Source organism: Microtus oregoni, unplaced genomic scaffold (assembly GCF_018167655.1).
Source record: "Microtus oregoni isolate MIOR12 unplaced genomic scaffold, Mior012 000095F_ref0000231, whole genome shotgun sequence".
NCBI classification, from domain to species: domain Eukaryota; kingdom Metazoa; phylum Chordata; class Mammalia; order Rodentia; family Cricetidae; genus Microtus; species Microtus oregoni.
Genome location: NW_024544708.1, coordinates 3,944,248 through 4,088,426, shown reverse-complemented (window position 1 = coordinate 4,088,426; position 144,179 = coordinate 3,944,248). Strand labels below are relative to the sequence as shown.

Genomic DNA, 144,179 nt, shown 5'->3' with positions numbered 1-144,179 from the left:
GTAAAGAATAATTCATAAGCTTTATCTCCCCCCTACTTTGATTGTGTCAAAAGAAGTGTTTAGAAACTGGGGAGATGACTCAGCAGTTCACTAGTACGTACTGCTCTGGCAGGGGGCCCAAATTCTGTTGCCAGCAACCATGTCTGCTCCCAACAACCTCCAAGTCCCAACCCTGGTCTCTATAGGCACCACACTTGTGTGCATATACCCGTACAGACACATGTACATACAATTGAAATAATAAAAATAAGCCATTTTAATTACGTTTTAATACTAAAGATGTTGGGTTGTTGGTGTAGGAGGTCCTTCGTTCTATGTGTTGATTTCACTGGTTAATCAATAAAGAAACTGCCTTGGCCTGATAGGGCAAAACTTAGGTAGGCGGAGAAGACAGAACTGAATTCTGGGAGAAAGAAAGCACAGTCAGAGAGATACGCCATGGAACTGCCAGAGACAGACACTGGGAATTTTACCCGGTAAGCCACTGCCACATGGCGATACACAGATTACTAGAAATGCATTAAATTAAGATGTAAGAATTAGCCAATAAGAAACTAGAGCTAACAGCCCAAGCAGTGATTTAATTAATACAATTTCTGTGTGGTTAGTTTGGGGCTAAGCTAGCCGAGTGGCTGGAACGAACAAGCAGACCCTTCCCTTCCAACAGGTTGTTTTATTTGTTTTTTGTGGATGTGATACTTTGAGACCTCTACTCCAAGAATAAAAAAAAAAAGGTACATTTCCTCTTTCCTGAAGTGCAGAGAAGGAGTTCAAAGCTTTTCTAAGTCAGTAGATATGATCATCTACCAGGAAAATTAAAAATATAAGAGACAGGTTTTGATCACACGCACAAGCGGTCACACACCACACACACACACACACACACACACACACACACACACACTATCCCTGCCCCATACCATAATGTATGCATTTTTCAGGACAACGAATATGTGTTTGGGGAAGAGTGGAGTGAACCCTCCTAGAAGAACCATAGTTCACTCTTGTGCAGGACTGTCTGTCTTGGCCTTGAGCTTCTACCAAGTGCATATGTGCTGATGTTAGATCCTAAAACAGTCACCAAATACCTTCATGTCTTGTTTGGCTTTATCATTGCATGAATTCCTCATACATCCTTGAAATGAGGCTGCAAGAGATTAGAGTGCCTAGTAAATAGGCCTGAGTCTGCACTGTGGGCAAAAGGAATGGGAACAGGAGAACCAAGACTAAAATTGTGTATTGCTGGAAATATTTGTTTGCCAGGTGCTGTGAAATCCAAAGGAAAGACAATTTATTCTTGAAAAGGAATAGAGATTAAATTAAGATATAAACCTGGTTCTACAATGCTCTGGAAGCATATAAACAAATGTGAAGATAAGCAAGTGTTTGCTAGAGGAGAGAAACACTAACAGTGGGAAAATAGATTGGTCAGTTTGCACAAGCTCATATCTGTGAGACGTCATAAGCAAAACAGGGTATGAACAAAGCAGCAAGGAAATGAACTAGTATTGTGGTTGTTACCTAAGAAAGCCTGGTAAAGTGAGACACTATGCCAAATTTCACATTGATAGACACTGTGGTGGAGGAAAATAGCACTGTGCATCTCATGTCCTTGGGCAGATATTTTAGCAAAAAACCCCAAATGAGACAAACGATGATGGAGGAGGGTCATCTGTCTATGTGTTACTTTCATTAGTTAATAAAGAAACTGTCTTGTCCCTTTGATAGGACAGAAAATTAGGTAGGCAGAGTAGACAGAACAGAATGCTGGGAGAAAGAAGCAGATTCAGGCAGATGCCATGACTCTCCTCTCCAAGACAGGTGGAGGCTAGAATCTTCCTGGTAAGCCACCACCTCATGGTGCTACACTCATTAGTAGAAATGGGTTAATCAAGATGTGAGAGTTAGCCAGTAAGAGGTAGAGCTAATGGGCCAAGCAGTGTTTAAAAGAATACAATTTGTGTGTTGTTATTTTGGGGCATAAGCTAGCCAGGTGGCCGGGTGGCAGAAACGCAGCCTGCCGCTCTTATCACTACAAAATGAGAACAGTAAAAGAAAGGTACATGAGAGGCGATGGGCTTGTGTTTGATTGGATCTGTGTAAGATACAGCAGGGCTAGTTTCCTGCTTGGTCATATCTTCAGTAGTGTGTCGAGAAAGATTGTAAGAGCCAGAGAGACAGGGAGTTTTGCTGTGAGATTGTGTTTTCTAGGAACATCAGAAGCTACGCCCATGACTTCTCACCAGCATGATGAACATGAGATGAACAAGGATGACAGCAACAGATATCGTTACATGCATGGGTAAAAGCTCAAGAGACCTCAATCCTAGACAAAGAAATATGATAACTAAGACATGCTGAGCATGGAAACAAGTCATCTTTGTCAGAGAAGAGAGCATCAAATGGTTGTCCAAAGCCAAACACTCAGACCTGAAAACACACATGCACAGAAAGCAATGATGTATTCAGGAATATATGTATATGCATATGTGCATATGAATATTAAAGAAAAAAGGCACTGAATTTGAAATAGAACAAGGGAGCACATGTGGTGTTGAAGGGAGGAAGGGAAAGGGGAAATTATATAATGGCATTATAATCTCAAAAAATTTATAAAACACCTCCCAGATGGTAGCTCCCAAGCCTAAATGCCATGATTAGGGTAGTATCTTAGCACACAATCACCTATGGGCAAATGAATGTTAAAACCAAATAAATGCCAGGGGTGTGTCACCCACCCATCGAGGGCTAGCCCTGCAAAGATACCCAGATCCAGTCATCAAGTACCCACTGGGCTGCTCCCTTTCCAGTGACACTCAATACTTAGGTAGAAGTTCCTTTCTTTGATGGTGTTTAGGAAGGTCAACCTATACTTAAAAACCTGACTGAGATTTACATGAGGACAGACAGGTACCCAGGTAATCCTTTTCAGGAAAGCTCTGTGCGCTTAATCTGTACAACATCTGTTAACTTCTGATCTTTGATGATTAATTTAGGATTACATTAAGTAGCATCAAATCTTTGCTTGAGTTCCGATGACTAACAACAGACCCTTGGTTGAACTGTTCTGAATTGTATGTGTTGTGTCTGTGTGTACTTGTCAACATGCTATCAGTCACACAAGCATGTGCTTGTTTCCAGTATGTGGATATTCAGTAGGAATCAATGCTCAAAAGGAGGAGTCCCTTCAGTCAAGACATTCTTACAATGCTGCCAACACTACAGTGCAGTGACAGGCACCGTGACATAGTCAATAAGCACATACAACCTGGTGGTCTGCTGCTGTGGAATATTTGTGTACACTGTGAAGATGTGTGTTTGCCAAGGTGCCTTATGATTAGTTTAGTAAAGAGCTGAATGGCCAATAGTTAGGTGGTAAAGGTTAAGTGGGATTTCCAGGGACAGAGAGGAAGAGGAATCTAGACTTGCAAGAGTCATGGGCCAGACATGGAAGAAGCAGGATGAGCAGTACAGAGTTGAGGTAAGAAGACTTGTGGAAGAATATACGTTTAGAAATATGGGTTAATTTAAGTTATAAGAACTAGTTAGGAAAAAGCCGAAGCTAATGTCAAGCTTTTATAATTCATTATTCCTTCATGTCATTATTTGTGGGCTGGTGGTCCTGATGAAAAAGTACAACTACAAATGGCATCCAATATGTAGCGTGTACAGAGAGTCCACTGCTGGTGGCATACAGAGACGCAACTTTTCTAAGAGGCCCTGCTATGCAACGGAGCATGTGTGGGAGACTAGACAGAGATGCTTACCACAGTACAGACATAGCAGCTCCCTAGAGCTGGGATGGTTAGGTGCAACTGGCCTAGTTAGGTAGATCTGAAAGGGGCAGAGCCAACCATAGAGAGCCTAGAAGGTTAAGGCTTGCCGCACATGGTCAGAAAAGACTTCAGACTCATAAAAAGTCAGGTCTAGAACAAGATTAACCTCTGAACAGATATAGTATAGTTAAAAATATGCTTAGATGCTAAGAAAGAAAAGAAAATGGAAGTCATAAAAATAGTTTAAAAATAATAAACTCTTTAAAAAGAGAGTAAAGTAATTTAAAAAGCCATGTAGGGTAAGAAATATTATAACATAGGAATTTGGACCTTATATGGTGCTTTGTTAAATCTGAATTTTTTGAATGCTAATGAACAGAGAATAGCAGCTGCCGAGAGAAACTGGACTGTGGAAGGGACTGCTGAATTAAACCAGCCTAAATAGTTTAGGACATCTTAACTTCAGAATGGAAGTCAGGAAGTGTGTTGTATTTGGGGAAGAGGTTGCACTTTTGCAACATGATTAATAAAAATCCAGAGACAGATATTGGATTTCAACCTAACGGTCAGAAAAGTAAAGTAGCCAGCCACTGGCTCTTACCTATACCTTGATCTGAAATGGTGATTCTGACTCCAGGAGTCTCAGAATGAGACTGTGTGAGAGAGCTGTCTCCTCCCATCTTATATTCCTCTCTAGAGCCGGGATTAAATGCCTGTACCATTATTGCCCAGTTTCTATGGCAAACTAGTGTGACTACTGGGATTAAAGGTGTGTGCCACCACTGCCTGGTCTGTAAGGCTGAACAGCAGGGCTGTTTTACTCTCTGATCTTCGGGTGAACTTTATTGATTAAAATACAAATAATATATCACTACATGCTTTTGTTCCTACAGAATTGAAAAGCTATGGATTCCTTCAAAACTAATAATGATCAGATTAAACTGAGAGAGACCTTCTGACTTGAAAGATAAAACTACAAGACAGGTTATATATAAACTAATCCTTCAACATAGGAACAGTTCTGAGACTCGCAGAGACATGATAAATCTTGTTGGCTAATGAGTTCTCATGGTTTATTACTACATGCCATCCTTTCATATGGCATGGGCAGAGGTTTGGTTATACTGTCTAAACTTATAAAGTTAATAGATGTCTTTTACCTGCTCAACCACAAAACAAAAAATTCATCTTTAACTGACTTGTATACATCACACATTCCATACTTGTGTTAATGCAGATATGTATGTGAACTTTAAAAGTTTGTGTATTTTCAAAACAAAAAGAACAGATACCAATACAGACAAGTAGCTCAGTGATCCAGTCTCTCACAATGCTTCTGGTGCTGTGTCCTCAGAATCCTGCATCCAGAACAACTTCAAAGCTGCTTGTAGAGATGGTCCAGCCTCACAGCCTACTCCATCCGAGACTTCAGATAAGCTCTACACTTTCGCATTACATAGACACTAAACAAAAAATAACATTGCTTGTTTTTCCAGGACTTGACCATCATCCCAGTTTTCTCAGGATCTCCTGAAGATGTTATCATCCCCAGACAATAGAAAACAGTCTAAAGAACATAACAGCCACAATCCCAGAAGGTGTGGGGGTGGCTTATAATCATTTAGTGAATGTTTGTCAACATTGGGGGTGGTGGTTGCAAATTGTTATTGGTTATGGTCAGGGAGAAAACTAAGCAAACAAAATTAGATACAGGCATCTTATTATGAAAAGAGAAAGGCAAGTTATAGAAATGATAGGATAAAAGGGTAAATTATTGAATCTACTTTTAAACTAAAAAAAAGCAACTACTAGTCTCAAATATTTCATATTGGTATGGATTTTGTATATTGTTTCAAATTTAATGTTATTTTTGTTATACTGCATATGTTTCTACTTTTTAAGATATTTTAAGATATATTTATAGAAATTTAAGGTTATTTTGTTATATTATATGCTTCTATTTTTTTACTTAAGGTAATGTACCAATGCAACTCATCAAAAAATATAATGTAAAGTTCTAGTCCTTGAATGCTATTCGAGATAATAAAGAAGGGGAGGTTAATAGCCATTTGTAACAAATTTTATGGTCATGTTAGGTATGTTTTCAAGATCAGGGATATATTTTAAATACACAGATGGTCTTCAAACACTACAGAGACCTATAGAATATGGCATTTAGTATGTGTTAGTAACCTAAGGCTTTCCATGGCAGTAAGATATGTCTGCTCCTGGCAGCAACAATTTATTTCAAAAGATGATGGTCTCCAAAAAAATCTCCATATGGAGTTTGTTTTCAATAAATCTTACATAGAGACTTGTTATTATTTATGAATGTCTGGTCTTAGCTTGGCTAACCATTTGAGCAAGAAACTACTCTTGCCTTGACTGCTGATGGGATGCTATTCAAATTGGATAAGTAGGACATAAAAGAAGGTGATGACTGCTGAACTTTGCCAAAATGTGGTAAGACAGCCCTGCAAAATTCTTGCTTTACAGAAGAGTCTGTTATATTCTAGGCCTGTGGGCTAAAGATAGATGCTCCAATATTGCAGAAGAATAAGACATTCAGATGTCTCTGTCATTTCTACAGTTTCAGAAGTTATTTGCTCTGTACTTCCTGTTTATGTTTACTCAGATAATATTATATCCTTCTCACATCTCTGATGGGGTTGAAGATTAGATAATTATAGTTATAATTTTTCTTCTTACCAAATTCAGAAAAGAAACTCACAAAAGAGATGCAAAGTGTATAAGGTCAAGAGACATGAAAACTTACGTTGTTTATCTAAGAAAATGTTTTAAGGTCTAAAAAGATATTTTTAGAATGGTAATATAAATTATGATAAAAACTACTTTAGGTATAAAACTTTGGACTTATCAGGATATGATAGGTAATTGAGTACTTTCTCTGAAACTGCCCAATACAAATGGACTGGACATTGTGAATATAATTCTTACCTGATAACTGTTCTTATTTCATATACTTTTACTAAGCTAGACTTGAACCGTTTTCTTTTTATTTAGACAAAAGGGGGATATGTTGTGGAATATTTGTGGATACTGTGAAGATATATCTTTGCCAAGGTGCCTTCTGATTGGTTTAATAAAGAGCTGAATGTCCAGTAACTAGGCAAGACAGGCCAGGAGGTATTTCCAGGGAGAGAAAGGAAAAGGAATCTTGAGTCACAAGCCAGATGTGGAGGAAGCAGGATGTGCAGTATAGAGATGAGGTAACAAGCCTTGTGGAAGAACATAGATTAAAAAAAAATGGGTTAATTGTTATGTGATGTTTTACTCTTTTGGGTTTCTTTTGGAGGTGGGAGGGCATCACCCAGGTCCCAAATAAATCTTACATGGAGACTTATTATTATTTATGAATGCCTGGCCTTAGCTTGGCTTGTTTCTTGCCAGCTTTTCTTAACTTAGATTATCCTGACTAAGAGGCATACACACACACACACACACACACACACACACACACACATTCTTTCTATATAACTTTCTATACTTCTCTACTCAACCCTCCTTAGTCTCTTGCTTCTCCCTTTTTTATTTTTAGATACCTATCTAAAAACAAAATCCTGCCACAACCTTATTTTGATGAGTTTTTTTAAAGTTAGGCATTCTTAAAGTATCTAGTCTGGTTTATTCTACAGTCCCTCTTTCAACTCCAGGTCTCTGAGCAGCTGTCCTTTGCTTTTCAGCAATCAAAAAATTAAAAATCAACACAATAGCATACAGGATCTCCAGACTCCTTGTGTGTTTCCAATCTTTACATGGATTTTTTTCTTTTACAGTCTCTTTAAACACTTGATTATTTTTAATTTATTTATTTCTTTTTTATAATTGCCTATACCCATTTTCCTTCTTTCTTAAACCTGCATACACTGTGAAACACACTGGAACCTGCTTAGAGGTTTTTCTGAATGGATGTCTTTCACTGTGCATCTCAGCTTCTTTTGACCCAAGAGCAAACTTTAGACTGTCCAGCCTCACCGGGATCCCCCTCCTCGAGCTCTATAGGCTGGCTCGGTCCACTCTTGGGTTAGGTGGTGAAAACCAAGCCTAGCATTTGTAGCCAGGTCAGAGGTACCTGAGTGAGAACGGCATTAAACCTTTCTAGAGCTCTAAAACACCAATGCTTGTGCTGTGGCGGGCATTTTTATTTCACTTTTTGTTACTACTTAACGTACTGGCTGCTCAAGGGCTCACCAGCAGGCACAAACTCTTAAAGGAGCCACCCCCCCCCTCCAGTTTTCTCTGGCTCTAGACGGTTATTTGAGCACCACGATGGAACGCCAAAATGTGTGATGTTTTGCTCTTTTGGCTTTGTGGGGGCCTGACACCCAGCTCTCAAAAAATCACACACAGATGCTTATTCTTAGTTATGAATGCCTGGTCTTACCTTGGCTTGTTTCTTGCCAGCTTTTCTCAAATTATCCTGGGTACCTTTTACCTCTGGACTTTTATCTTTCTCTATTTCTGTATACTTTTACTTCTTTCTCCATGGTTTGCCTAGTAGCTGGGTGATTGGTCCTCCTCTCCTCCTCTCCTTGTTTTCTTGCTCCTTGTTCTCTCAGATTTCTGCTGTCTATATATACTCTGCCTGCTGGCCCCGCCTATCCTTGCTCCTGCCTATCCTTGCTCCTGCCTATCCTTGCTCCTGCCTCACTATTGGCTGTTCATCTCTTTATTAGACCATCAGGTATTTTAGACAGGCACAGTAACACAGCTTCACAGGGTTAAACAAATGCAGCATAAACAAAAGCCACACATCTGAAAATAATATTCCCCAATGGTTAATTTAAGTTCTACGAACTAGTTAGGAACAAGCCTAAGCCAATGCCAAGCTTTTATAACTAGTAGTAAGTCTCTGTGTCATTATTTGCAGACTAGCGGTACTGATGAACAGTCCAACTACGGTCTCTTGCTCTCAGTAACCACTGTGGCTGCTGAAAATGAGAGGAATTGACAGTTTGGCACTGGTCAATATAGTCCCAGCTCCTGGCTTCAAGTGATGTTGCTGTTATTCTTTCTTTGCGGGGTTGGAAAGGAGACACGAGACTCACGGCGGTCCCACCTGGGTAAACTTTAATGGGGGCGGGGGGGTGACGACAGGTGAGGGACGGGGGTGAAGAGATGAAAAGGGGGCGAGTTATGGCATTCCCCGTTTTTTAAGGGGGATCCAGGTGCGTCTGGGAAAAATGTCCTGCGCATGCCTGGCTTTCTGTCGAACTGGGAATTGAAGTCCAGTGGGTTGCTGTATCCTCTGCCACTTCTGGGAATTGCAGTCCAGTGATCCTTCTGCGCATGTGCGATCTTTCCGTCTCCAAAAGGAACAACAGTTGCTACTTCAGCTTTGTGAGTAACTGGGGCTACACGTGTGAACCACCATGCTGAGCTAGTCCTTCAGTCCTGAGTGAGAAGAGAGAGCAGCTTCCAGGGAGCAAATCTATGCTCTCCCTGCATATTCTGTCTTAGAATGTTAATTCATTTTAACTGTACAAATGAGTTCATTTCACTGTGACATTTCCATACTTGGTTATACCTTAACTCCATGCCACTTTGAAAGAAAAAAGAACCCCAGTAAAATAGAATTTGGAGGATGTAATGGTTTAGCCAATTGAATTATTTAATCTCTCACCTGTGACATAATTCTCTTCTTTTTCCCTCTCCTCTTGCCTCATGTGTCAAAGAAGCATGAATTCCTCAAGTAAATAGAGCTGTCTAAAATACAACTCTCTCCCATAAAAAACCATTGATCTGTTTTGAGATTCTTCTGTAATTTCTAAGGGCAGAGGTATACTAAATGTTAATAGAATTTGGCTTTCCTTGACATAAATTTGGACAACCCACACCACACTGACTGACAGAATGAAGTATATATGCAGACAGGCAACTTCCATCCGTCTTCTGTTTGAGGAAACTCTTGATAGTATATTGTCTGGTACATTCATCCGCTTTCCAGTGTGATCCCTTCCAGAATGTAGGAGACTAACTGCTCCTGGAAATTACTCACCGAAGTCAGAGCAGCTAACAGCGTCAGTGACTGGTGTGTGGAGGTTAGCCAAGACCGTAAGAACTGCCAGTCCATCGAGTCCAAGCTCCTTAAGGCTGTGCGGCTTCTGGGTAAACTGTGTGGGCGACCTATGCACTCTAAAACCTCCCAAGAGGCTCCTGAGGGCATGCGCAACTCAGCAGCTCTTCCCGCCCTGTTCCTCAAAGAAAGACTGTCAGGAGTCAGCTAATCCTGTGAGGATGTGCAGTTTTCCGAAGGGTGACATCTACACTCGAAGAGAATAATACAGCCCCCGCTGTTCATGCAATCCCCCAATGCTAACTCCTAGAGGAGAAAAGCGTCCCTGGGAGGGAGCAGTCGCGGGAAGAATAACCTGCTCTCCTGGACCGGACTTTCTGTATATGGCCATGAGACTAGAGCTGCCTCGAAATGTGGCTGAGCGTGGTGAAAGGCAGGAAATGGAGGAGACAACACTCCATTGTGTTCAGAGGCCAGAGAGTCAAGTTACAGCACTTTAGAGAGAGAAGCAGGACACCCTCCCGCTGCGTGGGGGCAGCCCTGAAGGTAGAAGACAACGGCTCTAACTACAAATGCTGTCCTTGCAGTGCAGCAGACCACGGGCACACTGTGCTGGTGGGACCCTACCCAGAATGCCTCGACCAGAATCTTCACTTTGGTCAGCCTGCCTGTGCACTGTATTCAGGTTACAAGCTTGCGAAAAAGCCTACTAAAGAGCATCCTATTTGGGGACATAATATTCATCCATGAGCATCCACTCATGTGCTTGTTCTCTCTCTCTCTCTCTCTCTCTCCCTCTCTCTCTCTCTCTCTCTCTCTCTCTCTCTCTCTCTCCCCTCTCTCCCTCCCTCCCTAAAGTAGATAAAGCAGAAGCTAGAGAGAAGGGCAAACAGACAATGACTGAAGAAAATATAATTAACTCCAATAAGTACACATGTCCTGAGGTCATGTACAGATATGACCTGTGGCTGTCGTACCTCTGGCTAACATGTACAAAAACAGAGGGGACACTAGGAGACTGTGGGTAGGCTGTCGCTGGTCATCACATGTCGGCTGATGGGCCAACATCAAACCATACCTGAAAGAAGAAAGCCAAGACCGTGTTCTCACCGCTGCTCCTCCCCAACCCTAGAGTGTCCAGCAGAGTGGACATGATAACAGACCCCACTTCCTGGGCTCCCAAAATCTCTAGACCTGGGATAAGGACCTATCCTAAATTCATAGACAAACACGAATTCTAAATTTGGGGAGAGTCAGGGTTGTGTATAGCCAAGTATGAACTGCTAGGTAGAACTCCTGTTTTTAACTTTTAAAAGAAGCATTGCTGGCTAAGTTACATTTCGACCTTTTGCTTTCTTATTGAATAACTTTTGGTGAGTTTGTATCAATCATTCAAAGAGTGAATTCAATTATTTCTGAATGAAATCTATTTTGTTTTCCAAACGTATTTCCCTTCTTAATCTTTTTCTGAAACTGGAGTCTGGCTGGCTCCCACTTTGATGGCAAACTGCCCAGTTCGACCAATTTCAGAAAAAAAAAAAAAAAGCAAGAACTAATAATTTTGGCCCTGACTGAATGGCTCGGCACATCGTATTCCATCCAAGAGAAAAGCAAACTTGGACATCTCTTCTGGGACCGTTCAGACTCATGCCAGATTCTTTGCAATTGAAAGGAGGAGCTGGGGCGGAAGAGAGACAGACAACATGATAGCAGTGTTCACCTGACCATCCAGAGGCTTTATCTGAATGCCAAGAACACAGACGGTCATTTCACTTAGAAGGTTACCAGCTCAGCGTGACTTAAAGTGTGTTGTGATATTTTGTTTGCTTTGTTTCACCTTTAACTCAAGTCCCAGGAAATCCAACACTTTCTTCTGACCATGGCAGGCACTGCACTTTCATAGTACACGTACATACATGTAAGCAAACACACATACACATAAAATAAAAAAATAAGTAAAATTTTCAAAAATATATAAATCCTAGCATACACACATACATATGCATACATAGGCACACATATACACACATGTGCGCACACACGCACACTGATTTTATTTCTCTGAAGAACTCTAATTTCTAATCTTTACCTTCAATAGTTGATCTGCCTCTGGAGACTCCACGTGATTCAGGTTGCATAAATCGTTCAACCCTTGAACAATCAAGAAAGGAAGAACTAGGAGGCATGGACCTTTCTTGATCCACCTGCTAAAACAGCCTATAAACCATGGAAGTATTTATTCTCTGAGTAAATTCGTGGCTTCCGTAAATGTAGCCAAAAGCATTTCTCAGGGAAGGATGCAGAGCCCACACTCAGTCACAAATGTCGCTTCTCAACAGGGTACAATATCCATTTCACTTTTAAAACCATGTTGGTCACGTTGCATCAGAGTACAAAACAAATTTGAGTGGAGTTTAAAATGGTTCATCTGAGAAAATAATAACGGTTGGTAGGTAACAGTAATTAAAGCTTTCAAAACCAGATGGCTAATGCCTACTTCAGTCAAAATTTTGGCTATCAAATGTTTACAGACATTATAATAAAAAATAAATAAAACAAAAGCCACCAGGGTAAGAGTAACCCAGATGATGGGAGTGGTCAACCAGTGTCTGGTCTAGCCTGAGACCCATCCACGAGAGGGAGCCCACCCCGACCCGGAGGCTGGACAGCTTAGAGACCTAGGTTAGAACTGAACACAATTAGAGAGAAAAGAGTCACTGTAATGAAGCCTAATGATATTCTGCTGTACCCATAGACTGGGGACTACCCCACTTGTCGTCAGAGAGCCTTCACCCAGTAACTAATGAAAACAGATGCAGAGACTCACAGCCAAACGGTAGACGGAGTTCAGGGAATCCTGCTGAAGGAGGGAGGAAGGATTCTAGGAGCCAGAGGGGTCAAGGACATCACAAGAAAACTGACAGAAACAACTAAGCTGGGCTCATAAGGGCTCACAGAGTCGGAACCAACAACCAGGGAGCCTGCAGGGGACCGACCTGAGCCCTCCATATATGTGACAAGCATGGCTACCTGTGTGACTCCAAACAGTGGGAGCAGGGCTGGCCCTAACGCTTTGGCTGGCTCTTGGGAACCGATTGCTCATACTGGATTGTCTTGCTCAGCCTTAATACAAGTGGAGGGGCTTAGTTCTTACCACAGTTTGCAATGTCAAGTTTGTTGATGCTCATGGAGGCCTGCCCCTTTCTGAACAGAAACAGAGGGGGAGTGGAATGGGAAGGGGCAGTGGGTGGGTTGGGGAGGAGAATGGGAGGAGAAGAGGGAGGGGAAACTGTGGTTGGGATGTGGAATAAATAAATTAATTGATTAATTAATTAATCAATTAATTTAATTTACTAAAAGAAGGCCTGGGGCTGGAGAGGTGGCTCAGTGGTTAAGAGCACTCACTGCCTGCTCTTCCAAAGGTCCCTAGTTCAATTCCCAGTAACCATGTGGTGGCTCACAACCATCTGTAATGAGATCTGGTGCCCTCTTCTGGCCTGCAGGCATACATGGAGGCAGAAGATTGTATACATATTGAATAAATAAATCTTTGTGCAGGCTTGGGGTCCAAGCATGAAAGGGAGTAAAGTTAAGCATGAAGACTTTTCCATGGCACTGCACACAACGTCTGTCTGTCTATCTGTCTGTAGATTAAAATAAAAACAGGAAACCTCCCCAAGGCTCACTTATCCATAATGTTTTCAGGAACTGTTTTAGAGATGCAAAAAGGTAATTTTTCTCATGATTTCAATGTTTTATTATTCTTAAAAAAAAAAACTAGTCTGAAACCACAGAAGCTGCAGAGATACATTCCACGGAGTCATCCAGCTCAGCAACTGGAAGCCAAGGCCAACGTCTTCACAATCATCCAGGGTTTACAGTGGTAAAACATCCTCATGCATGCTCTCTTTACACTCGCCAGACTCCTAAGGTGCCAAAGGTTCAGTAGCTCCATTTTTGCCATAGACCAAACTGAGACTAATCAAGGTGACTTCTCATTTGCCAACAAAACCAGAAGAGGTGCAGTATCAGCCCCACTGATAAAGATGACTTTACCTGTTGACATATCCCTCAGGACCGCTTTCCCAAACTCTGCAAACTACAGATGTCCCTTAACAGGCCAAGCACTAATTTAATCAATTCATTGTGGACACTCGACTATTTCTTAAATAAAATAATAAGAAATTAAACATCCCCAAAGAATAGAAAGATAACAGAACAGCTGGAGCCAAACTAGCAAAAAGCCTGCTGCTGGCTGAGACAGGAAATCCCCCCAACATGAGACAAGTAACTCCTTATATTTAATATTTTTCAATTATGTGTGTGAATGGCGCTGGTTGTCAGCAACCTTGGGCCTTTATCAGCTGTGAATGCCTTTTTCTTTTGTGGGTTAGTAATGAAAAGTAATTCAGGCGACCCCCACGGGAATCGTCTCATGGTTAGAGAGTGGAGGGAGATTGAGCCTGCAGTTTCGTTGTCTTACAGTAGATTCCTCCTCAGCCTCCTACAGCTGAGTTATTAGTGTTCTTTCCCCGAGAATGGGACTTTATTTTTAAATCTAAGATGCCATAAAAATAAAATACCTGTGGAAACTAATTTTGATCCTAAGAATAAAGGGTCAGTGCCTGTACCTAAGGCTGCTCTCTGTACTCTTCCTTTGGGATATCAGGAAAATAAGCATCTTGCCCTTATATTTACATAATCTTAAGAAGGAGGGTTTTACATCTGGGAAGTTGAAGCAGAAAACAGGGAAGATGTAAATGTTACGGTTTTGGCCCCTGGTCCCTTTAAGAGACAAGCCACGCCCACTCCCTCCCCCATCCACTGAGGCAGGCTGATCTTCAGCTTCCGGTCTGAGCTCCTTCTCTTTTCCATCTTCCTCTCGGAGAGGCAGCTTCGCTTCTGCCTCTCTCCCCACTTCTCCACTTCCCCCTTCTCTGTCTCTTTCTCCTCCTCCTCCTCCTCCTCCTTCTCCTCTGCCTTCTTCTTCTTCTTCTTCCTCTTCTTCTTCTTCTCTCTCTCTCTCTCTCTCTCTCTCCCTCTCTTTCTGTCCTCCCTTCACCCTTTCCCCTCCACAACTCCCTGAATAAATATTCAACCTCACTCTGCAAGTGTGTCTATCCATGTCTCTGTCTCCTGCCCGCCTGCCATGTGTCTCTGCCTGGGACTGGCTGCTTGCAGGGTTCACTGTCTGCCACCACTTGGCCGGCTACCACTGTTTGGGACCTACAGCATTTCTGCTGCCTATTGCCGCCAGGGATTTTGTAGCATTTAAAAAATATATAAAAGTAAGCTTTCTACAAGAGCTGGAGCGAAAACTGCAGTGGACACAGCCATCTTGGGTGGCTCTGAAATTGCGACTTCATCCTCCTCCTTCTAGCTTTTCCTGTTTTGTTGATGTGAAAACAGACTTTTGAGGATGGTTCTAGAGCCGGACAGTAAATATACATGATGAAAATGAACCTCGTGGTAAGAAGAGAAACGATTACTTAGGTTAAGTGGGGAACTTAAGGACCGTTCCATAGCACTGCGTATCAAGCAATGGTGACGAGCACCAGGGTAGAGAACGGTCGAGGCACACAGCACTCCTGGCTCAGCAGAACCTGGGCTGGGGCAGAACGCAGAGAGCCCTTGGCTAACACAGTGGCAGAAACAAGCGGAACCAGAACCGAAGCAGATGTGATAAAGAAGGATTAAGCGGAGACTTAGAAGCCTGAAAATGGGGCTTAGCTTTTATTTCTTTTTCTTGAGACAGGGTTTCTTTGTGTAACAACCCAAGCTGTCCTGGAACTCACTCTGCAGACCAGGATGTCTTCAAACTGCCTCCCGGGTTCTAGGATTAAAGGCTGGCTCCACCACCACCCCATTAAAACAGGGCTTACCTTTAAATAGAGAACGGTGATGATCGATCCACTGATTATCACACTGGTTAACTTTAAATAGAGAGAACGGAAGGTACCGCACTGGTTACCACACCGTTTTACCCTCATTAACACTTTGGCGCGTTCCGCAGTCCCGGGAGCTTCAAGCTCTGGCGCAGAGGATGAGGAAACCGCAGATTCCTTCGAGAAACGTGTCCGGACACCTGGGTTTGTTCTTTGCATTTTTTTTCTGTTCCCGTTATATTAGGAACTCATTCAATGATTCTCTTCCTTTCCATGCCATTGTCTTGTCGGGCCCTCAGTTACGTCCCTGTCTCCAAACTATTTTCTCAAAGCTCTATAACCATTCCCCCTGGCTTTGGCCACCCTCCTTCAAAGTGACTTTTTATTCAGCCTCGGTTTGGTGGGGCTACAAAATCAGCACGATTATATCAGTTTCCTTATTCTAGAAAAGTCTATAAAGACCACACCAATCCTGCCCTATCAATTGCTAGGTCTCAAACTCAGGACAAATGGCCGAGTTGCTTATTTAATATACTAAGGCAGACTTGGGCGACCAGTTTCCCTGAGTCCCTACTCACAAGTATCTATTACAGAGTCACTGCCTGGGACTCTCAACCCCTCCAGTCCCTAGCTTCTCGGATCTCTAGAAACCTCAACCATTTTTGGCTATCCGGTTCCTTGGTGCTCTTTGCCCTCTTGGCTCCTCTCTCCTTGCTTTCCCCTCCCTCTCTCCTCTCACAACCTGGTTCAGGTTCAGTCTGGATCTTTCCAGATGCCGCTGGCTTTCCTTCACATCTACAATCAACTTTCTCCTCAACAGCACAGCTAGGAGCAGCCATGTCTCCATCTTTTCCGTCACCATCAACATTGCTTGGTTAGATTTCAAACATGCTTGTGGAACTAGCGAGCCCCTCTTCGCTTTTTTTTTTTTTTTTTTTTTTTTTTTTTTTTTTTTTTTTTTGTCAGTTTTATCCACCGTGCTTTGCTCCTGCCCAGCACAGGAATTTTCTGTTCCCTGTGTTGGCTGTGAACTGGGTTGAATCTCTTTCTTCTGCTCATGGTTCTCCTTCAAGAGCCAGGAAGTCAGAATTCACCCCTTGCAACAAAAGGTCGGCGATGTGGGTGCCAGCAGGACCCTTCTGACTACATCTTGGCTCCTCAGGGGGCCCCGACATTCTCCTCTCCAGACGTTACTCTAGACCAGTGTCTCGCTGTCCTGCAGCATTCTGTTGTCCCCTTTTTCCCTGGCGCTGGCCCATTTGAATCCCTCTTGTCCCTGCTGTTTGTCCCAGACACCATTCTGTTACAGACTCCTGCCTCCTTTCTCCAGACTTTTTGGGGTTAGCTGTAGTGACCACCTTCCTCGGATCTCTGGGACTTCCCCTAAATGTGTTTGAGCCTCTATGGGAAAAGCCGTTGCTGAATTCCAGCTTCTGCCTTATCTCCCAGCCCATTTACTATTCTTAGGGTTGGCCAGTTAGTTCCCTGAGCCTGGGGACTTTGAAATACAATGGCGGTTCCCGCGGATCTTCCCAGATCGTGTCTGCCATCTAGTGGATATAAGTAGTAACTACACAGGATCTGAGCGCAAATGACTGTCAAAAGATTTTGTTCCCTCTTTCCAAATGGTTTTGCAAAAGAGAATGCTAGACATTTAAATCAGCAAGAGTGGGGATTATGAAGTGGATTAGATCAACCAGAGAGGGGATCATGAAGTGGGTTTTATTTCTTCTCCCCAAAGTCAGTTTCAGTATTTTTGTGTTTTTCTATTTGTGTTCCATTGTATAAATAGGGCAAATTTTAGACATTTTCCAACCTGTAGACATTTGGATTCTTCTCAGTTTGGGACATGCATAAAGTTATTGTGAATATCATGTATAAAACTTTTAGGGACAAGTGTGCCCGCTTCTCTTCAATAAACACTGTCAAAACTGGGGAGAGGTGGTTGAAAGGATGCCGTGATCACATTTCTTAGCAACATCACTGTGCTCTTGGGTACCAAGGCCCTCAGCCTGACCTCTAGGAGTTGGTCTAGTTGATCCTGTGTGCTTTGAGGAGTAACTGATCTGGGTAATGTTGTGGATGCTTTCTATATAGTTAATACCTAATAGGGTCTGATACATACGTAATGGATGTTTTGCATATAGGTAATACCTAAGAGATTGTTACTCACTATTGTCTACTTTAACATCCATTTGGGAATGGCATAAAAATGTATATGCTCTTGCTTGTCATAAAAAAAAAACTCTGGGTGCTTACATAAAAGGCTAGTAGATGTACCACCTTTTCCTTATCCATTTTATGGTCGAGGGGCATTTAGGTTGTTTCCAAAGGTTTTAAATCCTCACCATGCCTGAGCAAGTGAGAAAAACCGCCCATCTGGCTCCAGAGTCATGGTCAGGGGCTCTGTGTACTCAGGCTGGGAGCCAGGCACCGAGGACAGAGGTCTGCCATCACCAGGGACCGGCCTGCTATCACCGAGGACAGGGGTCTGCCATCTCTTACTTGTTTTAGCTGCTGTTCTTTACCAACAGAGGACTAAGGGCATGGCTCGTCAATAGCAAATGGGTCATGAGGACCCGTACTTTATGTACAATGAAGATCTTGGGCTACCTTCTCCTCTGGAGGTCGTCCCTCACTGCAAGGTCCTTATAGGTCATTGAGAGATCTCTCCGAGTTTGAGGCAAAACCTTTGGTCATAAAAACAAACACTTTGCCTCTGCCAAAGCAGTCCTATGTCCTCTGTTTTGCTTCATGGGTCCTGTGCTTGAAATAGGATGCTCTCAGGTACCGTCTGGCTCTGTCCTGTCCTTCCCAGTCCCAGAGACAAACAGCTGCACCTGTTCTTCCTGCGCTTGGCTGACTCATCCACATTTCCCATCCTCAGAACTTGGTGTCTTCTGCCTCCTTCCTTATTCCCTTTGGTTTTGTGGGGAGAGGGACAATGTCAGTGGCTGTGCCAGCAGCTTGGGGGCCACAAGGAGAAGTTGGATAATGTGCCTGTTTTTTTAACTCGATAAAAAAGCCTACCTCCAAAATCCCCTTTTCATTCTTCCTGGACCTGGACATTCAGCGTCCTGCCCTTAACTGAATCAGGAGCCTCTGCCTCCTGCCTGTGTATCCTGGCTCTTGGGTCACAGGGAGGTCCCCATTCCTTGCACGCTAGCTAGCAGCTGGTAAAGTCTTCACACCCTGATTTTTCTGTTTCCTGCTTAGTGGCACTGACATTAAGTAGGAGGGGACAGTCCATGCCAGGACACTCTGGAATGGCCTTCTTCCTAGGCTTGTGGGCAGACCCTAACTGTTGTTTTCTGCAAAGTTGAGGCCCCCTCCTCCCATCTTTAGTTCTTGTATTCAAATCATTAATAAAAATAAACATTTTTACACAGAGAAAAAAAAAAACACTTCCTGGCCCATGCCTCCGTTTTCACCCTGCACGGAACTGTGAACTAGGCCTCGGAGCTCTGAGGTGCCCGCCCAGCCATGTCCTTTGCCTTCCGGCCTGGCCGAACACATAGATGCCACATAGGTGACAAGTCGGAGGGTGAATGCTGGACTCCTTTGCAAACCTGAGTCATGCAGCCTTCAAGAGAGTGAAATGGCTTCTCTTTTTCAATTACTAGAAGTAACCACACAAGTGAAAGTTAGGTTTGGTTTGCTTTTACTTTTGTTTTTATACTTGTCTTGCCCAATTTATTTTGTGCCTTGACAAATAAGAGAGTGCATGTAAGATATGATCGTATGCCTAGCCAGCCTTTAGACCAGTGGGAAAAGCCAGCCATGTCAGGTTTAGATGCTTAGGTGAGATTTTCTGTGTGTGATTTCTCTAAGCTACTTTTGCGCATGCTCAGAAGATGCCAGAGAGGCTTAACGTGGTTGTTGCACTATGTCTAGGTGGGCAAGCTCATCAGGTCAACATCAGTGGGGTGAGCTCTATCTTGATGCTTCAGGCTCCAGATAAAGCCATTTTAGGGGATTTCTGCCCATAACCTAGCCTCAAGCATTTTGGCAACCCTGAGGAATCGAGACTGAAAAACATTCCTCAGAGGAGTGCTCAGACCTACCTGCGATGTACGTACCACATCCCTTCCTCCAAGGTTCAGGGATCTTCATGGAAGAGGAGGCAGAAAGAGTTGTAAAAGTCAGAGGTGATAGATGACTTCAAGGAAACACCATTTTCTGGGTACCACAGGGCAGTCTGACATACAAACCCACAGTGAATGGAACAGCTTGCACAGGACTTGTGCAAAACCCCAGCATGGTGGAGGGCGACTGACAGAATGTCCCAATACTAGCTAAGAAGTTATCAGCATCTCATAGCAGCTCAGAGAGGAGAAAGTCAGCTTTCTTTAGTGGCATGATCCCCGGTCTATCGACCACACTCCAGTACAGGCCTCATGCCCAAGAGTAGTTGGGCAGCACACCTAGATACGAGGAGCTTTTCAGAAAGAAAAACAGGAAAACCCAAAAGTTAGGTGGGCAGGAAGGAAGGATGGAGAGGATCGATCTGGGAAGAGTTGAGGTATGAGGTGAATTCTGTCCAAATAGATTATATAAATTTCTCAGAAACAGGAAACCTTGACTGCTCTTAGTACTAGAAAGCAAGGAGGCGAGGGGGAGGGAAATGGGAGGAGGTGGAAATTTTTAATACATAAATAAATAAATAAGAAAAACAATAAAAATAAAATAAAAATAAAAAATATAAATAAGATTTGAAAGATTCCACAGAGCATAGATTTCGAACATAAAGAAAGATGGTAGAATACAAAAAAATGAATCATGAACAATTTAGTGTCTTCCCAAGCGGAGGTGGGAAATGGGGACTAGTGTGATTATCTTATGATGCTACATCATCTGATTTCAGGTGACCATGAGTCATGCCACCCTGTGCTCATTCAGTCTGGCAAACTTCCGAAGCCCCCGAGACCATCATCATCACATTTATCCTGATAAAATTCCGCCGTTCCCTGATGTGTCTCGTTCACGTCTTTTGCTGACTGAGAAAACAGTCTCTGCACAGTTGAGCAGCTCCATATCTTCCAAGTGTGGACACTACCCCATAGCCCTGCTTCCCACTCTGGTTCACCTGGATTGTGCACAGGGAATAAGTTCCACAGCTTTACTGGACATCTGAAGCCTGCAATAGTATTACACACTGAGTATACTGTGGTTTTTCCTATACGTAACTGTAAAAATGTTTAATATAGAAATTAGGTACAGAAGCCAGGTGGTGGTGGTGCAGGCCTTTAATCTCAGCACAGAGGCAGAGGCGGGTGGATCTCTGAGTTCAAGATCAGTCTGGCGTAAAAGAGTAAGTTCCGGACAGCCAGAAATACACATAGAAATCCTGTCTTGAAAAAAAGAAAAGAAATAGGATACAGTAATAGGTTAACAATAATTAATACTAAAATGAGACAGTTATAGCAATCTAACATAAATATGCCAAAATAAAAGTTATGTGGTTATGATATTGCTCTTATACCCCTCCCTCTCTCTCTCTCTCTCTCTCCCTCTCTCTCTCTCTCTCTCTCTCTCTCTCTTTCTCCCCTCATTTGCCTTCTCTCTTTCTCTCTCTCCATCTTGTTCTTTCAATATCCTGCTGTACTATATCACATTTTCAGACCATGTTTGACCACAGGTAGCTGACATGACAGTGAAATAAATCGTAAATGAGGGATCCAACCACTTGTAGACAAAAATGTGATCTCACAGCACATTGAACAGAAACAGAAACGAGTGAGAAAGAAACTCTACAGGCAAGAAAATGGCATCCCTTGACTAAGTAGACGGCAGCTTCTACGCCATAGCACCTGCTCAAGTGAATCTCCCTCCCCCGGGGCACCAAGCACTTACTCCATCCTCCGTCTTACCCCTCAGTAAACCGGAGCTGCCTCTGCTCTCTGATGTCCTGTGACCTCCACACAACCCATCTCACTGCTTCCCCATAGCTCCTGACAGCCTTGGGGACTCTGATATCTGGTCCCAGCACAGATGTCTATAACATTAGTCTCACGCTGGCCTGTTTTCCACTCTTCCAGCCACTTCAGACTTCCTTTTCAAATCGGGACGAGTCCCTGTACAGCAACGCTGGCATGCCCTCATGAGCGGGGTACAGGGCTCAGTGGCTGTCCCATCCCATGCACTTGCCAATATTTCATTTTCAAAATAACACCGCGCATTTTTTGTTTGCTGCTTTTTTTCTTGGTAATTTTTTCGTTGGCAAACAAAACAATAAGCTCTGTTATGACATTGGCCTACATTTATATCATTGTTCACGGCGCTTCTCTCCCCGCCCTACCGCCCGCCCCAGTTTCTCCTCCCCTCCTTTTGTTGCTTATTCTTCCTCTCCTCACAGTCTCCTTTCTGCTTTATTTGTGACACACAGAAACACGCATCCTCCCCCTCTTGTCTCCTTCTCTCTCCCCCTCACGCACATTTACAATGAAATCTGAGCCCTGCTTCAAAGAAAACGTCCAATACTTCATCATGCCCCGTCACCTTCCTTTTCATCCTCCTCCCCTTTAGGCCTCTCTACTCCTCACAAGACCAGATACTTTCAAACTCAAGTTGTTTCTTCTTTAACATAACATTCTACTATTCCTTTGAGAATTCCCCATGTACATGTGATGTATTTTGATCATATTTAATCCTCGCTCCTTCCCCTTACCCCACTGAGATCCATCCCTTTCTCCTACCCCTTCCCAACTTCATGTCCTTTTTTTTAATATCCCACCAAGTCCAGTTTGGGCTGCCCATATCCTCATGCATGTGGAGCCACCCAAGGAGCAAGGTCAAGCTACCAGTGCAACATCCTAAAAGAAAACTGAATCTCGCACCCCAAAAAGCCATCAGTTGACATACCAACTCAGGTGACGTAAATCCCATGGGGACCCCTCTAGAGCTACAGGTTATTAACAGCCGCTGACAGAGGAAAATCAGTTCTCTCAAGGGCAAGTTCCTTAGTAGATTATCCAATCCCAAGTACCAACTCTAAATATACATACAAGCAGTTCTAAATGGACACAGCAGGTCACACACACACACACACACACACACACCACAATAACAACAATAAGAATTTAAGAGGAGTGGAGAGGCACAGGAGAAGTTGGAGGGGCAGAGAAGAGGGATGAATATTATATAGATGCAGAACTCAGGTAGGATAGTCTCCAAAATGGCATACTTTGACAGGTAGCAGTATCTTTAAAAAGCTATAGTTTAAAAGGAAAACCAGCCAATAAGTCCTCAGATAGGGGCTATGAACCCCTCTCTCTCCTGCTAGAGTGTTGGCTAGGCCAGCGCAACTGCTGTGAGTTCATAGCACCCAGGAAATCCGAGTTCCGTCATTCTGCTCATCCCTGAGCCTCGGCTGAAGGGTAGGTGAATTTGGACCGAGATGTCCCATCTGCGTCTGAGCAGTCCGCAGATGTTTACTCTCTACCCTTTGACCAGTTTCAAGTCCATGTGTTAACAACTACTGTGTACTGCACAAAAACGCTTCTCTGATGAGGTTTAAGAGCTGCATCTGTGGGCAGAGAGACTTGAGTTTAAAGGGCAGTTTGATACTATGTCCACTGAGCGAAATAATAGTAAGTCACCCCCGGAGCCTACAATATACCCTAAACATAGGTTCATAGCCAGATTAATAGCATCAAACATGCGTTGCTCCTATGGAATGGATCAATCAAAAGGTGGTTGGTTATTCCCATAATTACCAGGTCACTATTCCACCATGTGAATGCAGATGATAGGCACAGTGATAGATTAACAATAACTAATACTGACATAGAACAATTTTATCAACAGCCCATAAAGATGCTATAACAAAGGTTATGATAAGCCACAGGAATATTTTACCAGCCCAGTCCTTACTGTAGCCCACAGTGTTCACAGCTGATGAGATGATTGATGACTTTTTTCTTCCCACCAGACTGCATAACATCTTCAGGTGCAACCAGAACTTCCCTGCACAGCTCCCAAGACCACGGCAGGCCACAAAGGCAGCCAGGTCCCATGCAGGAAGCAGTGAGGCAGGTGAGAGATCAAGACCTATAGGCACACCATGTAGAGTGAAGTTGGATATTTATTTAGTGTGTTATGGAAGGGAAGGGGAGAAGGGGGAAGAGGAGAGGGAGAGAGAGAGAGAGAGAGAGAGAGAGAGAGAGAGAGAGAGAAACAGGAGTGGCAGGGAGAGGAGAGGAGCCATGACAGCAGCTACCTCTTTGGAAGAGAGATGGAAAAGAAGGGCTCAGACTGGAAGCAGAAGGAAGACCCCCTGCCTCAGTGGTGGATGGGGGAGGGCATGGGTGGGGCTTGTCTCTTAAAGGGACAGAACATAGACCATTACAGTCAGTATTGCATGTAAGGCCCTGTCCTGTGCATTTTCCACAAATCATCTCATAGACTGCCCCTGGCATGCTAAGACAGTGAGCATAGCCTCACTTCTACAATTTTATATGTGATGAAACCAAGTCTTCAAGAAGTTGAGTTCTTGTCCAGACAACCATGCAGCATCATGGGATGGTGATTAATAAAAACTCAGGATCAGAAATTGGGGTTTAACCTGAAGATCCGAAAAGCAAAACAGCCAGTCACGGGCTCTTACCTCAACCTCAGTCTAAAATGGCTATCCTGCCTCTCGGATCTCTGAATGAGACTGTCCCTGAGAACTGTCTTCCCCCATATTATATTCCTCCCTAGGGCTAGGATCAAAGACATGCATCATCTGATTTCTATGGCAACTAGTGTGGCTATTGGGATTACAGGTGCATGTTACCATAACCTGGTCTGTAAGGCTGACCAGTGGGACTGTTTTACTCTCAGATCTTCTGGCAGTCTTTATTTATTAAAATACAATTGAAATGCCACTACAGGATAGACTGTGCCTCCTCTCAGAGTCTGAGCTTTAACCAACACCTTCCTGCTTGTCTGTCTATCTGTCTGTCTGTCTGTTTGTCTGTCTTGATCCCTCCATCCCCTCCTCTGTGATAATTACAGTTGGCCATGGGGTAGCACTGTGACTCTGAAGGAGACTTAGTGTGGATTCTGGGGAACAGTGAAGCTTCTGTCCAGCCATGTGGAGTGAAAATGAGGATATTGTGATTCCGAGGATTCTGTGGCCTCTAGGGCTCCTCATTCCATGCAGTCAGCCCTATCCCATTAGTGTAGGGAATGACTAACATTGCCGAAGTTTATGCATGTTATCATATGACTTTATCAGGATCTGCTATAAATGAACAAGGTTTGAACAAAGAGTCAATTGGTCTCCAATATGGTGATGTTAAGAGATGGTGGAGGGACCGGAGAGAAAGCTCAGTAGTTAAAAGCAAGAGGATTCAGGTTCGAAACCCAGCACCAACATGGCAGCTCACAACTGCCCTTAACTCGATGCCAGGAGACCTGACACTTCGTCTCAACTCTGCAGGCATCATGCATGCCCATGGCAGACAGAAACATGCAAGAAAAACATCTTGCACACACGCACATGCACACACACACACATCCACACCCCTTGGAAATACTAATAAAAAATTGGTGGAACCTGTAAGAGGTGGAGCTCAGTGGAGGCCATTCTAGGTGCTACCCCACCTTGTTACCTTATCCTTTAGCTTCTCTTCTCTTTTAGAACTCTCTCTCTCTCTCTCTCTCTCTCTCTCTCTCTCTCTCTTTCTCTCTCTCTCTCTCTGCTATTTTAGTTCACCATACTATTCTAGCTCATATTCTTCCTTCTAGCTAATGCTCCTACTATAATGTCAATTTCTGTAATGACCCAGTCAATGGGGCTCTCACAAGAGGCCAAATCTAAATGGCCATCCAATCTTGGAGTTTCAACTTAATGGCCTGTAAGATAAATAAATCTCTTTGTTTTATAATATATACAGCCTCCAGTACTTTCTTAAAGCAACATAAATCTAATACAAAAGTCCATAGAGAAAATAACCTAAACTCAAGCTCAAAGTGTCATTTCTACTTCTTTCAAATCTGAGCCAGGTCCTGTGTGGCCCCAGCTACAGGTTCTGGTTCTGCAAGGACAGCTAACACTTGTCATTTAAAAGCAATTTAATATATAATGAAGTGCCTACAGAGGTCATTAAGTTATTGTAAAAGCAACGACAACAGTATTGGAAGCCATGAGGACAATAATAACAACTCATCGCTGGCAGACAATTACCTACATTAGACCACACTTTTACCCACAGCACAATAGGTGTGGCCTACTCAAGTTCTTATTTTGTGAAGAAACTGAAGTTCACCAGGGCTCAGCGATCTGACTGTGATGTCATCTCAAAGCTGCCACTTCTCACACAACTAAACCACCAACACCATCAACAAGACACAGTCCTCAGGCCATCTCCCGCTGTGTCACCTTAACTCTTAACACGTCCTTGCCCTGTGAGTAAGCTAGGGGAAGTCTCCCACTGCTCCAGCCTGAAGTCAGCATCTAGGGTTGCCTCCCACTGGTGACAGGAGTGTGGAAAGATGTGGGGAGCAGGGGACATTACTGTAATTCCAGAACATGGTCACCAGGTGACAGCGTCGCCCTTTGCTTTGCTATCGTTCCCAAGGACATTTTGCCCTCAAGTCATTCCACCTGTGAGCCCATTGTGAAAAGATCTGTCTTCTAGAATATTTCCCCAACAAGGAACTATCCCAAAGAGAGCATAGCAATACAAAACTTCCCCGATTCTGTTTCAATGTTGCTAACAATTTGATCCTTCTAATTACAAAAAAAAAAAAAAAAAAAAAAAAAAAAAAGAATAAAGTCATGGTAGGAGTTGCCCAAACTTTCTATATTTATCATCGAATATTCATCTCATCTTACATCACGTGCTCATGTCAGCTATGGAAACACCCTGAACCGTTAGTACCTTGGCAACCTCAGTTTGCCTTTGCTGAACAGACATGATGTATTCACATCTTTTCTCCCTCTTGGCTTTGTAAAAGCAAAATTCTCAAAAAGCTTTTGCTTTGGATAGGTTCTGTTTTAAAAGTCAATATATTCTACTGAGAAAAATATATGTTTTCTAACCACAGAGAAAGGATGGTTTCATCTATTCACGCCCCATATTTATGCTTTTCTTTCCAGCTAATCCTGATCCTACAATCCTAGGCAGTTAGCAGTGAGGTTTGGGATCTTCTTACTTGCATTATCTTTAATCTGCAGCTGGGAACGCATGGCCTCCAGGCACGCTATGCCCACCTGCTCCTTATTAAGGCTATCAGGGGCTATCCACACACAGTGACCCAGGAGAAACTGAACACAAGATTAATGCTGCATAAAATCTCACACTGTGAAGGTCAGCTCTGGACTGCAGGATTTCAGTAATTGGAAGGGAAATAAAACCTTAAGGATCTTTTCTCTCACTGTAAAACGTTAATCGACAAAGCAGTCAGAATAAAGAGCTTCCAAACAACGGCACAAGAAGTGCTATTAAATGGTAGAAAATTCCACTCCAGCTACACGGGCCTTCGGAAGAATAGATCACTAGGGAAAATATGAATACAATTCATAGGGAAGCTATTTAAAGAACGAACACTCACTTAAAAATACAAAGGAGGCTAAAATGCTATTTCGGATACCACATGACTCCTTTCTCAACCCCAAGCGTGAGCATTTCTCAGAAGAAACCTTTCTTGTGTTCGTTCACAGGTAGGGTCTAGATCATCTTTAAAGTCATGAATGTAGAAGCTGCCTTTGGAGGGAGTGAGGTAGGGGGAGAAGAGAAGAGGAGAGAACGGTGAATTATATGCATGTGTGAAAATGTCACATGAGACCCATTGTTTTGTGTAAGTAACATATGCCAATAGTAAAGAACTCAAAGAAAGATGACTGGGGTTAAGAAGGGTAAAGGGCAAACAAGCACTCAAATCAAGAAGACACCCAGACTCCTTCCATCCTTTTTCTGTTTGAGTTGACCCACAGGCTGTATTTTTGTGATCCCAGTCTGCCCCTGCTTAATTAATTATGACTTTGTGTCCCAAAATAAAGAGAATATAGTTTTTGTGTCATTACCTCATGTCATTACCTCATTGTCTGGCTTTTAAAATAGATACGGTATTGGAGTTTTCTAGAGACACAAAACTGATTAGAGTGGTGTGTGTGTGTGTGTGTGTGTATACATGTGACTGAGTGGATCACAGTGGTACAACTCCAACAATGACTGTCTCCCCATGTTTTCATTTCCAGGAATATGGTAATTATTCAGTCTATAAAGCTGAATGACTCAGTTGGTCTTCAGTGTACACCAGAATGCTGAAGAAGTAGGCTCTGATGCCAGTTCAGGAACAAAGTTGCCAGCAAGAGTGACAGTAACAATCATACCACAAGGACATGTGCTCAACTATGTTCATAGCAACATTGTTTGTCATAGCCAGAACCTGGAAACAACTTAACTGCCCCTCAACTGAAGAATGGATAAGGAAAATGTGGTACATTTATGCAATGGAGTACTACACAGCAGAAAAAATAATGAAATCTTGAAATTTGCAAACAAATGGATGGAGCTAGAAAACATCATTTTGAGTGAGGTAACCCAGACCCAGAAAGACATTATCACATGTACTCACTCATAAATGGGTTTTAAACATAGAGCAAAGAAAACCAGCCCATAAATCACAATCCCAGAGAACCTCGACAACAATGAGGACCCTAAGAGAGACATACATAGATCTAATTTACATGAGAAGTAGAAGAAGACAAGATCTCCTGAGTAAATTGGGAGCAAGGGAACCTTGGGAGAAGATTGAAGGGGAGGGGAGAGGTAAGGAGGGGGGCAGAGAAAAATGTAGAAAAAAATCAATAAAATTAATTTTAAAAAAAGAGTAAGGGGCTGGAGAGATGGCTCAGTGGTTAAGAGCATTGCCTGCTCTTCCAAAGGTCCTGAGTTCAATTCCCAGCAACCACAAGGTGGCTCACAACCATCTGTAATGAGATCTGGTGCCCTCTTCTGGCCTGGGGGCATACACAGACAGAATAGTGTATACTTAATAAATAAATAAATATTTTTAAAGAAGTAAGAAAGAAAAGAGTGAGAGCAAGCTTCCTTTCTCAGTGTCTTACATAGGTTGCCAGCAGAAGGTGTGGCCCAGGTTAAAGGTGGATCTTCCCACCTGAGATGATTTGATCAAGAAAAATCCCTTGCAGGTGTACCCAGCAGTTTGGGTTTTAGTCAATCCCAGATGTGGTCAAATTGACAACCAAGAATAGCCATCAACAGATACTAGTTCTCACTCCCGTGTCTCTCAGTTTTGGAGAAAGGATACCATAAGAAAACCACTTGAAGTCAAGACTGACCAATGAGATTTCACAAGACAGAACCATCTGAAGTCAGGACTGACCAATGAGATTTCACAAGACAGAAGCTTTGCCAGCCATAATGCTAGAATGTTCATTGATAACGTCTATGGAGTGGGTACATCAGGTTCATAAAACAACTCCTAGAGAATTGCTTACAACACCAACAGAAACATCTAACATAAATTATATTTAATTTACCCTCAAATGAAAGGAGTCAGAGGCCTAAAAATTCCCACCAGGTAGAACCTGCATTCACTCATTCTTTCATCAACCTTCCCTGCAGTACTCACTGTCAAGGACTTAAAGAGTAGGGAGCAAAGTCGGCATCAAGTGCCCTGATGTTTGCTGTGTGAACTCGCAGAAGTGAAACTGGGTGTTGCTCTATTTTGATGTGAGATGCCATCAACAGGTTGCTATGGTTGAGCCTGGACCCCAGCTAGTGGTTTGTTTGGGGATGTTGTAAAAGCATTGAGATGTAGGTCCTAGCTAGCAGATGTATCATTGGGGACAAACTTCTGGGGACAAATTTCCTTGGGTTCTAGTCTAGAACCTCTGTCTGCTTCCTGATCGGCCAAGAGACATTGCTATGTTGTGTTCCAGCCACCATGGTGGATGGAACAGTAATCCAAACCACATATTTCCTTCCTTAAAGTCTTACTGTTTCTGTCATTCATTTTGTCAGAATAGCAAGGGAAAATAACTAATACAGGAAAGTGACTCTGAACAGAAGGGTTGTTGCCGTGATAAAGCTGTCTGTGTGGGCCATGGGCCCTTCCAATTGGTTTATGGGAGGAGTGTGGAAGACTTTGGAGTCTCAGGCTTGACTCACCCTACCATGCTGTAAGCAGATCTTACGAAGCAATTCTAACATGAGCCTGAAAGACCAGAACCCCGGTGGAAATGCAGAGTCAAGATTGCTCATAAGGTTCCAAAGAGTCATGACTTTACCAGCAATGGAACAGACCATTCGTGCTAAATTCTGACAAAGAATCTGACTACACTTGGTCAGATTTGAGAGTGAACTCAAAAGTCATGGACCCATGTCTTTGGCAGAGGAAACTTCAGGACAGTGTAACATTCAGAGTGTGGCGTGGCTCCGCGTCACTTTTCACTGAGTTTTAAGGATTCAAAGCAAAAAGTACAGCAGAGAAAACATTAAGGAAATGTTCAACATGTTTAAGAAAATAGCAGGAGTGCATTTAAGTTTATTGACAGAGGAGGTATAGACAGACAAAACAGCTGTCAGAGTTCTAGAGATTACTACTGTTGAAGAGAAGCTTCACACTTTGCTTAAGGTCAGACAAGTGATTTTGAAGGCAAAGCTCCCGTACCCATAGCTTGGAGTGTAAAAATGCAAACTTCAATTTAAAATGAAAGTTCCTGGAAAGAGCGTCATGAGAGAGCCACTGTTAAGGGTGGCCTGCCTGAGGGACTCCTGGGAGAAGTCATTCTCAGATTTAGCCACACAGCCACTGAGAGGCCAATGCAAATGTGCTTTAAAGAGAAGGCCAGATACATGGCTAACTGACGGCAGAATCTGATTCTGACCATATGCTGCTAGTTTGGCAGCAGCAGAATCCAGTTACAGGGACATCGGGCTGGTGACAGAGTTCCCCATCAGCTGGGCCAGACAATATCTCGTAGGGTTGGGATCTACTAAGAGCAATATTTGAGGCTCTGACAGTGAAGACCAAGTTACAGATGAGACCTCAGAAAGGTGTCGAGGGAATGAGGACATATGCCAAGAAGAGCTGCAGGCACCGAGTGTCTCAGTCCAAGGGAAAGGCAATGTATGGGCCTCCAAAGTCTATTGGAGGACATGTGATCCATCACATGTAATTCTATAACATGTGATTCTATAACATGTCCCAGATGATGGGCATGGAGCTGTAGGAGTCAGTGTGTCCCCAGCCAGATTTTGGTCTTGGTCCACTTTTCCTTGTGAAGAACTTGTGCCTTCCTTTTGGGGTAGATTATTTCTTCTGTGTATATTTGAAATATGAAACCTGTTTTCTGATTTCATATATATATATATATATATATATATATATATATGTGTGTGTGTGTATGTGTGTATATACATATATACACAACATATATATGTACATTTATACACACAGATATATATATATATATATATATATATATATATATATATATATATCTTTAACTTTAGACTTTTTTGAGTCTCAGAAGAGACTGAGCATTTTTGAACAGTTTGGAGACTGGTAAAACCATATAAACTCTTGAAATTGGATATAATGCTGTTTGTATTACATGGCAGTCATGAGACTGCAGTGCCCTGGGTGGAATGCTAATGAAGTAAATTAGAATTAAATTAAAATAATTTTCCTTCCCTTAAGTTGTTTTGATCAGGTATTTTGTCAGCACAACAAGAAAAATAACTAATACAGACGAGAGAATATTTAGAAATTCTAATTGCTAGGACTTGGTAAGGGCCACGGGGTTAATTAAGAATATATCAAACAAGTTCCTGGTTTACATTTTCCTAACTAAATAGACATGTAGAACAGAGATGAAAACACAGTGATTTCTAAGCTGGAGGAGATCCTGCTGGACCGCTGACCCAGCAGCTGGATCAGAGCTCCTCAATGCTGCCCAAAAGAAATATCTGGTTTTCTGCTTCCCTGGGTCTAGGCAGACTCTCACTGCCTGGCGTCCTATCCACCTCTGCTGAACTGATTATACTGGCTTTAAAAAAGATTCCGGTGTCATCTACACATCAAGAGATCCCAAAACATCTATCAGGAAATGCCTAGCAATGATAAATTCAGCAACATTGCAGGAAACAGAATTAACTTTCACAAATCAATAGGTTTTCTAGATACCAACCACAAACACATAGAGAAGGAAATCATAGACACACTCCCATTCGCAATTGCCTTAAAGAAAATATCCGGCAATAAGTCTAACCAAGAACTGTTGGGCCCTGGAGTCCAATTACCAAGGAGGAGTCACCCCAAGAGACCACTCTCACACCACAGTTGATGTAAAAGCATGAGGACTTTTATTAATTCTGTCGCAACAGGGTCTTTCAGCATTTGAGAAGCCAGAAAGACCCCGAATAGCTGGTACAGTCTACTTTTAAAGCAGAAAGCCACAGAAGCAAGGGAGGAGTCTGGGGGTTGTTCTTTAACTATTATGATTGGCTTATTCAAAGGACTATTACCAATAATTGGTTGAAGAGCAGTGCCAGATCAGGTGAGGTAAGGGGGAACATCTGTGGGTTACTTTGACCCCTTCCCAGGGACTGAGTCAAAACATCTGTGGACATCTGTGGGTTATCTTGTCCTAATTCCAGGAATGGAGCTCTATTTGAAGAACACTCACAAGGACATAGGGAGATGGAAAGTTCCCAACATTTCAGTACTGTGTGGGTAATTGTTAGATTCCTGGTTCCCGGGGGGGGGGGGGGCAGCACTAAGGCTGAGAAGCCTCAGAATTATTTTAGAGTTCTACAGGACCACTACAGTGAACACAAAGCATCCTGTGTTCATGGGTTGGTACAATTAACATTGTGAAAATGGCCATTGTGCCAGGAGCTATTTACAGATTCAAAGCAATCCCAATCCAGTCCAAATCATTCATTTCAGAAATAAATAAACAAAATAAGTTGGATAGTGGTAGCACATACCTTTAATTCCAGCACAGGCAGAGGCAGAGGCAGGCGGATCTCTGTGAGTTCAAGGCAAGCCTAGACTACAGAGCAAGTTCCAGGACGAGATCCAAAGGTACACAGAGAAAACCCGTCTTGAAAAACCAAACCAAACAAAAATAAATGAAATGAAATAAAAACACAACCAATCAACATGTAGAATGTGGAGCCTAGTCTCGGTGTACTCTTCAGAGTTCTCTCACGCCTAGGGCTCAGGGAACACAGCAGAAAGTCCAGAGGAAGAAAGATTTAAGAGCCAGAGTCTCACCAACATGCCCCCAAATCTGAGTTAAACAAGAGAACATCAATGAGCATGCTCAACTGGATGGGGAAAGGTCCATGAGGCCTCATCCCTACACAAAAAACTACAGTCAACTGAGGAAAACTGGGAGAGGGGGTCTGTCCCAGGGAAGGGCACACCAATTGGTTGTTCCATGTCAAACAGCAATAAAAACATACATTCAAGTAATATAATATTGACTTGACAGGTTATATTTAGGAATATATACATATACACAAATACCTATACACATGCAACAACAATTAGTGAGAAGGGGCCATGAATTTTAAGAAGAGCAGAGAAGAATACATGGAGGGTTTGGAGGCAAGGCGGGGAAGGGAGGAAATTTGTAATAAAATAATAATCTCATAAACAAAAAAGCTATTGTTCTTTAAAAAAATACATCCAGTTTTACAAAGTTCAGCCTTAGGCAATTAACCATGTCTGCCCTGACCCCATCCAAATTCTGTGAAAGACCCTCCATTCCAGAATGCATAGTTCCTTACTCCTTGTTATTAGTTATGGGTCTTTGTTGAACTTGATTTCCTTCTGAGTACCTAGATTCTTATTCTGACAAGTACTAGCCCTTGCCAGACTAGTGCCTAGTGGACTACCAAACACAAACTCGCTGCAAATGTGCTCTCTTAGACAGAGGTCCCTTAAAATGGCCCTTTAGCAAAAGAGCTCTTAAAGATCCAGTCTCAACTCAAGCCACTAGCTGTTTCCTCCCACTGGTTCTGATTTTGGGAGTGATAATATCTCCTTGGTATGCCAGGATCTTTGGTTTTGGTTGTGCTTGTGTAAGGTTTTTCTGGTGATTTTTGGCAGGTGCTCCTCACTAGGTATAAGGTATTCTTATTCTGGTGAGACCATCCTTGCTTTCACATTGTGGGAAGAGATGGGAGGTGAACACTGTGGGACACTCCAAAGTCGAGAATGGAGTGACTGGATCTGGAGGGAAAACACTTGAGAAGTGAATCTTGCTGTCTGTGCTCCTTAGAACCCAGTCCCTACTTTGTATCTACCTCCTGTGCCAGAATTGTCCAACCACTAAGATGTAAATACCGCTATTGTAGAGGAGGCAAAGACACGAGTGTGCTCTCCCTGTCTGTTCTGCCTACCTGGTGTAGAGACCCCCTCTATTTCAATAAATGGCACCACAAACAACCCACAAAAAAGAAAGCAAAGACAATGCATAAGGCACTTATAAGGCTTACTAACACTAACTCCATGGTTGTATTTTATTGTTTATTATTATTAACTCTGACCTAAAGAATAGCATCCTTATTTTCAGAGAGCCTCTAAGTACTTGTCACTCCAAGGTCACACAACTTGTAAGTGGCAGGGCAGGGAGTCCAATTCAGGGCTCTTCTGTTTCGAGAAATCTAGGCTGAAAGCCAAGGGTTTAGAAAAACCTACAACAAGCAACTCCTGGTTGGCTGTAAAATAAATCCTTATGATTGTGGGTTACAATGAGTATTATATGAGATCCTCCGGGATCTCGTAAAGATGGGACAGATCATTGAAGTCTAATAAACCAGAAGCAAACATTAGTCCAGGAAAAAAACTTTAAAAATTAAAAAATTAAATCTCCATGGGGCATAAACACCTTATCAGCTAGCTGAGGCCACAGCCAGAGATAGACCTGTAAGGCTGTGGCAAAGGCTGTTTTTTTTTAACTCCTCCTTTTACAGCAAGCATTAGGCAATAACAAAAGAATTTTTACAATCTCAAGGTAAAACTCAGATGCAAATTGCCCTTCTTTGCAACTTTTATTTGCAGAGTTTTTCAGTTAAACTAGTGTTTGCATTTAGTCCATTGTTTTTCCCTGGCGTTCCTGGATAGTGTTTACCAAGGCTCTGTACTTCCCTGTCACCGCCTCTTTTGCATAGCAGGGAAAGGTATAGAAAAATGTACAACCAAAACGTCCAAAGTCACATACACCCCATTATTTAAAAGTTAACTCAGTTCACATCAATTTCTGGTTCAGTGGCCAGGGGTTATCTAAAAGCTGATCCTCAGTTTGCAGAGGGTTGCTTCAAACAGAGCTATGGGTTGTAAAGCAGAGTAACCCACTGTTAATTGTTAATCCTGAAGCTGCTAACAGCCTGTTCTCATTCTCCTAGGCTTGCAACTTTATATTTCTTTATTTCTGCATTCTTATTTCTGGAATTTACATTTCTATATTCTTATTCTTGTACTCTTCAATTATATTTCCCTGTGAAAGCATAAACTATGGGCCATATGATATAATGTACATCCCTTTCATCTTCCTTGTTATCCTTATACATACAGAAAAAACATTTCCTGTCAGGAGGTTAATATTTTTCAGAAATACCTAGCTCTCACTAAAGGCAGAAAAAGAAAATTAGTAGAAATGTAGGGAATTAGGTTGGGAAATTTAATTTTAAAACCATGTAGGCCCATGGGACCTCATAACAGAACAATCACACTGGAGAGGAAGAATGAGCAGAGCCCATTGGCTTGCCTTCTTGAGGTGCAGGCCAGCCTTGTTAGCTTCCCATTGCTGTGACAGACAGTCTGAGGTAAATTGTGGGAGAGAGGGAAGGCTGGGAGATAGAGCTCACATTTTCAATCCTGCTCCCTCAGCCTTCAGGGAGCTCCTGGGGTGGCAAAGCTGTTCTGGAAACCAGTGAGCCGAAGGGAATAAAGCAAATAATTTCAACCGTGGTCTCAAAGAAGCGTCTAATTAAATGAGAGAAGCGCTTAGACAAGATGGGTCAAGAGAGAGAATAAGACGTCCGGAGAAAACAATAGTGAACTGTGGATGAGCAGGTAGCTCCTCATGTCGGGGGACCAGGTTCAACAAGTACACTTACCAGGGTAGCAGCATGAGGATTAGAAAAATGTTAGGAGGAGCGACAGAGATAAAAAAAAAAAAATCACTAAGACATAGGATAGCAATGGGAGAGCAACTCAGCGAACACTAGATGCTGAATTCACCCGCAGCATTTATTGTCTGTACGCTTTTATACCCCAATACAAAATACCACAATACAAAAGGGGGAGGAAAAGTCTGTTTTAACATGATACAAAGGACAACTACAACAGTTATTGCTTCAATACTTTGAGCCATTAAGTCATTAATCCATGAGAAAAGCATTCTGTTGCTTAGGCAATGAACCCACCCTAGACCAAGTATCCTGAAGGCAGCCACTCCCTAGGTCAAACCTCTTAATTCAAAAGAAGGAACAGAAGTATGCTTGAATTTCCTGACCATTGGTCAGTGTTGGATGGATCTACCTGTATGGGCCCTCTTAATGACATAAACACCACATAACCACACTCTAGGTCAGGATGTAAAGCCCTGGTTGTTGTCAACAACTTTGAGCAATCTTAATCTCTCTGCCCTTCCGACAAGGTGGAAATAGGCTCGTTTTGGGGCTTCCACATCCTCAGACTCCAGGTTCCATATCAGCAGACATTCAGTGTTTGTTGGGCCTGGAGGCTCCACGCTGAGAAGGAACCGTAGATGAGAGGTGCCCTTAAGTGATGGGGAGATGCCCTTGCATGGCATCTGTTACCAACACAACCCGCAGCTCCTTTTACAGCCGCTGGTAGGTCTCCTGTGCTCCCATGATGACCTCACATCTGTGCAGGAATAGGCAGCACTAGTTGGACTTTGTGGATAAACAGAAACACGAAAAAAAGATATGAGGAGTTGGTGTTGGGAAATTCAAAGGGAGTTGGCAAGGCATGGGAGGTGTATGTGATTGCATTCTGCTGTTTGCGTGTATAAAATTATCAAAGAATTGAAAGGGAAGAATAAAAATATGGAGAATTTACCGACTTTAAATAAGAGAGATAAACCTTTCTAATGTGGGTGGGTAGGCCTCAGGCAAACAGTTGGAGGCCTAAGAGCAAGGACTGGTGTCACCTGGAGAAGGATTTGTACCCCAAGTAGTAACTTAGCCTTGCCACACCTCCACCATCTCATCAACCAGCTTTGAAAAGCAGCTTCAGTGTCTCTCTCTCCCTCCCTCCCTCCCTTCCTTCCTCCCCCCCCCCCTCCCTCTTTCCCCATCTATATGTGTGTATGGGGTTGGGAGCAGAGAGAGAGATTTCTACAGGACTCTAACATTGGAATCACTTCTACAGTTTGGAATGGTGCAATTTTGTACAACTAAGATATTAGGAAGAGGTCCTCTTGGGATGGCTTGAAGCAGGCCAGAAGCGACAGAGTCAGTTGGGTCCTTTCTCTTTTGTAAATTACATTTTGTTTTCCACAACATGTGCATAAAGGTCAGAGGACAGCTTGTGGGAGTTAATTCCTCCATTCCGTTATGTGGGTCCCACAGATGGAGTTTGTTCGGCTTAGCAGCAGGCATCCTTGCACACACAGGCCTCTCAATGACCCCACTATGTGGGTATTCTTTACAGCCATGTTTGCCAGAGGTAGTGAGGATGGTCCAGACTCATGCCCACCAGAGTGCCCACTGAAAGATTTGGGCATCATGTGTGGACTTTCAGAACTCCCCACAGGAGCCTTTGTGTACTTGCTTATGTTCATGTGCACCGCAGGTCAATAAAACCATTGTTTCCAGAGCCAGAGCCAAAGGGAACATGTGGGAAGTGGCTACAGCAGAGGCAGGGGAAAACTGAGAACTTGCATACTGCCGCGCACCGCGCCCCCGTGTCTGCGCTCTGTGCACTGGCACCCAGTTCGCGAGCTTTGGGCAAGGGGGCTTGGAGGTTAAAATACACAAACACACACAGAGAGACAGCAACATGGGTCATCCTTGAATTCCCCAATAATGCTCCCTTTATTGTATTCAGGGGCAGATATATAGAGATAGCCAAATCCACCAGAAACCACTCTCCTGCCATCAGGAACTCCTGAAGGTCTCGTGCTCAGAGCAGCTGTAGGCACTCAGATCAGGGGATTACAAGAAATTCAGGATCTGGGGTCTCACTGCTCCCAACAGCGTACTTCTGTAGGCATCTCATCATTCATGTACTCACTCATGGCTCAAAAACATCCATACCCAATGCAGCTATTTCAGGCATTGTAAGATTAGCCTCAGGGAGACTTTCTGTGCTGCCTGGGATTGATACAGGAGCATCCAGGTATAAATAGCCCTGGGAAACCTGTTCTTTGCATTACAGTTAAGAAGCCTAATACACATTTGCTTTCTTCCACACAAACAGCAGCACAGGGCCTAGAAGGAAGGGTCTCTCTGCTAAAGAGAGACTCAGTCCATCTTTGGGGACTAACCCAGCTCAAATTTCACAAAGCAGAAAGCAGAAAAGATGCGGGATTGGTGAACCACCTCCCCATCCAAGCAATTAAGAACCATATACCTCACGTTCTCCTCGTCCCCCAGAAAACTCCAGATGAAGGTCACAGAATGTCATTTCACCACATTGCTAATGGACACAGCACATACGTTATTACCCACATCTGCAGTGTACAAGATCTCTTCCTCTTCTTGCTGCACACTTCCTCCGCTTCTCTCATCTCCTCCTCCTCACCTCGCCTCCTAAATTCTCTCCTGCCTGTGAAGAACTACCGGAGCAGAAAATGGCATAGATGGGTGATACATCACTGAGTTAGGAGCCCAAATGCCCAAATTATTTAAAGTTCATTGGCCGGGAAAGGGGAAGAGATGATACTGAGCCTACTGCTTCTGGGACATTCTAGCATTAGTCCCACCCTCTGGGAGGACTGTCCAAGACATCATGTGACAGGAAGTTGTTTTCTTGCTGAAATGGCAAAGCATCTGGGAGTTGTTAATCTTGAAGACAAGCGATGTTCTCGACCCTCCAGGAAGAATCATGTCAAGTATTCTGAGTTTCTCGCTGCATCTCTTGCACAGCAGTGTGGCAAATGCTGGGTAAAGCACAATGAGGACCAAGATGCAGGAGTCAAACCACAAATGCACCCTGTCAGGTGCATGATGACAACATGGGACACCAGGAGCAGGGGACAGTGTTGAAGAACTCTACTGGAAAAGTGGGATAGCCCAGAACATGTACAGATCTACCAGTACAGACATCTTTGCCTGAAAGCTCATCAGCATCTCAACCTCCTGTTAGTAATTGAATCTGTGATTGAACTAAGGACCTACTACAAAGAACAAAAGACCCCTGACACCTATCCTTACGCTTGTCATCTCCCCAAAGTTTAATGAAAGCATGCGTTGTCTTGTTAATCACATATTAATAGCTTGCTTTTCTGTTAATTAGATTTGCCCTTGGACAATTTTATATTGTATATATGTATATTGTAATGTACACATTACATTCTGTTGACTCGCATACCTGCCCTCTTTGATCTCCCACCCGCCACCTTACAAGTCCCTTTCCCACGCTCATGTTTTTGGTTTGTGATCCAGTGAGTTCAACCACAGCCATGGGAGTAGCCATGGATTTGGACCAAGTCACTGGAGTGTGGTTGGCACCTCAGTGGTACACAACAGAAGACAAAGATTCCCCTCCTCTCAGGATGTATCCATAGCCGCTAGTTCAGCGGCCAGGCTTTTTTTCAAGTTTTTTTTTTATATTTATTTATTTATTATGTATACAATATTCTGTCTGTGTGTATGCCTGCAAGCCAGAAGAGGGCACCAGACCTCATTACAGATGGTTGTGAGTCACCATGTGGTTGCCGGGAATTGAACTCAGGACCTTTGGAAGAGCAGGCAATGCTCTTAACCACTGAGCCATCTCTCCAGCCCGAGCGGCCAGGCTTTTTAAGGTAAATGTACCTCCTCAGGTTAGAGCAGTCTCCCCTGTAAATGCTGCCCAACCAGGCAGCTGTGTCTTCTTCACTAGACTTCATAGCTTTTGTTGCAATATTTTTCACAAGTGATTCCAGATCATGAGAGGAATGAACCAGGATCTCTCAAAAAGAAAGGTCAGACACATAATTGGATTGTAAGTTCAGGCTCCCATTTTATGATTCAGAGTCTGGGTTTCACCAAAATACTTTAAAATATGTATTTTATGCAGTGTCTAAGAGTTTCACTATAATCATTTAAAAAAAATTTTTTCAGTGATGCCAACCCCAGAGCCTATCTAGGAAGAGTCTCAGAAAGCCAAAAAGGATACCTGGGTCTCCACGTGTACAAATTAAATGAGAAAGGAAATCAGACCAAAGTCATTTAAAAAATAGGTTTTCTGTTAATATTTCAAGTCGGCTTCCTAATTCACAGAAGCGAAGGCTGGAAAAGCTTGCAAGGAAAACGATCAATGAAGACGCTTGGAGAGTCGGCAGGCTCAGCTGGCGAAGATCAGAAGAAACAAGGGAGTCAGCTCATGGAAGCCTCACAATTAATTGGAAACTATCACACTAAATGCAGAGGAAGGAAGTCTCATTTTCTCAGAAAGAAAGGCCATAAATCTGCACTAAAAGAGGAAAGTGGGCTCTCTAAAGTGGTGCTGTTGTGAGCGACTGAGCCCAGCTAAGCGAGGAGACGCTGATGGGCCTTGCACAAGAAGCGCCAGCGAGTCTCCAGAATGAATTGGTATTATATATTGGGTCCCTTCATGAGGCTCATTCTTCTAGACCTGGTATTTCTGTTTCGAGAGTCTTATCCTTGAGAAAGAATGAAGGAACAAAATAAAGCTTAACCACAAAGACATTCATTTCCCTGGATGCTTAGAATTAGTGAGGGTATTGTATCAAAAGAGGCAAGCAGACAGGCTGGAGAACTGGTTTGTTCATCAAAGCCAAACTCCACCTAAGCGTGTATGTGTGTGTGTGTGCCCATTATCTGATTGGTTTTTTTTTTTTTTTCAGTGCTGGGTATAGAAGCCAGGGGCTTGTGCATGTTAGACAAGCTGTCTACCACTGAGCTATATCCCTAGCCTAAGATCTTCTGATTCAAATGAGAAAGGAAGTCAAGACATTCCTTTTAATTAACCAACAACCCAAGAAATTAGCCCCTTGTAGTAATCAATGAAACTTAACCTCATACATGATCCTTTATTGCCTTCCTGGAGTAGGCTTTTTCTCTCCATATAAAGAAAGGGTTTGCACGATGACCCTTCAGTGAACAGGGATCCCACATTAGAATGGGAATAAAAAACTCTTTTCACTAGTTCTTGACAATCCACCTATCCTGTTACTGAAGCAATTCACCCATGTGTGTGGATGGTGCTGATGTAAGCAAACCCACTATGTTGCCTCGCAAAGAAGTCATAACTTATAAAATTATACAGCGTGCATAACGTTTGATACTAAGCAGGTATAATGCTGGCTAAGGTATTTACAGTCTTAGTTTAGCATTGCATTAACACACTCTTCCCACTTATGAAAAGAGTTGACCATGGGTAGGATGCTAAGTCATCTTACACTGGCAGCAGCGGGCAGCGTGAGTTCACTGTGTCTCTTGATCCGACCATTTCCTCTTGAGCTTTTCCTGATTTCACGTTGTTTTTATTTGTCTGAAGAACCAAAGCCTATACCATAGATCTGAAATTACCTGGAGCGAGTGAGAAGGAAACAAGGAACACTCAACAAACCCACTTAGGAGTTTATTATATTAGAGGGGGCGTGTACAGGCCTGGGGAAGTCTGTTTTCAGAGCAGGGGAGGGGGCGCAGTCCAGCTTGTTAAAGCTGCTTAGCGCATGCGCACAGGGGGTTGACGTGACTACATCATACACAGACGACAGGGCTCACACATGTGCAAGGGCTTAGCTCAGTCATACGTGGATGATGGCATTAGCACTTCTGCCGGAGGGCTTGTCCGCACATGCATGGCCCTAGAACTCGGATGTGTCAGCCTTATTGTGGCTGAAATCATAACAATGTCTACCTATGTGGCATGCAGCTGGACCTTAAAGTCCTGATCTGAGCACGCTCTGTGACCACGACTAACAACACAAGCACACACTGGCGCATGGCACTTTATAACACAGTGATGGTGGCCAGGACAGGTCTGGGTGCGGCCCTACACGCCACTGGCACGTAGGGACCAGGTAAGCGTGTCCCACACTTGATGGCTTATTAGAAAAGTAGAGGGTATTGCGTCTGTTTGTGGACCAAGTTACAACCAAATCAACACTCCTGGGGACTACTTACTGTTCGTGACTTTCAGATAGTGGCTTGAACAGATGATTTGCATGTTCTGTGGGGTTTTCATTTTGGCTTTTGTCTCAGACTAACTGATGAGAGAAAGAAAATAAAAACTAACATTTGGGGTATTTTTCCCCAAGTAGGCAAAAAATAAAATAAAAGGAGGTAGAAATGTACTATTATATTTAACCCAGTCAAAGTGTGTGTCTACCAACTCATGTAATTGGAGAAAACTCACAATGCAGGAAAAATTTAAGTGATCGTCACTGAAAAATCTGAATGTCTCATCTCCCAACCCCTCCCATTTAGTGACCCCCTCCATCCCCTCCCCCCAACCCCAGTTTACCAAAGAGACTTTATCTAATTCTCCTTCCCAGGGTGATTGAGGTGTCTCTCTTAGGGTCTTCCTTGTTGCCTAGCTTCTCTGGAGCTGTGGTTGGAATGGAAAATAAAATTTAAAAGTACGTAAATAAAATTTTTTAAAAGGGAAAAACTGGAGGGCGTCCAGTTCCAAGACTCACCTGGAATTTTCTTCTTAACATCTAGGGCGCCATCTAGTGTCAACTTGGAGAAGTGAGTCACTCTCAGGAGTCCCCTGAACCTTTTCTCTCTGTTCTTCCCTAGTTTCTCTTCCTTCTGGATCAAAACGCTCACTCACAGTGTCCTCCGGTCCCAGATTTATGGCAGAAAGCTCTGAGCACTGCTGAGAAAGTCATCAGACCTGGGAATGTCTGGACAGGGAGAAACTTAATCCCTGTGATTCAGAGAGAGAGTGGCATCCACTTGTAAATCCATATTAGTCTGAGATCCAGAAATACTCTTTAATATAAGATGTATTAAATCATGAGAAAGCCCTTAAGGAAAATTCAGCATGATTTGGATTAGAATGACTATTCACACAGAGGAAATATTTATGATATTCTGCTAAGAGTGAGGAAATAAAACAAAAATGCCAGATACACAACATTCCAATAAATGTGTTTGAAATACATAAAAATTCCCCAAATGAACAGGCTTGGTGAGACCTTAGGAACCATAGTATTTCCCTGTAGGCAGTGTGATTAGGTTTTTTTTTTTTTATTACTCTTCGTTTAAACACTCTTTTGGTAATAAAAACAGTACAAAGTTTTTACAAAGGGTTATAATATGAATAAATAAGAGAACTAGGTTATGTTATTCCTTCATAAATGAGATAAATGGAAGCTGAAAATACGGAGCAGAATACTACATACCTGGGTAAGAAGAAAAAAATACATTAGTGAATACCAAGTCATCAGACATGGCACACGTCTCCCTGAGCCATGAGCGCCTTTACTCCAACCTTTCCATCTCCCCCTCCCTCACCCCCCCCCCCGCCCCCGCAGCAAATTTTGGTACAATGTTGCCACCTGAATTGTCCTAAGGGTCAAGGATACGTTAACTGCAGGTAAATCAAGTCACAGACTGTAGTGACGCCTGCGGGAATCCAGACGGATTTACCTCCTCAGAACACATTCAAGCTTATGTCTTACATCTCTCGCTGTTCACGTCCTAATCACTTGTAAATCAAGGCCTCCTTAACGCAGTATTATGATTAACCCCTTCTGAACTTGGCATGTCACACCAAACCTTAATTTCACAATGTGACAGTTGAATCAATACTCACTCAAGAGTACCCAGCGGTACAATCTTTGTATTCAAACGTCCTGGGCAGTCAGGGTTAGCAGCTTGCCTGAACACTAGGAAGCTAAGCCAGCAGCAACGCGGGTGACGGCGCAGAACTTTAGAAACAAGCAAAGCAATGAAAACCCCCGCTCTGCTACCCTTTAATACTACTTCCCTCTTTAAGTCTTAATGTTCACATCCGTCTGAAAGCAACGGGCTTCATGAGGCTGTGACGTCAGCTCTGGAGATTCCTGTCGTGTTCTCTGTTGCTCATCCCTGCCTGGAGCTGGTGCTCTAGCTCCTATCCTCGCATCAAGTAGATACCAAACCAATGCTGGTTAAGATCTGGGTCTGTAGATCCGGTTCTCCCACTTCAGGTCTTTACCTTCGCGTTCCTCAGGCTTGCCTGACTCTCTTGTTTCCCAGCGTCATCCTTTCACACAGAATGAAATCTTCACGCCGGGGTCCACTCGCAGCTTTTCTGCAGGGTTGGTCCTCAGCCAGGAAGTCAGGCAGTAAGCGTTCCACGAGACTGAGGAAATATTCAGAACTGATATGCACACAGTGCCTACTCACACTGCTCGGCCTCAGTCCTCCCCCTTTGAGGCCGAGCCCCTCCAAATCCTTACACTGCTACTGTAGAAAGCTCTGGTGTGACTGTAGCCAAGGGTTAACAACTTCGCAAGCATTCCAGGTTTTAATGACTGCTATTTATGCTGCTATTCCTGTCTTCAATAAGATAGCTTTGATTTTGTTGAGTAATGTCTCAGGTGGGGTTACTATTGCTGTGATGTCAAAGGAAGTCAGGACAGGAACTCAAACAGGGCAGGAACCTGGAGGCAGGAGCTGATGCAGAGGCCATAGGGGGTGCTGCATAGTGATTGCTCACATGGCTTGCTCAGCCTACTTTCTTATAGATCCCAGGACCACCAGCCCAGTGATGGAACAACCCACAATGGGCTGGGCCCTCCCCATCAGTCTCTCATTAAGAAAAATGCCCCACAGGCTTGCACACAGCCCACTCTTAAGGAGGTGTTTTCTCAATTGAGATTCCCTTCTCTCTGATACCTCTAGTTTGTGTCAAGTTGACAAGAAACTAGCCAGAACAGATGCATTGGGATTAAAGGTGTACCTACTACTCCTTGAACTCACAGAGATCTGTTTGTCTCTGCCTTCTAGGCACTGGGATTAAAGGTGTGTGCTACCACACCTTGAAGTCACAGAGGTCAATCAAAATAGCAAATGGTTCTGATAAAAATTTTTAAACTTCCCCCTCAAACTTCACAAGCCAGGCCTCCATCATCTGCACTGATCTAAACATTCTTATCTTCTAGGCCCCTAAAGAACATCCCACTGAGATCTCAATACTCAATGTTTTTTTCCAGTCCACACTTCTAAAGTTCTTCCACAATCCTCCCCAAAACACGGCCAGGTCTGTCACAGGAATACTCCACTGTCCTTTGTACCAACTTATCTTAGTTAGGTGACAATTGCTATGATGAAACACCAAGACCAAGACAACTGGGGGAGGAAAGGGTTTATTGGCTTATGCTTTCCGCATCACTGTTCATCAGTGGAGGAAGTCCCGGCAGGAACACAGCAAGGCAGGAACCTGAAGGCAGGAGCTGATGCAGAGACCTTGAAGAAGTGCTGCTTACTGGCTTGTTAGCCATGACTTGCTCTGTTTTCTTTAGACCCAATGACTGCTAGCCCAGGGATGAAACCACCCACAATGGGTGGGGCCCTCCACCCTCAATCACTAATTAAGAAAATGCTCTACAGGCTTGCCTACAGCCTTATCTTACGGAGGCATGTCCTCAGATGCAGCTCTGTCCTCTCTGATGACTCTAGCTTGTGTCAAGTTGACATAAAACTATTCAGGATAGGTAGTAAGAATGAAAGTACATTAAACTGATCAAAAATGAATCCAATGTATATGATAACTTTTCAAGACAAAAAAAATCTAGAAATGCTGCAGGGTTAAAGTCAAATTGTGGTGTTATAATTTGGGTCTTATGTGTTTGATAATCATACATGTGGTAAATCCTGCATCCCCAGTGTCTTGCTACTGGGAGGTGGGGCCTAATGGGAGGCCTTTATGTCATTAGAGGCGTGCCCTTGCAGGGAGCACTGCGCCCCAGACCTTTCGGTCTTTATTTTTCTTTTTTTTTTCTCTCTTTCTTTTTTTCTTTCCTTGGTCATAATGAAAAGCAGTTTTGCTTGACAGGCATTCCAGGTCCTGGTCATTCCTAAGTAAGGAACCCAGAATTTATTTGGCTTATACTTTTCCCCCCTGGAAATGCTCATTGGCTCAGGACTCTGCTATACTAGCACAAAGCTAACTAAAGTGATGGGCACATTATAAACACATCTTTAAATTTTTCATGTGTTTTCTAAAGCTTAAAAGGCTAATATAAACACACATATTAAATTAACTTACACATCATAAATGTTGCTATGTATCACCACATTGATCTAAGCATAAAACAATGTTCCACCTTGTTTCTTTTACAACTAAAAATTACAAGGAGCAAACAAAGGCTAAGAGAATAAATGAACCAAGATATGTAAAGTATAAGAGTATATTTAAAATATTTAAATATCCAAACCAGATTATGTCATGTGGCCTTGGATATATACTTTTAAACCACTGAATATTTGGAAAACCAAAACAAATTTTAGGAGTCAAGGAACTGCAGAGTTGTTTAAAGTTAGACTAAGGGATTTGATTAAAATTATCTTAGAAGTATTATAGAGAGGATTTGTGAATGTGTTCATAAAAAGATAATCACCAGCAGTAATCATGTGTTCTCTAAAACTAGGCCATAACAACTGTATACATATTCATATGTGGTAAGATATATCCAGGATCCTGTCAGTTCAACAAAGAGTGATGTGTTGTTATCTCAGGGTACATGCGCATTGTAAGCACACTGTCAGTTTCCAGGAGTGTGCAGTGTGCAGTCTTGCAGCTTTATTGGCTGAAGAATCATTTCCAACCCGACTGAATGCAGCATGTTCTTGAATATTGTAGAATTCTGAGAACATTGTCTAAAAAGGCTCCCGATATCGGTATTTCATGGTTAGAGCAGGTCTACTATAAACCTTTGAAATGAATGTTGAGTAGTTAGAGCACACAGTTTATAAATGGGGTGGGACATTTTCAATCAAAGAAACACAGAAACAGCTTTAAGCTTTCATTACTTCTCAAACTGTGGAATTTATATATTAAATGACCCAAACAAGATTCATTTTCAAACTAATTCTCAAAGCAGTGCTGGCTTCAGTTAAGTGTATTTTCCTATTCGTTGCTATTCTGGGCTCGTAAGATCTGATGGGCAACAATATGCATCAAATTTAATCATATGCTAACTGACTTACAGAAAGAAGCAGGAAGCGGGCAAGGAACAGTCAGTGGTCCCTCTACAATTCAGTTAGCCAATCTCACATCCTTAATAAGAAAAAGGCCTTTGTCCCATATTTGAATGGAACACTGAGATGTGCCACAGACACAATACGAACAAATGACACAAATAACCAACAGGTGCACCCTTCTAGCCTATAACTAGACCTATCCCCCAAGATGCATTTAAAGGGCAGTTGTGTACACAAGAGCTTTTAACGAGACAACTTGAAGCACCGATCAAGAGTTCTTACACCCAGCTGGTATTTATGATGCTTCTGTGTGGATGCATCCTGCAAATACCAACATTTCTGCTTCTCTGTTCCTTCCACAGCTACTCCTCTCAGTACTCCGGACTCTAACCAAGGTGTCTAAGGAAATCCAAAGCTCGGGCCCTACTCGAAAAGAGAACTCCCCTCCTCTTCCTTTCTGCCTCTGCATTTGCAGAGCATTTCAGAAGCACCTTGGCTTTTTCCCCCAGATATCGCTACATTCAGCTTGCTATGAATAAAGTCTGTGGGCTCCACTTGGGCCCCTTCACACTCACGCAGCCCCACCCTGAACCATGGCCACAAGCTACAATTTGCAGCTGCAGTGAGCTTTTCTTCCGCTCTGGTCTTCCTTTCTGCTGAAAGAATGACTTGGGGTCAGTAAGTTGGCCTTTAGTTTGCAAAGGGAGAACTTGAGCGACCTGCGCTGCTCTAGACAGACAACCGGGGACTTGACTGGTTACTATAGAAAAGAAACCAGGGTGTGGTATATAGGAAATGTGAAACATTGAATGAGTCAAAGGTCTATCAGGTACTCAATGTGGGACAAGCAAACATCTCCAGGTCACGACCTTTGTGGATTCCTTAGCAGCTTTTGTTATAACTGCTGTTACTATTGATGTGATACTACAAAGCTGAAGGAGAGGGAAGACAGAAGGAGAAGATGGAAGGAAGTAGGGCCTCGTGGGAGAAGGAAAGATACCTCTAAGTTAACCAAAGTCTTAGGCCATAACGGCAGTGTTCAGACATATTAAACTCATTCCACTTTTCTAATAATATTTGCCCTGTTTTCCAAAACGTCATCTCTTCAAATTGACCTCCTGAGGGCAGAACCTCTATAATCCCACTTCGGCTTAGCGAGTACTTTAAAACTCAGGTGGGGTGGTGACAGGGCTGCAAGCTCCATCCACAGGCCTGAAACACCCTGCACATCATAAAGAGCCCCAGTCTTGGGTATGTTTTTCGGCCCCCAACAGACCCATTTTCATTCAGCCTCCAGTTGACTTCTGTCTTGATGGACCTTATTACAAATCCCAGTGGGTCCTCTCCAGCCAAACCCTGTTCAGCTTCTGCTTGGCAGCGATTTTTTTCCTCTGTAACTTGGCAATGTTTCAGTGCATTGAAGGTGATTTTTACTGACAGCAGAGGCAGTGGGGTAGTCAGGAGCAATACAGGGAAAGCCAACATTACCAGAAAGGAAGTAAAACGGAACCCTCAGGTCTGAGAACCCATCTAACTTACAGGCTGCGAAGAAAATGGAGTACGAGCGACTTCAATGGCAAAAATACATTAAAGTGATTGTTTCCTTTATGAGACAAAATTGATTCTGAAAGACCTGGAAAATCCAGACTCCTCTAGCAGAAAAAAAAAATAGAGCCAAAAATCTAAGCAGGAAGAGGAGAGCCAAAAATCTAGATTAGCCGGTTCAGTGACTCTGTTTTAGGAACTAGCTGAAGATAAAGTTAGATTATAATCTTGAGAAGAATCTTGAGAAACAGGGAGTTACCCCCTTGTGATTATCACTGGTATTTTCAGAATTTTCCAATGACACCCTCCCTTCCCTCCCCCCCTTTGGATTACTGGGTTGTGGTTTCTTCCCTTAAATACCCCTTCTCCCAGCTACTCGGGGTCGAACTCCCTACTCCTGCGTGGGAAATGAGTTTCGGCCCCAGTGCACTGGTTCCTGTCCTGTCAATAAACCTCGTGTGATTGCAGCAAGGACGGTCTCTCGTGATTTTCTGGAGAATCTTGTTATCCCAAGACTTGAGTGAGAGTCTCCCCACTCCGGAGGTCTTTCAATACTTTACCTAAAGTTCTTTTAACTACTAACTTGGGGCATGAACTACTGTGAATACTTTTAGCATAAGGATTTCACACTCTAAGACAATACAAACGTTAGTACTCACAGACCTCTTAAGTGTTGCATTGCAATTAAAAGTCATCAAATTCCACCACTTTTGCTCAAAAGCGTTAACACCTCACCGGGGGCTCTCGGGTGAGTAAGAATAGGATGAAAGCCCCGCCTTTACTTTGTGTCCACAAGTCCTCAAAGGTGCAGAGGTCACAATCCTTAACCTTTCTCTTCAGCCGAATTCCAAGAAGACAGAAACTCCCGGGACAGACATCCTCACCTCCAGATGTGGACAGTTTTTCTGAGTGTTGGGTTGCACCTCATTGACAAATTACCAGTTTAACCAAAAATGCTTGCAGCCGGATCACACCACTCAGTGTGAGGGGGGCCACACATTGACCAGGAAAGCTAACAGAGCACACTTCTGTGTTCTGTTTAAACATAAAGTTCATGTCAGTTCACCGAAGTAGCTCTTAGGTTCATCTGTTCCTCTCCCAATATAGCCACAACCGATACATCTCTCTTTCTGCTTTCTGTAATTCCTTGTGTCTTGTGTGGCGAGAAGTGGGGGTTACCCTATCCTGCTAGGGCTGTTAGTACCTGCCTTCTGCTTTCAAAACTCCAGTAACAAATCAGTCTGGAAACGGGAGAGTTCCCACACAGTTTGTCCTGCCTTATTTACTCTATGTGGTGCCTTGAACTTTTCTAAGCATGCGGCAATTTTGTCTACTTCCCATAGCCAAGAGGACAACTATATGTTTTTCCTTTGGTTCACCTTCTTACTTAGCTTCTTTGGGATCACTAATAGTAGACTCCGTGACCCTTGTTTATGGCTAGAAACCAATTATGAGTGAGTACATCCCATATTCATCTTTTTGGGTCTGGGTTACCTCACTCAGGATAGTGTTTTCTATTTCCATCCATTTGCATGCAAAATTTGAGAAGTCATTGTTTTTTACCGCAGCATAGTACTCTAATGTGTAGATATTCCACACTTTCTTCATCCATTCTTCCATTGAAGGGCATCTAGGTTGTTTCCAGGTTCTGGCTATTACAAATAATACTGCTATGAACATAGTTGAACAAATGCTCTTGTCATATGATAGGGCATCTCTTGGGTATATTCCCAGGAGTGGTATTGCTGGGTCCAGGGGTAGGTTGATCCCGAATTTCCTGAGAAACCGAAACACCGATTTCCGTGAACAAATCCCTCAAAGTAGCATGCATGACACTCTCTTGCCCCTAGAGGGAGCTCGACACACTTCCGCCTGCTCTAAAGATGTTTTAATGGACCAAGAGCAAAGGGTAATCTAAATCTAGATCTTTAACCAAAAGATGTGTCTTCTAAAAGACTGTGTTCAGCTTTATGGGGAAAAGTAGAACTGGGCTCGTCTTTCTTCCTTTTGTATGGGGACAGCCTTTTGATGGCTCCCCCTTTCCTGAACCTGGTAGAGGAAGACCTTGCCTAAAATAACACACACTCAGAAGGCAGGCAGGAAAGATGAGAAGTTATGTAAAGAGCACAAATCAAGGACATAAGCAGCAGAAAGGCCTTCTTCTAGTGTAGATAACAATCTTGCCCTTCCCCAGAGAGGAAAACCAGAGAGTGAACTGGCATTTCTGTCTAGCTAGTATTAAAGGCGATTCATCTACACAGCTCCCCGGTCGTTAGTCCGCGGGAGTCCACGGGGGGCCCAATTTAACAATAGCAAAATTCCGAAGTCAATACCATACCATACTGATGGACAGCAGATGGAATCGGTGTAATAATTCCCTTTCTCGGAAATAATGAAAACAAAGGCAGTCAACAAATGCTCATTTGCCTGAGGTGACAAATCCAATTAGTGTGTATAAATGTCAACACAGTCATTTATAACAGTTAATGATCACATGAATTCTAATGTTCAACCCTAAATTCAGAAAAAAAAATAGAAATATTTGAGCCAAATCAGGATCTGAAGCTACTCCAGAAAGAAAACCACCTTGTAAAAATAATAGTGTTTCTGTTATGTGGACTTTCTGTTGTTTTTATGTTGGTTTTGTCTTATTTCCTAAAAATAATAATAATAGCAGGACTTGAACTCTATCAAGCATCTCCGGAAAATAATTCTTGGGCTAGGAGGTTTGTTCCATGGTTGAGCTCTTACCTAGTGTGTCCAAGGCCTCTTGGAGGTGAGGGGAAGAGGGAAGAGTTCTCTTTGGAATTCTGGCTGATGGAAATCTGTGTCTAGAGAAAATTACTTTTAATTTTCCTGATACCATAGAGCCCCGTCACTGGGAAGAGATCAAGCTACGATGTCCTTCTATAAATTATTCATATCTTTAGGAACTGTTACAAAATGGGCTTACTTTGTCACTTAGAACCAAGATTTAAATAATTTGCTACTTTCAACCTAAGCCTACGTGTTTGGATTTGGAAGTTGAATGCAAGCACACACGCTTACACACATAAACACACTCCTTTCCGCAATCATCTTAGCCTCTCACCCCGCTTCTTCTTTTCATCTCCTCCCCTCCCCGCCTTTTACTGTTATGCTCTAAATTGTTTGGGGACGATGGTGAGGAAGAAGGTCCGCAGAGGCAGGGAAAAGGTTGTTGAAGAGCAAACATGGAAGGATTTGAAGAGGGAGGGAAACAGATGGAAGATGAGCTGTTGATAATAATTCCGAGTGTCTGTGACTTCAAGCAAAACTTTAGCTGACTTTGAACCTATAAAACAGCCTCATGAAGAAAACATCGGTAGAGTACCCCAAATGTCACGGTTCTAAAAGAAATCGAAGTAGAAGTTGTCTCTACACTTGGGTTTTAGGGCAATATCAACACATAGTGCATTCTGAGGATGATGCATCCCAACACTCTTATTGCAGGAACTTCAAAACGGGTAGAAAATTTACAGAAAGCGTGGTTTAAACAAAGCAGATGTGTACGTATGGTAAGACCGAGGTGGGCTGGAAGACAGACCCAGCGTGGCTCCTCCTCAGCGATTGGGGGGGGGGGGAGGGCGTGTTTTCGGGACAGGGTTTCTCACAGCGATTTCTTACGAAGGAAAGGGAGCGGCTGTGTTAGCCCACTCACTCCCGACACGGAACGGAAGTGAAACAAGCAAGGGTTTGAACAGACTGACGAACTCAAGATGACTGAAGCGAAATCGGTTTTCCTGTAAGGACGTCTGCTGAGCTGTGGATGGCAGCGCGCATGTGAACTAGGATCCAGGGACTGCCAAGGGAGAATGGAATTCACCAGAACTTTATGCTGTTTACAAGCAAAATTGGAGTAGGTAGCTAGGCAGACATTAGCAGGGGGCTGGACAGTGCCGTAGACAGTTAGGACACCCTGCCTGAGTATGCAGGGAATGCCACGGGAGGCACTCAGGAAGCCATAGCTCTGTCGTAGGAACTGTGTCTTACAAACTGTACCCCTGGTGGTTAAAATGACCCTTTTGGCTTGACATCCTTAAAGCTGCAGCTAGGTTCTTCCACCAAATCAGAAATTAAGGTCCAAGGTCCATTCCAAAATGAGCACACAGTCCACCAGCAAACATCCTGATAAGCAGGGAAAGAAACCCTAGAAACATCCTAACTGCGGAGTATGCCCAGTGGAGTGGGCTGAAACAAAGACGATGCCCAAGGGTGGAGTGTCAGCAAAACTGTCACAACACTGAAGGGGATCGTTAAAAAAAAAACTTAAAATTCCACAACTCAGATCCCATTGGCTATTCTCTCCCCTTGAGTCTTGCCCACACTGGACCTTCTCTGGAACGTGGAGTTTTCTTTGCTAAGTCAACTTGTGCTTAAATTGTTTCTCAGTTAAATTCTTTCATTTAGGAACTGAGGGGGGGAAAAAACTCCATTTGATAATAGTGAAAAATAAAAAAATATATATATCCTGGCGATGCTGAAGCATGCAAGACAATCTGTATATGGCAGTTCTGTTGAACTTGTCCATGTTGGATTTCATGGTCTAAGTTGATGAGGATGACTGACCAGGTCTCTTCCTCAAGAGGGCACCAGATCTCATCACAGAAGGTTTTAAGCCACCATGTGGTTGCTAGGAATTGAACTCAGGACCTTTGGAAGAGCAGGTAGTGCTCTTAACCACAAGGTTATAATAGTGGGAAGATAAATTAGTACTACCACATTGGAAACACCTTCAGCGGGGTACTAAAAATTAAATGCATACAAGCACTGTGTCCCTGAAATTGGGTCCCTGAAAACCTACCCAAGGGAAATGTCATATACCTGACCAAAGATGTATATAAGAATATTTATAGGGCTAGAGAGATGGTTCAGTGGTTAAGAGCATTGCCTGCTCTTCCAAAGGTCCAGAGTTCAATTCCCAGCAACCACATGGTGGCTCACAACCATCTGTAATGATGTATGGTGCCCTCTTCTGGCCTGCAGTCATACAAGCAGACAGAATACTGTATACATAATAAATAAATAAAAGAATATTTATAAATAGCTATATTTGTGATAATCAAGATTGGGGTACCTTAATATTTCTTGTTAGAGTGGACAAATAAGTAGCCATATATTCATACAATATGGACAACATATTACCACAGTTTCAAAGCCAGGATGAAATCTCTCATTGAGCAGAAAAGAGTAGACACTGCGATTCTAGTCATGTGAATTTCACAATGAGTAAAGCTGTTCTGTAATTACATAAGTCCCACCACTGTTGGAGGAAGCTAAAAAATAATCTTTCTGGGGTAGTGGATATGTAGGTTATACTCACAAAAAAAAGTATCAAGTTGCAAAACTTGCTAAAGTCTCTGCAAAAAAAAAAAATGGAACACACAAGATTATTTACCTTTAGACAGAGAAAGCAGCTTAATCTCGGCCAGTTTGGATCCCAGCATTAACTCCCTTGGCGCTAACCCTTGGCTGTATTCAAATACACTTACACCAGTGCAATGGGAAAGAGAGAATCCTAGTTTGCGTTCTGTTGCTCTGATAAAACAAGCGAACTTGGGAAAGAAAGGCTTCCTTTGGCTTAGGAGCTATTGTTCTTCATCCAGGCAGAAACCAAAGCGGAGACTGCAGAAGACTACCGTTTACTGACATGCTTTCTATGGCTTGCTCAGCTGGTATTCATATACAACCAAGGACCATCTGCCCAACAGTTACACACTCCACAGCGGGATGATCCCTCTCATGTTAGTCACTAGTGAAGAAAACATCCCATAGGCATGACCAAGGACCCCTCTGATGGAATCAGGCCTTCAGCTGCAGTTCCCTCCTCCCATCTGTCTCTAGTTTCTGTCTAGTTAACAAATAACCTAAAAAGAGAGACACTGATCTGTTAACATTGTGAATGTCAATCAGGAGCACAGGATATTGGTAGCAAGTAAGCCTGAAACTGAAGACAGATCCTTGTCTCTCAGAGTCCTGTGCTCTTGAATCTATCCATCCTATCTTTTTTTTCCAAACTCTGTAGACTTGAAAAATAAATCTATAGGCCTATAATGGAGAAACTTCTCAACATCTCAAAGGCAACCTAATAAATGAAGGGCTGTCTCTGCCCTAGGATTTTCGTCACAAATATTCCATTTCAGCAAGAAGGACACTGATGGAATTATTGCTCCTGAAATGTGATTTCTTTGCACTGGTATCTTTTATTTAGATTTGTAAATCATGTGACCTGGCACTTGTCCCTTTGCCACCTTTCCTTAGGAAAGCAGCCTCCAATGTCTGTTTATTTGATGTCTGTGTGGTTCCAATGTCTATCAATTAGCCAGCTTAGAAAACAGAGCCAAATCAATTAATCCTGAGATAACAAAGACATCTGTGATAAAATTGAAAGGTACTATACATCAGACCTCTTAACCATGCTGTGAATGACAAGCCACTGCTCTATATTTGACTGGCACTGATTGGCTGTGGAGAAAGGCTCCTCCCATTTCCATGCATGGAGGCACAAACCATAAATAGTTTCAGCTTTCTTTGATGGAAACAAGGGACCCTCAGTGTGGGCTCCTTTGAAGTAGATGGTGAGACAGAATTGGAGTAAATATGGTTGGTTGATTTGACCAAAAGAAAGCAGGAGAGACAAGAGAAGGAGAAATAAAGGTTTATACACATCTGGCCTCCACTAGAAAACAGTTGCTAGAACTGCTGGGAAGCCAGGAGATGACTTCTGAGTTGGTCCACCTGAGGCTAGGAAAGCCAAGGTGTTTATGCCCCAGCTCCCATTCACCAATGCCTGGGGCCTCTCTTGTATTTCCAGCTGGCCCCTTATGTGGGCTGAGAACACAGCTATAGGTAGAAAAACCCGCAGGACAAATCGACAGCCTTTGCAGCAGGACGCCATCTGTGCATAGAGAAAGGGCATGTTTGAGGACATATGGATGGATTTCAAGAGTGTCATCTCACAAATAACTCAATTAGTGAATTGTTCATGTGAGCGTATGCAAAAGAACCATTCTTTAAACACAAGACACCAGGAGCATAGCCTACGTTCCATTCAGTTAAATAAAAACTTGGTACGTATTCAGTTAAATAAAAACTCAGCTGGAAAAAAGGCATAGGCCACACTGTTGGACTCTGGCTTCCAAACACCGAGAAGGAGTCGCCCCGAAGACCATCTCACACACCACAGCCAATGCAAAAGCATGAGGATTTTATTAATTCTGTCATGACAGGGTCCCCCAGCATTCGGGAAGCTGGGGGACCCCGAATAGCTGGTACAGTCTACTTTTAAAGGGGCCACAGAAGCAAGGGGGGTTGTTCTTTGACTATTCTGATTGGCTTATTTGAAAGGGCTATTACCAATAATTGACTGGAGAGCTGTTGCCAGATCAGATGAGGTAAGAGGTCATTTTGACCCCGTTTCCCAGGGGACCGAACCAAAACATACATATATGGGTAATTGTTCAGGAACTGAGTACATGCGAGTGTAGCTGTTAGGTCCTTGGTTCCCAGGGGAGGAGGGGAAGCACTATGGCACAGAGGCTGAGAGGATTCAGAATTATCAAAACTAGCTTTAGGATTGTCTTAAAGTCTTACAACACGAGCAACTGCTTTCAACACTGAAGAATAGTATTAGAATAGAACATTCTTTTCTCTCTCATTACTTAAACTGTGAACAACCTTCAGCCTCATTCTAATCGTCAAAAGAAATATTTTCCTCTGCAAAGGTACCATTGGCCATCATATCCAACAAAATTCATTCTGTTCATCAAAGGATTCTTCTCCTGGCAAAAGGCATGATTAAAGTCCGTTGTAGGAAGCCACTTGCTCATTTCCTAGCCACCCAAACTCCCAAAATAATCACACAAGAAACTAAATTAAATCACTGCTTGGCCGATTAGCCTTAGCTTCTTACTGGCTAGCTCTTACATATTAATTTAACCCATCTCTATTATTCTGTGTATCACCACGTGACTGTGGCTTACCAGCTAAAGTTGTGGCATCTGTCTTTGGCTGGGCAACATGGCTTCTCTCTGACTCTGCCTTCTTTCTCCCAGCATTCAGTTTAGTTTTTCCCACCTACCTAAGTTCTGCCCTATCAACAGGCCAAGGCAGTTTCTTTATTTACCAGTGCTATTCACAGCATACAGAGGGGAATCCCACATCACCCCCTCCCCTCTTTTCTGCTTAAATGAAAAGAAAGGTTTTAACTTTAACATAGTAAAACTACATATAACAAGACAGCCAAGAATTATAGTTACAGTATTAACATCTACTTTATATCTTATCATAACTAAGGAAAACATAGCTATAAATGCTTCAACTCCATCAAAGATTCCAGAAGGGTATAATATTACCTAAGAAAACAGGAAGTGCATTGTAGGCTACTTCCAGAACTCTAGAATTGACAGAGACTTCTTGCTACCTGGACATTATTCTCAATTTCTTCTGAATTTATTGGAAAGGTAAAAAGAGAAGGTGGAAGCCAAAAGAATGACTTTTGCATAACTCTCTCCTGTTCTATTATTTTCTGATGCATTGCTCTACAGCTAAGAAGGAACTAGAAAAACTAGTAAACATTGGAACTCTTTTTTTTTTTCATTTCTGCACAGTGATTTTTATTAAGAGCCTGGAAAAAGGAACACCCTACTTTCTTTTCTTAAAAGAAGGCTTTTTTGAAAATCATAATATAAATCAAAACCACAGTCTATTTTCCCTCTTCTTACCTTGGCATCTGTATAATGTCTATTGAGGCCTAACCCTGACATTTATGGTTGTAGATACAACGCAGATGGTAGGGAAGGAGACGGAGGGCAGAGAGCTGGCTCGTGTCTGCCCTGGGGAGGCAATTTGCTATATCTTTTTTTTTTATTTCATTATTATTATTTTTTTTTATTGAGAAAAGGAGAAAAAAAAAACAAGGAAGTCGGGACCACGAGGGATGCACCCACCCACTGAGACAGTGGAGCTGATCTATTGAGAGCTCACCAAGACCAGCTGGACTGTGACTGAAAAAGCATGGGATAAAACTGGACTCTCTGAACATGGCGAACTATGAGGGCTGATGAGACGCAAAGGACAATGGCACGGGGGTTTGATCCTGCGTAATGTGATGGCTTTGTGGGAGCCCAGCCAGTTTGGATGTTGACCTTCCTAGATATGGACGGAGGTGGGAGGTCCTGGGTCTTACCACAGGGCAGAAAACCCTGACTGCTCTTTGGACTGGAGAGGGAGGGGGAAAGGATTGGGGGGAGGGGGAGAAGGGTGGGAGGAGGGGGCGTAGGGGGGGAGGAGGGGGAGGGAAATGGGAGGCTGGGAGGAGGTGGAACTCTTTTATTTACGAACTAGATCATTCTAATTGAAGCCATATAAATCCTTTCTTTAGCAGGTGAAATCATTACCATGACGTCATTTCCCTTACCTGCGTCCTGGGTTTTGTTAGTAATCCTGCCATGCCGATAAGACATGCCAATGTGCATTTTTTTCCTTTGTGATGGAATGGTCACAACTCTCTTCTGTCCACTTTGTACTGATAGGAGCACTCACCCTGTCCACACACCCTCTCCATTTGTCCTACTCAGGGTTTCTCCTGCTGTGAAGAGACACCATAACCACAGCAACTTTTAGAAAGGAAGAAAAACATTTCATTGGAGCCGACTTTCAGTCTCAGAGGTTTAGTCCATTATTGCCATGGTGAGACTGCATGCAGGCAGACATGGTGCTGGAAAAGGAGTTGAGAGAAGGAGGATATGTCTCACTCACACTGGGCAGAACTTGAGCATATGAGACTTCAAAGCCTGTCCTCATAGTGACAGACTTCCTCCAACAAGGCTGCATCTACTCCAATCAGGCCATACCTCCTAATAGTGCCACTCTCTATGGGCCAAGTATTCAAACACAGGAGCCTACGGAGGCCATACCTATTCAAACCATCACACCATTCCTTACAGATTTCTTTTCACTTATCTTTTGTCAGCTCAAATTCAGAGTGAGAAATTTGTTTGCCCAGAGGATCATGAGCACAGGTGACCACTAAGACCTTCCATGCGTGTTTTTATTGTAAAGCGACATCCTTTCTGTGAATGACAGCTGACCCTTACCCTGTCCTTCTTCTTTGATTGCCTTTCACACTTGTGTTGGGGAATTGAACATCATTCTGAAGAAACCTGATTTCAGTATGGAAATTGGTCCTTGAGTGACTTGCTCTCAGCTCACAAGTTTTAAGAATTCTTCTTATACTCTGGTAGTATGGCCATTAATAATTTTGGCATATATTTTCTAGCATATCATGCACTTTAGAAATATGCATATGTCCTTCTCTTTTCTTTCATTTTTTTTCTTTTTGTTAGATGAGTTTGCCAGTCTTGTCTGAAGGTTGTCTCTCCTGCCTCACATATTTCCTCCCAACAATGTTTTCTGTATTGCACTCTACCAAGAACAAAAGGCAACACCACCCCCAATGTCTTCACATCGGGCTTGGGGCACTGTGTACAAACTGATGTTTTCTAACAAATGGCAGAACAATGGATGCACTTCCTGTCCTCTGGTATGATTTTACCCTCTACTGTTTCCTGTTTCCGTGTGAATAGTATGGCTCAGCTCAAGAGAGGAGACATTGTTTCTATTGCCGCCTTCTCTTACAGTAGGAATTTGATCACATACCAGTTCTCTCCATCTATATAGACACTACAAGTGCTAAAGGAGTTACCCTTTGTTGGGGATTTCGTTTCCTGTAATAACTATTCCAATGGAAAATATGTAACTCCCTTCATTATTATTTTATTACAGAGGTCATAAAATCACCTTGAAAAACAGCCAGGCGCTTGTTCACTGAATGGCACGAATTCAATGATTTTAAAATATCTCCTTAATTTATTAGTAACCTATAAGAAAATCCCATAATGAAAAGGCTAAGCAACTGATGACTTAAAGAAGTGGGGAGGTAATGAAGACTAAAGCCCAGGAAGCCAGCGAGTTGTTCTGTGTCTCTTTGCAATGGTGTTTGTACTGAAGAGAGGGTTACAGAAAAGCAAAGCCACATGGAAGGATCCCTTTCTTTAGTTCTCTCCTGGAGATAGGCAAGCCAGGCATGAACAGCTGAACACACAGAGCTGGGAAACTCACGTGAGCTTTACCTTGCAGTGAATCAAGGTCATAAAAGACATTAAGTAAATGTTCCCCCAATTCTGAAAACAGAGCCGAGTACTGGCTTATGACAGTAACCAAGAAAAAACTCGCAGCAGGTTGTGTGGTGAGAAACTCCGCACCCACTTGTGAAACCCGATAGCCTTATCACTGGACTGAGGGTGACTCCAAGAGAACAACAGTCACATTGTTCTTATGACGGGATCGTCATAGATTCTTCATGATCCGCATACTCCTAAAGCTGCTGGTCACTCCGCTTCACATCTCAGCACTCGGTGTCACTATTCCTTGCTTCTGACTTTCCACTTCAGGAAAATCGTAATAAACACTTGACAGGCCAGATCTCCTTACCTCTCTCTCTGCTTCTTAGTTCATTTCTTGCATTGTGATGCACACCTTTAATCCCAGCATTCAGGAGGCAGAGGCAGGGGGATGTCTGTGAGTTAGAGGCCAGCCTGGTCTATATAGTTCTAGGACAGCCAGGGCTACACAGTGAAATCCTATCTGAAACAAAATATAATAAGTACGCTCCTTTTCTATAGTCAAAGCTCTCCTTAGTCAAGGTAAAGGGACATTAAACAGTTGGCACTTTGCCTGTGGTCTGGAAGAGTTTGAAGATACATTTCCCTGGAAAGGCTTTATGCAGGTAAGAGTCAAATGTAATATGAGTCAAAAAGAACGTATAGAAAACTGCTTTACATTGATACATGTTTCAAAGCTAGATATAATTTATTTATAAATAGTATTTAGATACAGAAATCAATAATATTTCCCAGATCCCTTGTTTATTAGTACATACACGCCAGAGAAGAAAGGTAACGTATTTATGTTTCTGCCATTTGACAGTAAAGCAAGGTTGGGCAGAGTCGGCTGTCTTAGCAGAGACACAGGGTCAGGCCACCTGCAAACTACAGGCACGGGGTATGTTTCTTATTTGTGGGCACATATGAAAAATTTCTCCAAATACACTTATTCCCGTTGCCCATGCTATGAGACTGCCATAAATTCAGCCATATGATTTTAGGTTGACTTAAGTTCGTTCTTTAATTGCCATGAGTTCTGCTTTTTAAAAAAAATTGATGAATAAACAATATCTAAAATTTAACCCTCTCTTTTCTCCCTCGTGAATTCTCTCCCAGGATGAATTTGTTCCACCTGTGCATCACCCAATATAGTCTAATGTGGTGAAGGTAATTTTTTTTTCATTTATTGTTATCTGTAGTATCCCCGGCCGCACATAGTAGGGCAGATTTGAATTTCGGAGATGTGTCACTAGCAATATGTGGCTTTTAGAGTGAATGCCAGTGTAGACACCGATACTCTGTAGCCTGGAGGGTTTTAACCAAGGTTGACGTCTTCCTCTGTCCCCAGTAGCACCAACTCAGCAGTTTTCACGAAGCACAGTAAAGGAGGCTCTAAAAGACTCGAGAGAGACACCTGCTGTCCACACGGGAGCAGCAGGAGGTTCTCATGATGAATGGAGGTGGCTGGGTTGGCACACGTGCACACACGTCTCTCCAAATGCCTTCAGCCCGCAGCCATGTTACTCTCCTCATTCCATTCGCACGCCTCGGAGAATTAAAAAGAAAAAAACAAAGTTTCCCGTGTCTTCCCAGTTTTTATTCCCAGCCTTATAATTTTGAGAATGTTAAAAGAAAAAAGTCACGCTGATTCTTTTCGTGGGAGAGGGAAATCTATCAGTAAGGGACTAGCGAAGATGCAGAGCTGGGTGATAGCATAGCCAGCACTGGGCTCAGCCTGGCCAAGGAGACTGCCCTCTCCAGCTTCAAGGGTCGGTAAGTCCAGGATGGGGAGCAGCTAGAAGCTCAGAGTGTGTGCTGTTCCCTTTAGACTGCCAAAGAAAACTCATGTGTGCAGGTTCTGCCATCTCTTTTAATCTCGAGTTAAGAAGAAATATCCGTACTGTCCCCACCAGATCTCTGCACAGAAGGTAAATGCCAACAAACAGCTCAGAGAACAGAGAAAAGACTGAGGTCTCACACGGCATAAACACAGTCCTTCCTGGGAGAAATATAAACGTAAGCTCTAGTACAGGGCTGGGGCTGGATTCTGCTCTGCGCAGTTTGACCTTGAACCTGAACTCTCAGAAGGAAAGTCACCAAGTGTCTGTTTGAACAGGGCTAAAGCTCCAGTCCCTCATCTTTCTAGTGTGTCTTTTAATATTTATGAAGAACACAGAACCACCCTCAGTGACTCAGAAGGGCAATAAAGACCGCTGGTTGAATTCATGGGAAAAAAATGCATAAATAAACAAGACATAGAATCCTTTTTTTTTTTTTTAAGAAATAGGAAAATAGGTTGTGTAACAAAATGACGTCTGCAGTGTGAGAGCCACATCTGGCTCAGCTGCTCCCAGAGTCTCCCCACAGATATGAAGAGTCCCTAATGCAGGTTTGCAAACCACAGCTCATCACAAAGACTAGCATGAACTCATCCTACTGATGGGCATCCATGACACTTTGGCTTGCTTCTAGGCAACATCTGGTGGCACGTCCTACACTACCAGAAAAGGCAGAAACCAAGATGACAAGAGCCAGACCCAGCACCTATTACTTCTTCTCGTGCTTCTTGATCAGCTCGCACCCTCCCAGCCGGCCCCTGGCCCGGCTGTCACCGGGTCTGCCTTCCCTCCGCAGGCTCTCCTGGGAGACTTGCTGCATGGCTCGCAGGATGGCGTTCTGTACAATCTGCTTGCTGGCATGCTGAAGCTTCACCTCCTCTGGCTCAGTCCCAGGCTTCTCACCTAGGCAAAGGCATGAAAAGGAAGAGAGAAGTCCATTTCAGGAGCTGTGTCTCTGGAGGGGTAGGGGAAGCCCTCATAACAGAAGCTGCTATTGAGCCACTCCATTGATTTGCCCTGCACTGAACCCTAGTTAATGTTCTCGCCATCCTAGAATGTCCAACTGCTAGAGGTGGTCACAGGACAGCCCTGGGTATTGAAGTCCTCTGAGAAGTCTGTTAGGAAGGGACATAGGCACACCTCAAGTGTTCATCCCTAAGGACACGTGCATGAGAACACTAAATGGACTAAGTAGGAGATATACATCATATATATCATACATGCAGCACATGATTCTATATATATTACATATAATCAAAGGCAAAGGGGCCATGAAGTCAAGAGTGAGGGTAGAGGGACATGAGAGGAATGGAAGGGAACGGGAGGAATGAATATGATGTGTAGCACGATTATTAAAAACCTAAGGCAGATATTGGGGCTCAACCTGAAGGTCAGAAAACCGAAACAGTCAGCCACTGGCCCTTACCTTGACCCCAATCCAAAATGGCTATCTACCTCCAGGAATCTCAGAATGAGACTGTGAGTAAGAGCTGTCTCCTCCCATTTTATATTCCTCTCTAGGGCTGGGATTAAAAGTGTGCACCATTACCACTCGGTTTCTATGGCAACTAGTGTGGCAACTGGGATTAAATGTGTGTGTCACCCCTGCCTGGTCTGTAAGGCTGGCCAGGGTAGCTGTTTTGCTCTCTGATCTTCAGGCAAGCTTTATTTATTAAAATACAATGAAGTATCACTACGATGATGTAAATAACACAGTCATATAAGAAATTTTCAAGAAAATAATTAAAAAAGAAGAAAGAGACAACAAGGGACTGCTAGTAGAAGAATGTTATTATTGTTGTTGCTGTTTCTTTTATTTTATTTATTTATTTATTTATTTATTGGTTTTTTCGAGACAGGGTTTCTCTGTAGCTTTTGGAGCCTGTCCTGGAACTAGCTCTTGTAGACCAGGCTGGCCTCGAACTCTCAGAGATCCGCCTGCCTCTGCCTCCCGAGTGCTGGGATTAAAGGCGTGCGCCACCACCGCCCGGCTTCTTTTATTTATTTTTTTTTTGAGAGTTTAATATAGTTACAGCATTTTCCCTTTTCCCATTCTTCCCTCCAAAATCTCCCATATATCCCTCCTTTCTGTTCAAAGTCAGGGCCTCTTCATTGAGTGTTGTCATATACATATATGTGTATATGTATATATTCCTAAACATACCCCACTCAGTCTATTTCATGTCACTGATATGTCTGTGTTTCTGGTCTGATAAAAAAAAAATCAGAAACTACACCCAGAAAATTTCAACAACATTGCTGCCTAAACACGGGCTGAATTCAAGGGCAACAGCAATAGACACACTAAGGTGGATGAGAGAAAGCCCCTGAGGCCTCACCCCTACACAAAGCACTCCAGGCAACTAAGGAATGCTGAGTGCAGTAGAAACAGTCTCCCCAGAGAAGAGCACACCAACTGCTATCCAATAGCGAATGGTCAGCCTAGGAAAATTAGGGCCTCATTCCAAACCTCCTACCCCACACAGCCATGCAGTCTTGTGCAAGACCCTTAACCTTTTGACATTCACTTGCACACCCATTACAGAAGATTGCCATGGGGCAAAGTGATGTAACATCTATTCAGAACTCTGAGCAGATTCTGGTACCAGGTAAGCGTCTAGGGAAAGACTGTCACGGTGTATTAGTGAGGGGGCAGACTACATTGTGGGAACAGAGAGACGGAAGCATGAGACTGCTCCAAGGACGAGGAGACTTATACTCTCCCCTGTAGCACTGCAGATAGACTCCAGTGTGTCTGGTTTGTGGCCCTGGGTTATCTGGGGACTTTTCTTCCTCCTGTGTCATTATCCCGATGTTCGATACAATATGACCTTCACCTGCATAAGGGAAAAAGCACCATCCCAGCTGGAGTTGGAAGGAAACAAAAGATAGTTTCCTTTTGAAGACTTGTTAAAGAAGCCAGGCGTAGTGGTGCACACTAGTAATCCTTCACGTGGAGGTAAAGGCAAGAGGGTCAGGAGTTCAAGGTTGTCCTCAGCAGTGAAGTGAATCTTAAATGAGAAAGAGCACCATCTACGTTGAGCACTGACCTAATATTTAAGCTAAGTTATCCATTCTTCACTCCGCCATTACAAATATAAATGGATTAATAAGTCAAAGTTGGTGTACGCCATAGTCTATGGGGCCCCTCAATAGCCAGGCTGGCGTAGCTGATGCCCTCTGTGAACTAATCTCTCATTGTCCTCATGACCTTTTTGTCTTGGGTCATGAATATTCACTTGCAGAGGAGATGAAGAACAAAGTCACTTGTAAGGAAGGCACAAAGGAAGAGAAGCGACCAAAAGCACTTAAGAGACCACTGAAGAAAAAGAAACGTGCGTACTTATGCATCCAGCATTTGGGTGCAGCCCCTGCCTCTCTCCTAGGCTATAAAGAAAGGGACAGGGCAGTGACTGTAGGGACATGAGTCCCATAGACAACTTCTAGCCTCAGCCATTGCATTATCTGGGTTATCCTTTGCCAAGACAGAGTCAGCTCTCATCCGTGGCTACCAGCCGACAACCTCTCCTGTTCTTCTATGCTCTCCCCAGTTCCATGGTGCTCACTCAAGTCTCTGCTTCTCTGTAACTTGTCTTGTTTCCTGATTTTACAGGCTTCTCAGTGGCATCCTGTATCATGAGTTCTAAGAGGTCTTAATAATGAGCCCAGAGTCAGATATAGGGAAGATGCTGAGAGATCAGAGAGACAGAAGAGCAAAACCACAGCCGCCTTACCTACTCAGCTTCCCAGCCAAAAAGAGAGTGAGTTCCTGTCTCCTCCTACCCTATCACTCCCTCTCTCTGCCCAGCCATATCACTTCCTGTCTATAAAGGTTGTTCTGATTCTTTAAGAGACAAGCCACATCCACTCCCTCCCCCATCTGATGAGACAGGCTGATCTTCAGCTTCCAGCCTGAGTTCTCTCTCTTTTCCAGCTCTCTCTTGGAGAGGCAAATTACATCTCTCCCTTCTTACCTCTCTCTCTCTCTCTCTCTCTCTTTCTCTCTCTCTTTCTCTCTCTCTCCTCTTCTCCCCTTCTCCCCTCCCTTCCATACCACTAAATAAATATCCAATCTCACTCTGCATGGTGTGCCTATCCGTCTGTCTCTCGCCGGCCAGCCACCATATGGCTCGCTGCTGCCGGGGAACAGCCACCTTCAGCGACCTGCCACGTGGTCTCGTGCACCATTCCTGCCTGGGACTGGCAGCTTTCGGGATCCCGCAGCAAGCAACTTGGGGATCTGCAGCATTTTTAATTTTTTAATTACACTGTCTGTCTGTATAGACCTCCAGGTCTGCTTCTATGTTTAGCTAGTGGCTAACTGCCCTCTGATCTTCAGGCAACCTTTATTTGTACAAACAAGATATCACCACAGTATCCCAGCTACCTGGCCCTTATATCTTAAGCTGAAATTTTCAGGAGGGAGTGTTAGACCTAGCGCATCACCACCAACCTTAGAAAGGCAGGGTCAATTGTTATAACTAATCCTCTGTCTGTCACTTTTTCTGATCCATTCATCTGTAGGAGGTCAAACCTACAGGTAAAAAAACAGCTCCTTGAAAGAAGAAAAATCATTTGGGCCCTTGAAATGTAGGCAGAACATGTGTTCTTTGCCCAACATAGTACTGATGTCTAAGCCAAGAATTCATTTGCAGGAACACAGTGTTGGAGAAAATCCTAGTGGAGATGCAGTTTCTCCCGTGAGTATAGAGTGAAGATGTGTAGTAAAACCCGACAGAAGGCAGAGGCAGCCACAGAAATGCTTGGAGCCTTGCCACTTACTTACAGGCATTTAACTTGCTGCAAGGTAATGTTCACCTACGCATTTTAGGTGGCCCACTGCCTGGTTTTTAATGATGCAAATGTCCTCTAGACTAAGTGGCATTTTAAATACTATTTACCTGTTCCACAAAGATGACGAATTGATTTAATTAGCTCTGAAGTCAAAACGCCCAATGCAAAGTCAAGAATGTGATACAGTTCAATTGGTCTTCAGTGTCTTCCTGTGGAGAATTGTTAGTCCCTCCCCCTGCCTGAGCACCCAGAATGCCTTGCTTTCCAGGGTCCATCAGTCCTAATCTGTGGATGTCCAGCACTTCGGAAGTCAACATGAGCTCTGCTACTTCCTGTTATCCTTGCCAGAGCTTCCTCCTCAGTGCCTGTCTCACGCCCCTGGAGCTCAAATTCTAATTGGTCTTAATAAATAAAACCCGGAGTCAGATATTAGAGGACGAAAGCTGAAGGATCAGATAAGCAGAGAGGTCAGCCACTAGAGAGACCTTTTGCCTCTACCGATGCTCAGGGGACTGCATCTGTCTCTACCAAGCCTCAGACAGCAATGAGCTCTTGCCTCCTCCCGCCTTATCGTCCTCTCTTGCTCAGCCATATCACTCCTGTCTCCACCTCCCTGGTGCTGGGATTAAAGGAGTGGGATCCCAAGTGCTGGGAGCACCTTTGTCTGAATTCTGTTTCTCTTTTAGATAGATTCAATTTGGTGTGGCCCAGGGTGGCCTTGGACTAACAGAGATTCCTCTGCCTCTGTCTCCTGAGTCCTAGGACTTAAGGTGTATGCCACCACTCCCTGGCCTCTAGTGGCTGAGCTTTGCACTCTGATCTTCAGGCAAGCTTTATTTGTTAAAAACATAAACAAGGGCTGGAGAGATGGCTCAGAGGTTAAGAGCATTGCCTGCTCTTCCAAAGGTCCTGAGTTCAATTCCCAGCAACCACATGGTGGCTCACAACCATCTGGAATGAGGTCTGGTGCCCTCTTCTGGCCTGCAGACATACACACAGACAGAATATTGTATACATAATAAATAAATAAATATTTAAAAAAACATAAACAAAATATCACTACACTCACCCTGGTGGAAAGTGTCTAAAGAATTTAATTGACACCTGGCTCATTTGGTTGCTGTCTAGATGGGACTGGGAATTTCCCTGAGGACCTGATGATTGGATACCTAGCCGGGTCATGCACGGTAGGCCAGCTACGGACTGGCACTAGGGCCTGGGGGTTGCCATAGTCCAGGAACAAATTCACCTTACTAAAGGTGAACTTGAGGTATCTTGAATCTCTATCTATCTATCTATCTATCTATCTATCTATCTATCTATCTCTATCTGTGTGTGTGTCTTTCTCTCTATCTCTGTCTCTCTTTCTCTGTGTGTGTGTGTCTTTCTCTCTATCTCTGTCTCTCTTTCTCTGTATGTGTGTGTCCTTCTCTCTGTCTCTCTCTGTCTCTCTCTCTGTCTCTCTCTCTCTCTCTCTCACACACACACACACACACACTTGAGAGTTATAAAAAGTTAATAAACTTGTTAACTCTTGCCGCCCTCCAGACCCCAGCCTTTACCTCTTTGTTAGTTCTTTATTTCTCTTTCATCCCAATTCCCCCACCCCAGGACCCTCTCAAGAACCTTTTTTAAGCTGGTCCTGCTCAGCTAATAATTGGTATTAATCTTTATGGGTAACTTAAAATTATGCATCTAACAACTATAGGAAGACACAAATTTGCATCAGTCCTTAACTGCTGAAACCTAAATGCTGTTTACCTCTGACAAGTTCACCTTGTTATACTCTCCTGCAGTGGGGGTTGATACGGGGTCTTGTTGCCATTCAGTTTAGAGACAGGATCTGAATGGTGACTTTACCTGCATCACACAGAGAGTGGCAGAGGCTGTGACATCAACAGTACCTCTAGGCTCTCATTACTGTCTGACGGGTCACCAAATCTGCCAGGGGGTCACCAAATCTGCCAGAGGGTCACCAAATCTGCTAGAGGATCACTAAACCTGCCAGGGGTCACCAAATCTGCCAGAGGGTCACCAAATCTGCCAGGGGGTCGCCAAATCTGCCAGAGGGTCACCAAATCTGCCAGGGGCTCACCAAATCTGCCAGAGGTAAACATTCTCATCAGGACAGCAGAGGGCCCACCACCTATGCCCCACCATGCTCTCGATATATCAAGTTGCCAGTGGCAACCAGCCAGGCATTTGTTATCATCTGACATTATAAAGACAGTGTTGTCATTCGTCAATGACCAGAAGATGAGACACAGAGGAGGAGAATTAATTCTGGCCCCTTTAATAATGGAAAACACAGTCTTTTCTCGGCTCGGCGCACACAGGAATTTTTCATGAAGGACCAGATGTTAAGTCTCGCCCATCTGTGCCCATGGCTAATGAAGCCCTGCTGCCTGCCCCACTTTGGAACTGAGAATGGTAAAGCTCCAGCCCCTGCTTTTCCAGCTTGATGCTAACCACCCTAATCCACGCTTTCCCACACACACACACCATAACCACATCAGGGGGAGAGTTTAGAGTCTCCAAAAGTAGTTTTGATGACATAGTATCATCAGCAAGTGAAGAACACTTCTGATCATATTTAAGCAGTATCCTGTTATTATAGCTCCCACACCTACCAAATCACGTGTGGGGTAGCAAGAAGGCCCAGTGTCTCTGTCTGCAGTGGCCAGGAATACTATTTCTGTCGGGTCCAGCCCTATGGGTCCTTGTGCTCCAGAGGAGGGGATGTGGATTGAGGAGAGGAATAGACAAGAGACAACAGAGGGAATCTGTAGAGCATCCAGTGAATACTGCATTCAGCCTCAAGTTCACTATTCAAAGTTCTCATATACCCCCGTCACAAGGGGGATGGCAAAGGATTTCTTTACCATGATACAAAGAACAAACAAAACAATTTCCTCCTCACCTCTCTAAACATCAAACCACACACTTGGTCAAAACATACTTTTGCCCAGGCAGAACGTCCTGTAACCACTACTTAGGTCAAGCATCCTGTCCCACAACCTTGAAGGAGCAAGACTAGATCTGAGCTCTCTGACCTTTAGCCAAGGTGGAACAGATTCATTCTGAGGGCTCCAGCATATGTCAGGGCACGGCTACTCTCATAAACTGTATGGAGCTTGTTAAAATTTCCTACAGTGCAAAATAAAAAGAATCACAAAGACTTTTTAATTAATAGTTTCCTCGATGGTTTCACACACGAATGTAATACGGTCAGGTTACGTTTGTCCACCACCCATTTTTGTCCTCCTCCAACCCACACAAAGCCCTCTCCTCCCACCAAATCTCCACCCTTTCTTCCTGTCATTTTTTTGTGTTTTTTTTTTTCACTTTGTTATCAGCTGGGCTTAACCAGTGTCACCAGAGCCCCGTGAGCTGCCAGGAGTGTGGCGCTCTCCTCTAGAGCATGGATTACACGGTGGTTACAGCACAGAAGACAATGAATTAGCTTTTCTCCCCCAGTAGCCCTGGCCTGCCATCAGTTCCCCTATATGGGAGCCCCTCTCTCATCTATGACTGAATATTTAGACGCTCAGCCTGAGAACCACAGAGATAGTTACAGAACACTTCAGTGCAGGGCACCGCTCAGTGGACCAGAGCCCTGCGGGCTGAAGCATTTCTGTTTGTGTATCCACCCAGAAAATAATTACAGGGCATTTTCTGTAGCATGAAAACTAGCTTGGGAGTACAGAGGTCAAAATATTGAACAGAACAGACATGAACCCTGCCTTTTTTTTTTTCTCATATAATCTTACAGAAGAGTAGGGTTTAAACTGAGTAACTGAACAGGTTTAGAATTTTTGAGCTGGGGCACACACTGTGACAGAGGAAAAACCACAAAGGTGACTGATCTAGTCCAGGGTAAGAGCAATAGCTTCCCAGACAAGAAGCCTCTGTGTTAACAAGGCACTAATCTGTGAAAGTGCAGCCACGAGAACAAGAAAGCAAGAAGAGGTGAGGCCAGGAGGTCAGAGTGGAAAGCCCCAGGAGCGTGCAAAAGCGACGCTCACCGAGACATGAGGACACCTGAGTGTCTGGGAGGAGGAGACACGGGGTCCCACAGGAAAGGAGGCCAACCCAGACGGTTCGGGCTATGGAAGGACTCGAGATGCCTTTGAGGGGCTTTTGTGGCAAAGAAACATGACCGTCAAATCTATACCACCACACATCATAGCTGGGGAAACCCAAGGAGATCTGAGTCACTGGAAATCTGTAGGATCTGGACAAGGCCTGGAAAGACAGATGGAATTTAGACTGCCAAGGGGAAAACAAACTGAGTCTTTCTTGGCCCCAGATGACAGGGTAGGCACGGGGCTCGCTACTAGCGCCAAGGAAGGCTTTTAGCTTTAGAGCCGCTAAATGATTTCAGCGCATAATTTAATTTCTACAACATCACTGGGTTGCAGTGCCCTAGGGAAGCCATACAGAATAGTGCCAATATAACCTGGAAAGGAAACAGCAGTTTTAATCTAGGAATCGGATTTGATTATTTCGGGCACAAAAGACCGAGGTAATTGGAGAAAAGTCAATGAATGGAAGGATCCAAGTTAGCAGCTACCAACATCAGTTATAAAGCAACCTACTCAGGAAAGTGCGGGAGCGTAGTTTCCAACCGTCTAGAAAAGCACCATCCAGGAACAACCCAATAAATACGTGCACATTTGATTCCTGAGACACACAGCAACGGGTCTGAGTCACCCAGAACTTTGACTAATTCACACTCTCCATAATTATTTCCAGGTAGATTTGATGTCTATATTAAATATAAATTTGGAGCACAGAGAATGTTTTGCACAGTGAAACTGCTCCTATGTAATAATAGGCACTTGTCATGGTCTACTTGCCCAAACCCACGGGGGCTCGTGTGGGGAAAGAGCCTTAAGATGTCACAGACTTTAGATGTGTGATACCCACGGGTCACTGTGTGGAGTGGAGGGTGGTAACTGTGGGAAGTTGTGCATGAGCAGAGATGAAGAGCACATGGAAAACCCGTGTCTTTTTAATTCTGTTGTGAACCTGAAATTGCTCCAGAATAGTAAATTCTTTATTTTTGTTATTTCTTAATATGTTGATGGGGGACTCGTGTGTGGATGTTGTTTTAGGTGGAGATCAGAGGATAACCGTGGGTATCCGTCCTTTTCTTCCACCGTGTGAGAAAGGATTTTATTGTCCTCCCCTGCATCCCCCAGGCAAGTTGTCTGCCCTACTCCTCTTCCCTTCTAGAAATTTTATTTCTGTCTCCCATGTACACTTGGCGTCTAGGTGGATCCTAAGGGTCAGAACTCCAGTTGTCAAACCTGCGGAGCAAGTACTTAACCCATTCAACCATCTCCCCTGCCCTAAACACCAATGAATTCTTAGAAGAAAAGGGCACAACAAGCAATGTTTGTTAAGGGGGGGGCGGGTCAGACTAGGGAAACACAGAATGGAGTTGAGGGTTTGAAGGGATGGGGAGAATCAACAAATTCTGCAGTGGTAGAAGTTGGAGCACAGCAAATGTTCATGAAAATCTTATGTTGGTGATGTTTATTTTTTTCTTTTTTTGGGGGGGGGGGGTTTCGAGACAGGGTTTCTCTGTGGCTTTGGAGCCTCTCCTGGAACTAGCTCTGTAGACCAGGCTGGTCTCAAACTCACAGAGACCTGCCTGCCTCTGCCTCCCAAGTGCTGGGATTAAAGGCGTGCATGTTGGTGATGTTTAAATGTTGTATTTTTTCTGAGCACGTGGAGAACAAGAAACTCAAGCAAAAGTGGGTTGAGTCCACAGAGCCCCAAAGCTGGGTTCTGTTGAGTACAGGGCAGAATGGAGTTAGCAGAGATTTGGGTTCCTGCCTTTCACACCATCCCTTCCAACGCCTACTTTCGGGTGGTCAACAGTTGGAGAATATTCCAGAGAAGGGCGCAGTTAGGAATGGCGAGCCACCAGAATAGGAAATCAAGAATCTGTACAGCAGTGGGGCTTGTGAACTTTGGGCAGAATAAACCTTCCCTCCCTTCTCCTAGGCCAGAGTGCGTGACACTTCCAGGCGCGCCTCCAGGTACGCGTCCTTGCGCAACACAGCCTCAAGCTAGGCCCCGCGGCCCGGCCCCAAAGGCGCTCGGTAGAGCGCGGGCCCCATAGGGTGGAAGGGAAAAGCCAGCACCAAGTGGCCTTGCTCCAGTCGGATAGAAACCAGAGGGACCGAGCCTCCGCTCATGGAGCCTCTGCTGCGCCCTGCCGGTCACTCAGTGCTGCCGCAGCTTCGAAGACCCAGAGGTCGTAGGGTTGAGCTGAATGTCCTGACCCCTGGACTCGGGGAGACAGTGGTGTTGCGGTTTTATTTTATCAAACCACTTAAACTGCCCCAAGGACCGTGTTTGCCAGGCCACTTATTAAAAATGGATTTACAGTTCCTGTTTTGAGATCAGAAGCAATCCAGAGGCTTCTTGCCCTCAGATTTGAAAAAAAAAAATTTACTTGACCGCACTGCCAAAGATCTTAAATAGTTAACAAAATACTCTGCTCTCCTAGGTAAAATTAGCCAGATACTGGCCCTCCTCACCTACCGGGATGGTGGGAAGAATCAATATGAGTACAAATTGCACGAATGGTTTTAAATGAACCCTTAAAACCACCGCCTCGCGCTGCCCCTCCCTAGAAAGCGCTGTGGCATAGCGATAGTCACCATCTTTGGCTAAAGAGAGATTCAAGTTCCCGGAAACAGCCATTGGAGAGTACGGTGTTAACCGAATCAACTCTCACAAGTCACTCATGGTCTCTGGAAAAAGAAATCACATAGGAAGAAAGATAATAGACGAAGGTGTATACTGAGCTATTTCCTTCTTTCCTGGAACAAAGAGGCTCCAGAACTTTGGAAATAATCCTTTTGTAATGTCAAAGTATCTCGTGTGTTCTCCTTACACACCGATGAAAAGAGGCTATGAATTAGGTCATGTGTCCATGAATCTGGATAGTAATAACTCATATTCATTTTAAAATATTCAGGTGAGGCCAGGTGGTGGTGGCACACTCCTTTAATCTTAGGACTCGGGAGGCAGAGGCAGGTAGAACTCTGTGAGTTCGAGGCCAGCCTGGTCTGCAAGATCTAGTTCCAGGACAGTCTCCAAAGCTACAGAGAAACCCTGTCTTGAAAAATCAATACACACACACACACACACACACACATATATATATATATATTCAGGTGAAACTATGTTTCATATATGGACATCCATAGCACAAACATGGAGTGGTGGTTTGAATGAGAATGGCCTCCCCAGGAGTATTTATTAGAAGACTTGGGTCACAATTGGTGGACCGGCTTGGGAAGAATTAGGAGGTGTGGCCTTGCTGGAGGAGGTGTGTCTCTGGGGGTAGACAGGCTTCGAGGTCTCAAAGGTCCACACCACTCCCAGTTACCTCATTTTCTGCCTCCTGCCTGTGAATCAGAGTGTGTAAGTTCTCCGTTGCTACTCTAGCGCCACGCCTGCCTACCACCGTCCTTCCTGTCAGGATGAGGATAGATGAAAGTCCTGTGGAACCATGAGCCTGCAGATCAAATGCTTTCTCTCGTAAGTTGTCTGGGTCATGGTGTGCCGGGAGCCGTTTCCTCCTAGGATTATTGCAGGAACCATCGCCCTGGGGAGTCTGCAGAGAACCCCACACCCCTAATTGTGTTAGGAATCGTTTTATTGACAGAGCCTACCCCACAGTCAATTAGCTGTTAATAGAGAGTTATCTGTTAGCAGAACCCACCCCACATTCCAAACTAGCTAGAGAACTAGGTGTGTCAACCTGTGAACTCCTGGCCTACGTGACCTGACCAAACGTAACCTCCAGGCCTACGCGACCAACATGAACCACGTGACCAACGTGAACCACGTGGCAAGAGTCCAGGCCCCTGTGCCCACCCCCCCCAATTCCTTATCCTATATAAGCTGTAACCTGTCTCTAATAAACGGAGGCTCTGACAAACCTAGCATGGCCTCCTTCTTCTCTCTTATCCCATTATCTTCCAGATAGTGCCTCTCCGGGACCCTGGAATAACTGACTGCAGGGTGGGTTACAACCCCTAGACTAAGTAACCCACCCAAAGGCAATTTACAATGGTGTCTCTTCACAACAATAGAAAGTAATTAAGACACACAGCATTCTGTCCCCTAGACAGTGTGTGGGCTGCCTTGTGCCCCACCAATCCTGTCCCCTAAATAGTGCATGGCCTGCCTAGTGCCCAATGGGCTGGCATCTGAAGCAACCTTAAAAAGAAAAAAAAAGCGAATTAATTCCTAATGGTGAATTTGCAAAACCCTTATGGAGTCGGGGACAGGGTCACGATCATAGGTGTCCACTAGCTGGGTATCATTTCCAGTCTCTCCCATACATCTACAGCATGATAACTAAATGGCCAGTTCTTTAATGTTTGTACATAGTAGATACCTTCAGGGGTGGCTAGGATTTCTCTCAATTTTAAAATTAAACTGTATGTATTTGTCTTGGGTTGGGGCATGCTCATGCATGTGTCACGGGACCCATGTCAATATCACATACAACTGGTAGGAGTAATTTTTCTCCTTCCACTGTCTGGGTCTCAGGTCAAACTTGGGTCATCATATTTGGTAGCAAGCACCTCTACCCCAGACCATCTTGCAGGCCCAATTTCTTATGTGTTTTCAGTGTACTATGAACTATGTTTAGCATATGAAAGAACTAATGGATCTAAACATCAATCCCATTTTCAATTTCTTTCCCTTGTCTAGTTGCTCTGTTTAAAACTTTTAGTGGTGTTAGTGAGAACACCATGAGTATTTTAAAAGAAATGTTTTCAGGTTTCCCCGTTCCATAAAATATGGACTGTGGTTCGTCATCGGAAGGCTCCATTGTGTTGAGGTGTGATTGTTTCTTTTATTCCTAGTTTGCTTGGTGCTTTTATTTTGAAAGGATGTTGAACTTTATAAAATGCTTTTTACTGAATCTATGGCATTGATCATGTGGTTTTGATCCCTCTTTCTGGTGTGCTATATTATGGTCATTGATTTGTGTGTGTTGAAACACCCTTGCAGCCCACATGGTCATGGTGTGGTGGTTTGAGAAGGTATGGCTTCTATAGACTCACGTCTTTGAAAGTGTAGCCCATCCAAGGGAGTGGCACTATTAGAATGGGTGACCTTGTTGGAGAAAGTGTGTCACTGTGGGGGTAGGCTTTGATGTCTCCTATGTGTTCAAACTATGCCCAGTGGGACACAGTCTCCTTCTACTGCCTGCAGATCAAGATACAGTACTCTCAGCTCCTTCTCCAGCACCATGTCTGCCTGCATGCCACCATGTCCTGCCATGAATATAGTGGACTAAATCTCTGAAACTGCAAACCAGCCCCAATCAAATGGTTTCCTTTATAAGAACTGCCATGGTCATGGTGTCTCTTCACAGCAATAAAAGCCTAACTAAGACATGTGGTGACTGACATTTATGATGTGTTATTGAAATTGACTTGCTAGGGTTTTATTAAGAATATCAGCATCTCTGCCCCCATGGGCTTTTTGTTGCATCCTTGTTTGGTTTGGGCAAGAAGATGGCGCTTGCCTCATAGTGTGAATTTGGCAAGTGTCTTTCCCTTTCAGACTTGTGGAGGAGCTGTGCAAGAACTGGCACTGGCTCTCCCTGGAAGCGTCTTTGGGAACTAGAGGCACAGAGTATCAAGTCTGATCCTGACTAAAGTAGTGTGGTGGTGTCCTTTCCCTGTGGCCTTGCCTGGGGCTCTCGAGCTCTGCAATAAGAACTAAGAGCCCGGGGGCTTTCTCCTCTCCACAGGAAACAGACAACACATTGAAGTAGTCTCCCACTCACTTCCTCATAGTCCCTTGTTCCAACTTAAGTGGCCATCTTGTCTTTGAACTTCCCTTAGCTCAGCCAAGAAGGCCATTTGAAATCTCAGCACTCTGGAAGTGGATCTCTGTGAGTTCAAGGCCAGCCTGCTCTACGGAGCAAGCTCCAGGACGGACAGGCTCCAAAACTACAAGGAAACCCTGTCTGGAAAAAAAAAAAGAAAAAGAAAGAAAAGAAAAATGAATCATGTAAATCATACCCTGCTCGGGACTCTCTCACCAAATTTGAAATGCATGCTCAGTATCCTGATAAAGAGTCCTGGCTTTCAGGGCCTGCTTGACGGCCTTGTCCTTACTCCCACCCCAGCTGATGTGGGTCTCTCTGTGATTTTCAAACTATCATGCAGGATATCTGGTTCATAGTTTGTGACTGGCATGTGACCACCTACTGTGAGCCCAAGCCAGTTTCTTCCTTCCTATGAAAAGAGAAAACCCTCATCTGGCTGTAATTCATAGTGAATGTGGCTGCTCTCCTTAGCACAGTCAAACCCAAGTGCGACACCTTGGGTTTGTTCCCTTCTTTCCCCAACACCTTACGTTCCCAGGGGACAGTTAGTAAGTGAGCCTTGCTCAGGGGATGACAATACCAGTAACTTTCCATTCTGCTCTAACTCCTCCTCTCTTGGCTCCCATTAATCTTCATTCTTGCCCTCCTTGGCCCTTCTGTTGCTTGGCCACAGTGGACTAAAGAACATGAAGAAAGGAAGGGCCTGAGAGATGATCTTTGAACACCAGTTCCAGCTCTCTGCAGGGAAACTGAAGGACACAAGCAGGAGTCAGGCTGTTAGAAACCTTCAATTTTCAGGCCTCGGCCACAGAGCTGATGTCTAGCTTCGAGATTTTTTTACTAAGTTTCCATCTCGATGTAGCAGCTTCAGAATCCCCCCATCTCTGCCTCCTTTTGCATCTCAGTAAGCCTCTTACAGGGGGGAGGGTTCCTGTTCTCTCCTCATGCAGGGGTGGAGGGTTCCTGTTCTCAGCTCACACAGGGGTGGAGGGTTCCTGTTCTCAGCTCACACAGGGGTGGAGGGTTCCTGTTCTCTCCTCATGCAGAGGTGGAGGGTTCCTGTTCTCAGCTCACACAGGGCTGGAGGGTTCCTGTTCTCAGCTCACACAGGGCTGGAGGGTTCCTGTTCTCAGCTCACACAGGGGTGGAGGGTTCCTGTTCTCAGCTCACGCAGGGCTGGAGGGTTCCTGTTCTCAGCTCACACAGGGGTGGAGGGTTCCTGTTCTCTCCTCATGCAGAGGTGGAGGGTTCCTGTTCTCAGCTCACACAGGGCTGGAGGGTTCCTGTTCTCAGCTCACACAGGGCTGGAGGGTTCCTGTTCTCAGCTCACACAGGGGTGGAGGGTTCCTGTTCTCAGCTCACGCAGGGCTGGAGGGTTCCTGTTCTCAGCTCACACAGGGCTGGAGGGTTCCTGTTCTCAACTCATGCAGGGGTGGAGGGTTCCTGTTCTCAGCTCACACAGGGCTGGAGGGTTCCTGTTCTCAGCTCATACAGGGGTGGAGGGTTCCTGTTCTCAGCTCATACAGGGGTGGAGGGTTCCTGTTCTCAGCTCACACAGGGCTGGAGGGTTCCTGTTCTCAGCTCACACAGAGGTGGAGGGTTCCTGTTCTCAACTCATGCAGGGGTGGAGGGTTCCTGTTCTCAGCTCATGCAGGGGTGGAGGGTTCCTGTTCTCAGCTCACACAGGGCTGGAGGGTTCCTGTTCTCAACTCATGCAGGGGTGGAGGGTTCCTGTTCTCAGCTCACACAGGGCTGGAGGGTTCCTGTTCTCAGCTCATACAGGGGTGGAGGGTTCCTGTTCTCAGCTCATACAGGGGTGGAGGGTTCCTGTTCTCAGCTCACACAGAGGTGGAGGGTTCCTGTTCTCAACTCATGCAGGGGTGGAGGGTTCCTGTTCTCAGCTCATGCAGGGATGGAGGGTTCCTGTTCTCAGCTCATACAGGGGTGGAGGGTTCCTGTTCTCAGCTCATACAGGGGTGGAGGGTTCCTGTTCTCAGCTCATACAGGGGTGGAGGGTTCCTGTTCTCAGCTCATACAGGGGTGGAGGGTTCCTGTTCTCAGCTCACACAGAGGTGGAGGGTTCCTGTTCTCAGCTCACACAGGGCTGAAAGGTTCCTGTTCTCAACTCATGCAGGGGTGGAGGGTTCTTATTCTCTGCTCTGTCCACATGGACTTGGGTGCTTTTCAGAATAAGAGCACACTGGCCCCTTTTAGTTGGTTCTAGGGAGCTTCCCAGTTGTTTTTGCTTTTATCGCCTGGCCACTTCCTATGAGCACACACTCAATGAGGTTATGAACTCCCAGAACCCTGAGCGTATTGGTCATGACTACTGAGGAGTCCAAGAATAAGAATATAGAAATGTAGATTTCAGAAATAATAATGTAGAAATAAAGAAATGCAAAGTTGTAAGCCTAAGAGAATGAGAGCAGCCTGTCCGCAGCTTTCTCAGCAGCTTAAGGATTAACTATTAACAGTGGGTTACTTTGCTTCACAGATAGCTTTGTTTGCAAGTCAGAAGCAGCCCTCTGCAAACTGGTGGGTCGGCTTTTAAATACCTACCCTGGCCACTGATGGCCAACAATTGATGTTAGCTGAGTTAACTTTTAAATGATGGGATGTACCTGACGTTTTGGTTGTGCGTTTTCCCATACCCTTCCTCGCTATGTGAAACACTGTATCAGGGGAGATGCAGAGCTTTGGTAAACACCATCAGGGAGCACTAGGGGAAATCAATGGACTAAATCCAAACACTAGTTTAACTGAAAAACTCTGTAAATGGAAATTGTAATAAAAAAAAAAACAGGCAATGCGTACCTGAGTTTTATCTCAAGATTGTAAAAATTCCTTTGTTCGTACCTAATGCTTGTTGCTTTCTGCTATTGAAAAGGGGGAGTTCAAAAACCGTCCTTTGCCACAGCCTTGCAAGTCCATCCATCTCTGGCTGTGGGCTCAGCTAGCTGATAAGCTTTTTCTACCCCAGGGAGATTTATTTCTTTAATCTTTTATTTTTTTTTCCTGGAATAAAGTTTGCTTCTGGTTTAATAAACTTTGGTGGTCTGTCCCTCATCTTTGTGTGACCCCTGTAAACCCAACAATGATCAAGTTTTGCCAACTTCTGAGGCCCTGTAACCATCAGCGTGGCCTGAGAAAACCCTCATCCAAGACCCCATCCATTCAAATCTCACTTCTGCAGCTACCCAGCTTTGACTGAGCACATGTCAACCTTCTCATCCTTTCACAAAACAAAGTGAAAACATCTGACCCATCTTTCAAGCATGGAAGAGAAGACAGGTCACCATTGGTTCATCTAGAAACCGGACAAGGAAATACAAAAGTCCTGCTCTGTTCACGAATTTCCCATGGGTGACACTCTAGTATATGTGGCTTTTTCTTGTACCTTTATTTTTCTCCAAGCATGAGAAGCTTGACTTCTCTTGCTGTGTTGGGGTTAATTAGAAGGATAGAACAGCTGGCCTGAAGTCGAAAGGGAATCGAAGAGCAAGATCAGATGTTCTGTGTCTCTCTCCACCCCTTCAGTGGCATTTCAGATGGGAAACGAAGTTGAAGAAAAAGAAATTGACTTTATCTGTGCTCATTAGAGTTTTGCACCACACGCCTCATGCCTCATGTTTCACCCTGTGTTTTTGTGAGTTTTGAGTTGCCAGGAATAAAATACTCCAAGTTAAACACACTGAGCTTTTTATCTCAGAACTAGATACTTGGGAGGCGGAGAGAGGTAATATCTCAGAGCATGACAATTAGTTACCCCAAAATAACATTGCTCCCTGTATCTAGTTGTAATAGGAGGTAGTGCCCTGAATATTTTTAGCAAACATACAGAAGACAGAAACGAATTACACAAGACACAGTAACCAATGAAGCACTTACGGTGTCAGCACGGTAAGAGCTGTAGTTCCTGCTCTATGGGGGGAAGGTAATCCACCGTGTTCACAATTTTCTCCTCATCTCAATTTTTCATAGAACAGGATGCCTCAACCACAAATCTCCCATCATGCATTACTTGGTTGCTATCTTTAGCCACCATCAACGTAAGAACCAGCCTGCAGTACAAGCTTCCTGAGTGTCCCTACACAGTTACGTCCTCTCTTCTCACTATGTAAGAAATCACCTGGATTTTCTCACAATCACTTCCTTGCTTTTCTTTAATATTGTTCCAAAGAATTGCACTGTTGCTGACAGCCACGGTTTGATTGTCTTTGTTGGCATGTACTGTCTCAACCACAGATCAGATTCACAGAGCAGATCTACAGCTAGCACAAGTTTTGGGGTGGGGTTGTACACCGTTATTTTGTTAATATCTGTTTGTATTTATCTATTTATTTATTTACTTGTTTGTTTTTGGAAAAGGATTTTAATCCAGGCTTGACCCGATACGCCATGGTTAGCCTCCTCAGCAGAAAGCTAACAATATCACAGACAGTGAATTTGGTTGGAGAAGGAAGACACGGAAAATCCTTGATTTCTTCAGCTTTCTTTAAAGCAAATTAAAAGGTAAATATCTAGAATAGATACAGATAAAATATATGGAACTATAACCCTTTAAGGAGAGCCAGATGTGGCAGAAGCTAGGTCTGAAGACCAGTTGGAGAAAGCAGACCAGCGTGAGCCCCTTCCTGCTTGGGAAACCAGAAATGGAAAGGGTAGTGAGACCATTTGGGAATCAGCTTTGCCAATTAGCTGGCAGGCCTCAGTTGGGCCAAGGATAAGTCTGTCCCCAAACCTTGCCCTAGAGCTTGGAGGCTGGGATAGCACCCAGGCTCAAGATCTGTGTAGTTAAAACGTGGCACGGTTCCTACCACCCAGTCAGGCACCATAGCCCCTAGCTTCAGAAGGCAATCGTTTCTCTCCATCCAGGCTCTGAAGATTCAGGACCCTGAGTGTGTACCACAGTGGCCTCCAGTCCCTGGCCCTGCCGTCACCAGGCCGAACCCTCCAAGGCCTGCACCCAGTGAAAGGTGCGGGCCTTGCTCTCTTCCGATGAGAAGAGGGACTTGTAGCCAAAATGGCGCTGTGACTTGTTGGTACTGACAGTAAAAGTGGTGTTGGCCATGGTCAGAGTGTAGGGATTTGGTGGGGGTGTGTACAGCCCCAGTGGGCGGAGCAGCCACTGAGGCAAGGCATTGAGGGTAGCCAGCAGCAAGACATTGAGGGTAGCCAGCGGCACCAGCAGCCAGTAGGGCAACAGTGAGTGGGTGCCTATCAGCCGAAGTCCACAGATACCCTGAAACTCGGTGCTGAAGTCGGTTTATCATAGCAGATCTGGCCACCTGTGAGTGCTGCCCGCTGCTCCAGCTCTCGGGCAGCCAGCACATGTATCCAAGCCACGTTACCAACATAGACTAGACTGTGCTCCCCAGAAGCTGGGACGGCCTGTGGGTCAAAGGGCACATGTCACCAGGGGTAGCCCTCCGTTGACCTTCCTTCCATTGGCCTCCAGGACCAGTTGCTCAGCAAGGGCTTTGCTGCAAAGGTAGGGTTGCCTGTGAACTGCCTCATATGTGGTATCTTCATTGCTCCGTAGAAGGGGTGGCCCTTGATATTAGGTCCCACAGTGTCCATGTTGCTTGTGTAGACCAGGAACTGAGTTCCAGTCTGTATACAAGTCTCAGTCACATTCTGTGTGCCCTGCACCTTCACTTTGTGGACGGTCTTTAGACTGGCCTTCTCAAACACATCCACCAGCCCAGCTGCGTGGAAGACCACTTGAGATCCAGCCACGGCAACTGCCACCTCGTGGGCCTGAGTCCAGCCCGGAACTGAGGTGCAGATCAAAGACACACAGCTCTCAGAGCCTGGGTTCCCGCTCCTGCAGCATTCAAACAATATGCTCCCCCAGGAAGCCACAGCCACCTGTGACCAGGTAGACCAGCGTGGGCACCTGTGCAGATTCTGCCATGCCCAGCTATAGCGAGTCCCAGGGAGTCCAGACTGGCCACTGAGAGAGGTTGTGGCCTGGGCTGGTGGGAGAGCTAACTGCACACCGGCTTCCTTCCTTCCACGTGCTCCTCCTGTTTATTTTTATTTTATGTGTAGAGTGCTTTGCTTCCCTGTGTATGCATATCATGCGCATGCTTGGTGCCCACAGATACCAGAAGAGGGTGTCCAATCCTGGAGCTGGAGTTACAGATGGTTGTGAGCTACTGTCTGAGTGCTGGGAACTGAACCAGGGTCCTCTGCCTGTAACATGAGGGCCTGCTTGTTGGGGTTTCTGTCCTCCCACCAGTCCACAGCCATTTAGCCCCAAAGAAAGTCACACGAGATTCTATATTAATGATAAACTGATTGGCCCATTAGCACAGGCTTCTTATTAGCTCTTGTAGCTTATATTATTCTTATTATCATCCATTATTATCCATTATTCTTATTATCCATTATTCTTATCTATGTTAGCCACATGGCTCAGTACCTTTTTCAGCGGGGCAGATCACATCCTGCTTCTTCAGTGGTCTAGGCAGGACTTCGAGAAAGCTTCCTTCTTCCCAGAATACTTCTGTTCTTATTGCCCCGCCTCTACTTCCTGTCTGGTTGACCCACCTATACGTCCTGCCTGGCCAATCAGCATTTATTTAAAATATAATTGACAGAATATAGAACTGTCCCGCACCACTGGCCAGAGCAGCAGTGCTCTGAAGTGCTGAGTCCTCCTCTCAGTCCCAGTATCCTCTTCTTAGATGGTCAGTTTTATACTCACAGAGGATGCCTTGTGTAATTAATGGAGACAACCAAGCAGATGATTCAAGACCCAAAATGCAAGGTTTGCCTTTTGCATCTAAGCAGCTAATTTCCAAATGTACTCTGTACTTTGAGACTCAGTAACCAAAAATTAACCTTTGCAAACGTTTAAACCATTCATTTCAAAACACTGAAGACTCTATCTGCATCTCTCCGGGCCTCAAGCCAGGGTGTCACTTTGAGGTCTGCCTGCTTTAGTTATAGTTAAATTTGTTGAAGCACTTGGTTCATGAACAACATTTTTTTGGAAAGGAACTGTCACTGCTTCTCTGATAGTTCTCTGATAGGTTTTTTTTTAATCGCTGGCAAAAATAAATCACATGAAAATATTCAAAATGATTTTGTGGCAAAGCCAAAAGCCAGAAATACCACCAGGGATATGCGCCCTCCCCATGCAGGAGACCCTGTCCTTCATTTTCTCAGCCTTTCTTTCCCTGTTAGTATCCTCTGTCCCCTAGCCAGTTTTACTTTTGTGTTATCTATCTATCTATCTATCTATCTATCTATCTATCTATCTATCCATACATACACGTGTGGGTGTGTATACACTCTAAAATCTAGGAGCCACAGATGAGAGAAAAATATGATACTTGTCTTTCTGAAATTGGTTTAACCATTTTCTTACTCCTAAAGAGCCATTTTAATTCATTACTATTATCTCTAATCAAATATTATAAGAAGTTGTTAGACGGCTGCCAACAAGACAATGTTGTTAACCTACAGAGAATTCAGAGCACGGATGTGGAAGAAAGTTTTCAGCAATTAATCGGGGAGTCAAAAGATACTACTGGGAGAAAGGAATCATGAGAAGGGGAAGACAAGGCTATGAGAGGAATAGTCTCACCATACAATACGAATATTAAAGGATAAAAAAGAAAACACATTTTAAAAACCAATTTCACAAAGCCTTACTTTCCCAGGAGAGTAAACCTGTATAAAACAAGCAGAAACCAGAGTTCATTAAATTCTATAAAAGTAGGAAAATGAGAGGACCCGCCTCCCAATACCGTGAATCAGGAACAGGTGACTCAAGACAGAGACTTCCAGAGGAGGAGAAACACATGCTGGCAGACAGCATGATCAATACAAGTGTTCAGAGGCTGAACAATATGACTCAAAGTCTCTGGGATCCATCTGGGAGAGTTATTTGGATCACATAATGTACCGGACAGTTTATTTTTAAAATCCATTAGTACAACAATTATGCCTTTTTAGAAGGCTGAGGAAAGGGTACGATGCCAACATTAGATGAACGAAAAGGCCAGTTCATACGTGAAGACGTGTGATAAGACCAGTACATACGTGAGGATGTGTGATAAGACCAGTACATATGTGAGGATGTGTGATAAGACCAATACATACGTGAAGACGTGTGATAAGACCAGTACATACGTGAGGACATGTGATAAGACCAGTACATACGTGAGGATGTGTGATAAGACCAGTACATACGTGAGGATGTGTGATAAGACCAGTGCATACGTGGGGATGTGTGATAAGACCGGTACATACATGAGGGCATGTGATAAGACCAGTACGTACGTTAGGAGGATGTGTGCTAAGCAAAGAAGACGTTGTTTGTGAACTAGACACTCTACCCATGTGCAGAAAATCTAGAGTAAGATGAACAAATCCATGATTTGAAAACTTCCTATCTGAAGACAAAATTACAGAGAAGTGAATTTATGTGCAAGCATGCTCTCTCAGGCTGTAGGTAATTCGGTGTGCGTGAGATGAAAATCCGTGAGAAGCATACTTACGAGGGCCTGTGCTTGTCATGAAGTTCTCTTCCATTAGCAGGCCAGGAGTCAACCAAATAGAAGAGGGAGCATCTGATTTCTCAGGATTTGGGGTACGGTTAACACAATTTCGGGACATGCTTGTGTTATAAATATATGGTAGTTTTGCATTTAAAAGTATCGTTTTCATGCAAAAATCCTTGAAGGAAAACAAGTAGAAGTATGATAATTTATTCATTACATGGAACTCAATTAACTCAGCTGTTTTCTAGAGGGTTCACGACAAGGCCATGCCTATAATTACAATGGAACAGAAGTTCGAGTCCCCTTCAAGGGTACAGATAGCATCTCTCAGTGACTTAAGATATCCTTAGTTTGGCCGGGCGGTGGTGGCGCACGCCTTTAATCCCAGCACTCGGGAGGCAGAGGCAGGCGGATCTCTGTGAGTTCGAGACCAGCCTGGTCTACAAGAGCTAGTTCCAGGACAGGCTCCAAAACCATAGAGAAACCCTGTCTCGAAAAACCAAAAAAAAAAAAAAAAAAAAAGATATCCTTAGTTTAGCCCTCAGTTGTCATGGAGAACCCCTCGTTGAAAGGATTTAGCTTAGCAAATATTTGAAGGTTATGGCACCTGCCTTCTAACCAATCTGTGGTAGGAGACGTAACAGCAGTTGCGCCGCCCAAGTGTAACATAAAAACCAATCAAAGCAGAGCAGACCCCGTGGAGCCCAGGGGAAGATGGCGGGACAGAAGCTGCCTCCTGTGGCCAGTGGAGCAGCGTCAACAACAGACCCTGCACCCAGAGTAAAATCCAGCAAGGGACAAACAGAAAGTATTGATAATCCCAGTAGATGGAAGAAAAAAAGGCCTGGACAAAGTTTGCCATCCCTGTATGAGATAAGCTTTAAGAAAAGTAGGAAGAAACTAAACAAATCTCGATATAGCAAAAGCCAGACCAAACAAATCAAGAACTGCATCCGAACTTTGAATGAAGACAAGACGCCCACTCTTCTATTCATGCTCAGTGCAGCTCTGGACTTAACTAGAGCTGTAAAACAGGAGAAAGAACAGAAAGGAAGACAAAAAGGAGAAGAAGAAGTCAAAGTATCCGTGTTTGCTGGAAACATGATCTGATATTTCAAAGACCTTCAGGCCTCCACCAGCAAATCTTTGATCTCACATTAAGCAAAGTAGCAGGATACAAAATCAATATGCAAAAAATCAGTAGCTTTTCTATAGCTCATGAAAGAACTTTCCAAGAATGAAATCAGGAATTAAAAAAAAAAAAACCTAATGCACAATGGCTTTGAAAAGATAGTAAAATACGACTCCATCATTGTGGTGCACGCCTTTGATCCCAGAACTTGAGAGGCAGAGGCAGGTGGATCTCCGTGAGATCGAGGCCAGCCTGTTGTACAAGGAGAAATCTAGGCCAGATAGAGTTGCATGGTAAAACTCTATCTCCAAAAAAAATTATAATAATAAATAAGCAAATAAAATGCCTACAAAAAATCTAACCAAGGGGTAAAGAACTTCTACAATGAAAATATTAAGACAATGAGGAAAACACTCACAGATAGGGTTGCCTACCAACATCATGGATTGGCAACGCTGATGCTGTAAAAATGTATCACCAAAATAAATCTATAGGTTCAATATAATCTCCCACTGAATTCCAATGGTGCCTTCACAGATCTAGATAAAATAATCCTAAAATTCATAATAAACTAAAAACAAAAGCACCTCTAAGCAGAGAGTGTTAACAGTGGAAGTATCACAATACTGGGTCTTAAATTATACTACAGAGTCATAACAGCAAAACCTGCATAGGACGGGCACAAAAGAGATGTGGATCTTAAATTATACTACAGAGTCATAACAACAAAATGTGCATAGGCCTGGCACAAACCAGATGTGGATCTTAAATTATACTACAGAGTCATAACAACAAAATGTGCATAGGCCTGGCACAAACCAGATGTGGATCTTAAATTATACTACAGAGTCATAACAACAAAATGTGCATAGGCCTGGCACAAACCAGATGTGTGCAACAATGGAACCGAGAACGAGACTGGCCAGGCTACAGTCACCTGAGTTCAGGGGGAAATGTCAAAAACATGGGTGAGAGGAGAAAAGACAGCCTCTTCAACTGATGAGTTCTGCAAAAACTGTCGACTAAGGAAAGCAGGCCCATAGCTCTCGCCCTGCTCCAAAACCTATTCAAACACCTTAGAAATACCTCCAAAGACCAGAAACTTTGACCCTGCTACAAAAGACATCGGCAAAACACTTCAAATATAGGCACAGAAACGAGTCCAATAGCATGAGAAACAGCCCCAAAAATTGAAACATGAGATTATAAGAAATTTAAAAATTCTTATAATAATGTGATTCTTCATATCAAGAGAAAGCAATCCCCAGAGTAAAGACTACCTGCAGGGCAGGAGAAAACGCTCACCGAGTATTCATCAGGCCAGAAGGAAATATGCAATATATCTATATCTGGATAGATAGATAGATAGATAGATAGATAAACAGACAGATAGATAGATAATAGATAGATAGATAGATAATAGACAGAGTAGATAGATAGATAGATAGATAATAGATAGATAAAAAAGATAGATAGATAGATAGATAGATAGATAGATAGATAGATAGATAATAGATAGATAGATAATAGATAGATAAACAGATAGATAGATAATAGATAGATAGATGATAGACAGAGATGATAGATAGATAGATAGATAGATAAGAGATAGATAAACAGACAGATAGATAGATAATAGGTAAACAGATAGATAGATAGATAGATAGATAGATAGATGATAGACAGAGATGATAGATAGATAGATAATAGATAGATAAACAGATAGATAATAGATAGATAGATAGATAATAGATAAACAGATAGATAGATAGATAATAGATAGATAAATAGATAGATAGATAGATAGATAGATAGATAGATAGATAATAGATAAACAGATAGATAGATAATAGATAGATAAACAGATAGATAGATAGATAGATAGATAGATAGATAATAGATAAATTGATAGATAGATGATAGACAGAGATGATAGATAGATAGATAGATAGATAGATAGATGATAGATAGATGATAGATAGATGATAGACAGAGATGATAGATAGATAGATAGATAGATAGATAGATAGATAGATAGATAGATACTAGATTTACAAGACTGTAAAAACCAGGAGCCCCCAAATCATCTCATCACTATATACACTGATGGACTGATCAGACAAGTCTAAAGAGAAGGGATAATTCAAACTATCCATAAGTATTTGAAAAAGAGTGACACCGTTAGCTGTCAGGAAAATGGGAGTTACAACTCACTAAACCCTCTCTGCTGGCAGACGGCTTTCATTGAGGAAAGCAACGCCAACAAATGCTGGCGAGAACACAGGAAGAGGAGCACATTTACAGCACGGTAGCGGGAATATAAACCGGGGTGTCCATATACAAGCCGGTGTAAAGGTTCCTCAAAAATAAGCCTAGCAGCTGGGCAGTGGTGGCGCACGCCTTTAATCCCAGCGCTTGGGAGGCAGAGGCAGGTGGATCTCTGTGAGTTCGAGGCCAGCCTAGTCTACAAGAACTAGTTCCAGGACAGGAACCAAAAAGCTACAGAGAAACCCTGTCTCGAAAATAAAAAAAAAAAATAATAAGCCTAGCATATGACTCAACTAAACCACTCTTGGGTATTTACCCAAGGACTAGCTGGTCTACATACCACAAAAACAGCGCATACCACGGAAACAGCGCACACCATGGAAACAGCACATAGCCTTGTTTACTGCCGCACTCCTCATTAACCAGCCTAAACATCCATAGCAGATAGATAAGTAAAATATGGTACATGTGCAAAAGGATAATTTTGACCATTAGAAAAAATGAAAGTATAACATTTTCAAGACTCTCAAAGCAACTGCAGATTATTGCATCAAATAAGATAAGCCCAACTCAGACAAACAAATATCACACGTTTTCTCTTATGTGCAAAGTTTAAAATAAAATTTCTACGTTTGTATTTGCACCCATGTACATGAAGGCCATGAAACTAGGAACAGGACTAGAGAGACGAAGTCCTAAGCGGTGAGGGGACGGAATGGAATCCATAGGTCACAAAAGCAGATAGGAGACCTAGTAATACTTGAGAGGAAGAAATGGACCACAGAGAGGAGGCCAGAGTAGATGGTTGAGGACCACGGGGGCGGGTTTGTGTACGAACAAAGTAGAATCATGCCTATGTGTGGAAATGCCGTAGCAAAACCCTGTCATTCAGTTGTCAAAATTGGTATGAAAAATACAGCCTACCTTCATCCAATTAAGTCTAAAGACAACAAAATGGATAAGTAATGTTGCCCTCTGTGGTCTGAGCTCACAATCTCTTCCTCTCAAATCCAAAGACTGAATAATTTTAAGATGTCATTTCGTTTCCTGCTGGGTATAACTCCTGTGTTTATGCTGCTCTATCATACAGAAAACAGGTCATAGAACATAAAAACTAACTGAGGAAGTATGGACCTATCAAGGGCTGCGAAAGGAAGTTGCCAGAAGGAACGGCCCCTTCTTCCGCTAAGCATGCCAGGAAGAACTGCCCCTTCCACTTAGCCTGCAAGGCAGACTTCAGATTAGGACTTCAGGCATATACAAAAATTGGAATGTTGCTGGTCCAGCACCAAATTACAACTTTCCTTGGGCTCTCTTTAGCCCCTTAGTAGCCATTCCTTGCTCCTCTCTGCTCTTCTCTTACCTAACGTGCTGGGATTAACAATAAAAGCCTTTAGAAATGTACTAACTTAACAAAAATCACAGCTCCCACCAACCGAAAGGCTCCTCCCACCATCGGGCAGCATCTATGGCCTCTAGCAGGATTCCCCTGCTCTCTGTAATCCTCCGACGTACTATTTCAGGCTATTTGAAAGGTGACTTTCTTTGTTACATTACTATAAAAAAAATTCATAAAACTGTTACCACATTGAAACATAGACTTTGGGGGCAACCTAATCTATGTCCCCAGGGCATGGTCTCTTATATTTGGATCCAGAATAAACTATCTCCTATCCTGTTGAGATAAGAGCTGTTTTTGCACGAACAAGCTGGCTGAAATAGAGGTGAATTGAAATACCCTATTCAAATGTTTCAGCCTGTATGAGTAGCTTATCCTGGGGATGCCCTGCAAGACCTTTATTGGGAGCTAGTCTAACTGAGAAAAATGGTCCAGCAGCTCAGCCCGATGATTTACTCATAGATGGAGTGTGGTCCAAGCTGTAGCAGCATCTCCCAAAGCTCCCACAGTAGTGGGAGATGATAAAAAACAGTATGAGAGGGAGCCGTGCCAGCTTTCAGCTATGCAGCTATTCAGCTGTGCAGCATGGCCCCACCTGGTCACACACAGACACACAGACACATACACAAACACACACATGCAGCATGGCCCTACTTGGTCACACACACACATACACACACACACACACACACACACACACACACCTGATAATAACGTTCTTGGGCTATGCCCAATTCTTCAGGAAAGCACAGGTAAGAGTTTTCAAAGATAGGATGCCAAGGAATGTGTCCCACCTCCTTCTTGACCTATGTTCTAATCCACTTGATAGTAAAGCGCTTCATCCACAGACCCAAAGTGGCTTACCCAGAATCCTTGTAGGCTAGCCAAGAGTCTCTGCAAACCCATGTCCTGAAATAGTAGAATAGCAGCACAGGCAGCATGAAATACCAAGGCTCTGCTAAGGAAGGCACTTGACAAAAGGCAGCGTGGCTATGACCTTGAGATCCTTCTACACCGTCCTCCAAATGTCCTTTTTCCTTTAATCCTCACGGAAAGATGTCTGCAGTTATAGGACTGAGCGTGAAGGTCTGGGGACACAGCCACCCTCCCCTTTAAACTACGTGATGTCAACAAGACACTGACCGGGCCCAAGTATTCCTCCCTAGAAAAGGGAATCCCTCTCTCACTCAGAACTCACAGATGTGCTGGACAGTTTCTGTGAGAAGCCATTATTTTCACTACTTGGAACTGATTTCTGAGAAATTCATTAAAATGTAGAGTATGTAGGAAAAAAAAACAAGGTGGTGGTGGCGCGTACCTTTAATCCAACTTGGCAGGGGCAGAGTTGGGTGGATCTCTGAGGTCAAAGCCAGCCTGGACTACAGAGTGAGTTCCAGGACAGCCAGGACTATGTAGAGAAACCCTGTCTCACACGGGCAGGCACAACACACCTGACCAAGACTAGTAATGTGCTAAGCAAACAGGCATTGAAGTGCAAATTACCAAAGAATGACTCCCTTTATCGTGTCTAAAAGAGACTGAGACACGGACGTCATGCAGAATACCTTGCTACTCATAGTAAAATGTATCCCGTGTGATTAAAGCAGTATGTTACTAGCACCGGAATGTGCAGATGGCAAACGGAGCAAGTTGAAAAGCCTGACGCTCTCTATGTGCTAGAGATGAATGCTCACACGAGGAAAGGAACAGAACAAAGTGGACTCGTCTTGTAGCCATTACATCTACGGCTCCAGGCGGGGTAGCGAAGCAGGCAGTGCTTCCTGCTATGTATCCCAACTGGCAGGTTCTGTCCCACAACTCTGTGGTCACATGACCGGAGCAGAGCCCGTCCCAGGGAATGGGAGTGAAAGCATCAGTACAAGCAAGGAGGATGCTTCTGCCTGAGTCTCACGGGCAAAGGCTGGATACCAGAGAAAAACCCAGAATGAACAAGCAGGGAGCTGCGGCTGGCTCCGCAAGCATCCGCATCTGCCGCACCAGTGTTGCCAACCATGCAGAAATACCAGGCAGCAGGATCCTGCCGGAAGCTCGAAACAATGAGCTTATAACAGAGACAATGTTTTATGGCACAGATTCTCAACTATCACCAAATGCTGACGACAATAACCAGATAGCCAGATAGGAGTCTTATGGTATTGTCCTACCATGTCTCAAGTATTTTTTTTTTTTTTTACTGATCTCTATAGAAACTGCTTGAGTGCAGATGATAGCAGAATAGAACATGTGTATTTTCCCATCTAGCCTGCTTTCCTTGTTGCTGTCGTTGCCTGTCCTTTTCACTTTGGACCTGGACCAATCTTTGCACGAAAATTCTTGAAGTTGCTGCTGGCTTCTACTCTTAGGTAACTAAGCGCTTACAATGATCCCGGCATCACTAAGTGCTTTTCGTGAATGATTCCAGGGCTTCCTCTAAATGACATGAATCAGGGCCATCTTCCCTTCCTGCAGGCAGAAAGACAGCCATATGCAGGAGTTGACTGAAAGGAAAACAAACATCATTTTCCTACTGTGTCTCCTAGGTTATATATGAACACATAACTTTTCCTGAGTTCTGGTTACTACCAGAATTTTGTCACTGGCTTATTCCTAAGCCTTTTTGCCAAAAAAAAAAATGTAATAAAAAGTGAAAGGGTGTATTTTTACTTATCAAGAATGAACAGTCCCATAAGCAAAGTAGAGTAGGGTAAAGAGAAAAGGCTCTTGAAGAAGACCTAGAGTGCAGGGCCAGCCTGGGCTACTGCCTGGGCTACAGCCTGGGCTACGTTTGAAGCTACCCAAGCCTATGCAGGAAGGGAAGGGGAGAAACGAGGGGCATAGGAAGGGAGGAGGGTGGAGAGGGTTAACCAGTGGCCCAATGCAGTCTTGCTGAAGGAGCCGCCAATGGCTGAGTACTGTGTCTATGCCTGCCAGAAGATGAGAGCTGCGGTCTTTTGTTACAGAGAAAGAAAGCTGCAGCTCATAAAGGTTAGATAACTTGTTGAAGAACGCTCAGCTGGGAAGTTTCAGATTTGGGTTCAAATTCAAGGGGCCAGATCCACAGCTCACGTGCATTCTTCCTCAAAACCACTGGTCCCACTCTGTAGTGCACATTGCTTAGTGGGCAACTTCCTCCCGGAGTCTGCGTCTTGGTCAGGGTTTCTGTTGCTGCAGAGAAACACCATGACCAAAACGCAAGCTGAGGAGGAAAGGGTTTACTTAGTTTACACTTCCGCATTGCTGTTCATCACTGAAGGAAGTCAGGACAGGAACTCAAACAGGACAGGACCCCAGAGGCAGGAGCTGATGAAGAGGCCCTGGAGGGGTGCTGCTTACTGGCTTGCTCCCCATGGCTTGCTCAGCCCACCTTCTTTTGGAACCCAGCACCAGCAGCCCAGGGAAGGCACCACCCACCATTGGCTGGACCCTCCCCCACTGATCACTAAATGAGAAAATGCCTTGCAGCTGGATCTCAAGGAGGCATTTCCTCAACTGAGGTTTCTTCCTCTGGTGACTCTAGCTTGTGTCAAGTTGACACAAAACCAGCCAGTACACTATGCTACTCAGTCTTCCTTCTCTCTTAAAAGAGGTAGATTCACCAAAACCAGAGAGATTTCTTGTAAGGACTTAGCCCCTGAGATGTTGGAACTCAGAAGCTAAAGTGTGCAATGAAAGCCAGTGGGGACACAGTAAGAGTTCATGTCGCCATCTTGAACACCAGTTCATTAGGGCAGCATCTGGGGAAAGTGACGTAATTTCCATGTCTCCGTCTTGAGAATTACTTCAACTTCAGCAAACCTCAGTTGACCTCAGTCTGACAACTAATTGTATGAGATCCAACCACATCACGGAGGATAGTCTGCTTTATCCAAATGTGATGATTCAAATGTTAGTCATATCTAAAAATTATCTTCTCCTCAACATTTAGACCAGTGTTTGACCAAATCACTGATACCACGGTCTAGACAAGTTACCATATCCAAGTAACCACCACAAGAGGTGTAAGCAAAACTCAACAAAGCAACAAGGACACAAACCAAGTTATGGTCAACTCCTCCACCTAAGACCTTGACAGATATTCCTTGTCAGCCCATATCGCCTCCCTCAAGGAGGTGTTCACATCTCAGCTCCAGGAAGCCATTTTCACTGAGGAATAACTTGTCAGTAACCCAAAGATTGTCTATCACATGGATTACCATCACATGGCCACCGTCAACTCGTGGGACATGTCAGTCTTCTCAGGGCCTCTCCGAATATAGCAGTTATGCCAGAAAGTCTCTATAAATTAATTTTATAAATCCAGTTTTAGTTAACATATTTCAGAGAGAAATGGCGAAGTTTAACAATAAGTCACATTCATCATTTGCCAGGGAAGAAGTGAACACTAACACAGCAAAGCCATTTGTGTCACCCACCCTCACCCTAGGCTCTGCTTGCCTGGTCATGGCAGTTCTTCACGTGTGGCCTTTCAGATGTGCATGGGCCTGAAGGTTTATTAACCATAACTATGTGCACGCCTTCTACATCATCAACTCAAATATTTTAATACTCAAAGGTACTCTTATTTTAAAAAATTGTCTATTATATAGTAGTCGTGATCTTTGCAAAAGCTCATGAATTAAACTAATTCACAAAATAAGTGCAAAAAACCTTTATGGACGAACATAATCCACTTCAAAGTGAAGGAAGCCTATTACTCTAGGCTCGGGGCCATCAGAAGTCAGGATCCACAGCTCATGAGCACTTGGTGCTTTTCACGTTCTATTCAGAGATCTCTTCTGTGGCTGCCAACTAGGCAGTTCCGCATCCCATTGTCTGATCTGTGGCGAACTCTCCTAACTTTGGCCTCTTGGCCTCAGTTTCTTCTGGAGGACTGAACAAGTTAACCCTTTGGCTTGGATCTCCTCTACCTGAACTGAGAATTTCACAGTTTGAGTCTCCACTAAGCAGAGAGACTCTTTCACAGTAGCCTAATACATTCACACAGGCAGTAACAACAGTACGTCCATATTTACCAATTACAATGTATGAACTATATCCTTTTCATATAGGCTCATTAAATATTTACTAAAGGTATATTAATTAAGGACATATGAGTTTATAGTCTGCAAAAATTTACCACAGCACCACATCTCCTCTGTCCCTTATTCTTTAGAACTTTGCCACCTCTCAGGGTAGGGTTGCTACCCTAACTCCTCGAACTTGCCTCAGTTAATACAATAGAGCAGGGCAGAACGTCCAAAGGTGTGTTATGACAAAGTGACAGCTAGTCTTTTCCCCTTGGATGCAGCCATCACGCAAGAGTTCCAAGCCATAAGGCAAGGAGCATAAAGGGGTTGCAATCAGCTATTTTTACCTGACAGGCAATGTCAGTCCCTAGTCATCAAGTAAGTCAGCCTTTGATACAAACCTCTGATGTCAAAGTCTTCCTGGCTAGTGGCTGTCAGAGCAGAGACGAGCTCTCTGGAAAGTCCACTCTCCAAATCAAAGACTGGTGATCAGGGTGAACGGAGCCACACTGCTCGGCCACTGGGCTCTATGGCACTTTATTTTGCAGAAACAGGTGACCAGTGCAAAGTTACTTGCAGTTCATCCTCATTTTACGCATGGGCCTGAGGTCAAGAGTCTACTCATTGGATTCTTATAGACTCTTAAGTCTTCTCTTATCAAATACTTATTGAAAGAATTATTAGTCCTTATGAGGTTTCTCAGAATACTTCATCTAACCATTTAAACCAATTAATACAAATGCTTTTTTACATAGTTTTTAATGTAGTCACATGTATTTTATCCTCAAGAAATCCTACTGCCAAAGGCTAAGATGGCTGATACCATTATTAGCAAAAGGAAACAGAAACCCAACATCAGAAAAAAACTTGTTGCTCCAATTCTTACGTGTAGACTTACCAAGAAGACAAGAAAGTGACATTCTACTGCTGGGAGCAGCGATTCCTGGGAATCCTGACTCACTTCTCTGTAAACACATCTATAAGACCCTTTCTGGAGAGCATTCACAGACTGAACGTGGCCATCCTACCAAGAAGTGAAAGAGTGACCATGGAAGAAAATGGTGACATTGTCAAAATTACACAACGGCTGTAACTTCAGATCGATCCCTGAAAGTTTAGTGTGTTCCAGACGTTGCCACTTCAAAATGGCGTGTGGGTGGGGGAGGGGGCACTGTAGTTCTTTCAACAGAAAGACAAAAGGCAACCATGAAAACAATGAGTGAGAAACAAAATCTCAAAAAAGTAAAATCAGAACATAAAAACAGGAATTAGTTTTTAACAGAAGCAGCATCCCGTTGCTCCTGACGATGCATGCCTATGCTCTTACCACCTTGAAGGCTAAGGTTAGGGGATCGTGGGTTCAAGGTCAGCCTGAACTACACAGTGAAACCCATAGGAGCCTGAGAGTATAGGAACTTATTGGTCAATTATGCAAGTTGAGTCTCTGATTGAGATTAATAACCTAAATACAATTATAATTTAATTTTTTCTATGATGTATGAACCATTAAGCATTCTACATGTCTCTCTTTAAATCGTGATTGAAACTCTGTAAATAAGAAAGACTGTTATCAATTCTATAACTCAGCCATCTGAGGTTCAGAAAGACTAAGTGATTTCCCTCGAGTCAAATGGTAAGTAGAAAAACTGTGTTAAACCAAAATTCCTGATTCAAAGCCTTAGTTCATATACTAACTTTGAGTTATATGTTTAAAGGAATGAAGACACTGTATGATATTTAAGATTATAAGATATTGTAGCTTATATTTTAGAGCACTTATCCCCCCCCCCCCGTGTGTGTGTGTGTGTGTGTGTGTGTGTGTGTGTGTGTGAATTGCCCTTCCCTTCATAGCATTATAAAACCCTTTGATCCATTCACTTCCTGGATTCTCAAAACAAAGCTAGCTGCCTAACTGTTGTGGGAGTCCCCTCTGTGTACTACTTGAGAAGGATTAGGAGGTGTAGCCTGGTTGGAGGAAATATGTCACTGTGGGTAGGTTTTGAGCTTCAAAAGGCCAAGCCAGGCCCAGTTTCTCTCTCTTCCTGTTGCCTGCAGATCCAGATGTAAAAGTCTCAGCTTCTTATCCAGTATCATGTCTGCCTGTCTGATGCAATGCTTCCCACGATGATGATAGTGGAGTAAGAACTGCAACTGTAAACCAGCTCCAATTAAACGCTTCCTTTTATAAAAGTTGCCATGGTCATGGTGCCTCTTCACAGCAATAAAAACCCTAAGACACAGGTTTATCTCCAAGTCTAGGATGCAGCTAGAGAAGGTCATGACCATCCTCCTGCTACTTGATGTGCGATTCTGGTTGTATGAATGTTTTAATAATCACAAGATGGAAATGCCATCATAAGCAGGAGGGACAAGACCATTCCTGGTCTCTAAATATTGGCAATCCTTAGAGCTACCACACAAGAGTTTTTCCTCTAACTGGTACAGGGCCCTAGTACAAGGGTCCCTATAGGAAGCAAGGATAGAGCCAACACTTAGTTTTTACTTGAATGGGAAGACAGAAAGATGGTCATTCATTCATGCATCCAATAGGCGTCAGGCAGCACCTTACAAGAAACAGGATGGTGAAGAGTCGTGAAGCTGTCTGCCCACTGTACTATCCTTTGATACTTCCCTATAGCACTCCCTTTCGCCTGGAAAGTCATTAAAAATGCTCACACATAGGGCACACCTCTGGAATTTTTTTTTTACAGACCTGTGTTGGAACCCGAGATTCCCAGGGAATTTTAACGAATTCTTAGCACAGAAAACCCTGAGCCACAGCACAAAGGGTGACTGGGTAAGCTGAACATGGACTAAGGTAAATTACCTGTGATAAAAATCAAACTCCTGGCCTTTTCAAAGGTGATGTGTGTGTGTGTGGTGTGTGTGTGTGGTGTGTGTGTGTGTATGTGTGTGGTGTGTGTGGGTATGTTTGTGTGAGTGTGTGAATCCAAAAATGTGTGTGTGAGAGACAGGAGTGCTTGTGAGTGTGTTTGTGTGAATGTGTAAATACAGGCGTGGGTGTATTGTGTTTACAGGTGTGTGTGAGTGTTTGTGGGTAGGCGGAGTCACGCGCCATAGGTGGAGGGGGACAGATTGAGGACAGCCTCTAGCATCTCCTCAGGGACAAGATCCATCCCGTCAGAGCCAGGTTCTCTCACTGACCTTCAGGTTACTGACTGGCTGAGGCACAGAGCCCAGAGCTCCTTCTGTCCCCAGCTCCTCAGTGCTTGTGTCACAGACAGAAGACACTCTTCCTGACTTTTGACATGAGTCCTAGGGACAGAGCCCAGGTCCTTGTGTGTGTAATGCCACCGTTTTACTGACTGTGCCATCCTCCTACAGAGAGACACCCTTAAGATGTTCTTATGTTTCTTGTTTTTTCTCCTACTTTTGGTGAAAGTACAGCTTAATTTTATTTAGAGGGATGAAAGGACAGCTACGCCTGCCTGTGCTTGAGGTGCCTCTTTAAAGGGAGCCTAGGGCGCATTTGTCCTGCCCTGGTAGTAGCAATTGTCACTGAAGGAAAATTACCTCTGTCAGGGCCAGAATGAGGAGGCAAATCAAATATACCTGCTCCAAGTAGAGAACCTCTCCTGTTCTATAAGACTGTGTCTCCTTCTTGAGGATGTCTTCATGGTCATTCAACGGTGTCAATTACCATTTCTTGGGGCTGGGTTGTGTCTGACTGGCAGAGTGTTTTTCTTGCATGCACAAAACCCTTGGTTCAATCTCTAACATCCCTTATTCAAACATAGTACAATTCTTCATAGGGCGCATTGTGTACCTACACAGACATAAAGGAAAAGGCTCTTTGCCATCATCCCTGTCTTCCCACCCCCCACTCTAGCATCCACAAATGATGCTCAACTGTGCTAAGAGAGGCAACAGAAGAGAAGAGGTTTTTCTGGATCTTGCACCTCTTTCCATTCCCCCAGAGTTACTCTCTCAAAGGGAATTGGGCCCCAGGCAAAACAGTTGTCACTCAATAGAATTACGCATTCTTTGTCAGGACCCAAAAATGTGAGCCTGTTCCACCTTATGTAAAGGTCAGAGAGTTTGAGTTTATTTTGCCTCCTCAAAGTCATTAACAACAAGTGTGGCCGCACACCTTGACACAGGGTGTGGATATTTGGTGTTTCGGACATTAAGATGGCCCACAGGGGTAGATCCGTTCCACTCTGACCATAGGTCAGGGAACTCAAGCTTATTTCTGCTCCTTCTTTTGAAATAGGAGGTTTGACCTAAGAAGTGGCTGCCTTCAGACTTGGTCTAGGGTGTGTTCACTGCATAAACATCAGAATGCTTAACTCAGGAAACAGTTGCTTGATGTCTTAAGTATTGGGGCAATTAACTCTTCTGTTTGTCCTTTGCATCGTGTTAAAACAGTCTTTTGTCTTTATAAACCCCCCCATATTGGAGTATAAAAGCGTATAGAAAAATAAACATAAAAAAATAAACTCAGAACTAAAGAATTCGGGCTTCAGTATTTGCTGAGTTGCTCTCCTGTGACTATCCTGCGTCTCTGTGTTTCTTACTTATCTCTCTTCTTCCTACCTGACATTTCTAATTAATCCTCACACCCCTACCCTGGAACATATGAACCCACCACGGTTAGGATTGTGGCAAAAGTCACCCTCAAAAAAGGTGGCTCCTAACAATTCTTCCTTTGATCTCCCTTTACCTTCTTACCTCCAGACACAGAATTCTAACTTGTAATGTCCTTTATATTACCATTCCACCGTCCACTGCCTAGTAGACTGTAGGATTCACAGAAGATGAGCAATTTACTGCATAAATAGTGAAATTATCAAAAGTGCGTGCCGCCATCGACATAAAATACCACACACCACACACAGTTTTGGGTCTCCCTGATAGTCTAGCTGAGTTACCACCACGGCAGCTATTTTCTTCCCTTCAGGATGGGCTCATGTGATTTTTGCTGACAGTTCTGGCCCTTTATAAGGCAGTAAGAACAGAGGTTATAATCCTGTCTTTTTGATCACTTCAGATGCCTGCAACTACCATTGGGCTCCATGCACGAATGAAACGAATAGCAAAGCGAATGGAGCTTCAAAGTCTGACTTCTTTGATATAAGTCCTTTTTTGGAGTAAAATAACTGCTATCTATTGACTTTTGTAGCACAGCTTCATCATCTGGTAAAATAATATATTCTGAGCTATGGAAAAGGAGTTCGGTCTAAACTCCAGGGTAGGTCATTAAGACCTTGCTGATGACGCAGCAGAGAGTTTTATTATTTATGAAAATGTATAGTTCAGACAGAAAGGGCTGGATGTGATGATGCGCATCCCTAAGGGGCTGCCTTTGGATGGATTCCACAGTCAGAATGGTGGATCTCGGAGTTCAAGGTCAGCTTGACCTACATTGCAAGTTCCGGGGCTACTTGATAGGACTTTGTCTAAAAGAGGAGGAAGGAGAGAAAGGCAGAGATTACCGAAGAATGTTAAAAATAAATCCCACGGAAGCAAAAATATCTTCTCTCCTCCAACCCGAGATGTGGGTTACAAAGAGGTATCCTTTCTAACTACCAAACAGACCACCGTTTCCTCCCAGGAAGCAATACTGACTCGAATCTGCGTTTGTTTCTCGAGAAGCATAAGAACTATTGGTCTAAGTTGCGGGGGGGGGGGGGGGGGGGATACGTTTTAAAGAGAATTGGAGAAATTGTTTCATTTTCATCTACTTATTTCAGCAAACAAATCAGCTGCAACCCCAGTGGATGCAGGCAGTCTGGCAGCTGCAGGTTAAAGGACGTGGTAGTTTGACCTGTCCCTATCTAAGGTTACCCTTGCTTTAAAGAGTCACGCAATGTGTCTGGCACGTGACAGGCTGTCCCACAAATGCAAGCTCCCTGCTTTGTGTTCATTTTCTCTTGTATTCATCTCCACAGTGAAAAGTCTTAACCGAGAAGGAAGAGGCTAAGCCTCCGAGTACGCTACAAATGATCGTTTAGAACAGGAGTGGAGATGAGGACTCAACCATCTAGCGAGTAAATATTTCTAAACTTTGGTCCTCTCCAAACTGCTAGAGAGGGATGTGTGACTGCCTCACCAATAATGTTGTAGCACGACTAATAAATACCCAGAGACAGATATTGGGGTTCAAGCTGAAAGATCAGAGAAGCAAAGCAGTCAACCACTAGAGAGCTCTTACCTCTATGAAATCTTCAGACTGAAAAGAGAACAAGTTCCTGTCTCATCCCATCTTATACTCCTCTCTAGAGCTGGGATTAAAGGCGTGCACCACCACCGCCCAGCCTCTATGGCTAACTAGTGTGGCTGCTGGGATTGTATGGCTGACTGGTGCAGCTAGCTTCGCACTCTGGTCTTCAGACAAGCTTTATTTGTTAGATCATAAACAAAATATCACTATATGCTACTGTGGCTTTTTCTTCCTAAGAGCAGTCACATCATGCCAAAGATGGGGTTCACTGAATAGCACCTAAGAATGTGTGAGCAGCTAGGGCACAAAGCCACAGGATGGGAAACGAGTTCTCAAGCAAATCATGGACACCAAATAGGGAACGATACCTTGATGTACAAGTCTGCCATAACTTGATGTGAAATATTAGAAACACGGGGTATGGTGTTCACATCAGAACAGCGTCTCCCCTGTGCTGCTCAGTATTCTTAAGGATTCATCCCTGTACCTAAACCCAGTCAGCTTTTAAATTTAGACAAGATCAGAATTATTCAGATCAGCGAGATGGCCATCTGCTTGCAAGCATGCAGCTGCTAGCCTCTAAACAGCAGCTTTTCGTGATTCATAACTTATTCATCCCAAGATGCACCCAGACATCTGCTTTATCATCAACTCAGCTTGGTGAAGCATTCTGCTTTCAGGTTTCATAATCTCCACCCAGGTAAGTGAGCTTCCTTCCACAGAAAGAGTCCCCAAGACTGATAAAAATCCAACTCTAAAATAGCAGTGAAGACCGCAACAGCTACTACTTGGTCTATTGTCCCTCCGTTTTACTAGCTTGCGTTGTTGGTGATCAGGCTCAACCCACTCCGTCAGTGTGCAGTCCATCTCCTTGTGCATGGAGCTTCTGGGTTCTTTCCCCTCTGTGTCCATAGACTATATAACAGCTTACTGTGGTTTCCAGGCATCTGTGGAATGGCAGCAAGTTCATTCTTTCCATGTCTGTTGTCTTGCCTCCCATATCTACCACCCTTTCTTCTAAATATTTATTTACTTATTATGTATACAATATTCTGTCTGTGTGTATGTCTGCAGACCAGAAGAGGGCACCAGACCTCATTCCAGATGGTTGTGAGCCACCATGTGGTTGCTGGGAATTGAACTCAGGACCTTTGGAAGAGCAGGCAATGCTCTTAACCACTGAGCCATCTCTCCAGCCCCCATACCACCCCTTCTTCTAGTGGCTATCTTAACTCAGATCAACATTGTTATGCTTCCAGCTACAACAGAGACATGCAATATTGTCATCTTGTGTCTGGCTCGTTTCACGTTAAATGATGGCCCACTGCAATGACTCGATTTTTTTATTTAGTAGGGAACAAATATCCACTGTGTACAAAGAATGCATTCTCTTCGGCCATCCTTCCACTGATGAGCACCTAGGTTGATCCTATATCATCTTTGTTTTTAATAGTTGACACATTCACTTTATTTTTAACTTTGGAAAATACATATTATGGTATTTATTTATGAGAAAATAAGACTAAATAATCTACTCAATGACATTAAGTACAGAGATGGCTGAAGTAGATTGTTGAAAACCAGACACGTCTGTTCTCAAATTCAAACTTCGACAACAAGCAATGCAGTTTTCTATTGCAATTCCCATGGAGCAGCTGAAATGTCCTCATAATATCTGTAATGTCAGCACAATTACACTGTCCTGTGCCATTCATCCTGAGTCTTGGAATGGCCCTGGGTTCATGGGAATGCCCTATGTACATTGATTGAATCGGTTTGCTCTGCTGAAGCTTAGGCAGGCTCAGCCACCCAACTTCTCTTCCTTATTGAGAGCAGCAGCTGGGGAGATGAGGAACCCAGGAAGGATGCAAAGACAGTCTTTTATGAGATCTGAAAGTAGATATTCTGTCTACTCAGAGAGTTCTACTATAGGGAAGACCCCTCTCCAAAGAGAAGCAATTGTGCTGAGTAATGGCCAGGGAGATGACTCAGCAGGGAAAGTGCTTGCCACCAAGCTGATGACGTGAATCTGATCCTCAGAGCCATGGTAGAGGGAGAGAATGGAATACCCTGGTGTGTGCAAGCCTACACACGTGTGCATGCGCACGCACTCAAAATAAATACACGAGTTCAAAAACGTATTCAAACTACTGCTGTATCCTACCTACTCCATAACCACGCTGCAGGAGCAAACCAAGTGGACCCATGTTTGGGTCCTGGTTCTGCAGCCTAAACCTCCGGCTTCTGGGTCTCACATTCATCATCTGAAGTAAAGGAGAAGACAAAATCTTCAGCTCCATCTTTTAGGAAAGTAAGATGTGGGGAGACAGTTGCAGGGCACTGGATGCTGACGGCAGCACACGGGGCAAGCAATCACAGCAAGAAATATTACGTCAGGGCTGTTTTGTTTTAAAAAAAAAAAAGAAAGTGTTCGTGAAGACGGAAGCTAGAAATTACATATAAAATGTTAGCATTTGTTTTGTACGATGGTGATGTTTATTTCCTTTGTTTTGGTTAGCTAAACTCATAGCGACTCAAGTTTCCAAATGATGGAATATAATTTAAGTGGTAATGGAGAAGTCGAAAATGGGGTAATTATGGAGGAAAGGCATCTAGGCAGTTAGTCCTATTGACTTAACTCACCTTGAAGATAGTACATCAGATTAAAACAAAACCAGTAATTCCCTGTGTCCAAGATGGCCACACTGAATATGGAAAAAGCCAGTTTAAAAGCAAAAACGAAGCCAAGCATGGTACTGTGTACCTTTAATCCTGCCACTCAGGTGGGAGAATGAAGCAGGATTTCAAATTTGAGACCCACCTGGGTTGTGTCGAGACTCTGCCCTATCTCCCCCCCCACACACACACACAAACAGTATGTAAAAGAATGAAAGATTTTAGTCAATTATTATTATTGGCCATGGTCCACCTGTAGAAAGCCTTGCAAACAATGAATTAACAACTCTGTGACCGCCACTCTGAAGGGAAACACAGAGTTACATCTTCTGACCCTCTATGACATTTTGTCTACTAATCAACACATAACCTTGATTTGTGCTTTTCCTCGAAGACATAGTATTTGATATGTATGATCTACTTGTTAACACTGAGCCCACACAACAGCCCTGCAGCATAGACATGGAATGGAGCTTCTGAAAATGCATCTATAATCTTGCAGACACCACATTGCATCTAAGCAGAATGTTCAGGGCCATGTAAACACTGATATCACCAGCCAAAAGTCCCACGATGAGGAAAACACTCCACTGTATAGCGGTAGAGTTGAAAAGCTAGGAACTTCAACCTCAGCTGGTAATGGACATGTCAGGTGACCTAGCTCTTTCACCGTTTGTATATACCTAGGCATTAATTTAGGAGTTACAGATAAGTTTTAGTAAGTAGACCAATCTCCATAAATAATGAAAAGCCATAATCTTGTGCAACTACGAAATTAAAGAAACATGGACTCATTTCTTGTCAAAATAGATTGTAGAACGATGTGAGTTGGTTTACTTTAGTGGTCCAGCCCCTAGTAGATTGTCTGTGCTCCTGCGAATGGTCTCACACACAAGTGTATATAAGCAGTGCAAATTGGAGTTGATAGTTTTTTTTAATATATGTAATATTAAGGACACAAATTATGTGGGTATGGCTGGGTGGGTGGATCTTGGAGGAGTTGAAGGGGAGGTGGATATGATCAAAATACAATGTATTGTATGCAATTCTCAAAGAACTAACTAAAATACTAAAATTTAAATTCAAGTTTAAAAGGAGAGAGAAGTGGACCAGAGAGGCTCTGCAGTTACAAGCACTGAAAGTTTTTACAGAGTTCGGGGGAACTGATTCCCAGCACCTACACGGCAGTTTGTTTTCTCTGACTGCAGATCCAGGGGATCCAGTGCCCTCTCCTGTACTCCGTGGGCATACAAATAAGTGGTGTACATATACAAGCCATCAAAACACTCATCCTTATAAAATAAAAGTAAATAAATCTTTTTTAAAAAACAGAAAAATAACTTTTGAGGTGGGAAACCCCACAAGTTTTGTGGCAGGCGCTGCTGTCCTGGTGGTCGGTAGAGCCAGCATCAGCTAGGGCCAGAACAAAGAAGCCCTCACTATATCACATGACGACCATACAACAACCCACCCTCACAGAGCGAAGCTTGCTTACTGTCAAGTGCATGTGAGGTACTCGCTGAGATGAAACACATTGTGTATCGCAAACAAAACTTTCACCACTGAAATAGAAAGGTTTTTCCTAGTTTAATAATAGAATTAAACTAGAAATAAAAAGGAAGAAGAAATTAGAGACTCCCCCAATAACTGGAAATTAAGAAACACACTCCTAAATCAAGATTCGGAAAAAGAAATTGAGGGACCAATTCTACTCAAACTGTCTACAAAATAGAAAGAATACCCATAAACCGAGCCGTAGTGGTGCACGCCTTTAATTCCAGCACATGGGAGGCAAAGGCAGACTCTGTAAGTTTGAGGCCAGCCTGGTTAAAAGAGTGAGTTTCAGGGTTTCAGGGCAGTCAAAGATACATAGAGAAATGCTGTCACAAAAAACAAGAAGGAGGAGAAGGGGAAGGGGGAGAGGGAGGAGGGGAAGGAGAGGAGAAAGAGGAGGAGGAGGAGGGGGAGGAGGAAAAAGAGGAGGAGGAGGAGGAGGAGGAGGAGGAAGAGGAGGAGGAGTAAAGGAATCATAAACACCAACGGGACACTGGAGAAGACACGAGGGATGGAAAGACACACACATGGGGAATATTAATCAGTCACCAATAAAAGAATGAAATATGTCGTTAGCGGGAAAATTGATGAGATTGGAAGATGCTAACTTTAAGTAAAATGAGACGGACACAGGAAGAAAGCAACATACATCCTCTCTCCGACGCAGAAGCTTAAGGACTCACTGTAAACTGAGAATAAAATTGTGATGACTGAAGGCTGTGAAGGATGAAAGTCTAGATACTGAGAATCACAGCCCAGCTGAAAAGGTGGCCTTGGCTCCAGGGCTCCACAGCGCCGTGGGGCTGGCTGTAGCTCACACGGACCTATTGCGCATCTTTCCAGGAAGAGAGGGACTCATGCTCCAAACCTATGAAAGTCAGAGGGAGGCAGAATTGCCGGCTTCCCTGGAGTGACCAGAGTATTCTGCAGACACAAGCTGAAGTACCATTCTGCGCCCCACAGACATGCTCAGCTACTATATGTTAACCAAAAAGAACAAAATGAGTGAGAGGGTCCAATGCACCCAGGCTGCCCTGGAACTTCCTATGATCTGATAAACTCTAGCCCCTCCGGGGTGCAAAATTATAGGTTTACTGCCACAACTGGATAAACAACTTTAAAAAGTAACTGAAAATAGATCAGAGGCATGAAATTATAAAACTTGTGAGAAAAAAATCTTGAAGACTTTTAATTAGGCAAAAGTTCTTAGATATGCCATAAAATACAGCCTATTAAAATACATGAACCCCTCTAATATTAAAAAATTAGTTTGAAAACAGTGTTGAAAGAATGAAAAACTCAGCTATCATCTATCTATCTGACAACAGCTTATACAAGGACATTCCCAAACCCAACATCAAGAATGCAAACATTCTCCTGTAAAAATTACAAAATATTTAAACAGATGCATCAAGAAAGTAGACACTTGGCAAACAAGCTCTTGAAAAGATGATCCACGAACAGGGGGCAAAAATGGTTCATCAGGAAAAGATGCTGTTCACAGAGTCCGGCAACCTGAGGTCGAACCCCAAGACCCACATGGTAAAAGGAGAAAACCAATAAAACGTAGTCCTGAAATTTATCTTCTGACTTTCATTTGTGTACATGTGCGCACACACACACACATGCACAGGTATACACAAACCTATATACGTACATATATACATACACACATGCATGTGCTCACACTTACATACACACACTATAAAAAATAAATAAAAACAAAAATATTTGAAAGGTCCACAGTCATCAGTCTTCGGGGAGATGCACATTGAATCATTCTGTGCACTATTACACATCTATTAGAATGGTGAGGAAGAGGAGAATGGAGATTTCTCATGGATTAATGATGGCCTTGAAATCAAACTAGTTTTCAAGAGAGCAGCTGAGGTTTAACTTCCTATAAGCCCCAGCATTCACAACCTGGTATATTTGCCTCAAACAAATTAAATATAGGACACAAACACATGTGGATATTTAATACAACCTTATTCATTACTCCCTTAAACTGGATATAGCCTAAATGTCTTTCAGTTGGGGAAGCAGAAGCCATATATCCAAATGCCAGGGGTCTCCCATAGATCCTTCATAATGGAACTGGTGTGTAGTTCATTGTTTTTTACTCTTTACTCTTTGGACGGCCCGCCACACAGCTCCCAAATAAATTACATGGAGGCTTATTTTTTTTATGAACACCCAGTCTTAGCTTGGCTTGTTTATAACCAGCTTTCTTAACTTTAAATTATGCCATCTACCTTTTGCCTCTGGGCTTTTATCTTTGTCTATATCTTTTCTTTCCTTCTTATTCAAAGTCTGGCTGTATGACTGGGTTGCTGTCCCCTGCAGCCCTCTTCTTCTCCTTTTTCGTTCATTGATCTCCTTTGGCTCTTTTTCTCCTTCTATTGATTCTCTCTGCCAGCCAGCCCCACCTGTCCTTTCTCCTGCCTCACTATTGGCCGTTCAGCTTTTAATTAGACCTATCAGGTGTTTTAGACAGGCAAAGTAACACAGCTTCACAGAGTTAAACAAATGCAACATAAAGGAATACAGCACATCTTTGCATCATTAAAACAAATGATCCACCGCACAAACAAATGTAACACATCTTAAAATAATATTCCATAACACTGGTGTCATTCATGAAGGTCATGCTCCGCCTTGTGAGGTCACAGTAAGAAGGTGACTGTCCACAGGAGATCCGCCGACCCCAATCTGCCATACTTTGGTCTTAGACTCCCCAGCCTCTAAATTTGTAGGGAATGAACTTCCATCTTTTATAAGCCATATGGTCTGTAGTTTCTGTTGGTGTGGCATCAATGGCTAATTGGAATCAATGTGATTCCAATTATAGGACATTCTGAACAATGCAAATGCTGAGGGATAGAAAACACATCTGTGATAAACTCGGGGAAAAACGGGGACGGCGCTGACTGAAAAGGGAAACAAGAGAATAAAATTTTAGTGTGTTGAAGGTATTCTGTGGCAATTACGTGAGTCTATGCATGTTTTTGAACTCATTCAACCATATGCAAAAAATCAAATGTAGTGTATATTAATTTTAAAGTAACGAATATGTTTCTAAAAGACTATAGTAGGGGCTGGAGAGATGGCTCAGCGGTTAAGAGCACTGACTGCTCTTCCAGAGGACCCGGGTTCAATTCCCAGCACCCACATGGCAGCTCACAACTGTCTGGAGATCCAGTTCCAGGGGATCTGACACCTTCACACCAATGCACATAAAATAAAGTTAAATTTAAAAAATAAAAGACTATAGTAACAGAAAAGAATTCATAAGGCTGGCAGATTATAAACCTGACAGTTAAGACAGTGTGCTATATAATTTATTCATCACTTTATTTAAATTGATAGATTTATGTGCGTGTATAAAGGCTATAGCTACCTTGTAATAAATATTTTTTTAAATATACTTGGCCGCTGGCTGTAGAAATACTGTGCTTGTTAAATGTTCTCCAAACACAGCTTAATGTCAGGGTCTGCCTAACTAAATGCTTGCAATTACACTATTTTATGTCCTTATGAAATCTTCATTATTATACCTTACATCATTTGTGTGCAAGAGAAAAGATATTTTTTGTTAGCACAGGATCCAACTTGAATCAGATCCAAATAAGTGCAGCCTATATGAAGCCCATCCACAAGAGAGGTGAGTTAATTCCTGAAGTGTATGGTACTCGCTGGCAGAAGCAGCGTCGCCCAGAGACGAAGGGAACTCCTCTGCTCACTCCCATCCTCATTTCTACTTCTCATTAGATTACTCTGATTTGGGGATATAGATGTGGTGTGTGTGTGTGTGTGTGTGTGTGTGTGTGTGTGTGTGTGTGTATGTATGTCAAAACAACATGGTAGTGAGGAGACTTGAATTTGTGAGTGTACCTTCTTTTTCCATGCTGGAACAAAGCCAAGAAATACACTCTACTGCCCTTTTGCCAACTTTAACACAATTGGCCAGTGGTCTCTCTTTCTTCTTCCACTTTGCCTTTTTCTATAAATAGACAAGAACACTATGATACCTGCTATGGGATAATCTTTTGTACACTGTGAAGATGTGTCTTTGCCAAGGTGCCTTCTGATTGGCTTAATAAAAAAGAGAAATGGCCATTCGCTAGACAGGGAGGTTTAGGCAGGAGAGTCATACAGAGAGAACTCTTGGAAGAAAAAGGGCATAGTCACCAACCGGGTGGAGAGGAAGCAGCACAGCCTTTACAAAGTAAAGGTAACTGAACCATGTGAAAGAACATAGATGAAAAGATATGAGTTATATGAGCTAGTTAAAAACAAGCCTGGTTGGTTGGTATGTAAAATAAAATTTAAAATTTAATTAAAAAAATGTCAGCTATTGGCCAAGCTTTTATAATTAAGAAGTCTCTGTGTGGTTATTTGGGAGCTGAAAGGTGGGACAGAAAAATCCTCCTACAAGATACCCCTACTCCAAACACCTGAGACACTGCGTGGAAGTCCAGAAATCATACAGTACTTTCCCACTTCCTAAACAGTAGCTATTGCTATGCCCACAGACAGGTGACGTGGGTCAGTTTAGCATCACAAATGGAAAACAAAGTCCCTTTCCATATTGGTGCATCAGTGATGTCTCCCTTCTGGCGTGGTCATTCACACTTGAAAAGTTTCTCGCACTGCTATGGAAATATTTTTAACTTCAGTTCTCTGTTACTTCAGAGACGGTAACAGAATGAATGGGGAAAGAAACACAAGGCTTCTTTTACCCATGTGACCCATGGCTCAACCTCTGTTTGAGGGTGTTCTGTCAGTCCCAGCAGAGAAATTGATATGCCTTACTGCTCATTCACTCACTGGCTTTGTGTACCTGCCATACGAGGCACGAGAAATACAACTTAATTAAATCCTCCTAAGTTACAATGTTTATTAATCATGTAAGAGAAAGGAAATATGTGGAATTTATTTTTCTGTTCTAGTCAAACTGAGGAAAACTACTCAAGGCTCTTGCCCAACCGAAACCTTGTTTCTTCCGATGCATAGATACCAAGACATTAAAATGCACACGTGGTTCACAGCGAATGGCAAGAGCAACTTCTAACTACGGTCACACAGAGCTCCATCCTGGTGCATTGCTAGCCTGAAAGTGGCTTTGCTTTTCCCCTTTGCGTGTGAGGTAGGCAGAGAGAGAGTCAAGCCTGCAGAAACAAGGCCAGAGCTAGAACCCAGGGCGCCTGTTTACTTCTGTGAAAATCCAGTAAGAACACAATACACACTAGACCAATTTTAGGATTGGCTGGTTGCTAATTTTTGAGTAATCATAGTTAATGAGTCTCCTTGGCGTATTAGGTTAGCTTGGAGGAGTGTGATGGGAAACATTCTCCTTAACTCAGAGAGAAAAAAAAAATGTGTAGAGTCCCAGTCTACCGTGATTTGGAAGAATAACAAACCAACAGTGAAGTTTTAATGGCGTTCAGAAATCAATCACTCTACTGTTTTCCTTCCAGAATGATGGAACCACAGGGTTCGGAAGCGCATGGGCAGGAAGCTCAATGGCGATAAGATATTCTTAGCTCCCGAATGCTTGTACTTTTCAAGAAAACCTCAAAATTGGGGCAAGGGGGAGACATGAGGAACGTTTTCCACGTTTCTGCACCTGTCCTATTCAGGCCAGTTTCTGAATTTTTTTGGGCAGATATGAATCATCACTATTTCCTCCACAGCAATCAACAGAAACTACAAACTTGAAAGTTAAACGGGAAGGCCAGCTCCTGCTCAAATCGTGAGTTGCTTGAACCCAGACTGCCCCTCCAGAAAGGGTCTGTCATGCATTACCCTGCCCCCACCCCTTCATTTGTAGAGAAAATGTCTAGCTAGCATCCTATCCTATCCGTAGCCATAGCACCAGACACAGCTCTGCCTCCACCTCTGTAGCTGGGGGAGGGGGGGGGTGACGCCTCAGGAGGAAAGACTCCAAAGACTTGGTGAAACAGGCAGAGGCTGAAGGCAGACAGCTTCAGCTCAGCCTGGCCAGACTGTCTGGAATCAACCTCCACGGAAGTGGTAAAGCTAGGTGTACTCACTTTGCACGGTGCCTAAAGTCACAATGAGATGCCAGCAAGGAAGCTAAGTGTTTTCTGAGGTTGGAAATGGAAACCCAAGCTTCTTCCCAATTCACTGACCCTGGACTGCCTGTCTGTCCCTCACATACCCAGCCTCCACTGCACTCCCCTTGAGTTACCTGCTTTGGGAAGGAGAAGGACTCTTGGGCATTCCTCTAAAGCAGGGGGTTCTCAACCTTCCTAATGCTGAGACCCTTTTAACAGCTCCTCATGTTGTGGTGACCTCGACCATAAAATTATTCTCGTTACTTCATAGCTGTAATTTTGCTACAGTTATGAATTGTAATGTAAATAACTGATATGCAGGATATCTAATATGTGACCCTTGTGACAGGGTCCTGTGAGCTCCCCCAAGGAGGGTCACGACCCACAGGTTGAGAGCTGCTACTCTCCTACACTACCTGTGGTAACTTGGAGCTAAGATAGACTGGATCCTGCCATCTGAGCTAGCCTCCTGAGGACATGCGGTGGAGGGTCGTCGACAGATGGACAACTTCCTCTTGTTTTATTTCAGCGATCATTTTTTAAAGCCAAATCAAATTCCTTCCTTTTAGAAATGCTTTATTTTTCTTTTCCAGTGTCCGGTTCCCTGGCCAGGACATATTCAAACCTGTTTCTCAAATTAAAGATACCTAACGAATCTATAGAGAGTCAACCCCTGTGTGTTTCCGGCTGCCTGTTGTCCACTGCCCTTAAATAAAAGTACAGCCTTAAAAATAAAATAAATAAAAAAGAAGGGGAGAAGAGGGCCAGGGGAGAGGGAAAGGAGAGGAAAAGTTAGAAAGGGGAAAGATAAAAATAAAAACACAGGCAGACAGACAGACGAACTTTAGGTCTAAAAATGTCAACTCTGACTATGGTCCACGTTTCAGCTTTCCCTTGGATTCCCTCATTCTGCCCCTCGCCTCTCCTGCTCCACGCACACACATCAACCTCAGATAACTCTGACTCCTGGTCAAGTTGTAGCCTTTACAGCAGCAAGAGGACCAAGGTCCTTCGCCACCTGCCCCCCAAAAGGCACTGCAAGAGCCCGCGGCGCCGCAGTAGCCGCCGCCTCCTGCTGCAGTCCGGACAGAGTTTCAGATCGAAACCCTGAGAGCTAGCGCTCCTCGGCCGCTCGCCCTGCTTGCCCTGGCTCCGACCTCTTTCTCGGGAGGCCCGGAGGAAGCGGGTCACTTTGCCACCTCTGAGGCTGGGGTGGAGCAGCAGCGGCAGAGACTCCCACTGCAGGAGCCCGAAGCCGAGTACCCTTTGTCCAACTCCCCGCCCGCACGTCCGCGGGGCAGGTCCGGTGCTTCTGGCGAGAGGGGTCACTTGCCAAGGTGCTGGGTGCTCACTGGGGTGCGGGGATTCAGGTGGGATGGTGAGGAGGAGAGGCTAGGGATTGCCGGGGAATAGTTGGGGCGGGTAGGGAGAGGGGCGACTAGGTGCTCTTCCACCCCTGGCCACCGCAACTCCGATGCGCGTCGTGCCGTCTTAAAGGCCTTTCCTTTCCCTGGGCGCTCGCCTCCCGCCCCGCTCCCCGCCTAGACGTCTGCGGGAAAAGAAGGTGTAAGAGTACCTGGAGCGAATACCATGACTTCCCTCAGCCACTTCGCTGGGTTCAGACAAGTGGGCCAGCCAGAGGGCGGGAGCCGCCCGGGGACAAGGATCCACGCGCGAACCGGAGCAGGCGGGCGCGCGGGCCGCGGGCGGGCGGGACGGTCAGCACCTCGGACAGCTCCCCGCGCGCGGTCCCGGGCTGTGGCTCAGCGCTGGGCGCGCGCTGCCTCCACAATGCACCGCTGCGCCGCTGGCGGGAGGAGGAGACCCAAGCCGGCTCAGCTCATCCTTGGTCCCCGAGCCAGCTCGGCGTTCTGCCGCTGAGGGAGCAGGGCGCTTCTACCGCTTTCATCCGAACAGGAAGGACGGAAGAGGAAGCCAGAGAGAAAGGTAATTGCCCGGTTTCCCGACAGGGGCACGACTAATTGCTTCTAATTACCTGCTGTCACTCACCCCCAGGGATGCCGGGCTGACATTTAAGATGAGTTTGCCCCTTTCTCCACGTCGCACTGGAGTTTACTCCAGAGGCTAACTAAATCTGAGTTCTCGGAGTCTGAGTTCTCTGAACAGAAGGCAGGGACCGCCAAGTTAACCCATCTTTGGTGTTTGCGACTTCTCTGGCTGTCCCAGGCCTCTCCAAATGTCAGCAAGAGAGCCAAAGGAGGAAACCAGGATGACTGCAGAGTGCGTGAGGAGGGCGCCTCTAATGAGCCCTGCTCCCGGGTGACAGCTCGGTCAACTCCCGTAATTGCAGGTTCTCAAGGTCACAGCCTCCGGAGAAAACGGCAAAAGCCAGGGCAAAGGAAAAGTCCAGATTAGACAGGTCTTGTACAAACTCAAACTTCCGCAGAACCAACATATCCCTGAGATGGATTACAAACCCAAACGCTTGCCCAGAACTAGCTCAGTTGGTAGCTACTCCCTTTCTTCACACCTGGCTCCACCCTAAAGATACCAGGACGTACCGGCTGTTCTGTGCAGGTTCCTAATCCATTACTCACTAGAAAATATCTGTGCGATGTGGGCAACCCATATTAGATGTCACCAGCTTGCAGCAGGTGCGTGTGGGTTCTGATGCCAGAGTCAAACCACGGAAGGATCCACTTGCCTTGGCTTTTAGCCTCCATGTCTGCCGTTGAGTGAGGTTGCCCAAGCGCAAAGGCCGTCAGAGCAGTCTCTGGAGATCTTTGGGCATTCTTTACCTTTCTCTGGAAACAGTCTAGGTATTCTGAACACACCGTATTAACAATTTGGTTGGAGCCATGAGCTCTACTCTGCTTTGGCAAAGGTAAGTGTTCGAATAGCCAGGCTGGCGCTGGGTTTGCTCAAAGCCATAGCAGGTGGAAAATACAAACGGTTTCACAGCTTTTGAACTACAGCGTTTGTAAAGGCAGATGGGCAGCTTCAACACCATACAACAAGAACCGCTCTTAGCGCCTGGTGCCATACAGGCTGAAACAGATGGTGACTGCCTCAAGACAGCTGGTGGGCAGGATAAATGATAGGCACGGAGGGATGGAAACCTCTCATACCCCAAAGTTACACTCACGCCCCGGGACCAAAGATTCTTGACCTCTCTTGTTTCAGCACCACGGTGCCACCTCGGTACCTTCACCATTTACTCACTGTGTGACCTTGGATACATCACCCAATTTCTCGTCTTATCTGTCTATAAGGACAAAGGTAGCTGGAAGGTTTGCTGTGTAAACTCTCTGAAATATGGATTGTGAGTTGAGTTTAAGAAAAAGTAAGGGGGTCTGGTGTGGTGGTGTGTGTTTCTAATCCCAGCACTTGGGAGGCAAGCAGATCTCGCGATTCCAGGACAGCCAGAGCTACACAGTGAGACCCCGTTTAATAAAGAGAGGGGAGGAGGGAGAGAAAAAGAGAGAGAGAGAGAGAGAGAGAGAGAGAGAGAGAGAAGTATGACCCAATTAAACTCATTCCAAAAATCACTGACACCCTGGGGAAAGAAATTAGTAGATTGGTGCCTCATGGATGCTAATGTGCCCGTGAGTCCCATGGGGATCGCGTTAAACTGCAGGCAGTGAGTCACTAGGCTACTGTAGATCCCGAGAGTCTTCATTTCTCATCAGTTTCAGGTAATGTCCATTCTGCAGGCCCTTGTGCTATCCTCTAGTAGCCAGGTAGCAGGCATACCAGCATTTAAAAAAAAAAAAGTACTTACACCTCCCTCAAACCAAAACTTATCTTTTTAAGCATTAAACAGAAAAGGAACAAAGTCCCACAGAATGCTAGACTAGACAGTAGCCAGAATAGCAGGGGGGTTTAAATCATAATAAATAAATAGAAGCGTGTCTGAAGACGGATCCATGTGTTCTCTTTTTCATGAGCCCAAAGTGACAATTATATGGAATACAATTGAACAGAAACCAGAACAGCAGATCAATGCTAACCAACGATTCTCAGCCCATCTTCCTCCATAAGAGTTACAGACCCTGTCCTTTCCTGAATCACCTCCTCATTGCCCTCCCCCAACCAAATACCACACTGCTATCCAGCTAGAAGACAGACAGTACTGAAAAGTTGCTTCACCCCAATAAGCGTCTCTACTGAAGCAATAATCCGTCCGAATCAGACCAAATAAGGCAGAATTAGAAAAAGCCCAGGTTTAATGAATACAAACGCTCCTGATGGCTTTCCAGCCCCTCAGGCAGGAGAAAAGAAAGGAAGACCAGAAGACCACGTTTGTTCTCTGAGGGCAGTTTAAATACCCTGTGGGAGTGGTCCTGCGCATCTGTGGGAGGGGCCATCGTTTGGTGAGCTTTTTTAGGGGCGGAGTCTGTACTGAGGAAGCTCCAGGGAAGGGGGCTAGGGATAGAATTTCCATCCTAACAAACATTCCAGACTTTTTGAACATATGGATGCCAGGGGCTGGAGTAAAGCCTTCAGCCAGACAAGTATGTTTTTAGTCAAAGGGTGTGTGTGTGTGTGTGTGTGTGTGTGTTACTTCTACTGAGGATCATTCCAGGGCCTCACACATTGCCAGCAGTGGCTGTACTGCCAAAATATAATTGCAGCTCCTGTATATAGTTTAGTCACGACAATTAGTATTGTTCTTTAAAAACCCAAGTTACTTCAGTGATGCCTTGGTTTCTTCCAAAGATTTCAGTTGCACATCTCACTCAACATTACCTCTAATTTGCACCACACCCACAATAATTCTGCTGATTTAATTTCCTTATTCTGATATAGCTTCTAGATTTTAATATCTTCACATCTTTTTTTTTTTTTTTGATTTTCGAGACAGGGTTTCTCCATAGCTTTTTGGTTCCTGTCCTGGAACTAGCTCTTGTAGACCAGGCTGGCCTCGAACAGAGATCCACCTGCCTCTGCCTCCCGTCACATCTTGATATAAAAGATATATTTAATAAGTGAATACCCAGTATGATGGTTCTTCCCTTTTAGTCTACCATAATAGGAGCCAGAGTCCTTGACAGATCGTTTGCCCAGACTTACCCGACAGCTGAAGCTTGAGTTCTTGGTGTCTTTTCCCTCTGCCTCTGTTTGAACACCTCCACGCATGGCAGCTCACTCTACTCAGACGGCCATTCTACCCACGAGGGACCCATTGCTACCATCTACCATACTCTGACTTTCATAGTCATTTCTGCTCAGTAATGGAAGCAGCAATAAAATGTAAGACAGTAAGCAAGCGATAATGGATGCCCAACTTTCAATTCCAGCACTGAGTCCATCACACTGGGCACTCTCCCTTCCAGAGGTGCTTGGCAAGGCTCTGGAAGGGCTAAGAGGTACATGTAGAGGACGATCACCTCACCAAAGCTATTGGGAACTTGGGAGAGTTTTTGGCTGATAATACATATGGAAACTTTTTTTTTTTTGCTTTTTCAAGACAGGGTTTCTCTGTCGTTTTGGAGCCTGTCCTGGAACTAGCTCTTGTAGACCAGGCTGGTCTCGAACTCACAGAGATCTGCCTGCCTCTGCCTCCCGAGTGCTGGGATTAAAGACATGCACCACCACCACCCGGCTACATGGAAACATTACTAAGTAAGAAGCAGAATACTTGGGATACACAAATGCGAAATAATAGATTCTGGAAAAAATTCACTGCAGGCCACCTGGAGCTGTATCTCTTGGGTTTCTCCAGACCTTCCTTTATCATGCTTCTCTTCTACTCTGCACTAGAGCTTTGACAAGTAGAAAATGTTACAATCCCTTTCCAGAACACACCTAGGCCCCCAATAGTGGGGCAATGTGGTTCCAGACAAACCCTGATTCTTCTCACGCAATACTCATTTTAAATACATTATCCAATCAACTAGACTTTAAAATAATTGTTCACCTCAGGGAACTATTGATGTAGATTGAAAAGAGGCATTTTCATTATGAGAAATTAAGCCATAGTTCTTTCCAAAATGTCTGAGCATACCAGTTTTGAATTATTACAGAAATAAGATGCTGGGAATGAACAACATTCTTCCTCTCCTAAAAGTCACTTGAAGCTGTTGAGTTGGCCCGAAGGAAGGACAGGGGGTGATGGAAAGCACAATGAAAGGGAATGCGTATGTGCTACTGAGACACAGGAATAAGAACTGAAGAAGGCACAGAAAACTGATTGTTATACTTTCTGGTCTGTAAAGACACAAGAAAACTAAAGCAAAACGACACAGCAAAAAGAAAGACATCATCAGAGAGCAATAAGGGGAGGAGAGAAGATGGAATAAAGGAAAATAATGACATTAGGAAATGTTAAGGCATTTTTCAGGCTTGAAGGATGCAGAGTAATGCCTTTGCAGGTTTACATTTATGAGCCAGTTTATGAGCCCTGTGAGACACTTTAAAATGGGAACTCATCATAGCTTCTGAAAGGGAAACAGCGAAACCTTCATATTGGATAAATTATATTGGAAAAGTTAAAGTTTTACATTGTGCTCGCAGAAAATGAATAATTTCCTGGAGAACGTCAACTTCATTGAAAACCCTTTTCCCCTGTCAGTGACCTATCAGCCCATACTCATTTCTGTAGGTAAAATACTCCTGAAAGCAAAACTGTCTATTCCACTAGATAACATGGATGGAAAATGAGACAGTCTAGGAGGCATGGGTGGGAAATGAGATAGCATGGATCAACTTCCTGGAAAGTGAAACCCATTCAAGCCATGGATGAAAAAAAATGAGATAGCAAGGATGGTATGGGTGGAAGATAAAATGAAAGCAATGATAATCAAACCAGCTGGATTAGTGTTATGCCCAGATCACGGAGTCCCTTCAAAAGCAACTAGGAGACGGAGTCCTGTATGTAAAAGGCAAAGAGCCTTTATTCTTATACAAGTTTGCAAGCTTGCACTTTCTGTGTGTCCATCGTATTGGAGTGGTCAGAGAGCCCCGAGCTCACTTAGGGTTGGGTTTTTTAGTAGCAAAGGTGGGGGTGAGGGATTTCTAAGGTTCAGAACTCCTGGTTGGCTGACATTTGTCTAGGGGTGTCCTGGTGAAAAGCGATGGGTGTGTGCTGGCAGGTGATCCTGCCTACAACGGTTGGAATGTTAGGAATTTCCGTTGGGTGGTCTGTTCCTGGGTGGTCTCAGTTTGTGGTCTTTATCAACCAGGTATTGCCTTATGGTAAACCACTGAGACTTGGAACCTCTATTGAGCTTGTCATGGCTGGGTCCTACATTTAGCTCTTTTTTTTTTTTTTTCGAGACAGGGCTTCTCTATAGCTTTGGTGCCTGTCCGTGAACTTGCTCTGTAGACCAGGCTGGCCTCGAACTCACAGAGATCTGCCTGCTTCTGCCTCCTGAGTGCTGAGACTAAAGGCGTATACCACCACCACCCACCTTGATTAGCTCTCTTCATTAAATCTCTTAATGAAGCATCTAACTGACAACATTCAACTCATCTTCAAAAACTGAGTTGACCTTATAAATTTTTTCACTAAATTCTGAGCATGTGAATCTATTTATAACTAGGTTCTACAATCAGTCATGTTCAAATGGACAGTGGGAACGATAACAAAGAAAAATGGAGGGAGACAAAGAGAAAGAAATAGAACAGCAACGAAGAAGAAAAGATGAAAACAACAAATGCAAAAAATACTTTCCTAAACAAAAGGAGAAATGTGGCAAAGAAAAAATGATAGTCTATTTTCTTGGGCTTTTTGTTTCTTGAGATAGGCTGCCACTATGTAGCTTTGTATAGTATCCGGGAGCTGACTACGTAGACCAGACCAGTTTCAAACTCACAGAGATCCACCTGCCTTTGTCCCCTGAGTGCTGGGATTAAAGGCATGTGCTACCACACCCAGGGCTTTTTTTTTTTTTTTGCCAGCTGCTTAGGTCTTTATTTGTATGATATGTTCTAATACCATTTTTTTCCATTTTCTCTGATTTTTTAATTTATTTATTTATTAAAGATTTCTGTCTCTTCCCCGCCACCGCCTCCCATTTCCCTCCCCCTCCCCCAATCAAGTCCCCCTCCCTTCTCAGCCCGAAGAGCAATCAGGGTTCCCTGCCCTGTGGAAAGTCCAAGGAACCCCCACCTCCATCCAGTTCTAGTAAGGTGAGCATCCAAACTGCCTAGGCTCCTACAAAGCCAGTACGTGCAGTAGGATCAGAAACCCATTGCCATTAGAGTACTACTCAGCAGTAAAAAACAAGGGCTTCTTGAATTTTGCATGCAAATGGATGGAAATAGAAAACACTATCCTGAGTGAGGTAAGCCAGACCCAAAAAGAGGAGCATGGGATGTACTCACTCATATTTGGTTTCTAGCCATAAGCAAAGGACATTGAGCCTATAATTAGTGATCCTAGAGAAGCTAAATAAGGAGAACCCAAAGAAAAACATATAGGCATCCTCCTGAATATTAACCTTCATCAGGCGATGAAAGGAGACAGAGACAAAGACCCACATTGGAGCACCGGACAGAAATCTCAAGGTCCAAATCAGGAGCAGAAGGAGAGAGAGCACGAGCAAGGAACTCAGGACCGCGAGGGGTGCACCCACACACCCAGTGCTTTTAAGGGTTTTAGTTCAGTGTTGGCTTCTTGCTGAGACTGAAGCTCACAGGTGCCTTAAACTAAGTATCCCAGGTGGAGCTGGGGGTGGGGTGGGGGTGGAGAACACTGAGACCCAGCTGAGACCAGCAAAGATTTGAATGGCAAGGTCAAAAGAGAATGCCACTAAATCAAGGAGCCCTTCGTAGAGGAGGAAAGGTGAGGAAGGAATAAAGAAATTAAAAGGCATTCTGCACTATAAGTAATAAGTTCAAAACTCTGGCTCCCTGATGACAAAGAAGAAAGCAAACAGGGCTAGACAGGGATTTTGTGTTTAAAGTTTGATGTTTGGTTTCAGTTAGGATAACAAGACTGCAGAACAGGCAGAGACATGAAAACCCATTAGAGTGAAGCCCTGGGCCGCTGAGTCATCCTGGATGTGGACGCAGAGGAAGGCAGCCTTCCCCGCAGCATCCTCAGCACCAACCCAATCTCAGGTATACAGCCGTCAATCACCCCACACCGAAGGACTGTGCCAAATGCTATGCTCATCTCTTTGCCTGGATTTACCTTATTTAACTCTCATGATTGTGTGGTGCGTCTGTTATTGTTTTTATTTGAAAGGCAAGCATACTGAGGCACAGATAGATTAAATACCTTTGCAAAGGTTATACAGGCAGTCTGTGCTAAAGCCAGAATTTAAATACAAGTTGGGGGCAGGGGACAAAGCTGAGTATGACTGATAAAACCACTTGCTCGCCTATATCTTACATGGCATCTCCTCCACAAGTGCAAAGATAGTGGCATGGATCTCTAGCCGTCCACGTGACACTGCAACATCATGGGACATTGGACATAGCTAAGGAAATTACTTTCTGATGGACACTGTTATATGGGAGCAAAACCATTCTCTACATCATCTCTGAAAGCCTAATGTGTCATGGCTATTTGGACCCAATGATGCAAAGGGTTTCCCTGATGACAAATAGAAGTTTCCAGTATTGCCTTATGTGCTGTTTAGGGTGTTTTTTTGTTTTTGTTTTTTTTTTTTTGTCACCTTGATACAAAGCAGGGTCATCTGGGATTAGAAAACCACTATTAAGAAAATGCTTACAGATTAGCCTGTAGGAAATTCAGTGGGGAAAATTTTCTTTTTCTTTTTTCCTTTTTTTTTTTTTTTTTTGGTTTTTCAAGACAGGGTGTTATGATCTGCTGGTCTGGCCTGTCATCTGGTACCCTGTCCGTCAAAGAAACAAGCCCTGCCCACTCCCAACCCTCCCCTACCTTCTGCCTAGTCAAGAGGATCCTCCTGCCTCTTCCAGCTGGTGCCCTCCCTTTTTTCATCTTCCCTCTTCTGAAGAGGTACCTTCTCTCTCTCTCTCTCTCTCTCTCTCTCTCTCTCTCCCCCCCCCAACCTCTTTCTCTTCTTCCCCCATCTCCCCTTTCCCCATTCCCTTTCCCCTCTATAACCCACTAAATAAATTCTATACCCATCTCTCCCTCTGCATGGCATATCTGTTTGTCTCTCACCCGCATGCCAAAGGGACCCCCCCACCAAGACCTCAGGAGACCTGCCAAGGCTTAAGGGAAACTCTGAGTCCTTTGGGGACCCTCTGAGGCATCTGTAACCCCCATGGGACCAGCTGCCCCTCATGGGACCGCTGCCCCTTATGGGATCAGTCCCCCACCACCATGTGTTTAAAAAAGAATAACACAGGTATCTCTATGTATCCCTGAATGTTCTGGAACTTACTCTGTAGACCAGACTGGCCTCAAACTCACGGAGATCTGCCTGCCTCTGCCTCCGTGAGTACTAGGATTAAAGGTGTTGTGTCAGGGAAATTTTCTTGATCAATACTTGATATAAGAGGAACCAGCTCACCATGAGTGGTACCATCCCTCATACTTATACTGTGAGGTGGTCCTAGATAGTATAAGAAAGCAGAGTGAGCAAGCCATGAGGAGTACGTCCGTAAGTAGCATTCCTCCATGACCTCTGCCTCAGGTTCTTGCCTGGAATTCCTGCCCTAACCTTTCCTCAGAATGAACTGTAAGCTGTGAGACGAAATAAACCCTTCCCTCCCAGAGTATTTTTAGTTATGGCATTCATCACAGCAATGGAAAACAAGCAAAACACCTTGGGTCCACGTGGAAGAGATTTCATACCATAAGGAAGAGATGAAGCTATATTTGATTCAGGGATCCTGTGGCATCGTCTTAAAACACAAATCATGGGAGTCAATCATTTTTAATCACTATATAGCAGCAACCACACTTGTCTTAATCCAGACCTTTTAATTCTCAAGCCTCATGAGTAAGGGTCATATGAAAGTAGACTCACCATATTCCGAGCTAATACTTTAAAAGAAAATGTTGCCTTCATTTCCATAGTTCTCTGTATTCTTGCAGTGTCCCAGTGAGTAGCAGTCAAAGTCTACAAACGACACCAAATTTGGCAATAGTTTTCTTTTTTTTTAAAGGTATTTATTTACTTATTATATATACAATATTCTGTTTGTGTGTATGCCTGCAGGCCAGAAGAGGGCACCAGACCTCATTACAGATGGTTGTGAGCCACCATGTGGTTGCTGGGAATTGAACTCAGAACCTTTGGAAGAACAGGCAATGCTCTTAACCTCTGAGCCATCTCTCCAGCCCCCTGGCAACAGTTTTCTAAGTGTGTCTTAAAGTTACCATCTACTCACCATTCCCGACAACCTTTTCCAAGAAGGCCGACGTTCTCTCTCTATCTTTTTAATGTTATATGTATTGGTGTTTTGCCTGCATATGTATGTCTGTGTGCCAGATTCTCTGGCAGAAAGGGTGGGGACAGAGCTAGACCTGCCAGACATGCCCCTAGGGCTGAGCAGGATGGTGAGTGTTGAGGACCCAGACCTTCCTCTTGGCCACTGGGGAGAAACATACTGAGTTGGGAGCCTGTCGAAGCAGGATCTCATTTAATTGTATTAGGCAGACTCTTATATAGGGTTGTGATGGGAGTGGAGTCTTGCGATGGACTGAGATTGAGTAAGGAATAAGGGCCAAAAATATCCTGCCATGTCAGCAGTGGCTGGGCAGAGGCAGGTTTAGGCCAGGTTGCCACTCATCTGTGGAAGTCATGGCCAAAGACAGGTCTCCAAACTCAGGCTCAGGAAGTTACACTGGGCCTCATGCCCGGGCCTCATGAGGCCCAACAACATCTGTGCACCTAGTGGGTTGGGAGAGAGCACCAAATCCCCTGGAACTGGAGTTGCAGATAGTTATTAGCTACCATGTGGGTGCTGGGAACTGAACCCAGGTCCTCTACAAAAACAAGAATAAGTGCTCTTAACTGATGAGCCATCTCTACAGCCCCCAACATTGGCTCTTACCTGTACTGTGGCAAGGTCTTTTAGACTAATCTTTTAGTCTCATATTTTTAAATGTCTGCTTATTTGTATGCTGTATATGAAACATTTCAGAACTGCTAGCTAGCTGCTTTCAGCATACAGAAGCTACACACACAGTGTAGAAATTAATAGTCATGATGGTGTTCCAATAAAAGTTTGCCTACAGCAGCAAGTGAAGGGTCATATTAATCCCCAATGGAGCCCAAATGACTGCAGTTATCCAGTTATCTGTAGACAACACAACACATAGGCCAGGTAGCTATGTCACTTCTCCTTGAGAAATGTTTGACTTCTGAAAATGCCATACGGCTATGAAATCTATGGGTTCTTGCATAAGAACGCTGTGAACTATGCAAGGGACAGAATGCAGAACATCCACCATACAACATGCCCTTCTAGGAAGAACTGCATGCACTGTGATAGGCAAAAAAATAAACACGAAGGGAATGCCCTGGCATGTTCCCATTATCCCTGCGGGAAAGGCAAAGACCTGGCAGGAATGTTCTTGGCACTTTTTGTGTGTGTGTGTGGTTTTTCAAGACAGGGTTTCTCTGTGGTTTTGGAGCCTGTCCTGGAACTAGCTCTTGTAGACCAGGCTGGTCTCGAACTCACAGAGATCCGCCTGCCTCTGCCTCCCGAGTGCTGGGATTAAAGGCCTGCGCCACCACCGCCCGGCGTTCTTGGCCCTTTTTGCATAGCCAAAGATAATAAGAAACAAGACCAGGAACAAGACCAAACAAGACCTTGCTGCATTTGCGTTTGTTTAAGCTGTAAACATCTCACCGATTTTATTTGCTTTAATGACAAAAATGAGACATTTGTTGGCAATACTACTGAGCTCAAATGCCTGGAGTCCTTGGGTTCCCCCTGCAGATTTGTCGTTTCCTTCAATCTGCAGATTACCCTTGCTGACTGGGGCCATTTGACAAAAACCTACTTTTGCAAGTGTCCTACAGGTTTGATCAGTCCCCTGCCTACTGGGTAACTTTATATATCACCAGCGTCGTAATCCCACTCTCTCTGTGTGTCCCTCCTTCTTCTGAAAAGGTAATTACTGCCTCTCCCTCCCCCCTTTTCCCTTTCTCTCCTTTCCTCTCTCTTTCCTCTTTTCTCTATCCCCCTTTCTCCCCTCCCCTCCATAACCCCTTACACTTATACCGTTCCCAATACTCAGCAAATAAACTCTATACTCAAGCTCTCTTGCACGGGTCACAGCGTATCTGTCTCTCACCCGCCCTGGTCTCCCACCCACAAGGGGACCTGCTGAGGCCTCAGGTGACCTGCCTTTGACCCTTGTGGGACTGGCCTCGGGTCACCCGCATTTATAAATGATAACCACTCAGCCGGGCGGTAGTGGCACATGCCTTTAATCCCAGCAGAGGTAGGTGAATCTCTGAGTTCTAGGCCAGCCTGGTCTACAAGAGCTAGTTCCAGGACAACCTCTAAAGCTACAGAGAAACCCTGTCTCGAAAAACCAAAAAAAAAAAAAAAAAAAAAAAAAAAAAAAGATAACCACTCCATGCCTGGCACTTCATATGCCTGTAATGCTAATGTTTCTACACAGCCTGGTGGTCCTAGTCTGGCACCTATATCCATGTCTTCATCTTGCTAAGTGTACTCTGTGTGCACACTTTCTCTCCTGGTTGACTCCTGGCCCAACCTCCTTCAAGAAGCTTTTGTGAGCTACATAGGATTAGGTATCCCTCCCCTGTCTCGCAAGAGTCCCTGTTTGCCTTTGATGATGTTTTACCTACACTGGATCGCTGCTTTCTGCTTTCTCCATTACTGATCCCTGAGTCCCTCATGGATGGTTTTGTTTGCTATGCCTTACTCAGTTTTGCAAACCTTAGCAAATATGAAAACGTCTAGATAATTAACAAATAAACAAATGTTTAAACAAATTCACTAAAACAGTTAGTTTATATAAAGGGATCAGTGACTATCCAGCATTGCTTCCCCCCGTACATATTCTATCTTGTACCCATACATATGTGTGTGCACCTGCACTTCTTGAATTTTAAACTCTATAAATGAAAAAAAATCATTCCCATAAAGTTGGCAGCAACCCTCATCAGATATACCTAGGACCAGAGGTGTTTCATATTTAAGATTTTGTTTTCCAGATTTTGGGGTTTCTCTGTTTACTTAATAAGATATCTTTAGATAGGACCCCAGCCAAAACACAAAATTCCTTTTGCTTCATGTATAATTATACACAGTTTAATGTAATTTTATGCAATTTTCAGTAAGCTTATCTGAACTGATCACTTGCAGTGATGGGTTTTCCATGTGTAACACCATGCCAATGCCCTGAACAGTTTCGGATTATGGAGTCTGGGAGCAAAGGCTTGCTTTTATAAGCATATTTTGACAACTGAGAACATTCTAAGCCTGCACCCGAGGAGGAGAGCTAGAGGTGGGTTGTGGGCAGGACCAGAGGGCCACACTCAATTCACCCTGGCTTTTTACAGTGGCTTTTCTTCAGCCTCCTGCGTTGAAAGTTATTTCTTCTCCCTCCCAAGCTATGGATCCAAGAACATACTAGACACTATGGATGTTTACTCTTAAATAAACATAATTTATTCCAAAGATAAGATTTTCCTCTGAGCGTTTAAATGTCAAACCTAAGTAATTCATATTACCTTTCTAAATATGTTTCTGTCTCACGGCGTTCCTTATGAGATTTTACATTTAACAAAAGTAATATCTGTCACATGAGCTCTAACTTACCTTTAGTATAATATCATCATTTCCATTTATATATATATATATATATATATATATATATATATATATATGTATTTTTTTTTTTTTGATTTTCGAGACAGGGTTTCTCTGTAGCTTTTTTTCTTTTGGTTCCTGTCCTGGAACTAGTTCTTCTAGACCAGGCTGGCCTCGAACTCACAGAGATCCGCCTGCCTCTGCCTCCCGAGTGCTGGGATTAAAGGCGTGCGCCACCACCGCCCGGCATCATTTCCATTTATTACACTGTAGACACGCATAGAAAAACTCAAATTTGAATTCCTATTGCACACTAGAGGAGGGCTGCACAGAGAAGGCTGGGAAGCTGGGAGTAACACAGGCCTGGCTTGGATGTTTCACTGGGAAATGCAGGGGTAGAGCTAAGCCTACAGTTCTGAAATACGAAAACGGAGGGGAAAATAACATCGCACGGGTATGGCAGAAAAGTGATAGTAACAAATGAGAGAACACAGGCCTTTTCCATAGACAACTATTACCTTTTGTTCCATATCATTATTGCCATTATCTTCATCCACACCATCATTATTTATCTGTTGTTGCTCAAGTTTGATAATGAGATTTAAGTAAAACAATACTATGTGGTGTTTTCCTCTGAACATAGCTGCACCTTTACCTATAGAAATGATTGAAGACAAATGGGAAGTAACCTTAAAATGGTAGGTATAAGTGACATTTGAGATTATTGTTCATTAAATATTCATTTGAAATTTTTGATTAATAGCTTTAATATGCAAGACAGAGGGCTAGTTGCTATGTGAGATACAGAAATACCCTAATAGGACCTCTACCATTGAGTGGGTTGCACTTTAATAAGGAAGAGAGAGAACTGGGTGCGGCGGGGCACACTTTCAATCCCAGTACTTGGGAGGCAGACCAGTTCAGTCTTTGTGAGTTCAAGGCCAACCTGCTCTACGTGGTGTGTTCCAGGACACCAGAGATACACAGTGAGACTCTGTCTCAAAGGCCAAAAGGAAACAAAGGAAAAGAAAAGCAAGCAAAAATTGACATACAAACAGTTATAGGGCAAATAAGATTAAATGCCATATACAGTGTAAAAATGCAATTTTATAGGGATGATTTTTATGTTTATATAGGTTAAAATTTGAGAATTGCAGACAAAAGCTTGACAGCAGTCAGCTTTATAAACAACTATCTTTAGATATTTGTGCTCTGTAGAAAATCACACATTTGACATTGGTCCCAAGATTTGAGAGTTCAGACAAACAACAACCTAACACACACACACAATCACACACATACACACACACATACACACACTGAAACAGCATCAGTATTGTCATGTGTTTATGGTTTTAGAGTTTGGGGTTTTTTTTGTTGATGTTCTTTTTGTTGTTGCTGTTTGTTTTTGTAGGATTTTTGTTGTATTTGGAATTTTATGCTTTTGTTTTTGGAGATAGCGTTTCTCTATGTGGCCCTGGCTATCCTAGAACTAGCTCTGTAAATCAGGTTGTCCTTGAACTCACAGAAATCCATCTGTAACTGCTTCCCACGTGCTGGGATTAAATCTGTGAGCCACCACCATGTATTTATGTTTTAATAAGATAATAGTTGCTGAATCCAAATGGAGCACATATAATGTTGGATGGTGCATGTGTTAGATGGTGTGTTCTGTATTATGTCCAAACTGTTACGTGATGTCAGTTGGAAAAGTAATGGCCTGAAATCCCCATGGAGGTCACTGTGACACTCATCTTCACCAAGCCTTTTAGCCCTTTCCAACTCCATATGGGGAACCGAGATGCATGTAGTCTCTATCATACTACACCTCTGCACACTGCTTCTCTGCACACAGCACCTCTGCACACTGCTCCCCTGCACACTGCACCTCTGCACACTGCTCCTCTGCACACTGCTCCTGTGCACACTGCTTCTCTGCACACTGCTTCTCTGCACACTGCTCCTCTGCACACTGCTCCTCTGCACACTGCTTCTCTGCACACTGCTCCTCTGCACACTGCTCCTCTGCACACTGCACCTCTGCACACTGCTCCTCTGCACACTGCTCCTGTGCACACTGTTCCCCTGCACACTGCACCTCTGCACCTCTGCACACCGCTCCTCTGTACACACCTTTGCACACCACACCTCTGCACCTCTGCACACTGCTCCTCTGCACACTGCTCCTATGTACACCGCACCTCTACATACCACACCTCTGCACACCGTACCTCTGCACACCGCACCTCTGCACACCACACCTCTGCACACTGCTCCTCTGCACACTGCACCTTTCTCAATTCCAGGAAATTAAAACATGTGTATTGCCAATTCTTTCATTCCAGAACTCTTTTTTTATTATTATTACTTCATTTTCATCATTTTCATCCCATCCCAACTCCTAGGAGACTAACCCCAGTTCCCTGCCCACCCAATTTTGTGCCCTCACTACCCTCTCACCCCCTTAATCTCCCCCCCTTCATCCATCAAGGTCAACTTCTGCTGCTCATGCATTCTTAGCTGTGAGGCCTCACAACACTATCAGAGCAATACTTTTTAAATTTTTTTTTACATTATTTGTGTAGGTGTTCTGCCTATATATGTGTCTGTGTATCACAGGCCTGCCTGTTGTCATAGAGGCCAGAAGAGGGCATCAGATCCCATAAACTAGAGTTACAGATTGTTGTGAGCTGCCATGTGGGTGGTGGGAATAGAACACGGTCCTCTGCTGAGCCCTCTCTCCATCGACAGAAGCAACTCTTAAAGAAAATTGGCTTTCCCTCTCCCTGAAGCTTTCAAGCTCCAGTATCTCCTTGCCTATAATAGAACTTTGTGTCCCCTTTCTGTCTCCACAGTAGGAGTTTGCACAGGGTCTATGCATGCCGTCTTAACTGCTGGGCGGTCATATGTACAGACATGGCCTGTGGACAATAAACAAAAATACTAAGTGTGTATTTTCACAGAAAGAGAAGTTTGCTACAAAAAAAATAGAGGTGGACAGTAAGGAGCAGAAGGGCATGAGGCTGGAGAACAAAGAGTTCTAGGACGGAGTCTTAAAGCTTTCCAATATTTAGAAATCAGAACAGTAAGTAGCCAGCAAGGGACTCTTACCAGCAGCAGCCAGTGCTTTACTTTGGTTTCCCTCTGCCCTTTCCTTATTTCCCCCGAAGTATGAGTAACCTATTTATCAATAAATTTTGAAGATAACATGATACTAGATGGTCTCATTCCCTCTTCTTTGCCTGTAGGGAGCAGGCTGCCATAAGAAAGTCTGCTCTGCTGGCTGCTATGGAATGTCCCAGAGACAAAATGAGAAAGCCAGCAATGTTCTGCGCTTCTGAGAACTGGTGAGTAATTCTGCCTCGTTCTGGAATTCAGTGCCACATGGCTAATTTATCCACAGTTTTAAGCCATGTTGTCTCACAGCAGATTTATCAATAATAACAGTAATGATCTAGGTGTGTCTGCCTGCCTCCTTTGCCTTTTCCCTAATTGTCCCAAAACTATGGGCAACAAGAAGAGCCTGGTTCGTGGGGTCCCCCCAGAACCCAACATTCTAAGGTCCATTTCAGACATGCATCATTTTTGTTTTTTTGTTTGTTTGTTTGGTTGGTTGGTTGGTTTTGGTTTTTTGAGACAGGGTTTCTCTGTGGCTTTGGAGCCACCATCGCCCGGCTCAGACATGCATCATTTTTAAGAGTACAGCCTGGTCTACAAGAGCTAGTTCCAGGACAGGCTCCAAAGCTGCAGAGAAACCCTGTCTCGAAAAACCAAAATAATAATAATAATAATAAAATAGTTTACAACAAATTTTTAAATATCTTGCAAAGGGCATTATCATAAAGCAGGACGATGAGAATGGAGATGCGGCAAGGGCGGAAGTGCACTTCCTTCTCTGCTGAGCACAGGGCTCAGGTCCCAGCCCCTGGGGGCAGTTCACAACAATCAGCAACTCCACTTCCTGGAGAGCCAATGTACCCCTATGACCTCTGCAGCATCAGGCACACAAGTGATATACACACATACATGCAGGAAAACACCCAAATACATAAAATCAAAAGCAAGGTGGTCTCTGTCATATGCAGAGACTAGTAATGTTTTCTTTTCTTAAAGGAAAATATCAAGTGTCAGAGATTGTAAATAAATAAAAAATGGTGTATATTGATTGTCAGAAAATAGTTTGATCATTCTTTTTTTTTTTTTTTTGGTTTTTCGAGACAGGGTTTCTCTGTGGCTTTGGAGTCTGTCCTGGAACTCGCTCTGTAGACCAGGCTGGTCTCAAACTCACAGAGATCCGCCTGCCTCTGCCTCCCGAGTGCTGAGATTAAAGGCGTGCGCCACCATCGCCCGGCTAGTTTGATCATTCTTAAAGAATTTAAATTTAAACTTTTCATAAAACCCTTTTCAGTCCCCAAATAATTGAAATGGGTACTAAAATAAGCATATGTCCACACTATTCATGACAGTATTATTTGCTATGTCCAGAAGATGCACAGTTCCATCCCCAGAACCCACATGAAAGCTCACAACTACCTGCAGCTCCAGCTGCAGGGATCTAATGTCTGCTTCTGGCCTCCAAAGTAACTGCACTCACAGGCGCTTGCCCAACACAGATACACACACGGGTGTTGTAATCGGAGCGGCGGGGCTGCGTCCCCAGCACACTGGCCGCCTGGCTAGCTTATACCCCAAAATAATTACACGGACACTGTATTCTTTTAAACACTGGTTGGCCCATTATATCTAGCCTCTTCTCGGTTAACTCTCGCACCTGGACTAGCCCATTTCCAATCATGTGTGTAGCACCCCAAGGTGCGCTTACCAGGAAGATTCTAGCCTACTTCCATCCTGGGTCAGAGCTGAATAGCGTCTGCCCAGGAGAGGGGAGCATGGTGTCTCTCTGAGCTCACTTCCTCTTCCTCCCAGAATTCTGTTCTGTTTACTCCACCCACCTATGTTCTAACCAATAAAATGGGCCAAGGCAGTTTCTTTATTTTTTAACCAATGACCTTCTCCCATTACACGGGTAATTAAAAATCAAATTAGAAATATAAAAGAAGCCTATAGAAGCTTCAGTATTAAAGTTGAAGGTAATATAGCTAAAATTATAAATAACAGTATTACTATATATATAAGGGTAAATTTCAAAGATGAAGTTAAATAAAATATTTTAAAATAATAACCAATATTTAGTGAACATTTATCATTTGCTAGGCACTCTTCTAAGGTTTCAAACATACTGATGCATAGAGTAAGTTAGTCACTTTTAATACAATACTTGTATGCCAAACTATGAAAGTATTCTTCACATGGCTGTTCTGGTATAATAAAAAGAAATTAGCATTTTTTTTCTCATAATGCTAGGAAAAATCCAAATGGCTATTATCAAGAACACAGACACAGAAATGCAGTCTGTTCACAACTTAGCAATGAAATGAACTCATGAAACATGGCACAACGTAGACTCCTAGAAACACAATCACAAATTAGGGAACCTCGTTCAAAACGTAAAGCTCCTTGATATCATGCAATCAACTACGTGTGTATAACTATAAAGTGTACTTTAAAAAGAGGTTCAAGGCTGGAGAGATGGCTCAGTGGTTAAGAGCACCGACTGCTCTTCCAGAGGACCCACATGGCAGCACACACTGTCTGAAGATCCAGTTGCAGGGGATCTGACACTTCACACCAGTGCACATAAAATAAAGTTAAATAAACCATAAAAAAATAAATAAATAAAAAGAGGTTCAGGGCCGATTTGGACTCAAGTTCAGTTCCCAGCACCCACAAAAGGTGGCTCACAGCCCGTTTTAACTCCAGCTCCAGTAGGTCCCATGTTGTCTTCTGGCCTCCACGGGCACCTGCACTCACACAAACACACGAGCTATTTTAAAAACAAAACCTTGAATATATAAATAGGTGTAGACCGCCTTGGTGAATCACTCAGTCTAGGGTTGTAACCGCCTGGCAGATCAGTAATTCCAGGGTCCCGGAGAGGCGCTACCTGAAAGACATGGGCGAGAGGAAGAAGGCCATGCTAGGTTTGTCAGAGCCTCCGTTTATTAGAGTCATGGCTACAGCTTGTATAGGATGAGGAATTTGGGGGGCAGGGCCTGACCAGAGCAGGAAGGGATCTTGTTGCATGGTCCAAGCCGGTCATGAGGTTGTCAGCCAGGAGGTTACTATCAGTCAGGTCACGATTCCTGGGTCAGGAAGTCACAAGTTGACACACCTAGTTCTCTAGATAGTTTGAAATGTGAGGCCGGTTCCTCTAACAGATAGCTCTCTATTAACAGATAATTGGGTGTGGGGTAGGCTCTGCCAATGAAACAATTCTAAATACTGTTGGTGTGTGAGGCTCTCTGCAAACTCCCCAGGGCAATGGTTCCTGTAATGATTTTGAGGGGAAATGGCTCCTGACAAATAGGAAATCATACCTTTTTATTATTATGTATACAGTATTCTTGGTATTCTGTCTGTGCCAATGCCTGCAGGCCAGAAGAGGGCATCAGATCTCATTACAGATAGTTGTGAGCCACCATGTGGTTGCTGGGAACTGAACTCGGGATCTTCGGGAGGGCAGGCAGTGCTCTTAACCACTGAGCCATCTCTCCAGCCCCGGAAATCATACTTTTTAAAAGTCAGGGATTATAATAATACAATGGCAGGTTGCTGGGTAGCTTCAGGAAGAAGCACTAGGGAGTAACAGTAAATTCAACAGTCTAGATCTTAATATAAGTCACAGACCCCTGAGTGCTTGCCTATTTATTATGCTTTATCACTTCAAAACACATACAATATAGAACGGCTATTCTTTATCTGGCCATGTAGTTAAAAAACAATTACTTTATAATAAATAATATTGCAAAAGAATTTATGAGGACACTACTACCCTAAGTTAGGAGCATAAGTGCTCAGATTTCTATGCTTTTCACAGCCTTTTATTTCATGCTGACAAACTGAAACTCTTGACTCTCAAACGCCAAGTGACATTTTGGTCTGTCACTCCGGGTAAGTTCCATAAATTATACTCAGTGACTGGTTTTCTTTTCTGAAAGAAAAAAAAACTGAACACAAAAACATCGTTCCCCTCAGCAAAGAAAATAGTCTTGAACTATAAAAATATAGACAAACAATAAATGTCCTCCAGATGTTTAAGCTTTGCCCCCAACCTTCCTACGCTCCCTCACCATTCAAATGTTAAATGACTGATGTAGCCGGGTAGTGGTGGCACACACCTTTAACCCAGCACTTGGGAGGCAGAGGCAGGCGAATCTCTGTGAGTTCGAGGCCAGCCTGGTCTACAAGAGCTAGTCCCAGGACAGGTACCAAAGCTACAGAAAAACCCTGTCTCGAAAAACCAAAACCAAAAAAAAAAAAAAAAGACTGATGTCATGTAGGTTGCAACTGTGCTTTCAGAACTCTCTTATTCCAATTTATTATGACCCTTGGCTTCATCAGAACATACGCTGTTTATTGATACAAGATAGGTTCTCTAGTAAAATGCCAAGGAAATGAATTAAAATTGGATTTAAATTTTCTGCATCCAGGGTTGTAGAGATGGCTCAGTGGTTAAGAGGACCAAGGTTCAATTCCCAGCACCGACATGGCAGCTCACAAATGTCTGACACCCATGGCAAAACACTTATATACATAAAAATAAAATAAAAATTAAGAACATTTTATACATATATGCAAATGACAAAAACTTCTACTAAAAAGTATCTCAAAAGTCAAAAATATGCTCTGCTGGAGGGATGGAGCGGTTGTAGGGATGGAGTGGTTGGAGGGATGGAGGGGATGGAGGGATGAGGGATGGAGTGGTTGGAGGGATGGAGGGGTTGGAGAAAGGGCTCCGAGGTTAAGAGCTCTGGTTGCTCCAGCACATGGTGAACAGACAAACGTTCAGGCAAAACACTCAAACATATAAAATAAAAATTTAAAAATGCTCTTCAAAGAAAATTTTAGCAGACACCACTAAAGGTAACACGCTTCTTAATGCTCCTCCGTTAACTTTCTATTCTCTATTTTATCTTGGATACGTAAATCATGTGACAGCCCACGGGGTCAACTTTTTTCTTTTGTAAATTTATTCCTAGACAATTGCACACGTGAATGCTTCCATTTGGATACCATCAAAAGTACTAAAAACCGAAAAGCCTGGGAGGAATTTACACTTCGATAGTAGGAGTCTGTAGATAAGACCCGGTCCAAATGCTGTCCGCGCTTATAGTGGTGAAAGGAACCCGTGCCTTTAGGTCTAATGCAACCGTTTCAGACGTGGGTCGTGAGTGTAAATTTATCTCGAAAGACCCCGCGCGCAGCCTTCTCCCCTTGTTCCACCGACCCTGCAGCTCAGTACGTTTGCATACTCTTTTGAGTCAGATAGCTCCGGAAAACAGGGCCGACATCACCAACAGGGACAGCTAAGACAAGGTGTCTAGAGTTTGGGGGACACTTGGTGAACGATGGGTACTCGGGTGCTGCTGCGCGACCCAGGGACCCTTAGGTCAGCGCTCTCCAGCAGGGCCGTGCATCCGAAGGCACAGCGAGCTTCAGGGCAATGCCTCCCTTATAGCAAGCGGACTTGGATCCAACACGAAAAATCAAGGCTGAAGCACGCAATCCGGAAACATTAAAAATGACAGAGCCCGGGGCACCAGCGGTGAAACCGCAGCCTAGAGACGCCGGGGACTTCAGAAATACAAGCTAGCCCTTTAAGCATCACCGGAAGTGACTGCACGGCCATCACAAATCGAGCTCCTCCTCTCAGCGCGGCCTTCGCACAACGCGTTAAGTTCGCGGTTCCCTGGTTTCCCTGTTCTCGCTGCCATTCTCCATGTTGGCAGGTCGCATTTCAGTCACTAAGTCCCGGAGACCCGGCCTTCCCGCGCTCTAGCCAAGGACAGGCCTGGTTTCCGCGCCGCCCTAGTGACGCACTTCCGGCGGCGACGGGGGTCCCTGGGAAATTGTGTCCCGCGGTGTGGCGGCGGCGGAGGATGGGCTGGCGGGGCTGGTGCAGAACCGTGCTCCGTGCGGCGGCGCCTGCTGGCGGGACACCGGCTTGCCGTGGCTTTCCACGACGAGTTTAAGGGCGACCCCGCGCGGCTCCCCGACTTTACGGTCCAAGTGTTCCCCTCCATGACGACCAGAGGGCGGCGTTTGCCGTTAGCCGCCTTTCCGGACCGGCAGCGCCGAGGGTGACCCCCTCCATCGGGGGTGGAGGGAGGGACAGCCGCCCCCTGGCTCCAGTTCTGCACGCACCGTGGCGGGGCCCTTTAGCGGGAATGGACAGAAAGCCGCCTGGCCACGGCTCGGGACCTGTGTGGCCTTGTCGCCTAACTGTCCAGCTTCAGGCTGCTGGGCTCCAACGCTTTGGCCGCCGCTGCCCGCGTTCCGCCGCCCCAGTGTGTTCGCCCCTGCTGCTGGCGCAGGAACCTAAAATTGAGAGGACTTGTCCCAGTTGTCCCAGCCAGCCTAGGAAGGGCCAAATTGTGTCACCTACCCTCGTAGTCTGAAAATTTTAGGTCCTCAGCTTTCCTCCCCAGAATTACTTAGTTTTACACATTTCGCTTCGTATTCCTAACATGCAAGAAGTTCAGGCAAACGTGTTTATTTTCAAATTTTCTTTGTATCTGTCACAATACCTAGTGTGCCTGGGACTAGGTATTGGAAGATAAAGATAAATGTATGTTTTCAACATCTGCAAAATATTTGAGGGGAGTCATAATCTGATGTCTGGTTAAGTAAAGCTTCTGTGTAAAGAATGTTTGGCTTGCCAGGTAGTGTGGGGTGGGGGGCGCTTATTTAATCCCAGCACTTGGGAGGCAGAGGAAGGTGGGTTTTAGGAGACTTCAAGGCCAGCCTGGACTACAGAAGTTCCAGTACAGCCAGGAATGTTACACAGAGAAACTCTGTCTCAAAAAACACAAACAAACAAAAACAAGCAAAAAAAAAAATGTTTGGTTCTTTTAGCTATTTTCACTTTTCATCCCTCCACATGATTTGTCGGTTTATTTTGTAAGAATTTATGTAGCTTCAGAAGCTACAAGAGAAACCCAGATTGAGCAATTTTGGTATTTGCTGCTGAAAACGGTGAGTATAAAGTTTCATGGCAAAAGAAAATGATGATTGCAGTTGAGTCCAGTGCCTCCCTGAGGTGTGTCCACTTGACTTTGTTCCCTTAAACTAAGCGGAAGAGAATTAGTTCACTCTCCTTGGACAAGTCACTACAATGAAGTTTTCTTTGTTTTGTTTTGTTTTTTGTTTGTTTGTTTTTGTTTTTCTAGACAGGGTTTCTCTGTAGCTTTGGTGCCTGTCCCGTAACTAGCTCTTGTAGACCAGGCTGGCCTTGAACTCACAGAGATCCACCTGCCTCTGCCTCCCGAGTGCTGGGATTAAAGGCGTGTGCCACCACCGCCCAGCTGAAGTTTTCTTTAAAGGCATTACTTAACCATTAAGATTTGTTCTAGAACTCGGTGACTTTATTTGTGGGTCAAAGAAGGTTAAGAAAGAGGAGGAGTTTGCCTCTTAAATAGAGGTTCTCTTGGTAACCCCCTAGGTGAAATGTGACCACCTTGAAATATTACCGAGTTTATTCTTGGATGGCCAATATCTGCTCACACAATTGTCTTCATAGCAAGTTTAAAGCTGTCTCCGTCGTTGACGGCTTACACGTCTGAGAACTATAGTAAGGAAAATGGTTATACATTTTTGCAAAGTATAGTTTAAAGATAGGTTGTACTGACTGTCAGCAGTAAAGAAGTCATCGAGTGTCGCTCTGAGCCCTGCTACATGAAGTCTCACGTGTGTTTGCAACACGGGCACTTTTTTTTGTCAACTATTTTAAGGGTTTGTGGTTTATTAGCCCTCAGAAATTTGCACCATCACACAGCGGAGGTCCCTGCAGAATCTCCGCTCCTTTTGCTTCTTGCCAGAACCAGCACTGGGCTTTGCAGTCTCCATGACCTTCATCCTGGTTTTGTATTCCGGTGCTCTTCCTCTACTCACAAAGGTCATTTCTTCTGAGTCTTTGTCTAAGTTCATTCTTCTTTACTTAATCCAAAGAATCATGAGTCGTGCTGAAGCCATTTGTCTTGCCACCACTAAAATGGCTTCTGAATCCAAATACAAAGATGATATAGCTGATGTGGTTTTGTACATTCTGACTAGTTTCCCCCACATTTCTGTCTTCAGCACTGCTGCCTTCCCTGGGTGAGGAACAACAGTGTATTTGTTTCCCCTGGAGCACAGGTTAGACATAAACACCAGGTTAAGAGCAGTGCGGTGTCACGCATGGGGGCAGCCGTTGAGCTGCCAGAGACTTGAAGAGCTTGCAATGATTTTAAGATTTATTCCATTTTCATGTGTGTTTTGCCTGCATGTATGTGTTTACAGTGTTTGCTTGGCGCCTGAGGAAGTCATTAGAAAGTGACTCCTTGGATCTGGAGTTGCTGGTTTTAGTTAATTATCTTGTGTGGGGAAACTCCATCTTGGATCTGCTTTTTCGCTACCATGTGGGTGTGGGGAACTGAGCCTGGGTGCTATGCAAGAGAAATAAGTTACTCTTAATTGCTGAGCCGTCTTTCCAGTGCTGTACAATGCATGGATTTCAACAAAATTTACTGAACTTGAGTCCTACTTTGATGTGGGAGTGTCATATATCAATCTGTTGATTTCATTGGTTAAGCAATAAAAAAACTGCTTGGCCCTCATAGGTTAAAACATAGGTGGGTGGAGAAAACAGAACAGAATGCTGGGAGAAAGAAACTGAGTCAAGGAGTCGCCATGATTCTCCCACTCCAGGCAGACGCAGGTTAAGATCATTTCTGGTAAGCCAGCTTGTGGGCTACAGCAGATTATTAGAAATGGGCTAGTCCAGGTGCGAGAGCTAGCCTAGAAGAGGCTAGATAGAAATGGGCCAAGCGGTGTTTAAAAGAATACAGTTTCCGTGTAATTATTTCGGGGCATAAGCTAGAGCTAGCTGGCTGCCGGGAGCTGGGGCGGCAGGGAAGCGGCCCGCAGCTCCTCACAACACTACTTGATAATTCAAACAAACAAACATCAGTGCACACACTAGAAAAGAAAAATAACATCTCACAAGAACACATATTTGGCCGGGTGGAGGTGGCGCACGCCTTTAATCCCAGCACTTGGAAGACAGAGGCAAGTGGATTTCTGTGAGTTCTAGGTCAGCCTGGTCTACAAGAGCTAGTTCCAAGACAGGCTCCAGAGCTACAGTGAAACCTTGTCTTGAAAGACAAAAACAAACAAAAAAGAACACATATTGATAGTACAAAGACTCTTTTAAAAAAGAAAAGCATCTGCATGTAGTAAATAAAGCATGAAATAAAACTTAAATATACTTGATTTTCTATGACTTTTCTTGTGATGATTATTATGATCTTCACCAGAAAGTACACGAGGCTTGCCTTCAGTTACGTGGAGAGTTATGTCAGATTTGTGTACACAAATGAGGATGGCAGAGAAGCTTATCAGTAAAGACTCTTCTGGGGTAATTGTCTCATCTCTCCTTTGGGTAATGTCATTTATAGATTGAAGTTTCTACCTTCAATGATAGGCCTGTCATCTTGTTGGTTTTTACTATGTGATCTTCAACACACTTTAGTTGATTATGATCGACCATCAGTCTTGACTCCTGTTTCTCAAATTTCTTCAAAAAGTGAGAGACAAGCCGGGCGGTGGTGGCGCACGCCTTTAATCCCAGCACTCGGGAGGCAGAGGCAGGCGGATCTCTGTGAGTTCGAGACCAGCCTGGTCTACAGAGCTAGTTCCAGGACAGGCTCCAAAGCCACAGAGAAACCCTGTCTCAAATAAATAAATAAATAAATAAATAAATAAAATAAAAATAAATAAATGAATTACATACCTTCTGCAAGAGGGAAGAGAACCAGGGCACCTTATCTGAACCAAGCACAACCCAGCTCCAACAGTATAAGTAACTCCAATTATCTGGGATCCACTCGTGATCTTCTGGGCTTCCCCCACAGGGCTTGAGTCACTTCTCCTGCCCCGCCCTCTGCGGCACACACAGATCATTTTCTAGGCTCCTGCTGTCTCTACTTCACTGCTGCTGCTGTTCTCAGTGGTCATCCCTCGGTACTGGCATCTCCAAAACACCGGGGTCTTGTGCTGCAACTGGGCTTCACCTACACAAACAGCCTGTTAGAGGCGCTCTTCATGGTGCCATACCTCAGCTTCTTTGCATGAGCCCTTCAGTCCTGCACCTTCAACTGCCTCTGAGGCTGCATCCTCACCAATGGCCTCTCCCAGTGCCAGCCTCAGCTGCTCTCCGTAACCCCTGCATGCCTTCAAAACCAGTACCATCAGGGTGACTCTTACACGTTACCAAGTCCAGCTGCCAGCACGAGGTACGACCATGGCCACCCCTAAAACACGGCTTCTCTGTGCTCTCAGGAAACACTTTTCAGAAGATCTCACCTCAGTGATGCTGGTCTCTTCTTAATCACTGCTCATTTCTGAGCTCCAGCTGGCCAGCAGCCATTGGCCCAGTAACGTGAAGGCTTCACTTCAGTAGCTCTAGGATCTTGTTAATCACAGCTGATTCTTCAGCCCCAGCTCACCAGAGCCACAGACCCTTAAAACAGCAAACAGGCCTGGTGGAGTCTTTAATATCTTCTCTGAAACTTCACAAGCCAGGCTTCCATCTTCATTGCTCTCAATAATCTTATCTTCCAAGTTCCCACGGAGCTCAATGGTTCTTCCAGCCCAAAGCTCCAAAGTCCTCACAGTCCTCCCCAACACATGGTCAGGTCTGCACAGCAATACCCCACTATGCTGGTAACAATTTGTCTTAGGGTTTCTATTGCTACTATAAAACATCATGACCGTAAAGCAAGTTGGGAACGAAAGGGTTGTTTTAACTTATAAGTCAACATTGCTGTTCCTCACTGAAGGAAGTCAGGACAGGAACTCAAACAGGGCGGGATCCTGGAAGCAGGAGCTGATGCAGAGGCCATGGAAGGGTACTGCTTACTGGCTTGCTTCTTCTGACTAGCTCAGCCTGCTTTCTCATAGAACCCAGGACCACCAGACCAGGGATGACACCACCCACCATGGGCTGGGCCCTCCCCCATTGATCACTAATTGAGAAAATGCTTTACAGCTGGATCTCATGGAGGCATTTCCTCAGCTCAGGCTCCTTCCTCTGGTGATTCTAGCTTGTGTTAAAGGGGCACACAAAACCAGCCAGTACATCAGACATGGAGAATATAACAGTTACAGCGTTGTGTACACCTCCATCTAGATCTCAGGGGAAGACGAGGGAGGCCAAAGAACATGGCATTAGAGCCAGGATTCTTTTTTTTTTTTTTTTTTTTTTTGGTTTTTAGAGACAGGGTTTCTCTGTGGTTTTGGAGCCTGTCCTGGAACTAGCTCTTGTAGACCAGGCTGGTCTCGAACTCACAAAGATTCGCCTGCCTCTGCCTCCCGAGTGCTGGGATTAAAGGCGTGTGCCACCACCGCCAGGCTAGAGTCAGGATTCTTGCTGACTTGAGACTGTAAAGGCGAAACCCAAGCTACGTTGGAGACCTCAGCAAGGTTGAGATGCCAAGAATGGATGCTGCAGGGAAGCTGCAGGTGTCAATTGCAGTCAGCTGTAGGGATGCGGCTGTCCAAACCCCAAGCCCACATCATGACATAATGTGGCCAAGATACTGAAGCTGGGTTACAAGATTTAATATTTGCCCTGCTGGTTTGCGCTTGCCCTTGGCCCCATTCCTCCATTCCCAGCCTCCATTCCTGCCCATCTGAAAGTGATATGTTTATTCTGCCCCACTTTATCCTGAGAGTCTGTAACTTGCTTTTGGTTTTGCAATGGCTTAAAGCTAAACATTTGCTTTGAGCATCAGAGGAGACTTTGTGCTTGGATTTTGAATAACTGTTAAGATTGTGGAGACACTTGAAGATTGGCTACATACAGATACCTTTTGTATTATGATATGCAATGAGGCTTTTGGGAGTCAGGCATAATAGAATATTATGGCTTGGGTATTGAGTATTGGGTATTGATTACCCCCAATTCTTATTCATAGAAAGTATGTCCTCGGGGGATATATACATTGATCTCTCTCACATGCTCTCTTGCTCTCTCCCTTCCGTGATCCTTCCATGAGGTAGGAATATAATATTGCTACCATGCAACTATCCAGCTGCATGAGGCCAAGCAACCATGGACTGAAATCTGAAAAGGACCAAAATAAATCTTTCTTCTCATGTGTTTGGTCATACATTTTGTTACACTGATAAAAACTGGGTGAACACAGTATCACACTTCCTGTGTTGGTTCCTCTGTGTTTGTGGCTACGCTGTGGGGTGGCACCATGCCTGTGGCCTTCTGACCACGTGTATCTTTCCTTATTTCCAGTCCATTGGTCGTCTTGATTATCATTACTCTTTAAAAATCCCAGAAGAGTTCATTAGATTTTCCTGAACACACTTGGAAATCTACTTTTGAACTCTGATGATGGGTATATTGTTAAAATTCAAATTCCTTCTTCAGTTGCGTGCAACAGTAGCATCATCATCTTGTGATAGGATATCATAAATGTGATATGTCATAGATATCACAGATATGATATCATATCACATGTGGCTCATTACTGTTTCACTGTTGTTCAATGCCAGCTCTTTGCTCAGAGACATAAATATCTGCATGAAAATATACAAACAGAAAATTTCTAATTGTTTAAAAATGAGAAAAGGTAATGATATTTTCCATCTCCAAAAATCTTATTGAAAATGAAAATATTCATTTAAAGTTATGAAAAATGCACTCACTGACCTTTAAAGTTTGGCAAGCCCCAAAAGAGCAAGACAATTAAAGAAGACAGCAAAGACTCCAAGAAATATATGAAGCCTGACTAATAAGCTTGCTTGAGACAAACAGTGCACTTCAACGAGTTATTGATGGCCTTATCATTTCTGAGTTCTGGGAAAAATGTTACAAGGACTGACTCGTGGAAGACCATCCATAGCAACTAAGAGCCCAGACAGCTCATTGCTTATTCGGTAACTACTGTACAGAGAAAGAAAACTAAGCAGATAAACAGGAGGAAGGGTATTAAAAGGGAGCCCATAGTGGGGCTGAAAAGATGGCTCAGTGGTTAAGAGCACTGGCTGCTTTTTCAGAGGTCCTGAGTTCAATTCCTAGCAACCACGGGGTGGCTCACAACCATCTGTAATAAGATCTGGCGCCTTTTCTGGTCTGCAGGCATACATGCAGGCTGAATGAATACTGTATACACAATAAATAAATATATTTTTTTTTAAAAAAGGGAACCCATAGTTAGTTAGTAGTGTCCCTAGATTCATCTTTAAAGGCAAGACGTGGAAATATCTTTGCAGATGCAGTGAGTTAGGATGTGGTGGGCCCTATATCTGATTCTGTTTAAATCCTTATTATAAAAGGAGATGTGGTGGTTTGATTAGGTATAAAGACTCATGTGCTTGAATGCTTGGCCCATAGAGAGTGGCACTATTAGTGGGTGTGGCCTTGTTGGAGTAGGCGTGGCCTTGTTAGAGGAAGTGTGTCATTATAGAGGCAGGCTTTGCGGTCTCAATTGCTCAAGTTATGCCCAGTACTGGGTCTCTTCTGCTGTTACCTGCAGATCAAAATGTAGAACTCTCAGCTCCTTCTCCAGCACCATGTCTGTCTGCACGCTGCCATGTTCCACCATGAAGATATTGGACTAAAACTCTGAAACTGTAAGCCAGCCCCAATTAAATGTTTTCCTTTATAAGAGTAGTTTTGGTCATGGTGTCTCTTCACAGCAACAAAACCCTAAGACAGGAGAGAACACAGAGAAAGAAAGCATAGAGCAAAGAAAGCCTTTTGATAAGAGGAAGAAACTGAGTGATAGAACTTCAAATCCAGGGAGACGAATACTGTTATTAGGCACCAGAAACCGAAATCCATAAGAGCACTGAATGAACTCTGCCCTACTCAGGCGAACCAGCCTCTGGAGTAGTGAAGGAATATATTTATTTTTTTTATAAAACACTAATTTTGGCTTTGTTACTACCATCCTAGGAAACCAATACAGGGTTCGAAAACTGAAATATTTAAATGCTTATTTAGTTTTAGAAAGCAAGCAGTGTCATAAAGCAATGATGCAAATCTTGATTCACCTACTAAATCCAGTATTTACATTTGCCAATATCATCAAGAATGTGGGATTTGCACACTTGGCTTAGAATTACTTGGGGAGTAACAACTAAACTACTAATAGACGAAGTAGCCTGAATACAGACCGGAAATGAAATAGGAAATACATATTAATTATGAATACAGAAGTTAAATTTTGCTTTGAAATTAACCTTTTTTTTGCTTAATATGCAATTCTGTACTTACTTGTTTAATATAACTTCAAAACTCAAACATTTTTTTCTTTTAAAGTATAAGCAGTTAGTGCTCAAAATGGACATTGTTCGTGTCCAAAAAGACAGCTGAGGAAACTTGATTACCAGATACTGAGGAAACTAAACTATTGTCTAATTAAATTTTTATTAAGTAAATTTTATCATTTTTGGTTGCATACTCTTTGCTACTTTAAATATTTCTTTTTAAAATTCCATTTTAAGTAGTCTAATGTGGATCACTGATGAATGTGAAAATATATTTACTCACAGGAAATAATTATAAAATGTTATTAATGTTCCCAGAACTCAAAATAATTGCTTTTAAAGACCCGATGAGCCACGCAGATCTTGGGATCCAGTACTGTTCTCCAATAGAAGGAATCAGGGCCCCTTCTAGAGGGAGACTGACTATTCTAAAGATGAAGCCAGAAACACACTAGCTGAGTCTAGAACATACAGGGTTTCTAAAGGGAAAGAGGCGTGGTGGGAGTTGGGGGACCACGCTGGTCAGGGTGCTCCGCTAAGGAAACCAGAACAAGCTGAGAGACAACTACAGTGCTGGGTCATAGGTCACAGAAGAAAATAAACATCTGCGTGTCCATACCCATGCGAGGAAATGGTTGAAAGAGGAAAAGCGGCATCTCATACCTTCAAGAATTTTCAATAGTTTATGCGGATACTCCATCCTGAGGGAGCAAGTTCCTGAGTGTGGGTGTGCATAGTCACTTCCTTCCAAATGATGCAACGTACAAAAGTGGGCCTGAGTCCAAGCACAATGAAGAAATCCTGCCATCGTCAGTGTAAGTCCTGATGATGACATGTGCCCTCCATACAATGTGATGATCAAAGCATCTCTCTAAACAAATAGAACTTCTCTCCCCAAACCCACAGCCTCAGTGCAACCTCAGGAAAAGTAGCAGACAAACCCAAGATGAGGAAAGTTAAAAAGAGAGACATGATATATGGGAAAAAATAAACAAAGGGAGCCCTCACTTCCCCAGCTCACATCTAGAGATTCAAGAAAGGCAGGCTCTTCCCCAGTTACGACTGTGCAGAAGTCAAGACTTCTGGCA

At 43.8% G+C, this 144,179-nt stretch overlaps 1 protein-coding gene and 1 pseudogene across 1 annotated transcript; both read right to left on the bottom strand.

Annotated features, from left to right (window-relative positions):
• Positions 1–60,493: 60,493 nt before the first annotated feature.
• On the bottom strand, positions 60,494–112,791 carry LOC121442790 (A-kinase anchor protein inhibitor 1-like). Its single transcript, XM_041644403.1, has 2 exons — positions 112,643–112,791; positions 60,494–62,480 (listed from the first exon to the last, which is right to left on the bottom strand). The coding sequence occupies exons 1-2, from the start codon at positions 112,656–112,658 to the stop codon at positions 62,287–62,289; spliced, it is 210 nt and encodes a 69-aa protein (XP_041500337.1). The 5' UTR covers positions 112,659–112,791; the 3' UTR covers positions 60,494–62,286.
• Positions 81,188–82,168, bottom strand: LOC121442789 (annotated as a pseudogene).
• Positions 112,792–144,179: the final 31,388 nt, after the last annotated feature.